The sequence below is a fragment of the Eulemur rufifrons genome, chromosome 5 (assembly GCF_041146395.1).
Source record: "Eulemur rufifrons isolate Redbay chromosome 5, OSU_ERuf_1, whole genome shotgun sequence".
Taxonomy (NCBI): Eukaryota; Metazoa; Chordata; class Mammalia; order Primates; family Lemuridae; genus Eulemur; species Eulemur rufifrons.
In genome coordinates this window covers 16,762,474-16,906,652 of record NC_090987.1, presented here as the reverse complement: position 1 = coordinate 16,906,652, position 144,179 = coordinate 16,762,474, and the positions used below count along the sequence as shown (strand labels likewise).

The 144,179-nt window shown below is 38.7% G+C and overlaps 1 protein-coding gene across 2 annotated transcripts; it reads right to left on the bottom strand.

Annotated features, from left to right (window-relative positions):
• Positions 1 to 71,365: 71,365 nt before the first annotated feature.
• Positions 71,366 to 136,370, bottom strand: MBD2 (methyl-CpG binding domain protein 2). Of its 2 annotated transcripts, XM_069467984.1 has the most exons (7): positions 135,716 to 136,347; positions 120,844 to 121,003; positions 104,285 to 104,422; positions 81,359 to 81,449; positions 79,853 to 80,030; positions 75,570 to 75,708; positions 71,366 to 72,224 (listed from the first exon to the last, which is right to left on the bottom strand). In XM_069467984.1, the coding sequence occupies exons 1-6, from the start codon at positions 136,258 to 136,260 to the stop codon at positions 75,582 to 75,584; spliced, it is 1,239 nt and encodes a 412-aa protein (XP_069324085.1). In that variant the 5' UTR covers positions 136,261 to 136,347; the 3' UTR covers positions 71,366 to 72,224; positions 75,570 to 75,581. The 2 variants fall into 2 exon arrangements, with proteins under 2 accessions (XP_069324085.1, XP_069324086.1); XM_069467985.1 differs by lacking the exons at positions 71,366 to 72,224; positions 75,570 to 75,708; positions 79,853 to 80,030; positions 81,359 to 81,449; positions 104,285 to 104,422 and adding an exon at positions 118,411 to 118,860 and having other exon boundaries at positions 135,716 to 136,370.
• Between the last annotated feature and the right edge of the window lie 7,809 nt (positions 136,371 to 144,179).

Below are 144,179 nucleotides of genomic sequence, written 5' to 3'. Positions count from 1 at the left end.
AAAGAACATATTGGTGCCCGTTCGTGTAAAATGCTTAATTTTGAAACACTGTAAAAGAGGTCAAGGAAAGTATCATTAATTAAGCACCAACTGTATTTGGTGACAAGGCAATGTGGTTGAAGGTCATTGTTCCCTTCTTTAATTGCACGGCTCCTCTTAAGAGTCAATGATACGAGCTGCTGGGTCCAGATTTAAAACTGGGCAGTCACTGTGCAGGAAAGCTCATAGGCAGCACGCTGCAGCCCGTTTCGTGTTCCTTCCTCTCTTTGGCAACGTTAGGCTGAATGAGGACCTCCTGGCAGGGCAGCCTTCCTGTGCTCTCTCATTTCTTCCTCTCACTTTAGGTCAGTGGCACATGGCGACAAGATCAACAATTACTGGAGAAGAGATGACAATGCAAAGAGAGGCCAACATGATCCTTGAATCCAAATCACAAGCTGTAACCCAGCTTAAAGAGTAAGCCTTGCTTTGGAGGTTTGGGAATCTATTATTTGTGATAAAATGACCCATCCATTCACTCATTTTTACCAAGTATCTATGTAAGAAGAGATAAAGAGATAATCCCTGCCCCCATGGAACTTTACTGTTCTTTATGTATTTATTGCCATTAGGGACTCATTAAAAGGCTCGGCAGGACAAGGAAATTCCTAAGTTTCTACCCATAATTCCATCATAATACCATGAAACCCCCACTATACAATTCTTAATGGCAAACATTAGGCTTCCTATAAGCATTATGTAGTTAATGCTTGAAGTAGAGATTACTATCCCCATTTTATAGATGGGGAAACTGAGGCATGGGGAAACTAAGCAATTTGACTAAGTTCTAGCAGCTAACAAATGGTGGAAATGGATTTAGCCTCAAGTCTCTGACCCTGATGCTCACATGACTTCCACTTAACCACACTTGCATGTCTAGAACATTAATGATCTACGAGAACACTCTTCCAAATGTGGTCATTTTGCTTGCTTCCAAAATAAAGTGTTGCTCCCATACAGAAAATTAAACTATTAATAAATGGAGAATATAAGCAACTTGCTAGATTCAGCCAGATGCATTACTGCATCCCCCAAGTCTGATTGTTATTCCATGTAGTTCTTTACATTTCTTAAGTACTTCACGATCACTGGATGCTCTCTCCACCTTGTCAAAAAGGGGGCTGGTTTCCCTGGATGAATACAGTCTCTTCCTGCCACGCCACCAGTGGCCACTAAGTAAGCCCACAACTCATAATGGACCTGTAATAGCAAGCTAAGGAAAGAGAAAAACCAGAACTTTTAGGAAACAAAGGTTATGAAATTAAGATCTGTTCAGCACCTACTCAGAACCTGCCTGTATTATCTGGGCTACCCCATTTAGTCGGTTTGTAGCAACACTTTTAAAGTTTATTTATTTACTTATTTATTTTTGGAGTAACAGGGATATAAGGGGTTGAGGAGCCAGGAAAAGTGCTGGCTGCAGTTTAGATGAGACTAATGTTATAAGAAATGATGTATTAAATAAAAATTCAGCCCGAAAGGTTAGACTCGAGAGAGCAAGTCCTCCCGATTCAGAGCTTGAGGAGAGCTCAGAAATCTGTAAGTGAGCCCTGGAGGAACCCATTAGATGGATGGAGAGAGTAATTTCAGCTAAAATGTTAATGACCGGAAATGGCACAGGGAATGCACTTAGAAGAAAGGCCTCAGAAGAGACAGACACTTTTGGGTAGTGACGAGTTACTTCCTCTCATTCCTAACAGGTATACCAGTTATTAAGGAATCCTCTAAAGCACCCTCTTATTCCAAGCTCACATTTTTCTGCAACTCGTATGAACATATCTAATTAACTGATATATCTTATTACCATGCATTTAGGTAAATCTACCCCGTATCTGCCCATTCAATCCGTATATTTCCACCTTGCTTTGACTTGCTTGTCATGCTGCTATTTTCCATTTCTGAAGTTCTATAGGTTCTTTTAGCTAATACCCAAAAATTCAGCTCTGACTTCTTTGGTTTCTTTGGGGCCTTTTTTTCCCTTCCCAAGCAGGCTCTTGGGAACCCGTTGAAAGAAGGGACCATGTGTTGTGTTTTCTTAGGTTATTTTCCGCAGTATCTAGCATAGAGCGGGACCTGTGGTCCACAGGTGCTTCTATGTTACGCACTGATAGAGGTAACTAACAACGGAACAAAGAAGTACTCTGAAATGTTTTCTGGGGGGCCCAGCATTTGGCCTCATAACTTTGGCTGCAACATCAATTCTCATGTTTTTAATCCCTGGAATTAAATTTGGCATTGTCTCAGGCAATTTAGATTTATGGTCTTGCTTACTCCGAGAATCATTTTGTCTCTATTTTTTTGTTTTGTTTCGTTTCTTGTCAGTATTCCCAGAAACTATTAACATTTTAAGCAGCTTAGAAATTGTAACCAAAGAAAAACCATCCTGTGAGGACACAGCCCTATCATGGTCTCCTCTTGGACAAGGACAAACAGATTTTAACAGTTTCTTTGTTTCCATTCTGCTTAGCTGTCAGATAATAATATTCATTCCCTGTATTACAGAAGACTAACAGCCTATTCAACTGAACACCAGCTTCCTGCAACATATTAACCAAATGCATGTCCTGACCTTTTGTAGTTTCTCTCCATGGTATCATATTTTCTTCTGGCTTACATTAGAGCATTCTACTTAAAATGGGAAGCCAGCTTCAAGCTTCATCACCTTTCACATTTAGTGTGATATGAGGCTATGAGTTTGTCACTGAAGTTAGGAGCTCAACTCTCCCCAGGGAGATTGCCCGAAACCCTACACTGTAGGGGAAACTCCACCATGGGGCTTCCCAGAGGATACACCATCTGGAATTGCCTTCAGCCTCCTTTTTCCAAACCCTATCCTAGGCAAGTCCCTGCAATGCAGGGGTGGAGGGAAGCTTTCTTACTGTTTTCTTTAGCATACGCTACATAGCTGAAAAGCAAGCTAGAAGGAAGAATCCTGGATTTACTGATCATATATAGAGAGTGATAATAGACCCAAACTCAAATTGATAACATTAGTCATAATAAAAGCTAACAGCTGTTGCATACCCAGTATAAGCCAAGTTCCATGCTAGCTGCTCTATGGAAGGAAGGCGACTTTGAGGAGTCTCTGCTTGTTGGTTTTTTCCAGGGGTGGGGGGAGGTGTGCAGCTTATTTTTCTGCTAATGACTGTTTCTATTATGCTGTGGAGGATTCTGTCATACCCACGGGGTGGTAAAGGAACTCACCGAGGTCTCATTCTTACCCCTGAATTTCCTTGACAATAATCAGTCTCATGCAGGTTCTCAAGGACCCAGCTCTTTTCATTTTAAATTTGTAGATTCGCTATAAAAATCAAAGAAAGCTCTCTTCTCAGCCAGCTAGACTTGAGGTTCAAGTAGCTGAGAAAGGAGACTTGCTCCTCCGTGTTCTGCCCAATGAGTTGGGTAGGAAGGAAGAAGAGAGCAGGCAGGTTCCCCCTATAATGTCCCTACAGTGGGGTAGGGTTCTCCTGCTTCCCTGGGGGCAGCCTGTGTGTGGCAGGTGTCCATTGCCAGCTCACAGAGCTCCTGGGGCCTCCCACCATGCAGCTTCCAGCCTGGAAGATCCACCGTGGACACGGCTTCTGCTCTCTCAGCCAGCTCCCCCAGCAAGGGGCAGTCCTCTGGGGGTGCTCAGGCAGGAAGACTCAGGTGCCCTGGGAAAACTGAGCTCCTTCTTTCCCTCCTGCTTCTTCACCCCCACTTAGCAGCACTGAGGGCTCTTCCCTCCAGTGGCTCTATCACCAGTCCCCAGACCAGCGTAGCGGACACTTCAGACAACTCCAAAACTGACAGCAATCCTCTTGGGGTCTCCCCCACAGGGAGTCTGGTAAGGGGGAGAAAGGCCTCACTACTCAAAGGGTAGTCCTTCCCCCATATCCCCAAATCTGGTGGTGGCAGAGGTGTGGTACAAGGATCAACTTTATGACGAAGGAGTTTTATAAAGTTAGTGACCTCCAAGTGGAGCTTTTTCTAGGTTCTTGGTGATCATCAGGAAAAAAGAATTTCAGGACATACGGTGTAAGCCAAAGCAAGCAGCTTTTTATTAAGAGGTTGAAAGCGAAACTACACTCTCAAAAATAAGAACACGGGCAGGCTGGAGAAGAGCAGCTGCACTGGGAGGATGTGGTTTTTGGTCTTTTGAAGTCTTACTAATTGAGGGGAGGAATATTTAAGACTCAGGAGATGGTTTTTACTAAGAATTTGTGTAGTAATCCCTAGAATTGGGTTCCCTCCCACTTTTATACTTTTCTATGGTTGTCTCTGAACAGTCATGGTGATTTCAAGGGCAGACAAATTTTCAAAGCACAGTGTAAATAATATTATAGTTAACCAAAGTTCACATAAGGTGACCTAGATGGCCGATAAGCTGGTTGAACCCAGCCTTTGTCTGTGGTTATCAACCCCCCTTAGACTTTAACACCTGCACCCACTCCCACGCCCCTGCATCCAGTCTCAGCCCTGTCTCCGAGTCTCCTACAGACCCAGGGCTAATGCCGCTCAGAATTTAGGATATAACTCATTATTAATAGCTTTTGCTCTCAATTCAGGCCTTTGCTACATATGTAGGAAAATGAGAGAAACACCACTAGACATCCTATTACACAAACATTCCATTTAATACTCAACTCATTCACATGAGGAAAATAGTATCAGCTTCATTTTACAGACAAGATTTATGTTTTTAAATTAAGTAGAAGCCCTCCTGACTGACGTGGTTTTGATCAGTAGTTAGCCAATAAGCAACATAACTGGATATGCCATGAAACAGCCTAGAAGCAGTAACACCCAGTAGCAGCGAGTTACACTTGGACCTTAACTTCTAAATACCATTCTCCAGTAAAAGGCAACAGCTTCGTGAAGGAATTGTTTCCTCTAGGACTGGGGCAAGGAAATACAAGGTGAGTCTGAAGGATCTTATAGTGACAGAAAACAAACAAACAAAAAAAAAAAAAACCAACCAATCCAAAAAGATGGGGTCATGTCAAGGGGACACAGAGCCAACCTGAAAAACCTCCCAATACCCAAAGCTAGAACAATCTCAGCAACAAAACAAACAGCACAGTATTGGATTGCAAACCAAAATGTGGAATAAATATGAGTCCATATTGATATGAACAAGTGATTTAATACACGAATACATATAAGGAAAGGGACAAATCTTCCTTACAGAAAAATTGCACATGACATCACTAGATACTCCCCTTCCTCTCCCGGGCTTAAATGTGGGCTTGTCTTAATGATTTGCTTTCAGAGAATAGACCATGGAAAGGAGTTGTAACTTAGCAATGGAGAAACCTGACGAACACCATCTTGACTAGTTGGCGAAGGCCCTCATTCCCAGGGATGCCACACGGATGTGAAGTGCCTCACGACATAAGGAACTTCACCTCTGTGGCATTTGTCACACAAAACTTATAACCAGTCTAATCAGATAAACACAAATTGGGAAACATTTTACCAGAAACGTGACCAGTACTCCAAACTATCAAAGTTATGAAAACTAAGAAATGACTGAGAAACTGCTAAGTTATTTGATATCCTGGATTAGATACTGGAACAAAAAAAATAAATAAAATAACGGGGGCAGGAGGAGGGGGTATCAGTGGATAAACTGGTGAAGTAGGAAAAAAGTCTAGGATTTAGTTAATAGGAAAGTACCAATGTTGGTTTCTTAGCTTTAACAAATATACCATGGTACAGTAAATTGGTAACAGTAGGGGAAACCGAGTATGGAGTATACAGGCATTTTGTTTTATCTTGGCAACTTTACTGTATATCTAAAATTATTCTAAAATAAAAAGTGTTATCTTTTTAAAAGATAAAGTGAAAATCTTCAAAAATAAACAATGGTATTTCCTCTTAAACATATGCATGTGCATTCATTACCTATTTTTAGAAATAAAGCTAAGGTGATATGGATCCACTTACTGACCTGTGCTTCACTTTTCTCACAAAATTAAACCCATAATTAGACATCTGTAATTCTCAATCAGTTTCTGTGCAAAGAAACGATTGATCGGGGAAGATGGCTGATGACGGACACCAGCTGCCAGAACATCTAAGAAGGAAAAGTTTTAGACAAAAAAGAAAAGACAAGACAAGACAAGACAAAAACAAAAACAAAAAACACCAAAACAAAGCAAACAACCATAGACTGGGCATCACTCTGAGGGAAAAGTGCCAGAACCTACGAGAGAATCCACAGGAAAAAGTTATGGGCAGAACAAGCAGCAGCAAGACATGGGCAGAGGTCAACCCCCGGGAAGCTTGCAGTCTTGCAAAATGGGTAGGTGGAGCGTTTGTTCCACCCTCCCAACCTCTCCGGCAGTCAGCAGGCTCCAGAGCTGCAGGAGAGCCTTTCTACCCTCACAAGCCCAAAAGGTGCTGCCACCAGTGAACTAAGAGCTTCTTGAGGGCAAAGCACCAGGCTGTCAGCCCCCTGGGGGCACTTAACATCACCACAGACCCAACCCAAGAGGGCAGACACCACGTTGCTCCTCCACCCACCATGCACACTTTTCCTCCCCAGGGGGCTTTAGCTCCTCGGTTTTTGTCTTGCTCGGTCCCACGCAAACAATTCCCAACTCTGGGCCAGACTGCGGGAGCCACAGGGGCCACTGAGTCCCAGGGGATATGCGTGACCCCAGAGCCTGGACATTCTGGGTGGGCTGCCTTCGAGAGGGACAGAGACGACCAGAGTGCTAGCTGTCCTCCATTCAGATTCCTCCCTTTCCCCTCCCCTGCCCGTGGCAGCAGAGGACACTTGAGCTGGGGCTCTCAGGAGCTGCTGCTGTTGGAACTTCCGCAGAGACTGGGGCTCAAACCATTCCTCTTAAAGACCTGCAGAGGCCCAAGTGGTGCTCAGACTGTGAGCTCCCCGCTCACAGCCCTCCCTGGTGCTGATTCCCCAGGTGCTGCATCACACCCTGAAACAGAGGACATCAGACCTGCTTGAGCACCTTACAGGCAGCTCGGGGCCAGTATACTTTATCCCTGGCACGGTCAGAGATTCATCTTCTGGGACCTGTGGACAGGCCTGCAGGCCAGATCCCGTACACCCAGGACTTGATGGTGTTGCTCGGGGGCACGGAGGGGAGATTTGTGAACTAATCTCGGGAGGAGAGTGAGCCCACCTGGGCAGAACTGAAAAGAGTGCAGTGAGAGTCTCAGCCACAGCGCGCTCATGGAGCACCCCCCACTCCCCTCGCAGAAAAGCTGTGCTCTCAGCCCAGGCTACATCCCGGACAGGGAAGCTCCCGCCAGCAGTGCCACTGCTGGGCAGCTCAGCTAGTTTGAGCTCCTACCTGCGAGCACATGCAGGGGGAGACCAAGGAGCAGGGGAGGAGGGAGAAGAGTGCAACCCGCTCCTGACACCCAGATTGTGGATCTCAGTGGGACCCCACCCCCAGAAGCAGACTTGCTGGCAGGGTGGGAACACTTCAACCCTTCCATGGCAGCTTTCCCCAGAAGGCTGGGAGTGGACCTTTGACCTCTGGCAAAACAGCTACCTTACCAGCTTTTGCAAGCATTAGCGCAGGCTCATCCAAGCCAGCCCCGCCCAGCCCCCTGGCCACCTCTGCTGTGAAGAATAGGACTCACCTGGGTGTTCCATCGCCCCACCCACACCTGGGGCATTCGAGTGCTTCTCCTCGGGGGATAGAGCTAGTCACTGGTCTCAAAAACAACACTGTAGCTTGTTCCTTCTGGCAAGTTCCACCTACCCTCTCAGTGATTAAACTGGGCATACCGATACAATTCACACTGTTAAGACCACAGGGCCAGGGAAAGAGAAAGGATCTCAAAGACCTCCATCCTCCTTTATCAAAGGGAGACAGGGAATCTGCCCACACACATAGCTCACCGTTGCTACAGTGTATAAGTCTAGCAACTGAGAAAGCCACCACACCGAGCATACCTATAAAGAAGGCACGCATCCAGACCCCCCAAAGCACCCACAAACAAAGCCAAAGGTTCTTATCCCATTTACGCTACACACACTCCCTTACAAGTGAGGGGGACAGGGGAAAAAAACCTCCGTCTAAACAAAAGAAAATATCAAACTAAAAAGGCACAGCTGTCTCAGACGAGGAGGAATCAGTGAAAGAATGCCAGAAGTATGAAAAATCAGAGCAAAAAGATACCCCCCCAAAGGGAACACCAGCTCGCTAGCATCCTGATGAGGCTAAAACTAAAATTTGCCCATATTGTTGGTGTAATTTTTGGCAACAATGCAACCTGTGTTCTAAAAACATAATTTTGCCTAAGGAAACTGGTCTTGAGGCTTAAAATGGACTGATTTTCTAAATTTTGGGCCTTGCAATGCATTATAAAAACATTTTGTGCCCTGTTATCACTTTGTATATTTTAAAAGAGAACCTAGTTTAAAAAGAAAATTAACACTCAACTAATACATACGTTGAAGGCCTAAAGGAATTTCACCCATTCCAGGCTGCAACTGTGAGAACCTCAATTCGACTCGGGTGTCTCAAACCAGGTGATTGAGACCGATTCAGTGAGAAACAAGGGAGGACTTCCAAACCTTTGATATTAAATTCACAAGCGCAAAAGAATATAACCTGGAACTTGAACATATTTACACTTTTATCTTGCAAGGGGGAGGGTTAAATATCTGAGTTTTAAATTCTGGGCTAAAACGACAGATTCAACACGTGTACCTAATTTTATTTTCTTCTTGGAGCCCAGCCAAAATTATAACAAAATGATTTTTCAAATAAACTTCTTACTTTAGGATAATTTTAGATTTACAGAGAAATTGCAATGATAGTACAGACAGTACAATCCTGGACATCACACTGCATTTAGTTGCTACGTCTCACTAGCCTCTTAGTCTGTTTGTGCTGCTATAACAAAATACCTGAGACGGAGTCATTTGATAAAAACAAAAAGAAATTTCTCTCTTACAGTTCTGGAGACTAGGAAGTCTGAGGCCAGGGCTGCAGCAGGTTCAGTTGTCCGGGGAGGGCTGTTTCTCTGCTTCTAAGATGACTCCTTGTTGCTGCGTCCTCCGCAGAGTAGAAATGCCGGGAGCTTGCACCGCAGAAGGCAAAGGGGCACACTAGCTGAAGCCAACATACAGACTCCTTTATAGGGGTCTTAATCACATTCACCGGGAAGGAGGCCTCGTGGCCTTAAATGTCCCGCCTCTTAGTCCTGCCTCTTTGGCAACACCTGAGCTTTGGACAGGACACGGTCAAACCATAGCAGTGTCCTCAGCTCTGAGATACTGTCCCAATAGTAAAAGGATTTTTAAAAGACATATAAACCCACAACAACACAGGAAAGAGTAAGGAGATAATAGTTAACAAAAATTTAGAATCTGAATCCTAAACCAGTAGAGAGAGAAATAAAAACTGATTCAGGCTACAGATTTTTCAAAAGATTCTGTTCCCGCAAAGGATGAGGGGAAGGGAGCAGGAAGAAGAGCTACGGGGAATAAGACTATTTGAGAAACTATTCGTGATCACTCGATGTTTCCCTGTGCTTCACACTGCCGGGAAACTGGGCCTCACTCATCCGAGATGAATTCTGGAGGTTTAAACTCTAAATTGTGGTCTATGGGCTTGAGAAGACCAGGTGCAGAAAAACTTCTGTTTAATGTTTTAGCTACAAGAACTCCTAGCAAGTTAATAACTTTCATCTGGTTGCTCTTCAGATGAAACAATCTATGATTTTTTTGCTGCCACTATGTAACCAAAACCACAGATGATGCTATTGTGATTATATATTTGTCTCCTTGCTAAAAGATTTTTGGAATTTAATTTATTTCTTACTTCCATGTGGGACATATCTTTGAAATAAGCATAAACTCTGACTTCTATGCACTAACAAGCAAGTTTTGAAGAAACGGGTTTATGTTTCTCACCTGGTCATATTATTTCCTTCACCTGGAACCCTCCCACCCATTGCCTTTATGCCTAACAATATTCTACAATTCTCTCCAGTCACACTCAAGACCCACCCCTGCATGACATTTTTATTTTTCAATTATATCTATCTGCTTGTCTCACTCCTTTCAACACCTACCCATCTGTGTAATGGGTACGTATGTGTGTGCAATGATACACCTACTCATATGTATCCCTTAACCTTACTCTGTCTGGAGTTATTCTCTAATTAATCCACATGCACTATTTTTTGGTCCTTTGTCAAAGAGTAAACTGCGGGAATCCAGGAATCACGTTTCACATATCCTGTATTTCCTATCATGCTTAGCAAAGCTCTAGGCTCACACTATATCAATATTTTACAAATTATGTAAATTCTCTTCCTCAAAATCACCAAGGGTGTTGTTAAAAAAGCATATTATTAAGTTCTAGTGGATGGATAGTGGTGACGGTTGTACAATAATGTAAACGTACTTCATTGAACTGTACACTTAAGAATGGTTGAAATGGTAACTTTTAGGTTATGCATATTTTACCACAATAAAAAAAAAAAAGAAAACCAAAAAAAAATTTAAAGTAGATCATTAGGTCTAATGGATGAATAAATATAGACCTGAGGGAATGGTGCCCAGGAATTTGCATTTTCATAGTGTTTCTGATGCAACCTGGCTTGAAAAACCACCACATTAGATAGCTAATAAATACCAATGGTTTGCTTGTATGATTGATTAATGGGGACTTTAATTTACATTGTGACTATACACAATGCTCAGTAGGCTAAGTAAAGACCCCCCCAAAATCTTACCTCTACTCTCTAGAAATATTAACTGTTTATAAGCTCCCTTTTTAAAAGACTTTCAGAAAAAGAACTTCCTATACATAATCTCTACCTCATGAAGATTTATGAGGAATCATGAAAGAATATAAAACCCTATAAAATAAAAATGCAAGATAAATTATCAGCTCCATGACCACAGGCACCTGACATGCCCCTGCATGATTTTGGCCGAGTTCATCAACCTTCACACATTGCAGGGAAATGTTCTTGACAGAAACAAAGACATTCTAAAGCTCGCTCATCACTCAAATTGCTATCATGAGCGCCACATGAGCGGTGGTTTGTTGAATTGCATGATCATAAGCAGAGGTTTGCTGAATTGAATGATTCAAGGTTTTCTGAATACACCTGATGGAGATTGACTACCGCATCAAACCTGGCATCCATTCTAAATGATTGAAAACTCTGAAACGGTGCTGAGACCACATCATTCTCCATCAAGCATGGAGTCAGGCAGGATCTCACACGCTTAACCTCCCACTAGGCTTAACTACTTCTAGCTGCTGGCGAGACCCATTTTTCTGTCAATGTGCAGCTGCAAGACATGGCCTCAGACGACACCTGAAGGTGGCTGATAGCCCAGGGCTCCCACTGGAAAGTTTTCAAAGGTAACACGGGAAAACGTTCTGAAACTCTGCGGTAGTTGGCCACTGGGAGCAAAGCTGTGGGCAGAGTGGAAAATACTGTTCTGGAAACCAAAACGATGAAACTATTCAAAGTAACTGGATAGAGTTACTTGACATGCCAGAAAGCCAAAGATAAACTGCGGAGATGTGAGTTGAGGAACCAGGTGAATAGAGGTACCATCTATAAACATGAGGAATTAAGCAGAGGGTGAAGGCTTGGGTAGAAAAACAGTAAGCTGTTGAGATACAGAAAGAAGAATAGTTGCCAGAGATGGAGGGGTGGGAGAAGGAAAGTTGTTCAGCAAGCACAGAGTTCCAGTTTTGCGAGATGAAAAGTTCTAGCAGTCTGTTGCATGACCGTGTGCATATAGTTAATGCTACTGTCCTGTATGCTTAAAAATGGTTAAGATGGTAAATTTTGGGTTCTTGACCACAATAATAGCAATAATTAGCTTGTATAGATTGACTTAGGGACAATGTCCATCAGTAAGCAACATCTTTTTTTTTTGTTTGTTTGTTTGTTTTTCAGCTCATTAAGGGTCATCTTATAGCCTTTCTTCATACCAGTATTCAACAGATTAACCTTAACTTTACAATACAGCTCTGAACATATAAGACTATTTGATATCATTGTTACCTGACAAGAGTAAACATTTAGCAAAATAAATTTATCCTCAGCACCCACAAATATATTGAGCATCCACAGAAGTGTGACCACGCATTCAGTGATATCATGTGTATAATATTTGGTAGATAATAGTCCTGCCTAGAAAACACTTAAAGGATTATAATTTTTAAAATCATGTTTTACCACTTGCCTGGCTCAAATTATAATTCTTCCTGGGCAAGTGGTTTAAATTGGCCCGAAATAAGAAGCCACTCTAATTAACTCTCTCGACCATCTCGGTCCCACTTGAAACAGACGTGTGGGCTGAAAAATATTCATGACTACGTTTCAAGCATATTTAGCACTCAACCAAATATATTTGTGAGATAAGAATACAGCAGTTGGCCGGGCGCGGTGGCTCACGCCTGTAATCCTAGCACTCTGGGAGGCCGAGGTGGGCGGATCATTTGAGCTCAGGAGTTCGAGACCAGCCTGAGCAAGAGCGAGACCCCATCTCTACTAAAAATAGAAAGAAATTATATGGACAACTAAAATATATATATACAAAAAATTAGCCGGGCATGGTGGTGCATGCCTGTAGTCCCAGCTACTCGGGAGGCTGAGGCAGTAGAATCGCTTGAGCCCAGGAGTTTGAGGTTGCTGTGAGCTAGGCTGATGCCACGGCACTCACTCTAGCCTGGGCAACAGAGTGACACTCTGTCTCAAAAAAAAAAAAAAAAAAAAAAAAAAAATACAGCAGTAACCCCTGTTTCTGTGTTCACTGTATGCTACTGTTTGCTAAATTTAAAATTTTTTTTTTTTTTTTTAGACAGTCTCGCTCTGTTGCCCAGGCTAGAGTGAGTGCCGTGGCGTCAGCCTAGCTCACAGCAACTTCAAACTCCTGGGCTTAAGCGATCCTCCTGCCTCAGCCTCCCGAGTAGCTAGGACTACAGGCATGCGCCACCATGCCCCGCTCATTTTTTTCTATATGTATTTTTAGTTGTCCAGATAATTTCTTTCTATCTTTAGTAGAGATAGGGGGTCTCACTCTTGCTCAGGCTGGTCTTGAACTCCTGACCTTGAGCGATCCACTCGCCTCGGGCTCCCAGAGTGCTAGGATTACAGGCATGAGCCACCGCGCCCAGCCAAATCTTTTGTTTTAAAAAACTTAATATGTCAATGAAATATCAAAAAATAAAATAATAGTAAAAGATATAATTTACTGACCACTCACTAAGCCTCACAAGTCAATGGCGGGCCTGTAACTCCCTCCCTCCTGAGGGATGTAGGGGCAAGAAATACACAAATCCATTTTACATAGGTAATTACTTAATTAGCCTACTAAAAGTTTATGTATGCACTTACTGATAAGGTCTACCAGCTTCTACAAGGTTCTGATACTAAAGTTTCCATAACACCTTATCATGCAAGTAAAATACTACACCATTTAAAATTGAGAGAGAATATGAAAACAGAATTCAATTATGAAATTAAAAAATTAAAGTCTATAGCCTACTCATTGCTTGGGCAGAGGTTGTACCCTTCTTTGTAAAAAGTCTCTATTGATCTCATACAGCTATAGCCTCTGAGAGCTTTAAAATAAAAAAAATCAGGTCTAATAAACTACTTCCATGCTTTTTTTTCCTTAGAATAAAATCTATGTTATTTTTCAGCAATTACTCAATGTACAAGTATTATCACTATTTGAATAAGTCTCTACATAAAACATCTTTTAAATCAGACTTCCTTTCCTTCTTTCCAGAACCTAACACACAATCACCACTGTTTTATACTAGCATATTATATCTTATTTTTAATTTGGAACAACATATCTTTCAACCCCATTTATTTTATATGATTTGTTAAGAACATCAGTATCATCGAACTAATTATCAGAGGCAAATGGCTTACCATAAAATTAATGTTCTCAGGCCCCCCCCAAGTTAGTTATTATTTAAATTCGCCAATTCTTTTTGTTCATGTGTAATTACTTTTAGATGTGTGAATTACGATAATTAACAAGAAGTAAAGAATGAAGTTATGAAATTGATTCATATGTTCTACTTTTCAGTATCATTAAATATTTCTCAGTTCTCCAAAGCTGGAAGAGCCATTATGCAGACAACGTCCTGACAGCTGGCAACCAGACATCCCAATCAGGCCTGTCTTCTGATTCATCTTTCTAACTTCTTTTCCCTGTTTTTGACTCTCATCCTATACTTCTCCTTCCCTTCAAAGTCTCAAATTCTTCCACAATCACTTTTGTTTAATGACGTACATGTCAGCCGGAGAAGAGAAAAGGAATATTCTGCAGGCTGAGTCCTGGAGATACAGAGAGCATCAGCTTTCCATTCAGGGCAGAGGATCTAGGGAATGGCTATACCTCTTCCTCAAAATTTTACCTTCATACAGATTTTGTGCCGAGCTTATTCTAACAAATCCATGGAGAGATAAAGTCCAGTTCCTCAACTATGTGTCAGATACTTGACTATGACAAGTTCTTTAGCCCATCCTTTATAAAATGGTAATGGCTGATCTAATTCACCAATGTTTGATTGAAGCTAATATGAGTTAAATGCTTACTCAAGAGGAAAAGATCATAAAATGTAAAAATTTCATTGCACAACAAAGGAAATTATTATAAAATTTTATTACTTGAAAAGCTTAAGGTCATAGTCCCATAACTCAAGTTTACACCATTCAACAACCACTAAGATATTTTCTGTGCCTTCTGTTTGTCCAGTTTGGATGTTATGGAAGGAGTATGAACTGCAGCGTCAGCCAGACCCAGGTTTGAATCCCAATTCTGACCAACCTAAGTCGTCATATTATAAAATAAAAATAATAATCCCAAACTTCCAAACTTGTTCCAATAATGACACAAAGTATGAAGTATCTAACTGAAGATCTAGCATATAGTAAGTTCTTCATAAATAATCACTTCCAATGCTATTTTCATTTATTCAGTTTCACCAACTATAGAGCAAGTAAAAACAAGAATTATATCTTGGTCTTCTTAGTCTTCTTTAAATATCTTAGTTTAGTATTTTATTAATACCCCCTCAGAACCTGTAAAATTACCAAGACCACAATTAGCATGAAATAAATTCTAGGGGGAAAATGAATGGAGAGAGAACAGAGACATTGATTTAGAAAACTAATTTACTTTAAGCTAATGGTAACTAGCATGTGAAGACCTGAGGACAAAAGCTAAGGCAGAAAGATGGGAAAATGTCCAGAAGATTTAATTTTGGTTCCAATTTTCTTTCTAAAAAATGGAACTGAAAAATTCAATTTCTTGTTATTTTCCTTTTATTGTTGTTGATGCAGACATTTAACATCTTTATTAGGGCCTGATACTTTATTCATATAAAATAAAACTAATTTTTTGGCTTAAACCCAACAGTGTTGGATAAACATCAGGGAAAAAGATTCCCTATGCTCTCCCTAAATCAATTCCTTATTTCCATTGCCTGAAGCAGAGTTCTGAGGCTGACCCAAGGTGACATTTCTCACCTTGTCGAGGTAAAAGTCTCATTAGGAAGCTAATGAAACCTCCAGCTAGCCATTGAGTGGCATAAAGAAGTGCTCTGACTACTGTCCAGAAAAATCATTCTTCTCAAATGATAGGTCACATAAACCCAGCCTATACTCCACAATGCCAAAACAACTCACTCAAAAAAGAAAAAAAGAAAGAAAGAAATAGATCAAATTGGTTATTTGGTGTAATAAAGGACACACTCCCTCCCCCGACATCTAAAATAAATTATCACTCAACTGAATTCAGCCACCTTCTATTGAATTAATTGGACATACTAATTTTGTATGTAGGCTGGCTCTTGGTAAATTTACCTGAGAACTTCAAAGAAGGAAATAGAAAATCCACAAATTTCTTGGAAATTATATTCCAGGTTATTGTGTCTCTAGTCTACATCAGTCCCCCATAAAGTGATTTGGATTTATCAAGAGAGTTATCAGAAAAAATACGAGTTTACTAAAAATTATCATTGCCATGACTCTGGATATTTAAAGTGAATGATTTTTAACCTTAAATTATCCTAATAATTACCCCAAAGATGCATTTTGCTTCTCAAAAAGATACAGAAGTTCATTCTAGCATCTAGCTTGAATTCACTCTGTTGTCTTCTATTTTGTTCTCTCTTTATGAAACTAAAGAAATGCTATTTTCTAGGCCGGGCGCGGTGGCTCACGCCTGTAATCCTAGCACTCTGGGAGGCCGAGGCGGGTGGATTGCTCAAGGTCAGGAGTTCGAGACCAGCCTGAGCGAGACCCCGTCTCTAGTAAACATAGAAAGACATTATATGGACACCTAAAAATCTATATAGAAAAAATTAGCCGGGCATAGTGGCGCATGCCTGTAGTCCCAGCTACTCGGGAGGCTGAGGCAGTAGGATCGCTTGAGCCCAGGAGTTTGAGGTTGCTGTGAGCTAAGCTGACGCCACGGCACTCACTCTAGCCTGGGCAACAAAGTGAGACTCTGTCTCAACAAAAAAAAAAAAAAAAAAAAAAAAGAAATGCTATTTTCTAACATTTACCTGGGAATATTTCTTTGTATTCAACCTCCGCTTTCGAAGAAACTGGACAATCAATTAAATTTCTTGTCACTTATTACAACTAAAGTATTCAAGTTAGGCTGACTTCTTCAGATCCTAAAATCAATTTTTTCCCAGAATCCTTTAACCGGGAAGAATGTCCATGCCATCTACCATGATCTGATTTCTATAGTACTAAAAAAGTAAATAAATAAAAATAAACTCATGCCATGGTTTGAATGTTATTTTTCCCTCCAGAATGTATTGAAACTTAATCACCAATGTAACAAGGTTGGGGATGGGGCCTAATGGGAGGTGTTTAGGTCACGATGGCTCCATCCTCATGCATGGATTAATGCCATTATAAAAAGGGCCGACAGAAGTGGGTTTGCTGTCTTGCTCTCTTTTTCCTTCTGCCTTCTGCCATGTGATGATACAACAGGAAGGCCCTCACCAGATACCAGTGCCTTGATCTTGGACTTCCCAGGCTCCAGAACTGTAAGAGAATAAATTTCTCTTCTTTATAAATTACCTAGTGGTGCAAACGCAACTTATGTGACCAAAGAGTTTGTACCCATGTAATATTCTGAAATAAAAAATAAAAATAAAAAATAATAAAATAAAATAAATTACCCAGTCTCAGGTATTTTGTTATAGCAGCATAAATGGACTAAGACAAAAACCAGCTATACAAAAATACCTAAAATTACACAAATACAGCTGTATTCTTTAGCTTAAGAAATTTCTATTAAAAGGCAAAGTCTTTAGGGAGATAATTCTTCAAGCTAGTAGTTTCAAAACTTATCATGCCTAATATTTACCTGGGAAAATTGATAAGCTGAAGATTTCTAAGCTCTAGCTCCAAATATCCCAATGGAGTAAGGCTGGGGAACTATATATTTAACATACCCCCCAAACTCTGATGTCAACTGTCATTGACTGCACTTTGAGAAACAAGCCATAGTATAATTAAAATATGGATCCATTCTCAATAGTTTTGGTGGGGAAATAAGTAGAGTGAGCATGGATCCTCTGGGTTCCTCTAGGGAGGGGAGTACTGGTGTCAAATAAGAATGGACAACAATACAGAATTTGGAGGCTTGAGAAATACATAAGAAAAATTTCACCTGCTTCAAAAGCTTGCCTCTATCCAAAAATGGAGACACTATGCCAGAATTCCAAGTGTCTGACTCTTAATGCTCACATACTATCTCTCACACCACACTCTTCATTTCCAATTTGAAAACTGAGATATCTTAAGTGTCAAACAATCTGGTACCAAAACATTAAGCTCAGCGAATAAAGCCCCAGAATTTGTAATGGTTTGGCTTCTTTTTTTTTTTTTTTTTTTTTTTATTTTTTTTTTTAAGACTAGTCAAGTGCAGTAGTGAGGAGGGGGGAAAGTAGTAGAACAAGGAGTTCAATCTGTAACTGACTGTGAACAATCAAGTGAGATAACTCACTACCTTCGGACCAGCCAGGTTTGGCTTCTTAAATTAGAATTTAATACCATATACATTCTGTAATTCTAAGAAGGCTTCTTATTTATGAAGGAAAGTATAGATAAACATGGGTACCAAATTTGTGGCTGAGACAGTTTGCAAGTAAGATTTGTTTATGGAGGAAGCTGAATCTACCTAAGTTATTGTCCTCCAAACACGACAATATTTATAGCACTACTTATATTCTGCAACTAATAAAAATGACCTAAAAAGAGTCTGTACAAAACCTTATATTAATGTAAAGTTACCGGTGAAAAGCAAATTACAAATGAGTTAAGAAATGCAGCATTAGACAATAGCCCCAGCAACACCTGGAACCCAAATATTTTGTCCGTTCTATAGGTAACTTTAGAAATATCTGTGCTTTGTACATAGAGAGATACCATATATCCTCTGCAGGTAATTGTGAATGATTGCCAAAGTAAGGCATAAATTCAAGAGAAGCTTAGACTGGTAGGAAGCAAGGATTGTAAATCTGAACTTTCTGACATCTAAGGTTGAATTCTCAGCCCTAGTATTTCATAGATAATTTTATAAAGAAAAGGATTTTTTTTTTTTTTGACATACTGTTGCCCAGGTTGGAGTGCAGTATGTGATTATAGCTCACTGCAACCTCAAACTCCTGGGCTCAAGAGATCCTCCCACCTCAACCTTCTGAGTAATGGGGACTATAGGCATGTGCTACCATGCCTGACTAAGATTTTTATTTTTATTTTTTTGTAGAGATGAGGTCTCACTGTGTTGCCCAGGCTGGTCTCAAACTCCTGGGCTCCAGTGATCCTCCTGCCTCAGCCTCCCAAAGTGCTGGGATTACAGATGTGTGGCGCCACACCAGCCTACATGCATAGTTTACAGTAGGGTTCATGCTCCTGTGAGAATCTAATGCCATTGCTAATCTGACAGGAAATAGAGCTTATGTGAGGATGTGAGCCATGGGGAGTAGCTGTAAATACAGATGATGAAGTTTCGCTTGCTTGCCTGCTGCTCACCTCCTGCTGTGTAGCCCAGTTCCTAACAGGCCACCTCTAAAGTATTTAGAGGTGACAGGAAGCAGGTCTGCAACTTACTCTCAAATGCTTCAAGGAAAAAGATAGTAATAATATGTACTGTGTATGCATTTATAGAGAGAGAGCCAGAATGATAAAGCATATGTAAAAAATAGCAACAGTTGCAAATCTGAGTGAGGGGCATGCTGGAGGTCATTGCAACTTTTTTGATAGATTTAAAATTATTTTTAAAAAGTTAAAACTCACAAAATTCATACTAATAGAAATGTCAACCTCCAGTTCATTCCAAGCTGGACAGTTCTATTCTCAACCAGATTATGTTGAAAGACACATTAAGAGAAAGAATAGTGTTTGTGTGTGACCTTGACATTTCACAGGAGGTGTGAGTTTTAAGCAGAATCCTAATGTAAACTTAATTCTTTTAATCATGGACTAATATCTTCACATGTAGATTTATTTTCAGGCAGAACAGTTATGGTGCTATTGTCATTAACATTTAAATGTTTACCCTTTCCAACTGTGAATCATAATTGGGAAGAAATTTTTCTTCTGTACATAGTTCCCTTATTAACAGTTTAGTTTTGTAGCAGATCATGAAACATGGTGCATACCGATGGAGAAGTCATTTCCACTGTAGGCAGAGAAAGCACCTAATCTTCTCTCATTTTTGGCAATGTTATCATTTAGATTTTTCTTTCCCTTTGAGGAGAAATAAATATGTTTCTGAAAAACAACCCCAAAAATGCACATGCTGCCAACTCCTGTATATCTTAATGATTTGCTAGAGTTTTCTCTTAATCGTGTAGACAAATTTGTTCATTCTGCTTGCCAAAATACAGGTTTTTTATGACTTGTCATGTAGTAACTTTCCTCTAAAAAAATTTTTTTACAGCCTTACCCAACCATACATCTTTATGCCCCAGGCAACAACACAAATCACTGTCTCGGGAGTCACTGCATAAATAGAAATGTTAACATACTGGGTCACAGATGCAATTGACTTAAATGTTTCTTTGATCCGCCTTTTAAATCCTGCCCTCTTTCTTGTGCCCTTGTGTCTATAGATCACATTTCTCTAAATTTCACATCATGGTATATACTCAGGAATAAAATATGCAGATACATAATTGTAATTTGCTGGAATAGCATCTCAGCTGGGAGCATTCTTTTTTGTGGTTGTTGTTATTGTTATTCTTAAGCTAATATTACTTAATACTTACATGACATTTAATACGTGCTAAAGCATCTCTATCACCCAAATGTTATCCTCCTCTTGTGTCCCCATTCTCAGTAAAGTTTTCTAGCCAATTGTCCATAAAGAAACTTGGAAGTCATACGTGTTTTCTTCCCCTTTCCTCTGTTGATTCAGCCTTCACATTTTTGCTTTTATAAGTGCCTACCCTCTATTTTAAGTTTTGTACACCTTATCTCACTTAATTTAAAAAAGACTATTATCATTATTATTATTTACACATTTAGGTAAGGAAACAAGATCAGAAAGGTTAGGTAAATCTATTCAGTATCACTCAGTTAAAACATAACGGAGCTGAGAATTAAGTCCAAATATGTTTGACAAAAGCCCATGGCTCATTCCATTAATGGACAAATACATTATCATTTGTTAAGAAATATTTGTTGAGTAGCTACAACCACCAAGTATTATACAAAGAAGCTTGCCTTGTGGAAAAAACAAAAAGGTATAAATCTAGTTGGGAAGTTGAACCATATACCCATAAGAAGATGGATGCCACAAATTCAAACCAATAATTGTCAATGGCTGTATCTGTTATTATTGGCACAATAGGCTGCCTGACGAACCACTACAAAATGCAGTGGCTTAAGACAAGCGGCATGAGTATAGCTCACGAGTGTGCTGGTCAATGATTTCAATTGGTCCCAACTGGACTCACACCCACGTCTGGCAGTCAGCCGCAGTCCAGCTGCTCCGGGGTGGCCTCTGCTTGAATGGCAGGGGGATCTGGCCCCTGCTTGTGTCATCCTCCAACAGTTCTCATGGTGGGGCAGGGAGAAGCGGAGAATCAATATAGGAAATGAAAACACATGTACACTTTTTCAAGCCTCTGTGAATATCCCCTTTGCCAATGCCAGTCACATGACTGAACTAGAATGGAATGTGGGAGTCATAGGCTCCAGCTTGGTAGCAAAAGGAACTGCAAAGTCACATGGCAAAAAGCACAGATAGGGAGGTAGAAGAATTGGGGTCAGTAGTGCAATTGTTCTCCCACAAGAGCCAATAATGGCTTTAATAGATGGTCTGAGCATTTGCCGTGAGGAGGGCACTATTCTAAGCATCTTATTAATCCATAGTCTCTTAAATAATCCTCAAAGCTATTCTATGAGGTTATGATTATTATCTCCATTCTATAGACAAGGAGACTGATGCATTACGAGGTGGATTATTAATATATAGCCACTGTCAGTAAACGGCAGCGCCTAATTTAAACACTGGCATATCTGACTCCAATGTCTCTTTGTTTCAATTTGGACTTAAGAGAAAAATTGTTTAAAATAATGTTCAGACTATACTTTCAGGCATCATTTCTATAGTTCGTTAAAATAACATTAAAAGGGTTATTTAAAATTTAAAATTCAGTTTGAAAAAAATGAAATTTTATAAGAATCTAATCATAAGCTCTACATTTTCTAAAAAGATGTTTCACAGCTATTCTTTAATAACATTTGATAAATACATCAGGCCATTGAATATTTGTGTTACATGTAAATGTATCATCTTATTTGCAAAATTTTTCATGAGGATTAATGGAAACAATGGTAAACCTAACATATATACCAATTCTCTTCTGCCCTGGAAGCTAGGGAATATTTGAGGTTTATAAACTAAGCAAACGCTAAAAAGCAACTGAGAAAATACGCTATCTGGTATGGTTTTACATGTACAAGTTCAAGAAGATATTACAATGTATCTTTTAAAATGAAATTAAAGCTTCTCAAGTGGTCAGAACACCATTGCACTGAATTTATAATAGAACAACCATAAACAGGACAGTCACTGGCCATGCCATTTGCCAACACAGTCCATTACATTTTGTTCATTACTGCACGTAGTTATTACCAAGAGCAGTAAATCAGAGAGAGGTATAGGAAAATCTGGCCTCTGAAACAGATACAGTGGCAAAGTTTAGCACAAGATTTGCTCAAGACACTTCCCACACAGCTAAGAAATTGTAGCTCACTTTTGGCAACAGCACACTTTGAGTTCCTTCCCATCTTTTTGTTTCTTATAGTCCTAACTGTGTTTGTATCTCTTAGTTTGTGTTACACTCCTCCAGTCTGCCTAACAACAAGCTAGGGAGGTGTAAAGAGAGGAAAATCCTAAGAGTCATAAATTACTTGTCTTGTGGGGAGGGCTAGAGGCAGAAAGGGCACTGAAGGACTTTCAAGAAAGGGATTCTGTCTGGCTCCCTAGATGGATAATTGCTTAGGCAACAGCTTGTTGATATGCCCTGCCTTTTAGAAAGCAAGTTAGAGACAAGTCTGCTACAGAGCAGCCAGCACTCCCTAGGTTTAGCCCGACAAAGACGGTGAGTATCCCATGGGCAAAGTGGAAACCTCCGATGGTAATTGGCTTGAGCTATCTTGTCAGTACCCACCCAAGAGAGCCTCAGGCAAAGGGAGCTTACTGAAAGAGTCTTTGCAGTAGACCACCAGCCTTGGGAGCTAAACATGCTGAGTGTGCATAGGAAGGAACGATCCACAGAAGGATCTCACTAAATCCTCCAAAGGACTCACACGTTTGCCCCAAAGGAGCCAGCATCGGGACTCTTGCCACAGAGAGAACATCGAACAGCAACACCTAACACAGGATTGCAATCCCATGTAAGAAAAAGAAAAAATGTATTTTCTCCTGCCATCTCCAACCCCAGAGAAGCTACTGATACAGTAGGAGGGGGAGAGGCACCAGCAGATCCTGCTCTCTCTCCATTCTGAGTCCTGCACAGCCACACCTGGCCCGTGCTAGGAGGAGAGGAGATGATAACCTATATTAAGACTGACGTTTTAAATTGGCCTAGACTAGAGTGGCATTGTTAATAACTGAAAGTGACCAGAAAGCTGTGGGATAAACCAGAGATGTCACAGAGGAATAGAAAAGGGAGATTCAGCTGAGCATGGATGAAGGCAAAGATTGGAGAAAAATTATATGATTTCATCTCAGTTTCCTTCCTAAATCAGACTTTTCAATAAACCTGTGACTCTTGTCTGGGTCTAAATTTTCTCCTCTGAAAATTAGACACTTTCCACTTCTAACATTCTCTAGGAGCCAGGCTTTTTACCTACATGACCAGATTTTTCATGTGACAATTGGACATTCTAATGCTGTACATAATGTGTAAAATAGCCATGTTCCATCTTCAAATTCCAGGTTCTGCTATAGTAAACAAAACTACCAAAATTAGTATTCAAAACCATCAGAAATGAGTAATGAACATTCACCAATGTTGACATCATCATCATGGACCTCACCCCCTCGGAGTGTGAGACACTCATCCAGGTGTCAAAACATGATTAGCTCTGGTCCTGCTTCAGAATAAATTAAGTTCCTTAGTTTCCCTATCTCTTCAACCCAATATATGCAGTTAGGCTTCTGACAGTTGTTTAACAGATGTAGTAAAATTGTACAATGTTCTGTTTACGCAGCTAATAATGCTTCTTATGTTGAGTTTTCCTTTTGGGGGAGATTTCAGCTCTTCATGGAAGGCAATAATGAACCATTGGTCTCCCACTAATAATTAACAAATCACTTGATCATTTATTTCCCTCATGACTATTTCTGCCTTTATTAAAAAGTGACAGCAGAACCTGTGTGTTCCGAGTGCTAATGGGATCCTTTCACTGGTGAGAATGCACAGCTTTTTAGTAAAAGTCCAGCAAATTTACCAATAAATCAAGTATATATATTCGTGTTTGTGATTAAAAGGAATCCCATATGAAATTATTTTATAAAGCAAACCATCCCTAGTCTATTTTCTTTCCTAAATTCTATTTCATATTCATTGGGCTGGCCAAAAAAAAATTAAGCTCAGCTGATTTTTAATGCTTTATTGTTATTGATTGAGCTAAGAAATAGCAGCACCTCAACTGCAGAAGAGGTTGTTCTGGAAGCAGGCATCTCCCTGGACTCTGGGATAGATGAAACAGAGCACATTGGAAGGATGAGCCTGAATTGTATTTGCTTTGCCAAACCTAAAGCCTAAGAACTGACAAGGAGTTCATAGTATTTTGGAAGGCAGAGGCCCTTTGTAACAGGTCAGCCTGTGAGAAAAATATAATTGAAGGGAGTGGCTCTAATGGCATAGGAGTAAGTGATCTAATAGATCATGTTTACATCCATGTAGGCATCCAAGCATTACAGGGGTAGTGCCTTGGAGGAACCCATGGAACATGGAGATAAATGGGCCATTGTTTTTACTCAGCGATAGCAGGCTTTATATTGTATAGTATAAAACAACCCAGTTTATATAGGATTATTTAAGTTTTTCTTCTCTAAAATTCCAATCTAACTATACTTGTTATATATTATCAGTGGACCCTGGTTTAGGCAAGTGATGATAGACTGTCAATACATTTTTATTGAATGAACAGGTCACCCAGACCTGAGTCCTGGCCCAAAAACTTTACAATAGTAAGTAGGAAAGAAAAGATCTGCTTCCCACCTACTGCAGCTGCTGAGAGCTGGGCTCACAGAGGCTGCTATGGCTTGAATGTGTCCCCCAAAAGTTTATGTGCTGGGAATGTCATCTTCAATGCAACAATGTTGGGAGGTGGGGCCCAACAGGAGGTAATTGGGTCATGAGGGTGAGATCTAGGAGGGCAGAATGGCTTCAAGGGACAGGCCCGGGGTGCCCTTGCTGCCCAGAGCTACCTCGAGTCTCTGCTCCCCACATTCTGGTGCAGTGAGCCCTGCCAGCCCAGCTGTGGCTGAAGCAGCACCAGGTGCAGCATGACCTGCTACTCTGAAAGGTACAAGTGGTAAGCTTGGTGGCATCCACATGGTATAAAGTCTGCAGGCATACAGAATGCAAGAGCTATGGGGGCATGACTTCCTGCACCTAGATTCAGAGGATATCATTGCAGACAGCCGGGGTGCCCAGGCAGAGACTGGTCACAGAGGTGGTCCCACAGCAGAAAGCCCCCACTAGGGCAGTACCTAGTGGAGCTATGGGGGTGATGCCACCCCCAAGACCACAGAACTGTAGCTCTACCAGCATGCAACATCAACCCAAGAGAGCCAAAGCATGGGCTAAGCCTAGCAAAGCCATGCCACGGGGCAAGGGTGCCTAAGGCTTTAGGGGCCCAACCCCACCACCACCGGTGTACCTACGAGGCATAACATGGAGTCAAAGGAGATTATTCTCCAGCTTGAAGACTTAATGTAGTTTTCCTTGTTGGGTTTTTGGACTCACTTGGAGACTGTGATTCCTTTCTTTTTGCCTATTTCTCCTTTTTGGACTGGGGATGGACCTGTGCCTGTCCCACCATTGGGTTTTGGAAATTGTTAATTTCAATTGTTTAATTTGAAATTGTTTAATTTCATAGGCTCAGAACAGAAAGAAATTTGCCTCAAGATGAATCGGGCCTTGTGTTTCACCCACTAGATGAGACTTTGGGCTTTTGAGTTGATACTGGGATGAGTTAAAGCTTTTGGGACCAATGAGATGAAATGAATGTATTTTCCCTGTAAGAAGGACCTAAATTTGTGCGGGAGGCTGGGACAGAAGGCCATGGTTTGAATGTGTCCCCCAAAAGTTCATGTGTTGAAAACTTAATCCCCAATGCAATGGTGTCAGGAGGTGTGGCCTAACAAGACGTGGAGCCCTCATAAATGGATTAATGTCATTATCATGGGAGTGGGTTGTTATAAAGTGAGTCTGGTCCCTGCTGTCTCTTTTTTGCATATGCTCACTTGTCCTTTGCCCTTCTGCCATGGGATGATGCGGCCCAAAGGCCCTCACCATATGCCAGCCCCATAGACTTTCCATCCTTTGAAACCATGAGCTAAATAGCTGAATCAGTGGTACACGCCTGTAGTCCCAGCTACTCAGGAGGCTGAGGCAGGAGGATCACTTGAGCCCAGGAGTTCTGGGCTGCAGTGTGCTGTGCCTATGGGGTATCCGCACTAAGTTGGGCATCATCATGGTGACCTCCCAGGAGCGGGGGACCATCAGGTTGCCTAAGGAGGGGTGAACCAGCCCAGGTTGGAAACAGAACAGGTCAAAACTCCCATGCTCATCAGTAGTGGGATAACGCCTGTGAATAGCTACTGCACTCTAGCCTGGGCAACATAGCAAGACCCCGTCTCAAAAATAAATAAATAAATAAATAAAAACAAAAGAAACCATGAGCTGAACAAATTTCTGTTCATTATAAATTACCCAGCCCGTGGCATTCTGTGACAGCATCAGAAAATGGACTAAGACAGGGATTTACCCCAGCACTCTCAGGGAAGAATTCTCTTCACCATCAAAGGTCAACATAACCAAGAAACCCATGTAGCTCAGTGAGTTACAAACATATAGCTATAATAGATAAAATACAAAAAAAAAAAAAAAGACTTAATCATGGCACTATGCCCATGACTGAAGATGTAGTCAGGTAGAGCAGGGATTAAAAAAGCATCCCAACCTATGCATGACTGCCACTTAGGACTATAAGCTCAAAGTATATATTTTCATCCAAGGACCAGATAATTTCAGCTCAAGGTTGTCCTCTGACTGTCTCTTTTTGAGTCTCCCTAGCTCATACTCAAAAGACACCTGAAAGTATTAGTATGCCATTTAAACTGTGATATCTAGGTGTTACTTTTCAGTTAGCATAAGTGAGGCTAATCAGATTGGAGTCAGGTAGACAGACAAGCAGAAAGAAAGGATATTGTGAACACAGATAACCAAGGGGATATTGTCCCCTTGCAAGTTAACTTATAAATGAGCAAGACACAACCAGGGTTCCTAAAAGTCAGTGCAGCTACTGATGTCAATGAAACATATTTTTTCGGGGACTGTGCTACTAAACCACTAAGGCAGTAGCCACCACTTGGGGGATCACCCTTGTGCTCTGAATGCAACAACACCCCCATCAGGTAGCCCTACACACACAGTGTTGGGTGATGGGATTCTTGCCTATCAAGAGTGGTGATAGGGGGGCCTGTTCCAAAGACAGGGGACCAGTCAGCCTGATGGCTCTCTCACTTTCCAACTTAGAATCCCTCCATGCTATGATCATCCATCACTATAAAAACATGTGCTCTCTGTGCTACTTAAAACCAATTTTTCAAACTTTTCATTGATTTTTCAAAGTGAAACACAAAGAATAAGCAGTAAACCTATCGTTTATGTCGGTGAAGCATGTAGGGAGTGTCACATCTAATTTGGGTGAAAACTCCAGTTTAGTAGTGTTTGGTATGAGTATAAGCAAAATGCAATGACATTTCAGAGCTGAGGGGACATCCTCATTTTACAGATGAGAAACCATGCTCCATAGGGTAAAGAGGCCCAGGCAATGAGTGTGTTGCCGAACTAGAGCTGAACTTTTGGTCTACATACTGCTCATTCCCAAGCCTCTGACACCACTTCAGGCTGGCTCCACCCATTCCCAGGTTAGATCCACCACTTGCTAGTGGAGATTTTGCTCAGCCTCTTGAGCAGCTCCACCCTGGCCTGAAGCACATGCTGAGAACCACCTACTAGGGTCACCGTCTCCCTCCCTTTCCCACACTCATGTTTCCTTAAGACTGTAGATTGGTACCTATGAGCTAAGAGATTCAAAAAAGGGTCATCCTTGATCTCAGCCTTCACATCTCTCTGGCCTTACCAGATTTTTCATAACTTTGTGATTTAGCAATAGGTTCACACTATATTCCTTCATTATGCATTCTCTTGACTCCTGGATTCAACAAATATGAATACTTTCCCTAATTAGGGCTCCTATTCCACAATGACAGGATTTCCCCAGGAGGCCTCAAGTAACATTTCTCCCAGACTGACCCTATTTGAGGTTCGTCTACCTGATTTTCCCAGTGTAATATTTGCCCTTGGTACTTGCCATGGTCTGAACGTTTGTGTCCTCCCAAAATTCTTGGAGTCCTCATGAATGGGATTCATGCCCTTATAAAGGAGGCCCAAGAGAAATCTCTTGCGCTTTCTGCCATGTGATGACACAGCAAAAAGACAGCAGTCCCTAAATCAGAATGCACACCCTCACCAGACGCATCGTCTTCTAGGACCTTGATTTTGGACTTCCCATACTCCAGAACTGTGTGAAAAAAGTTCTGTTATTTATAAGCCACTCAACCTACAGTACTATTTTGTTATAGCAGCCCAAACAGACTAAGACAGTACTCCACCCAGATCATCTTTACCAGGCTGATATATCCACCCAGCTGCTTGGATATAGAAAGTTGTCCCCTCTCTGGATAATTACCCAGGAGGTAAAGAGGGCAGGAGGAGAGGGAGTCCAAAGCCAATCACTGATTCACAGAGCACATAAGGCCAGCCCTTTACCTTGGGGATGCACAGCATCTATGGTGTGTGATTTGGTTCATGTTCTTGATCTTCTCTTCCCCCATGGACCATGGACCATGCCAAGACTACTGAGCCCTGGAGGAAATTTTGATTCAAATTTAAATTCTGGGATTTACTAGCTACCGAAAGTTGGCCAAATTATTTAACCTTTGTAAGCTTTAATTTCCTCATCACTAAAAATAGATACTAGTAGAGAATTATTGTAAGAATGAAAAGTTATAATGGCGCTAGAAGTTTCTAGGCTGGTGCTGAACACATTTCCTCTGATATGTTAACATTAGTAATAGTAGTAGCTAACATTTCCTGGGTACTTACTATGTTCCAAGCCCTGTGTTGCCAATGCATGTGTAGCACTTTACAATTACATGTCCACATTGTCTTGGTCTCCATCCCCCCAACAAAACTTAACACTCCTGTGTCCTGTCCTGCATTAGCTGACTTTGATGATCCCAGGCTCGCACAAGTATTATATGACCAAAGACAGTGGTTTTATGTGTATAAAGCTCAGACATCCTTTGTGCTTTAAACTTGTCCTTCAATGACATCTCCCCAAGAAGTGCATAATGTCATAATTTCAGGCATCTAGATGGGTCAGTAGAAGAAAAATATTAGCGGGCAGGCTGTTTATTCCCAATATTTCACAAATCCTCCTACATTGGTGATTGCCACATTCTCTCTGTAAAACATTCCAAGCCAAACCTCTGTCTCAGAGGGATTACTCACCTGATCACTGAGGGATCAATTTTCCATTAGCTCAGCTGGACAGCTCCTATTCAGTCATCCATGCCGTCATAAACATTATGTATTCTTTTTTTTTTTTTTAAGGCAGGAAACACATTTTCTGAAAAGCACTAGAGTCAGCTTCAACTTTTTCCTTACAAACAGGGGGAAAGAGGAAGAAAGAGCGATGGAAAATAAAGATTAGATAATATCCTCTCTTTGACATTATGTCTCATTTTATTTTAGTTCATTTGCATGAATGTCTAGATTATGCTTAAGCAACAAATCTCCCTTCTTTTGCAGCCCCTTGCAGACTTTTGCATTAGGTAGAGAAAAGAAAGGTTAAGAAAAAGTTCCTCTGAACAAATGAGCCTTTCAGTGGAAACTTTCATTAGGCACAACAGCTCGTTGAATCTAATCGGAGAGATTTAAACGAGGGTCACACTTGACCTCAGCCCTCTTCCACTGGGGTAGACAGTGGGTGGTCAGCATGGCCCTCAATTTCTGAATGTCAATTAGAGCAGAAACGTCCATAAGACATGCTTACATGGATTATGCATAATGAAATGGGGTCTTTAAATCTGTTTTTTTTTCTCTTCTTCTTCTTCTATCCCCACAGGGAACCGAGCAAGTTTCCTTAATAATCAGAAAACATGCTTAGCAATTCAAAAAAGCATTACAGGATCACATTTCAAATATAATGGCTAAAAATCACAGCAAATAAGCCAGAAAACAAGAGCCTCAAAATAAAAGAAATCAGATAACAAAAGTTAATAGCCTTAGATCATTAACTTAAAAAAAAGTAGCTTTACAAAATAATACGTATCATTCATTTTGTTTAAAAAATGCATATATTTGTATGATACAAATGTGGTTTTTAAAAAGATCTGGAAAAATATACAATGAAGTGTTACCAATAGTTATCTCTGAGTGGTAGGAACTTATTTGTTGTGGGTTGAATTGTGTCTCCCAAAAAGATATGTTGAAGTCCTAACTGCAATACCTTGGAATGTCACCTGATTGGACATAGAGTCAATGCAGATGTCATTAGTTAAGATGAGGTCACACTGGAGTAAGCCCTTAATTGGATGACTGCTATCCTTATAAGAAGAGGAGAAGGCAGGGAGGGCAGGGGGCCATTTGAAGACAGAGGCAGAGATTGGAGTGACGCAGCCACAAGCCAAGGAATACCACGGATCGGTGGCCCCATGAGAAGCTAGAAAGAGACAGGAAGGAATTCTCCCCTAAGTGTTCCAGGGAGCCACTCTGCCGATCCACCTCGATATTGGATTTCTGGCCTCCATGACTGTGAGAAAATAAATGTCTTGTTTTAAGCCATTCAGTCCATGGCACTTTGTTATGGCAATCCTAGGAAATTGATACAATAATGTTTTTTAAACTTTTGCTTGTCTGTAAGTTCCTACTGTCAACAAACTGTATATACTAATTTTGTAATTTTGAAAAGGTCATTTTAATCAAAGAAAGAAGGAAGGAAGGGAAAGGAAGAAAGGAACGAAAGAGGCTGAGACTAAATATTCTTATTGTTAACCACCTGGGATAATGCCATGGGGATTATTTAATAAAAGGAAAATAAAAACCATGGTTGGCAGGAGCCCTGAGATGCCAGCAGCACAGTTTGTTAGGGTCTCTCTCTATCCCTTGGTCACTTCATGCACTGATACCTAACTGTGTCTTACCCTCTATTAGTTCCTCCAAACGCTTCCTGATCTGAACACTTCCTATTCTGAAACCCTCTCCTACCCACTCTCAGTCGCACTGGCCCAGGGCCCCGCTCTCTGCATGACAGCCTTTTATTTATTCATTCATCAATCATGGATCCAGCACTACTCTGGGCCATGCGACGGGCTGGAGATGTAAAAATAAATAAGAACAGCCCTTGTCCACACAGAGTTCACAGTCTAGTGGAGCAGGAAGGCAAGAAACAGAAAGCTCATTAGAGTGGTGGAAGTGACTCGCTATGCAGAGTCCTGCGGGAGTAGGGGGGAGTGTGCTGGAGGGCATGGAGTGAAGCCCCTCTCCAGACTTGGAAGGGGTGGAGGCTGGGGTGGAGCCAAGTGTTGAAGCTCCTGTCAGCACCAGTCCAACAACGAGAATAGAGGGAATTTGCAAGTAAAAAACGAAGCAACATGCGCACATCCAGAAATGCAAGAGACCCAGGGTGAATTTGCAGAAAGCTTGGGTTGCAATTGGGGCATGGTGAGTGATGCTGCTGGAGTTCCACCAGCCAAGGTCAGAGATGGACAGAGAAGGGCTCTGAACTTGGCTCTGCTGGCTGGAGAAAATATTGGCGGATCTTAGGAAGGGAGGGGCTACAGGACCAGAGTCATGTTTTAGGAAGATTACTCTGGGGCGGTGGGGGGGATTATTTGGAAGTGGCAAGAATGGAGGCAGATGGAATCACTGGGAAGCCAGGCAAGAGCGATGGAGTCAGAGAGAACGAGCTGCAGCAGTTGCACGCAGTGGAGTGGCAGAGAAGGGTAATTCTCTGACACATCCTGGGTGCAAATTCAAGTTCCGCCATTTACTTTTTGCATAAAATTGGGCAAAAATTGCTTATCTTTTTGTGCCTCAGTTTTGTTGCCTCTAAAATGAGAGAAATTATAGGATTTACCTCATTGGGTTGTGGTGAAGATTAGATGAGCTAATATGTGTCAAATGCTTTAAAATTGACTGGAGTTTATTATATATTCAACAAATGTTATTGTTACTAATACACACCCGCTCACATATGTGTATGAATCAACAGGCCTTTGTGAATGGATGTGGAGAATGAGAGTAAGAGACAAATTCTAATGTAATTCTAAGTTTTAACCTGGACACTGGGGTCTACCTACCCTGCTTCCTTTGTCCTGGCTAACTTTGTTCAGGTGTTTTCTTACATGCAACTTCCTCCAGGAAGTCCTCCTGATTGCTTAAGTCTGGGTTCATTAATCATCCCATGAGCACCACACACTGTCCCATCATAGCAGTGACCACCTGACCCTAGAATGGTTCTTGCCTTGTCCAAATCAAACCCTTCACTGGACTACAAGCTCCAAGAGGACAGAACCAAAGCCATGGTATCCATCACTGTATTCCAAGTGCCCAGCTTGGTACTGGTGTTTAATATATTTATGATGAGTGCGTGAATAATTTAATTAATTATTTAACCCAGAAGATGAGTAGAAGACGGTAAGGTCAGGATTGAGGTATCTGTAGAATAGTCAAAGGAAGTTACCTCGTAGACAATTGAAAACAGGTTTATAAAGCTCAAGAGAGTATGTTTGGACCGACAACAGACAGCCTTAGCAGCCTCTATAAGGTAACAGAATGAGAAAACTTGGGGAGAAGAGGTTGAAATATTAGAAGAAGCTAAATGAGTGAATCACAGTGGGTTGGTCTGATGTCTTTGCACTGTGAGAAGTGGCCCTGACATTTAACAAAACCAATGGCAAATCTCTTACACATGATAGAAGTTTCCAGAAATTCTTTTTGTACATGTAACTTCTTGGAGCCCCTCAAAATATACCATGTGGACAGCCATGTAATCTACCTGTCTTGGTTCTTATATAACAAAAAACAGATGGTCCTGCCTTACGATGCTTGAACTTACAATTTTTGACTGTACAGTGGGCTTATCAGGATGTAACCCTATTGTAAGTCAATGACCATCTGCACCATGGATTGGGTGGCTTATAAGTAACAGAAATTTATTTTTCACAGCGCTGGAAGCTTGAAGTCTGAGATCAGGATGCCAGCATGGGTGCGTTCTGGTGAGGGCCTCCAGATCTCAGACTTCCATCTTCTTGCTGTATCCTCACATGATGAAAAGAGAGTGAGAGAGCTTCCTGGGGTCCCTTTTATAAGGGCAATAATCCCATTCGTGAAGGCTCCACCCTCATGACCTAGTTTTCTCCCAAAGATGCCACCTCCTGAAACCATCACATGGGAGGTTAGGATTTCAATATATGGGTTTTGAGAGGGACACAAACATTCAGTCCACTGCACTACTACCTATGGATTAGTCTATCTCTAGTAGCTAACACTGATTGAGTGCTTACTATGCACCAGGTACATGCTTTACATGTATTATCTTATTTAATCCTTACACTACTGTGAGGCAGATTGTATCATAATCCCCGTTTCACAGATATGGAAACTGAGGCACTGAGATACAGTCTATTGTGACTTCCTCTTAAATCATAATAGTAGTTCTCTGGATACATCAGAAAACAAAATTGTTTCGTTGCTAAAGCCAACTTTTCATAGAATGAGGAGATTCTCCAAGTCTATGAGTTCCACTTGGTTTATCTAAAAGGTCTGAAGGTTTCATCCATTAAGAGCAAAGCCCCATCCTCCCTTAAAAGAAATGCCTCTTCTTGATTTTGCTCCCTGGCAACATTTCCCTGGCACCCATTCCTGACAGCTGATTGAACACATTAAATCAGCCCACAGGAATAAGTGAAACTCTATTAGTCACTCTGTAAAAATGCTAAGTCTATTTATTTATTATGAGTTATTCATAAACATCAAGACGAGACTCTATAATTTAATACCACCTGCAATGATTCCTGAAAGTGGCTGTATTTTACCACTTCGATCTGATTAATTGACCTGTTCAAACAGAGTTCCAAATCAAGCATAACTTCTCTTTGACAGAAATGTATTCATCTTCATCTCAAAGCCAGCCTTCTCGACTCATCAGGGAAGAACAAAACAGTTCATCTAAGGGAATCTATTAAAATCATCTGAAATAATATGGACGTTCCACTAAAGAAATATTTATAAGTTCCTAGTATTTCCTTTCTAAAAAATATACAAAGAAGTACACACTTTATGATTTCAATCATATATGTTCAAAAACCCACAAATGCAATTCGTGCTGCCGGAAGTCAGGACAATGGTTTTTCTTGGTGGCAGAGGCTGGGAGACCCAATACATTGGGTGGGGCATGAGAGTGGTCTCTCAGGGACTAGACATGTTCTGGGTGTTGGTTTCATGGCTCTGTTCACTTTGTGAAAATTCATCCTATGCACACCTTTCTTTATGTATGCTATATTTCAATAAAAAGCTTACCAAAAATTAAGGGGGAAAAAGGAGTAATTCATACTCAGGCAGCAACACCAGCCAAAGTCTTAACTAAAGATGATACTGTCCCAACTCTTGGATTTGGATGGGCAAGTCATGTTAAATGAACCTCAGTTTGCTCACTTGTAAAATAAGAATAATGCCTATTTCATAGATTAAAGACAGACAGACAGTTAGTGACAAAGGTATAATTAGACTCTAGCTCCTCTAACTCCTTGTTAAATATTCTTTGCACTACACCAACTATTCAAAAAGAAAATACACCTCATTTTCACCTTTTAATATAGCACACATTCCTGCCTATAAAACTTGTTTAAAGATGTATTTACAATAGCTCTGTCTCATTGCCTTAAACAAAACTCTAAACAAGGCAATAACATCAACCTTTGCTGAGATCTATACCAGATAGACATGGAGCCTGAGGCAAAACCTGAAGGTGTTTAATTTTTCCTTTGTAAATTTTCTCACTGAATATGACAGAAGGGAATATAGCTGGAAGCACTATAAAACTCCCATTAAAGAATGTATCCCTTAAATAGGTACTGCTTACAAAATAAACCATGTAGTCCCGTTTTCTCCTTTATGATCTAATTTTCTTGTCAGCAGAGCTTAGATTTTTTTTTTTTTCTCAGAAGAAAAAAAAATTACTTCAGCTGCAGTGGTGACCTTACCCCCCAACCTATGAGAACTTGTTATAAATAATAACAACGTGATCCTAAGGTTTATAATGGCCTTTAAATTGCATAGAATTCTCTCCAGAGATTTGAGTCAGGAAAAAAAAACTGAAAATATAGCATTTTCAATTAAAAGCTGCTTACTGGCAAAATTTGCTAAAAAGGAGGAGGAAAATGAATATGGGTTTTCTTTGTTTCATCTTTCTCTGTAAATCTTTTACAAATAATTATGCATAGAACTTCAAGCTCCTTAAATTGAACTCTGAGCCTGCAAAAAAATGTTTATGCTCATGTCTCTGAAGAGAAATTCTCTCAGACAACACCCGGCACATAGGAAAATCCATGTTGACAGCTGTTTCAAAGGCAAGAACTTTTATTTTCGTTTTGTTTTTGTCCCCCAGGACAAGTTTGTGAGCCATCATTTTTCTTGCAAGATTTCTCTCCTCTGAGGTGTTCCACATATAGGCTATAATGAGAAATGAAATAGATGCAAATCACAACGTGTGTAAGGAGGGATGTGGACAGAATAGGTTGCATTAGGATCTATGGTACTGTCTTGTGTGATGGGAAGACTTTCCACTCCAATGCCCAGTCCGCTGAGTTTTGTTATGTCCGGAGGAAAAAGATCTGTCCACCCCAGTGTCCATCCTGTACCTGGCTTATGGGCCCATAGAGCAATTGGGTTAATTAATATGACAAAATGACTTTGAATAAATCACTCAATAGGCCCTGACACAGCTCCAATAAAGGCAAGTCCAGAATTTTCAACATTTGTCTTTCAAATGTTTGCTTTTAATTTGGTTATTTGCTGCTAGACTCTCATTTTCCCATTAAAAAAAAAAAACAGTGCAATGCTCATAACAGTATTAAAAATAACAATGAGTTAATATTTATGAAGTACTTAATTTGTGCCAGTCTTTGTTCTAATTGCTTTACATGTTTTAACTCATTTAATTTTCAAAACAGTTGGTAGAGGAGATAAAGGCAAGTTCCAAGTGGGCAAAGATTTTTGTCTGTTTTGTTCACTGCTTTATCTCCATCATTTCAAATAGTGTCTGGCACATAGGAGATGCTCAGTAAATATCTGTCACTGAAAATCCCCATTATATGAATGAGAAAAGTGAGAGGCGTCGTATAAGGTCAAATAGCAAGGAGATAGCAAAGCTCAGCTGTTGTCAAATGAGTCCACAACACACACCTAATGGCTCCCAGGGTTAGCCAATGGTGGCTTGCTACCAGCTATTTCTATGGGCTGTGTTTTTCAGAACACTGGTTTTTAATGATGTTTGGGTTTTTCAAATTTAGGAGTTCTTACCATCAAAAATTTGGAAAATTCTGAACATATAGAAAATTAAAAATTGCCCTTTATCCGACTATTGAAAGATAACCACTGCTAACATTTTGGACTGTTTCAACATCCCTGTTAAATTTCTATGAGTGTAATTACTGGATTAAAGGATATGGTCTCAAAAATATGCATTCTGAGTTTGGAATTAACATAACAGAGAATCCTGTCTACATGCAAAAGCAGGAATAGCCTTGCCCAGTGATGGTGGAGAAGGTGTGTAATTGCCAATACTTTGCTAAATGCACATTTCTGCAAACAAAGCTAACTTTCTCCTATAGTCAGGACTCAAAGTTTCCCAGCAACCATTCATATGTATGAGCCGTTTTTAAGAATATTATTTATAATGGAAAAACCGCCATCACTAACAAATTTAAATAATGTGGAAATGCTTTTAGAGCCTAAAAGGAGGACTGGGAAGATTGGATATAATAGAGAGACGTCCTGATACATCAGCCGACGCTAGAATACAGCCTTCTGACTTCAGATTCAATATTCTTCCTGCTGTGTTGCTTTATGTTAGTACAGGATCATTAGTACACATACAGTGTAAAGGGAATGTGGCCAAGTACATTTGGATGGGTATTTTGACTTCTTTGAAGAAGTCAAAACTAAAGTCTAGAGCTTTGAGAAGGTTACCGAGTGGCCAAAAACATGGGTAAAGGCCTGGCACAAGGACAGCAAGAAGCAGTGGGAGAACACGTTGCCCTTTTTCTAAGTGCTGATTGCCCTACGCGGGGACCTGAGCGTGTTGGCCAATGAGTAAAACACCAAGGTCAGCTCTCAAAGGCGAAGACAAGCACCAAGACAAAGAGTCCAACTGTCACCGACCCACCTATCTGAGAGCAACTGAAATTAGATGGCCAAGTAACTGAATTCAAGTTGCCAGGAAATTCAGTCAGTATGAAGATGCGTGCAGAAATGAAGAAAATGCATAAGGATGTTCAGTATTTGGTGACTGACACAGAGTTACACCTGTGGCCTCCAGTTTTCTTTTGTTGTTCACAGGTATCTGGAAAATATTTTTAAGCATAGATTTTTAATATAGGTGCTTTTATTATAATATATACATGGATCCCTGTATTACTATATTATATAATATATTGCTTATAAACATTGTATGTTTATAAGCATACATTGTATGCTTATACCTGTATGCAACATACATTGCATGTTTATAAGCAATATGCACAAAATAGATGTTTTTTTATGAGATGGAAATAGTTTAAAAATAATTGTTTCCCTATAACACATCATTTTTCCCCAGAAGTAGATTTTACTGAGGAAATGAAATGAGGGGATGAGCCCCTGATACATGGATGAAGGGTGCCCTAAAACCCCTGCAAAGACTCCTCACAGAAAGAAGACTATAAGCAATGAGAATGATGTCCTGTTGGTCAAGGTAACATATTTCAAGAGATGGAAGTTTCAAGAATGTCAAATGCCCCAAAGTAATCTTGTAACTTGCCACTATCTTATTTGTCCATGTCAAAGAGCTTTGCTTAACTTGAAAGTATCACATTCATTTCACTCTTGATAATTTTTAAATTACATTTTTGAATGTTTTCTAGATATTACTTATGAAAATCTTATGACAAGAGTTATTTTACAGAAGAGGAAACTTCTAGTTATGTAACTGTACATGATGACTTTAAGATTTAAATACTGAACAACTAATTCTGAATTCAGTTTTCCTATTATAGTCAGCAATCTCTTACTCATGATGTTTAACATTAATACATTTTCCTTTAATTATCATTTAAAAAGTAAGTCTTAATATTTTTTCCCCACACACCAGTGGATCATTGCATATTATAGAATATGTATTCTATAATAGTTTAATTCCGTTAAACTATCGGAAACCACCAATAGTTTAAATGAGACCATCTATGTTTTTAACTAGTATGCTTGTTTCTTTTCAATTCATGTCATCTTTGTCTCAAGGTGGCCTTGCTAATGGTAGTAACTATCATTTAATTTTTTTATGATCACAATCTTGCCTGATCAAGGTTTTTTTTCACACAACAGTCAATAATAGGCTGGTCCAAGTGCAGTGGTGTTTATAACTATCCGATCACAGCCAGTTATAGATTCCTTTGTTCCTTCTCCACTCCCACTGCTTCAGTTGACTAGCCTTAAAAAAAAAAGTTAATTATAGCCAAAACACTATACTAAGTCCCACATCACAAGCTCATTTCATGTTGTTCCCCAAAGCCGGAAGAGATTAAGAGAATTCTCCTTTCACAAATCAAATGAATATGCAATTTGCTGCAGGCAGAAATAGGCAATTCAGAAGAGAAATAAAAACAGTCAATCAAATCATGGAAAGAATAGCTAAAACAATCTTGAAAAGGAACAAAGTTGGAGGACTCATACTTCCCAATTTCAAAACTTACTTCAAAGCTGCAGTAATCAAGACAGCGTGGTACTGGCATAAAATTGTACAGTAGCTTCTCCTTATCCTCAGGGGGTATGTTCCAAGACAGTAGATCTCTGAAACCTCAAATAGTACCTAACCCCATTGCCATCAGTCGGAACATGTCTCTGGTCATATCTTCCACCCACAAATTTCATGCCTTTTTCATCTTAACTAAGCACTCATAATGCACCGTGGCCATAACTTTTGCAGTTTGAGCTACAACAGCAAAACCAGCACAGATTTCTTTTTCTTTCTTCACAATTTCACAGATAGAAGATTTATTCTTACTGTAAATCTTAGCAACCTCAGCATACAGGGTTTTCTTCCCTGCCCCCCTCCCTTTCCTTATTACGTAGAGAACTTTTACCTTTTCACTTAAAGGAAGCACTTCATGTGTTCTCTTTGGCATATCCCAATTGCCAGCATCACTACTTTTGTGCTTTGGGGACATGCCTAAGTAAAATAGGGGTAACTTAAACCCAAGAACTGCGATACCACAGTAGTCACTCTACTAACCTACATGGCTACTAAGTATTAACAGGCAGGTAGAGTACAGAGCATGGATCCACAGACAAAGGAAGGATTCACGTCACTGGCAGGATAGAACAGGATGGCTGAGATTTTGTCATGCTACTCAGAAAGGCAGGCAATTTAAAATTTACGAATTGTTTATTTCTGAAATTTTCCATTTAATATTTTTTGACCACGATTGACTTTGGGCAACTGAAATAGCAGAATGCAAAACCATGGGTAAATGGGAACTACTGTGTATAGCAATAGAATAGAACTGAGTATTCAGAAATAAGCTCATACATTTATTATTATTTATGGTCAACTGATTTTCAACGAGGGTGCTAAGACTACTAAATGGAGAAAGAATAACCTTTTCAACAAATAGCAGTGACACAACTAAATGTTCACATCCCAAAGAATGAAGTTGGACTCCTCCCTCACACCACACGTGAAAATTAACTCAGAATGAATCAAAAACTTAAATGTAAGAGCTAAAACTATAGGACTCTTAGAAATTATAAAAATATGTTTAAAATCACTAATAATCAAAAAATTAAAATTTAAATAATGAAAAATTATTTCTTCATTTCTCTAACTCATAAAAGAAATTCTAAAGACTAATATAGGCTAGGCTTGGAGGAAAAGAAACTCTGATACATTTTTTTTATTTTAATTTTTAATTATTATGGTACATAATAGTTGCATATCTTTATACGGTACATGTGATGTTTTGATACAGGCATACTATGTGAATTAATCTAATCAGAGTAATTAGGGTATGCATCTCGTCAGGCACTTAACATTTCTTTGTGCTAGGAACATTCCAATTCCATTCTTTTAGTTATTTTAAGGTATACCCTAACTTGTTGATTATAGTCACTTTGTTGTGCTATCAAATATTGTTCATTCTGTCTATCTAATTATATTTTTGCAACCATCAACCATTCCCATTTTGTACCCCCCACACTTACCCCACTACCCTTCCCAGCCTCTGGTAACCACCGTTCTACTCTCTGTCTCCATTAGAGCAATTGTTTTTAATACTTAGCTCTCACATATGAGTGAGAACATGCAAGATTTGTCTTTCTGTGCTTGGCTTATTTCACTTAACATAATGTTCTCCAGAAACTTTTATACACTTTTGATGGTTATGTAAATTGGCACCTTCTAGAAAGCAGTTTGGCAACATAAATCGATGTTGGAATGTACATACACTTTGATTCAGTAATTCCACTCAAAGGAAATTATCCTAAAGCATATTTGACAAGGATACAAAGTTGTATACACAAATATGCACACCTAAATTTTAAAGAGCAAAAAAATGGAAGTAAAAGGAATGTCTATCAGTTAGGGTTTGCTTAAACATAGATATACAGGAATAACAAGCAACTATTAAAATTATCGATTAATATGTATATTTGATTGACATAGAAAAATTTTTAGAATTTATTAAGGTAAAATAATTAGACAACTAAATTAGTATCTAGTATAATCCCATTTTTGTAAAAAGACAGAATCTATCTCAAAATATTAAAAATGGTTATATCTGGGTATGGCAATTTGGGTGATCTTCATTATCTTCTTTTACATTTGATTTTTTTTAGTTTTGTGCAATGAGTTTATATTACATGTATAATAAAAAATATATGAATGACATTTGGAAAATGATTATTCCTTAATAAATAGGTATACTGCTATGTATGTATCCTAGTAACTCTCATTTGCAAAAATAACAAGTAATTGGAAATGTCTCCCTAGTGCTACAATTGTACCTTCCCAGCAACTGGGACTGAAACTTCCTTATGAGAAAACAAGACCTAGAGCTAGATATGACAATAAAATTACATTTTTCTAGAAAAAGCAACACCTAAGTCAAGGGTGTATCTTATCTTATTCTCACCTATTCTTCTTAGCATCTTTCTCTCATGCATCCATTCCCACCTCAATACCAGTGTACTTTGCTCAGTTAGTGTCTGTTGCATGAATTAAGAAGCTCAACCTAATATCTATAATCAGAGAATTTTCTTAAAGCTGGTTTTGGTAGGAAGATATGGCAAGAGCCCAGGGACAATGTAAACCTAACACAAGGAAGAGAAGAAGCACAATAGAATAGTAAGAAGCCATTCAAATTTTTAATGAATATGTACATTTTTATCAATATGAAAAGTGTCCACAATTTGTTATTAAAGTAAAAAAAAAATTATGCATCTTGGCCCCAGATGGTGAATACAGAAAAGGGAAATTAACATCCAGGGGGAACATCCAAGGTGCTAAGTTGAACTTAGCTTCCTTCTCTGTGTTTTCTTGGGGCAAACCTGACTCTAAACTTCCTTTAATATGTTACAGTTCGATTTTCCTCTTATAAATATTTCCAAAAAGTACATCATGCACTCCAAACAGCTTCCTGGCTGAAAACAATCTGAACATTGAGACCAACAATTATAGGCTAATGTAATAATTTTAGATCGGCTGGTAGATGGGTAGATGCCACGGAACATCATTAGACAGCTTCTTCCTGTTACTCTAGCCTGTGGCAAGAGGTTCTAATTTTAGATAATTGGGATTGATGATCCTGAGTTATTGGATAATCCCAAAGACTCTAAATCATTTAATGCAAAAGAAATAATAACAACCAACACTCTCAGCTAACTGGGGTAATCCTTTATAGGATGAAACATGAACCTGAGAAATCCTTCCATGTTCACACTTCGTTGGAACCCTCTGGAGAAAGGGCCTGTCTGAGCCAGAGAAGAGATGTATTTTTTTCCCTCCCAACAAATTCTCCAGAGACAAGTATCTGTCAATACAACTAAAGCCTAACCCACCCCAAATGTAGCAAAAATCAATAGCTTTTCTTCCTATCTCCTTCAAGAGAGTGCTTGGAGCATTAAAATAGCCCATAAAAGATTAGAGATCAACTGTTTTATCACTTGTCAGCTGCTTGAGCTACATTTCATAACAATTTTGTCACACCTCCAACAGACACAAAAAAAGGTCCCTAGCTGTCCCACATTATGCAGGTGTCCGAGGTATCAGGCAGCTTGTAAAGTCCCAGAGTGAGTAAATGCCAAGGACCCAGTCACCTGTTTCAAAAGCTCCCCTTTCCCTTAGGCTAAAACACATACTCTGATAAACTATCCTTGTATCACCCGGGCACAAGTGGGACTGACATTTCAGGGAATCAACCAAGTGTATACTTAGTTTCACTTCTGAAGTGCTCAATTAAATGTGGCTACAACTTCTTGTAAAAAAAAGTCTTCTTAAAAAAAGACTTGAGTAAAGTGCATGTTTCTAGCAAGTTTCATATCTCCAAGTGTCAGCTATTTCCCAAGGTGGAAGAGGAAGATTGTTTGTCGTGTAATTTTAATGAGGAAGCTTTAACTTTCTTTTTTTATCATTTTTTTTTAATTTCAGCATATTACAGGGTACAAATGTTTAGGTTACGTATATTGCCTTTGCCCCACCCAAGTTAGAGCTTCAAGTATGTCCATCCCCCAGATGGTGCACACTGCACCCATTAGGTGTGAATATACCCATCCCCTCCTCCCCCTCCCACCTGCCTGACACCTGATCAACGTTACTACTATATGTGTATGTTAAGTGTTGATCAGTTAATACCAATGCGACAGTGAGTGCATGTGGTACTTGTTTTTCCATTCTTGTGATACTTCACTTAGTAGAATGGGCTCCAGCTCTATCCAGGATGATACAAGAGGTGCTAGGAAGCTTTAACTTTCTATTTTGTCCCTTTCGTGAGAAATTTTATGCTCCTACACCATTGCTTATGCCATCTCAATTATCCTCAAATATTTACACACACACACACACACACACCCCACTTTATATTTTATCTTTTTCTGTACCTGCCCTTCCAATGGATGGATACAGGACATGGAATTTTTATTAGTTGCTGCAGTTGGGGGACAGAGGTATCTAATAGTGTTGCATGGGAAGCACCTGATGCCTGTATTTCTCTCTAACAGGATATGAGATAGAAATATGGGCATTTTCAGCTGCAACCCTGATCAGAAAGTTATTTTTATTGTCAACAGTGGTGAAAGGAAAGGGTAGATCATAGAAAGTATAATACAAGGGCAGATGGACACAGCCTTGGGAGTAATTGGAGGAGAGGATGAAAAAGCTATAGGAACAAAGAGCTATTATTAGAATTATCCCATTCTTGGAATAATAGTAATAAACAACAGTTTTCAGAGTCAGCTGGAAGTAATGAGCTTCGTTAGGAATACAGTGTTTAAGTACTATAAATAAAAGAATATTTTGCTTCTTCTAAAAACAAAATCTTTTGTTTTTCTGCCACTGGGGCCATGATAGAAGCAAGTGAAATCTCTGGGTATACCAGAATGGGGGGTGGGGGGAACTAGGATAAGAAATTCTTCAGAGGATAACTGCGTTTTATGCAATGGAAGATGAGATGTCCAGACTAGACAAGAATGGGGCCCCTTCCCTTTACATTCACTCATAATTTTCTTAGTGAGGAAGAATTAGAAGTTTCTACCAGAACCCTACTATGATCACTTTTGATGTGTTGTATGTATTGAAGTGTATAGAAAATTCGTATGTCTTTCATTCCAAAGCATGAGTTCAGGCATCATGAACTAATATATCTTCACAAACTTCTGAATTAAAGGCTACCTCCAGAGAGCATGGGAGGAAGATATTTGAACATGGGGGACCCAAATAACTACAGCAGCCGGGATTCTAGCACCAAGAGGGATCGGCACCAACTGCATAAAGAACATTACTCTAGAATATCACCCACCTCCTAATATGTTACCTTAACAGGTTTTTAATCTATCTGGGAGGACTTTTTGCATTCAGTTCAGTTACTTAGATGACAAAGATGTGATTCTGATTCTTCTTTCTAAGCAAAGCCTAGAAAAGAAGGCCTGTTTTTAAAAACCTTATCTGCCTGTGTGAACAAGCAAGGTTTCCAGCAAAGCTGAGTTCTTTGTACTGACTTAAGAAGTAACTCCCTTCACAAGCATAGCTCTCTGAGCTAAACAACAGTCTGAGACGTAACTGGATAGTCAGAGCTTTTCAATGATGCAGCCACAGTTTTCTTCCTTCTCCTCTTCTTCGCCTTCTTCTTTAGTGCATAATTATTAATATTCAAATAGTGTCTCAATTTCTAAATCAAATAATATTTTTTTTTTTTTTTTGAGACAGAATCTCACTCTGTTGCCCGGGCTAGAGTGCTGTGGTGTCAGCCTCGCTCACAGCAACCTCAAACTCCTGGGCTCAAGCAATCCTCCTGCCTCAGCCTCCTGAGTAGCTGGGACTACAGGCACGCACCACAAAGCCCGGGTAATTTTTTCTATGTTTGGTAGAGATGGAGGTCTCACTCTTGCTCAGGCTTGTCTTGAGCTCCTGAGCTCAAGCAATCCTCCCCCAAAGTGCTAGGATTACAGGTGTGAGCTACCACACCCAGCTACTAATTTTTATTGTCTGATACTCTAGATAAACTGTGTTACTGCTGCATTTGTAACAAGAGGTAACAGATGGGTGTTTCACCAGTTTCGTAGCTGCTTTGCTCAGAGGTCAGATGCTTGCCCCTTTCTAAAAGTATCAGTAATTGTGTAGTAGATTCCTAAGCATCTCCTCCAAGAAGCTTGTGTGAAATACTACTGTGTGCTAGGCACTGGATGCATAAAAATGAGAAAAACAAAGTCCCCCGCTCCAAAAACACTATGGAAAATGGTCAAAACACAGATTGCACTACAGAAACATTAGTACCCTAAGAGAGTTACAACAAGAGCCATGAGAATACAGAAGAGTTGGGGATAAGAGTGGCTGTTCCAATGCGGTTTACTAGTTACAGATAACATTTGGGAGCCCAAGAAATATTTTTGTGCTATTGCTCAGCGTTCTGCAGGAATGTATGCACTTTCCCTAGGCAGGGTTTTACTGCCGAAGAGGATTTTACCAGCTCAGATCAAACATAATACCATTATTACTATTCATCAGGCTGGAGGGTCATTTTTCTTGAATTCTTCTTTAGGTATCTCCTCTGCTAATTCAATCTCAGTGAAGTCTTTGGCTTCATCAAGATGTGAAGCAATAGAGTTATACAGCTTGGTAGATGAATAAAACAAGTGATTCCAGATCGTAGATTGAGAGAAATTAGGATGAAATGGGGAAAAGAAATGAGGAGGGTACTCAAGAGCTCTTTCAGAATGTATTAATAATGTGCCCCAAACTACTATCTGTTCAATCATATCTCCATTTATGTATTATATGCCATCTTAAAAACTGGACTCTGAATCAATATTTGAGTTAAATTCTATTTCAAATGTACCCCAAAGCAATTTAAAGAAATAATTCAGAAAATTTCTCTGTAAAGCAGAGATTCCTTTTATCATGCGGATAATCACTTCCTCATTTTATGTCTTGTAAGTTGGAGTTTTGTCAGGTTTGCTTAATGAAAAGCAAACTGCACTTTATATTTTATGTTAAAAAAGTAAGTAGTATTGAGAACATGGTAATGCGCTGGCAGACTTTATATGCCGTCTAGTCATCAGGTTCATGAGATCAGGGCTAGTTTTGGATCACTTGTGCCAGGTAGACCAGTATCCCAGAAAATAGCCAGAATGGGAAAAGGCAGACTCTGCTCCAGAAAACCTTAGTTTAAAAAAAAACCAAAAACTATCATCTGAGCCAGCACTTCTCAAACTTCAGCACATGTATCAATCAACCGGATTTTGTTAAAATGCAGATTCTATTAATAATTCAGGAGGTCTGGGGTAAGGCACGAGGTTTTGCATTTCTAACAAGTTCCCAGGTGAAAATATGGCTGGTTCATGGACCATGCTTTTAAGCAGCAAAGATCTAAGCAAAGCTGCTGAAATACATGGCCAGAAGGTGGCTATGCATGTTGGCTCATGCCTGTAATCCCAGCACTTTGGGAGGCTTAGGCTAGTAGGACCTCCTTGAGGCCAGGAGTTCGAGACCAGCCTGAGCAAAAGTAAGGCCAGGAGTTTGAGACCAGTCTGAGAAAGAGTGAGATCCCCCACCCACCGTCTCTACTAAAACAATAAATAAATTAAATTAAAAAAATAGACAGCTAGAAGCATGTATTGTACAGTTGTACTGTGCAGTTTATTGGCAACTTGAATGCCCAGGCAAATATCTTTGAGGTTTGGAGAAACCATACCGGTGAGGGAAAAAGACAGAAGAAAGGGATCCACTGAGACAGTATTTCCTGTTCCTCGTGTGTTTTCTCCTATTGCACCCCCATCCCCACCCTCAATTTTGGGGGGTGTAGGGTGTCAGCTACCATAACATTCTCGGCAGAGTCATCCTATTTCAGAGTCATGCTATGAAAAAGCTGGGCCTACAGGGAATGGTCAAAGGTTTTAGCTTTGATCTTATTCTATGTCATTCCACTGTGCCTCTATGCTCATTCTTTCAAAAAATTAACGCAATGCCTTTTACTCTGGCTTCTTCCCCTCTGGAGGTATCTCTGGAACAATAGTGAGATGCTGGAGATGTAAAGTTTTTCCTTTGAACCGAGGCAAGGGGAGTACATAAGCCCCAGGACACCTTTGGACTCTAAGCACTGTATCAGCTTTGAAACTAACAAGACTACAGTTCTATATTTTTAGAAACACGTCTTTACTGAAAAATTGTAAATATGCCATGGCACCAATTTTTTAAAAGCCATGGCCCAAATAAAGGAACATAAAGAACTTCCCTCTATTTGGGCCTCAGGATAATTTCTATACCTTGGTTTTCTCAATAGTCAAATAGTAATTCATAAGAAGATGTGCATCATATTGCCATTATAAGGCTTCCTTTTCTACGTGGCTTAGAAAACTCCTTAAAACCACACATCAGCCGTAACCTTCCACAGGATTTAATTTCCAGTCAATAGAAGCAAACTAGCAGAAAGGGTATTTAAAATCAAAATATTTCCACTTAGAAACTGTAGATAGGGCCAGGCATGGTGGCTCATGCCTGTAATCCTAGCACTCTTGGAGGCCGAGGTGGGAGGGTTGCTTGAGGTCAGGAGTTCGAGACCAGCCTGAGTAAGAGAGAGACCCCATCTCTACTAAAAATAGAAAAAAAATTAGCCGGGCATGGTGGCACATGCCTGTAGTCCTAGCACTCTTGGAGGCTGAGGTAGGAGGATTGCTTGAGCCCAGGAGTTTGAGGTTGCTGTGAGCTAGGCTGACACCACAGCACTCTAGCCCAGGCAACAGAGTGAGACTCTGTCTCAAAACAAAACAAAAAAAAAAAGAAAAGAAAAAAAGAAAGAAAGAAATTGCAAGTAGCCCTTCTCCAACCTCAAAAAAGAAAAACTTCAAGAGGAAAAAATCAGCATATCAGAATTGTTTCAAAGATATATCAGGCAAAAGGAGGACATGAGAACAAAAATTCTTTCACAATGGTTTGCCATGCCAATTAATTCTATGGTTATTTCTTCTCAAAATCTCCTTTTGTGTGATATGTATTTTATCCTTTAAAGGAAAACCAGGGTATTCGAAACAATTTCTTTTTTTTTTTTTTTTTTTTGAGACAGAGTCTTGCTCTGTTGCCAGGGATACAGTGCCGTGGCGTCAGCCTAGCTCACAGCAACCTCAAACTCCTGGGATTAAGCGATCCTACTGCCTCAGCCTCCCGAGTAGCTGGGACTACAGGCATGCGCCACCATGCCCAGTTAATTTTTTCTATATATATTTTTAGTTGGCCAGATAATTTCTTTCTATTTTTTTTTTTTTAGTAGAGATGGGGTCTCACTCTTGCTCAGGCTGGTCTCAAACTCCTGACCTCGAGCGATCCTCCCGCCTTGGCCTCCCAGAGTGCTAGGATTACAGGCGTGAGCCACCACACCCAGCCAACAATTTCTATTATTAAACATTCTTTCAGTGTTCATAAAACTACTATAAGGGAAAATATAAGTAAAACCACTATAAGAATACATATATTCACTTAGGATATATATCAATGTTATACATACAATATTCTCTAGATGCTTGTAAATATGAGATATGCAGAGAAAGATCCAGGAACATAATTTTTAGGTTACATTTTTACTAACAGGTCTATTGTAGAACATAAGGCAAGTGTGTTTCAATAGATATGACATGTCTGCCCTCTGGTGGAAAAAATGGGATTAGCATTTCAAGCTCACTATTCTGGTTCCCACAACAGAAATTTGCCTGCAACTAGAGGGACATCCTTACTGAACTATTAATAGCAGAAGAGTATGGTTCCATCCTGACTTGATGCTATGTTGTGCTAATAAAAAGACACATCTGGGTATGTCTTTCAGGCCAGTTGGGTAGGTTCTGCAAAGATATGAGATATAAAAGACACGAGAAGTGGAGGACCCTTGGGTAAGAGCTCATCCTATGGGAAGCCATCAGGAGCACACACAAGGTCACATGACAGTGTCCTAGAATCCAAGATGGGAATCATTTTGAGTACTGCAGGTATCCTTCACTCAGATTGTCCTCTGGCACAAGGAGCGTTACGTTAGGATATTAGAAAGCTGAGAACTGCCTATAAAAACTTAAGATTTATTTTCAATGTTATTCTAGGAGCAGAAGGTAGCACTGCTCTGGAACTAAGGGGGTGTGACACAAAGCAGAGGAAAGGATGTCCTCTCATTTCATCTGTCAACACAGCATTGTCACATCAAGGGGGTCGGAAAGGAAAGACCTTCAGCAGTATCAGTGTTTTAGTACAGGGCTAAGTTAAGGTTGACATGGCACAACTTCAGGAGCGAAAAGCAAATATTGGTAACCAAGAGCAGCTGGCAGCACCAGCACCAGAAGCAGCAGCCACAAGGCATCATCGCAGGGTTCCACATCACTAAAGACAGTAGAGAATATGTTAGGAAATGTTGTTGAAAAGAAGGAAAATGAAAATGCCTTGTAGGGGCTAACAAGATTATATATATTCATGAGCAACATTATATACCCTCTGAAGATTTCTAGAAATTACTGGCTGTTGGAGATCCTGAAATTATAGGATAGGAAACAGCCAGAACAGTAGTATTAATATTTGCACTATTATTGTAAGCAAGCTAATGAGGCCTGATAAAGAAAGCCGCATCAGTCTTGTGCACAGTCTGGAACCTTGTCATGACTCACCAATATTCAACATAAATATTCTTGTTGATAAAACAGCAACAGTTCTGATAAACGTACATGGATCAAGAACCAAGGAAACAGAATAAGGCTGGAAGAAACTAAATAGTTCAGTTAAGACTGGAACAACCCAAGATCTATAGAGACTAAACCCTAGAGGATCTTTAATTGTCTAAATCTCAAACACACAAGGAAACTGTCAGCATCTTCACTGTATTTAATTATTTCCACCATGGGAATTTGTGTTTTGTGGGTATATTTCAATCAGGCTTTTAATTCGGGTATCTGATTACCTCCTTCCTCCAAACTCCTCATCATTATTCATGTGATATTTGTCCCACAAGTTTTTACCTGTGAATTTTTCCATACGACTTATAAAATGCTATTTCCTTCACAATGTCTGGTACAGAGTCAGGGGCCAATATGTTTTAAATAAACATATTTTTATGAGTTTACTATTTTCCTATACAGAGATGGCAAACCATTTTAGAAGCTTATGTGGAAATCAGGCTTCACTTCACTCCCCCTGCTTTTTCTATCTATTCCTTTAGAATTAATAGGATATCAGGAATATCCCAGGATCGAGATACATCTAAATCATCAGATGTTAAGATTCTCATCCATAATTCCTGCATTATTGAAGCTTTCTAAAAAATAAGCATGTATTACTTTTAACATTAAAACAAAAATACAAAAATATTGAAAATCCTTCCAGCTTAATTACCTTCCCCCAAATCATTTCTACCTACATTTTTATTCTGTATTCACAGGAGGGCCACACTCTCCCAGTCAGCCAGTGTCAAAACCTCAGGTTTTTCTGGATTCTTCCTCCTCCTGTTGCTCACCTCCTATGTGCAAATGGTCTCCAGATTTTGTTTTGTATTTTTTTTTACCCCTTCGTGGAATCTTTTGCAAACATCTTTTTTTCCATTTCCTCTGCCACGACCCCACTTAAGATACTATGACCTTACGGTTAGATAGGTGCAAGCTCCCATTACACTTCTAGCTTCTCCTGCCACATCCTGAAAATATTGTAAGGTTAACCTTAAATTTAAAAAAAAGCTACATATACATATATATTTGTTTGGTTTTGAACAAATCACTCCACTCAAAACTGTCATTGGTCCCTCATTACCTTGAAGAAAATTTCCGAATGTTCTAGCCTGACAATTAAAGTTCTCTCCAGCTTGACATTGACCTCCCCTCCTAACTTCTACACCCACTACCCTACTCCTCTCATCACCACCTTCTGTGAACTGTCTGCTCAAATAGGCCTGCTTTGTCCTCTGTACAAACCATCTGATCTTCCCCTGTCAGATTCATGCTCACTCCTTTTCCCACACTTCAGCACTCTCTCCCACCTCCTCTCACCCATACAATCCACCTCTTTCTTCAAGGCCTAGATCAAGGCGCCCCTCTTCAGAGACTCTCTCCATGAACCCCCAGCCTCCCAGTGATGCTTTCTCCTCTAAACCTAAAACATGTATAGTCCACATTGCACATCTGGCCATCTTCATTAGTGAAGCCATAAGTTATGGCACAATATTGGTTTGCACTTATATTCCTGGTGAAATACTTAACAAAACCCAAAAATGTCTCAGTCTGGATGATAAAGTGTGATCACCCTATTTATCAAGCCCAGTTTTGCAAAAATCTTAGCTTCCTGGCTGAGCTGCAAATGACTCAGTGATGGCACTGGGTCACATTCCTCTGTACCCCTTCTGCACACATTACTCTGTGCTTTGCCCAGAGAAGCAGCTCAAATAGCACTTGAAAATCAACTAATCTTATTGTCCTTGACAATGGGGAATGCTCATTTTGCTTAAAAACAGATAATCTTATAGTGAGATAATTCTATTGTCACCATCCTCCCTTACAGAGAGAGAGAGAGAGAGAGAGAGAGAGAGACTGGCCAGAGTACAAAGAGAGTTTAAACTTCCATAGACACCATCTTATTCTGCCCCTCCTTCCAGCTGGGCAGGGCAGGGATGGGGCTCTTTTGTGCTTTGCAGATCACAGAACCACACTTCTAGATTTCAAATGTCCTTGCTAGGATTGGCCTGAAGCAAAACTGCAACAGTTTGTCATCAATAACACTCATTTCCTCTCTTAGCACATCCACTGCCTCCTTCATTCACAAAACAATGAATGAACATCTGCCATGTGCTAGATACCAGGCAAGGTACTATGGACTTGAAAAATCAGCAGACAGTTTTTCCCTCTAGGAGCTTAGAATTTGGTGGCAGAAAGAGAGAGAGAGAGAGAGACCCAACAGTCAGGACTCTACAATATACGAGCTACTGAGAAATGTATCCTGTGCTAGGGGAACACAGAAGAGACAGTACCTGATCCCGATTGGTCCGCTTGGATGAGTTGGGGAAGGTTACACAGAAGTAACATGTGAGCTCAATGACCAAATAGAGATTTAGGGAAAAAAGGTACATCAGAAAGAATTGCAAGGAAAATGTCCTGGAAACGTCAACTAATTAAGTGCATAAGCAACATGCCAGGCTAGATGTAGGGGAAAAATAGGTAGAAAACATGGCCAGAAACGTAGACTGGAGCCAGACAGAGCCTCAGATAACATGCTTTATCTGAGGTTTCGGCTTTATGTGATAGGCAAAAAAAAAAAAAAAAAGAAGAAGAAGAAAAGAAAAAGAAAAAATAGAGGTTTATTAAGTTGGGAAGTGGTATGACTAGATTTATGCTTTAGATAGCTTGCTCTTGCAGAGAGCTCCAAAATTCATATACAAAGGGTTAAAGGCTGCTTTCCTCTAACACAAGGTTGGATGGGGAAGCTCTGCTTGCAGAGAAATGACCCCATTACACTTAGAGTGTATGTTTACATGGGATAACTGAATGGGAGTGGTGGCTTAATGGAGATTATGAAGAAGCTAAAGCCCTCTCTACCAAATAAATATCTATTTTACTCATTTAGCACCTACCATATATATAGTTGGATTTTGAGGGGAGGCAAGCATCCATGATAGGCCAGGGGGGTGAGGGATTGAAAAACAGGAAGCTAGGGCTACTAGATGGATAATGATACCATTAATAAAGTTGGAAAATATAGGCAACCCAGATTTGGGGGCACATAATGAGCCTGGTTTTGGAGATGCTAAATCAGAAGTGTTTGTAGGAGTTCCAGGTGGAGAAATCCATTTGGTTATAGAACTATGTTAAAAGAAAAGCTTAAGACAAATTAAATTTAACAGAGTTTAATTGAGCAAAGAACAATTCGAGAATCGGGCAGCCTCCCCCTACCCCAACCAGAATGGGTTCAGAGTGACTCCAGGGTGCCACACAGTAGGATAATATTTATGGACAGGAGAAGGAAAGTGAGGTACAGAAACAGCTGGATTGGTTACAGCTTGGCATTTGCCTCATTTGAACATGGTTTGAACAGTTGGCTCCCTGTGATTGGTGGAAACTGTGATTGCTACAAGGTTACGGTCTGTTTACAAATCCAATGAGACTATAGCTCACTATGTACACAGAAACCTTTAGGCTGAACTTAAAATGTGTAAGGAGGAGGCAGCTTTAACTTAATTTAGCAATTATTGATGTTAGAGATCAGAGGAAAGATTTGTTCTGGAGATAGAGACTGGGGTGTTTTCAGCATCTGAGTACTAACTGAAACCGTGGGAAGGCAGGATGCCATCCAGGGAAAGGACAGATACGCAAATAAAACGGCCTCGAGGACTGTCGGGGAGGCACAACTAAAGCGGGCTGGAAAGGAGCTATCATCCACCGACTTTGATCAATCGGTAGTGTCTGCTTGGAGCCCCCAAGGAAGATTCTAGGGCCGCAGTCAGGGCGCCAGGATGGACTCACAGGTTGTTAAGTGGGTGGGGGTGGGGGATGGGAGTGGCAGCCCCCAGATTTAGGAGGCTGACGGAGGAAAATGAGGCAGTGAGAAGCGACAATGCGCGAGAACGACAAGAAAGCACATCAGAAAGAAACGTTCAACAGGGGCGAGTGCCTGAGGGAGATCGCACAGAATTACGGGCGGAGAAAGGGATGCTGGAATTTGGACATCTGCGATTTCACTGAGAGCTGCAGCGGGGCAGAACGGAGGCGGGTTATGGAGTAAAGGGCAGGAGTTGCAATGACCAGGGAGGGGGATGAGACCCTCGAGAAACTCCCGGCGTCTCCCCCACAGCCTGCAGCGTCTGCCCGAAGACCGCGGCAGAGGTTCCCACCCCAGCCCACCCTTCAGCGTGTCCGTGCTTTTCATCGTCGCTCCCACACACGCCCACGCCGCCCCACCGTGCCCTAAAACTCAGCTGCCCTTTGATGACATAATGAAAGAAGCTGTGGATTTTCAAAGTTGGAAGACGAAGGCCAAAAGGGCAAATACATCCAAAAGAAAAAGGACACACACACACACACACACACACTCCCTCCCCAAACCAAGGGCTCTTTCACTGGAAGAAATATCAATAGAAAAGAGTGACCAGGGACAGTCACAGGGAAGTCGGAGGATGGCAGGCCCCTGCCCACCCTGCGAGGTTCCCTCAAAGAGCGGTGGGAGGGGGCAACCGTCTGGGCTCAGACAGAAAAGGTGAAAAGCCACATATTTGAAGACAGCACTCCCGGTCCTAAATTTCGAATTAGAGCTGCCTTTGATTGCAAATGTTTAAACTTATATTAAAGGAAAATGGCCATCAAGGGGATTGCTTCTGGAGCCAGGCTCAGCTTGAAGTAATGGGACCGTTCCCTCATTAGAGTGAAATAGGGACAAAGCTGTGATTGAAAGCGTAACGATCCCGCTGCGCCCCAGGGCCCCAGCCTCGGCCATTTTTTGCGCGGCACTGACCCCTAGAGGTGCTGCCTCTCATTCACAGCGCGCGAGCACCGGGCCCGGGAGGCAAAAATAAATAAATAAACTGAGGGAAAAGGTTGCTTTGCTTTCCGTCAAAAGGGGTGCGAATAGCAGGGAAAAGGAGGAAATGTGATCTCGCCGCCAAGTGCTATCAATTAAAACCGCCTTCATAGGAGCAAACCTTGTCAGTGAATTTCTCACGCCCCGAGCGCCGGCAGTTAAGCTTGCAACAACATTAGTAAGACAGATTGGGAACAAGCGCTTGCATTTTAAACGTGCATCTTTGATTCTCTGCACCATGTGGCAGCTGAGACCCTAGCCCAGCTGCCAACCCCCAACAGTCCCCTTCCGTTACAAGGAAGGTGACGGGAAGTTGTGGCCCTGTCTGAAGCCCTGGTCACCTGGATTGCCTTATCACTTGTCACCTTGCTTAATTCCTCACCCAGAGGAGGTTGAGTCCCCAGAGTGCGTGCCCATGTGCCACGTTAAGTTGCAACACAGCATTGTATGGGCAAACAAGCTGCATCATTGTTATAGGTGGGGGGAAGTAGTGTGGCATGTCTAGTTCTCACAAGAATCTTAATGACACTCTTCTGGCAATGAAAAGTTTGGTTGTTAACTCACAAGCCACCCAGGGATCTGCTCCAGGAGGAAGGGAAGAAATCAGGCATATGGAACATTAGGGAGCTGGGATCCCTAATCTGCAAGTAAGACTGTGGGGCAATTTTGAGAGCACATGTCCAGGGTTGCAGTAAGGATTTAAGCCCTCTTAAGGACAGACTGTCCAGAGCAATAAGAGATCCAACAGGAGCTGGGACACATACTCTAAAATTCAAATGACCCACAGTTGTGGGCAGAGAATCTACAGTGTCCCAAAAAGGAAGAAAGGAAAAATGTAAGGGCTTTTGGAAACAATGGTTCAAAAACAATAGCTTGATCACACTCTAAACATCAAGTATACTTTCTTTTTCTCTCTGAAGCAGCCCAAGTCTACCTTAAGGAGCCCTGCCCTTCTAGGACAACATCTCTGGTTTTAAAGTGGCTTCGTTTGCACGTGGCCCAAAATCAGGGCTCAGGGTGACCGGATTGCAACTGGAGGCACCCTGCTAGGTGACTGCCCTGAGACCAGTGGGAGAAGCCACGTGGGGTTTCTCATTCCCAGATTGTCTTTGTCTGAGCGTGCAAGAGTTCCAGTGAGACTCCTAATCGATTTTCCTCTGGGTAGTAATGGTCTCACCTACAAGACAGCTACCTTAAAGCTCCTTTCCTCCCTGGTGGTAATCGTTAACATCTCAAACAAAGCCAGCCTCTCCTGAGAGCATGCACTGGGGAAGAGGCTGAATTTATTGAAAATTGGTGAGCCTGAGAAATATAATCTCAGGTAAATCTCTTTATCTCTATGAGCTGTAGAAGAAGCATTTTTAAGCCTGTATATGTGTGGGTGAATTTTTTTCTTTTAAAAAATGAGTACCTACAAGGAGAGAGAGTTATTCCTAATCTAGGTATTTGATTTGACACAAAAATAAAAACATGGAAAGTAATTGAACAACTCCTATCCTGGGGCTAAACCAGTTGCCTGTTTCATGAAAATTACAGTTGTGCTTACGTGCTGGCCCAAGCATTACTCATCTGGAATCTCAGGCTGTCTTTACTACTGATAATCTAATAATTGATTGGGCAGAGATCTGATTTAATGGGTGAGTTAGCTGAAATAATTGGATTGACAATTTCCATAGATGAGGAGTTCACTCACACACCATCTTTTGCCCATTACGATGTCAGGCATTTACTCCAATAGATTCAAAGAGCATCCTAATTATTCACAAAATTTTCCAATTTCCCACTGCAGTTGTCATTCAGACAGTATGCCAAGAAGCTAAGCAAAAGAAATACATAAATATGTAAGCATGTATTAAATGACTCACCTCACTGTTGGCAGCCTTCAGTCTGAGGAGCTCCCATTTTCATTTACTTAAGGAATCTTGATACGGTCCTAAGGCATGTAGGACTCGTTATGCCTTAAAATATATCTCTTTTCCCCTACACAGTTATTGAGTTTTAAAAAGATATCAGAACAAACACTGGTTCATGATTACACCTATCATTTCTGAAAAACTAGGAGAACACAAATCTTTCCAAATTACAGAAAGGTGCGATTTACACTTACCTTCCTTTTCAGTTGTGTTTTGTCAATGAAGCCTCTTTCGCCCGAGGCAGTAAGGCACTTCTGGTTCTCCAGGGAGTTGGAAGGTGAAAGCAAGTAGAGCTAAGGCAGCCGCTAGGGGCCTAAAAGCAAGTGCTGCCTGGCTAACTCCTGTTCCCATCCCAGCCCAAGGCAAGTGTTAACGGCTCCTGTAAGTTAATCTTTTGACCTGGAAATGACAAAATGTTCTATTTAAAGAAGCCCATTGACAATCCTATCATTCTTTCAAAGCCTAGGGAAAAGTAAAAACTTTATTGAGAATGCTTTTTTTGCCCCCTTTCAAAATGTTGAGTCAACATAAAATGATTATGACATTGTAGAAAATCTAATGATGTTTTAAAGATTGTTGTCTGTATTATTAAAAGCAGTTTCTGATCATTATTCAACTTCAGAAGCAATTATCATTGTCCATACATCCCAGTCAAATGGAAAGGTTGAATTTAAAAGAGGTATGGGAGCTGCTTGAATGCATGATCGTATTATGGAAACACAAAACTATAGACTAAATGCAGGTTGAGGCTGTTGATACTGGCAGTTGCCAACAGTGACACGCACACACTGCAAGGGCTTTTGTAGAACTTTCAAATTCCTTCCCCATGTAAATTTGGGGTGACAGTGTAAGTTATGTCAACAATTGTAAAGATCCTTGATTCTACAGGTGAACATAGTATGGTTTGGAATCCTCCGGCCTAACGTGATGAGGAAGGAGAGTCAGCTGATGGGAGCAGGTGGAACTTTTAAGGCAGACTACTCAGGCTCCACTGTATGCTAACTCTGACCTGAGTTACTTACCCTTCGTGTGCCTCAGTTTCCTCACCTGTAAATATTACCTCCCTCAGAGAGAGAGTCTCTGTGAGCATGTCTGGCACACTGGCAGGGCCGTACAATGCTGTGTGCGTGTCTGTTGAACACCGAGACAAAAGTTGGAGTGCTCGTTACTTATAGGAAAAGTATTGTAATGTGAACAAGAAGAAAACCCTTTACATCAGCCGTGAGATCGTAACCTTTTTTTTTTTTTTTGCCTGACAAACTTTTTAAGAGTCTGACGGAAAAGTGGAAAAGTACTCACAATGCACAACGTAAGATGTTTTGGTTCACCGTTGTTTTTTATGTAATATTATGAAATTTTAAAAATAAATACATAAAATTTTAAAAAGAAAACATAAGAAAAGAATAAAACACTATGAATAGGTAAAAAAAAAAAAAAAAAAAGATTTGACACACAATTTCAGCATGTTTGTGGACCTTCCCAAGCAGTCTGTGGGCTCCGGATGAGCAGGCTTACGTTAAACTGAAATCATGTGTACAATGAAAATACACTGACACAATGAATGTTCACATAAATTACAACAAATGTCAACATCTAAGATATGGTATCAAGTATTTATGGTGTTAAGGGCAGAATTGTGTCCCCCCCCCAAAAAAAAATTCATATGTTGAAGTTCTAACCCCCAGTACCTCACAATGTGACTATACTTGAAGACAGGATCTTTACAGAGGTAATTAAGTGAAATGAGGTCATTAGGGTGGACCCTAATATGACCGGTGTCCTTATAATAAGAGGAAATTTGGACACAGAGAGGAACGGAGGGAAGCCCGCGTTAGGCATAGGAAGAAGGCAGCCGTCTGTAAGCCAGGAAGAGAGGCCTCAGAAGGAACCAACCCTGCTGACACCTCGATCTTGGACTTCCAGCCTCCAGAACTGTGAAAAAATTAATTTCTGTTGCGTAAGCCACCCAATCTTTCATACTTTCTTAGGCAGCCCTAGCAGACCGCTACACACGGTAATACAAACGGTGGGAACAGAGAAGTGCACTGCACCAAAGAGTTGAAAGAGTGGCAAAAATGAGGAAGAACTCATTTTTGAGTTGCAAAAGAATGCAAGCTTTTTCTTTACATTTTTCATTATCACTCTCTGTTTCATATGTGTATATATATATATCTCTTTTCTATTGCAAGCCACATTTTCTCACCTTTCTCATTCTTTTCATTCTCAATTCTCCTCGCCTCTCAAAGTGTAAGTTCCTTTATACTTTAATTTGTGATATTGAAAAAAGGTAAAGAAAAACTGTGAATTCTACTGAAATTATGTTATTATGAATTCTATTGGGACCTTGTTTTAAGATACTATATCCTTTGAAATTTCTAAAGTATTACAATGTGATACTATATAAAAGTGTCCCAGTGAGCCACCAATAAATGCAAAGCTTTTCCTATCCAGATAAATTCAATTAGGTAGTAAGGGAAAAGAATTCGTAGGCAAGTACTCACAAGCATGAATGACGTGGATGGATGGATGTATGTTTGGGGAAAAACTGTGACTGTCCTTTGTCAAAAACACTAGTCGGGTTTGGCCAGAAAGCAGAGACTGTATCTCCATGTGCAATACTTATACCACACACTGGACATGGTGTTTGCACAATGCAATTATGTCCCCTACATACTTGAGGGCAATGGTGGGGCTGTTCCTTCAGGCAGACGGGACATGAATGTTGACACCAAATATGGCCTCAAGGAAAATAATAGCTCAATTCCGTGAGCCAACCCGGATTGTTTTCCCTCTTGTAAAACTGAGTCTGAAATGAAGCTGTACACACTAGGATGCTGACTGAAGAGAGAAAAGAAAGGCGTGAGAATAGGAGAGGGAAGACGTAGGGAGAGCAGCCCCGTCATAGAAATGCTTCCTTTGATCCAGCCTGTGCAGTAATGACACTCCAGCTCTGGAAAAGAGAATCAGGACAAAATGTCTGAGAGAGTGTGGGAAACATGAATAGAACCTCAGCAGAGTTATTTTAGAAGTTTAGCAGTGACTTTTTAACGCCTGCTTCGTGGAACACATTTCATTTGAAGTATTTCGGGGACATTGATGAATGAGCTTGCAATTCTCATCTTAAATCTCTTGAATAAAAACAATTCAGCAGCTAGCTGGCATACATTTTTTATATTAGTTTTAGAAGGAATGTAGCATTCAGGAAAGACATTAAATTGATGACTTATTCCCGAGAGTACAGAAAGTTTCTCATTTACCCTGCCTGGGTCATTACCTCAGCTTGGCCCATCGGAACCTGAGCTACCTCGACAGCCAGGGAATAATGAAGGCCACGAGGCTGCCTCTGCAACCAAAGGCTAGAAAAAGTGAAGCATTAAAGAAATAAAGCAGGCCGTTTAGGCAAAGATGCAAAATGCTGAAGAAGCAACATGTTCTAAGTTATCTAAATGTGGCTTTTTTTACCATGGGTCTATTCCGCCTGTTTTTTCTTTTTCAACCTTTGACACAAGCTGCTTCTTTACATTTTTCCTTATCATTCTCTGTTTTCAATATATATATATATTCTATCCCAAGCCACATTTTCTCACCTTTCTCATTCTTTTCTCATTCTCAGTTCTCCTGCTCCTCTCAAACCCTCTATTTTCCACTTGCTCGAGGTTACGTTACTTCTCTCAGTTCTGGAATTTTTACAAGAATATTGCCCAAGGATCACTTGACCAGCCTGAGCAAGAGTGAAACCCCATCTCTAATCAAAAATAAATAAATAAATACTAGAATAACCAAAGAAATCCTGATCTCTAAAGATGAAAGTCACTACAACAAGAAAAATATCAGTCAAAAATACTAGGGAAATGTGAAAATGAACATGAGGATTAAGATATAGTTCCATAAGAATATAATTAAGATTGTACTATATTGTTTTCTTTTCCTCTTTAGCCCCACAAAGATTGTGATTACCATGCAGGCAGTATTCCTGTGTCACGTCGGGTTAGGCCAGAGAGGACAAAGATGATGTCTAACTCATTCTCTAACACAACTATTTTTTTAATCTTTAGAATTACAGTAAAATATACATAATATAAAATTCCCCATTTTAATCATTTTTAAGCATACAGTTCAGTGACATTAAGTACATTTGCATTGTTGTGCTACCATCACCACGGTTCATTCCAGAACTTTTTCATCTTCCCCACCAGAAACTTTATACTCATGAAACACCAACCCCCAATATCCCTTTCTTCAATCCCCTGGCAATCACCATACTACGTTCTGTCTCTAAGAATTTGACTATTAAAGATATCTCCAAAAAAAGCACAGTTGTACAGTATTTGTCCTTTTGTGACTGGCTTTATTTCACCTAACACAACTTTTAAAGTACCACTGAAAAGTTAGCAATCAGTGTTCTCTGGTGACTCATGCTTGCCATTCATTCAAAAATATCTGGTTCCCTCTATGCCAAGAACTGTGGGGAATAAAAATACATTCCTTGTCACTACAATCTGGTTATGAAGATGAGATGAAAACATAGTTGGTTAGAGCAAGACTGCATAAAATAGCACCCCCAGGTGATTATAATCAACTGCCAGAATGTAGGAGAGATACACACAACTGACGTCACGTGCAGTGGAGGTGAGGAAAGATCAAAGTTGATCTGAGTAAGTGTGAAGTGACTCATGGAGAAAGGGCCTTACGGAATCGGTTAGGAATCGGTTAGGTTTCAGTGAAACCAAAGGGGAAAGAATTTGATACAAGAACAAGAGCAAAACTAAGGCAAGATGGAAAGAAAAGAACACTAATGAGGTGTGCCTCCTCCTACAACCCCATCTTTCTCTGCCCTTCTTTTCTCTTTTTTAGATTTTTTTAATTAACACAGGATACTTTACATATGTGCAGGGTACACATGAGTATTTGTTACATGCATAGAATGTGTAATGATCAAGTCAGGGTATTTGGGGTATCCATCACCTTGAGTATTTATCATTTCTATGTGTTGGAAACACTTCAAGTCCTCTCTTCTAGCTATTTTAAAATATGTAATACATTATTGCTAACTACAGTTGCCCTACTCTGCTATCAAATATTGGGGCTTATTTGTTCTATCTAACATAATCTCCATACTGTTTTCCATAGAGGTTGTACTAATTTGCAGTCCCACCAACAGCGTAGAAGCTTTCCATTTTCTCTGCATCCACACCAACATCTGTTGTTTCTGGACTTTTTAATAAAGTCCATTCTAATAGGGGTAATGTGATATCCACCACAGATCAGTGGTTGACAACAGATCACGGTAGGGAAGGGGTTGACTACAAAGGAGTATAACAAGCGAATTTTAGGAGGTGATAAAACAATTCTGTATAATTATGGTGGTAGATATATGACTCTCTATCATATATCCATTTGTTGACACTCAAAGAACTTCATGTCAAAAAGATTAAATTTGAATGTATATAATTAAAAAAATAAATATGTAAATGGTTTAAATAAAACAACAGAGTGGCATGTTTCCCTTCAGGCATACAGGAGTACTTTAGAATTCTCTACCTACTTCCCACCTCCCTTCACCTCTGGAGATTGACATTTACCTGAAAGACAAAATAAAATGCTCAAATATCACCATATACCCTTAAAAAAATTCTTTCTGCAAACCAGGGTTTTGGCACTGTTGATATTTGTAAGGCCTGGCCTGTGCATTGTAGGATTTTTAGCAGCATCCCTGACCTCTCTGCCCTGGATATCAGTAGCAAACTGCACTCTTATCCCCACATTGTGACAACCACCAATGTTTTGACATTGCCATATGTCTGGGGGGAGGATTGAGAATCACTGCTTTGTACTAATTTTTAGAATTACCTTATAAAACTGTATATGCCAAACTTTATATGGTATACTTTAGAGGGGGTTTAGAGAGTTTTCCAAGGTAATTTTGACTGGATGGATGGAGACAAAAAGAAAGAGAGAGAAATTTTTTTCACTTTATATGATGACTTTGCAACCTCAGGACTCCTCACCATATGATTCTATTGTAGAAATAATATATGTCAAGACTTGTTCTCCTGTCCTATAGCCTCACTGAATTGGTTTATCCCTTTTATTAGAATCATAAGATTAGAACCAAGATAGTTTTAATACGATATAGGTAAAAGGATATATAACAAGGTCTAAAAATATTAAATTAAAGATAGGAAAGACCTATGGCTTTGTAATTGCTTCAATAATTAAGTATTATTGCTGAAGTTTAATGGAGATCATTGCTTTTTCTTTCCAGGAGGTAAAGTGTTTGCAAGATTACTCAGTCTATGTCTTTGTTTATTCTTAAACCATTTATTTGCTCCAGATTAAGAAAAAAGAAAGCAGTTATGTCTTAATTATCTTATATAATTTGTGAAGAAAGAGCAATAGAGAGATGCTCTTGCTTATTTTATGGGATGATTGCAAGGAAGTATTCCTGCATAGCAAAAGAGTTGAAAAATAAAACTTTAGTGAAATTTCATTAAATGCTAATTGCTTTTAAAGTATGCTCATTCTAGAATATCTAAATATTAATTTGATTATCAAGGGATCTTTGCCGAGGGCCCCAGTAGTAACCAAGTTAGTATCTGCTACCAAAATATTTATCCCAAAGTGTGTAGTAAGGAATTTGGTCTTGAACACTGGTCTTTGCCCTCAGCTTCTGGGGGCATTCTAGGTCATATCTGACAAGAATGTCTTTTTTTAAGGTGCAACATGGTCACACTGAATCTTAGGGTGGGGTCAATCACATTCGTTAAGGTGTATCAGGGTGGGGCATGGCCACCACAGAAACCATATGATTTAGGGTGGGGGTTTTGGATATCCGTCCACCTAGAAACTGAGTTCAACCACATGAAAAATCGATCAATTGATCATGCCTACAAGTGAAGTCCCAGTAAAAAACTCTAAACATCAGAGCTCAATTGAGCTTCCCTGGTTGGCAGTACCCTGTGCATATCACACATCAATTCGAGGAAGATAGTACGTCCTCATTCAACCAGAAGAGGATTGCAGAGGCTTTGAGTTTGGAACCCTCCTAGACTCCTTGTGTATCTATTTGGCTGATATTAACTTATATCCTTTCCCTGTGATAAACTTTAACTATGAATATAATAGCTGTGGTGAGTGCTGTGAGCACTTCTAGCAAATTACCAAACTTGAGGGAGTTTTGGGAATCCCCTAAACTTGCAGTTGGTATCAGACATGAGCGTGGTTCTGTAGAAAGGACTGTGCTCTCAAACTTTGAGGTAGGCTAATGTCAGGTACCAAACTGATGAACTCATCTCCAAATTCATTCTTTTTTAAAAGTCATCATTCACATCTTGGAGGAACTTGAAACCTATTTAAAATGAGAAGCATTTGAGGAACAGGCAATATGTAGTCATTTATAGTGTGTTGTGCAGAGTCATGCTACCAAGAAAGGACAGATTGGAGAAAGGAGTGCATTTGACAAGACGTTAGGAAAGAAATAGGATGCTCTTGGGCTTAAAGAAAATATAGGATATGGACTGATTGTGAGAAAACGAAGCTAATTCTACAAGGGAACCAGTAAAACTGAAAGCACAAAGGTAGGGGAAAGCGTGACACAAAAGAATAGTAGGCAGTTTGAGACAGAAGATTGAAGCAGGTATTGTGGTTGACCCCTCGAACAGCCATATTGCCCTTATATGATCAATCTAAGCCATCTGGGGTAATTCCAACCCCCTTTCTCAGTGATGGTTTAGGAATGGGCATGTTACCCAATCCTGGCCAATGAGGTGCAAGGGAAAGAGCTGGGGGCTTCTAAAAAGCAAGCATAGGCAATAAACAGTCTATCGTCTCCCTCGGGCTATTGTTGTGCCTAAAAGTGTCACCTGCATCCATCCTGCTACTAAGCTCAGGATGAAGCTAACTCATGGAGGAGAGAGCCTGGCCAGAGGATTACACAGAAGCAAAGCTGGAGCTCTGAGGTTTTGTACTAAAGATCTGGCCTAGCCTAGAATTGACTTTTAGATACATTTAATATAAATTTCCTTATTGCTTAAATCATTTGAGACTGATTTTCTGTTACTTGTAGCTAACAGTGTTGGCAGGCAGAAGGCTTCTTCCTCCCAAAATATCTATACCCTAATTCCTAAGAACTATAATTACGGTAGGTTACATGGCCAAAAGTGACTTTGCAGATGCAATTAAAGTTCCAGACCTGAAAATAGAAAGATTATCCTGGATCATCTTAGGTGAACTCAATCTAATCAAATGAGTTCTAAGAGCAGAGAAGTTTCTCTGGCTGGAGTCAAAGACATGAGGCAGGAGGGGAGGTGAGACAGATAAGAAGTATGATGAAGGGGGCCATGAGCCAGGGAGTGTGGGAAGCTTCTAGTAGTTCAGAACAAGCCCCAGCCATCAGTCAGCAAGGAAACATGGACCTCAGTCCCACAACTGCATATACCTGAATTCTATACTAACCTTAATGCACCTGGAAGCAGATCCTCTCACGGAGCCTCCAGATGAAATCTCAGGCTAGCCAACCCCTTCATTTCAACCCTGTGAGACACTAAGCAGAGAACCAGCTTAGCCGCACTGTACCATGACCCGCAGAAACTGTGAGATAATAAATGGGTGCAGTTTTAAGTTGCTCAATTTGCAGTCATTTGCTACAGCAGCAATAGAAAACTAATACATAATCACTCAACTGATTAAGGATTTTCACAAGGAGTATTCACAGGTGAGGTGTGCAAGACCAAGGGCCAGGGTGTCACTTGAGGAATTCAGACCTCGCCCAAAAGGATAAAAGCCCACTGTAAATGTGACCTAGAACATCACATGATCTTAAGGATATACGAGAAAGATCTGGTGGCAATATGCATAATGGAATGGAGGCTGGAAAACTAGGGACAGGGAGAAAGATAGAAGTCACTGTAGCAACCCAGGCAGGGGTTGGCAAAAGCCTGCACACGAGCAGTAGCACATGAAACCATGACAATGGGAAAGGAAATTGACAAGGCTTCTGGTGACTAATTGAGTATTAGTATTCAAAGCTGAGTCTAAAGTCTGGGTACGTACCAGTTAACAGTAGCTTAAGAAAAAAATTTTTTTACATTAAGGACATGTGTTCATGTATTGTTCATTTAACAAACAGCCCAGAAGGAAGTATTTTTGGAATTAGTCCGAGAATTTAACAATGTCGTTGAGAACCTGAGCTCTTGCTGGCTTTCCAATCAACATCCTTGCAGTGTTAGGCTCCATCCTCATGTTTCAAGGTCACACAATGGCTGCTGCAGATCCAAGCATCAGGTCTTAACTGGGGGCAGGAGGCTGACTCCAGTTCATCCGTGAGTGGCTACTGGGTTAGCCACCCTTCTGTGTCTGCCACAGGTCAGATGGTTAAATCAGAAAACGGACAAGATAAGAGGTTTTGCTTTTTATCTGAGGATATGAGCTAGATTGAGTTTTAGACATTTGAAGAAATAAGAGAGTACTACGTAGACATGATTGTGAGAGTATAAATTCCTTTGTTTTTTCATTTATTTCTTCCCCAGATCTCCTCTGAGATATCCTATCAGTGACAAATCTCCCTGAGTAGTTTGAATTATCTCCATTCTTTTATCTCTCACCCAAATTTCCTCTTGCCTCTCCACTGATCTTTAAGAATATGGCAATAGAGCCTACGGGATTTCATTTAAAAAAAAATCAGAAGAAAAAAGATTGTGGCGATTCCCTGAATGAATGTAAAGTTCCAGGAAAGTTGAGTGTTTTTGACTCACTGAGTAATAATGCATCCTTTCCCCCAGCCCCCAGTGTTTTCAGTATTAGGTGACTAATTCAGCTCTTTCTCACAGCAGCTTCTGATAAAAGCCACAGTCGTTTTAAAAATAACAGTCATAGCTGTACGATTGTAGTTTTCTCACTTACAACACTATACTAAGTTAAGTGACTCTGCATTTTGGGGGAGACAGAGGACGGGAAGACAAAGATTTAAAACAAGGCATTCTTTCCCATCATAAATAGCACATTCTACCTAATGTTGCTGTTTGTGTCCTTCCCCTCAAATTTCCAAATGTTTCTATTTTCACACAAGCAGCTACTGTTGGGTCTAAGGTCTTTGTAGAACTCATACTGTGTCCAACAAGCATATTCTTGCTTGTGATCAACCTCTGCAACATACACACACGGTTAACTCCTCACTTTGGTTCTCTCTCAGTCCAAGGAGTACCCATCCAGCCAGCAAAAATCAAGTTAACACCCCTAAAAGCATATTCCAATCCCTAAAAATTTACCAGACCTTTTTTTTTTTTTTTTTTTTTGAGGGAAGACGTTACTACCATTTGTGAAATATGTTACCATATGCAGGGCTCTGTGTTATGTGCTTTTTTAAATGAACATTAATGTGTTAAGTCAAAATGGAAAATCAGTTTGAGCCTACTCAAATATTGCCCCCCCGAAAAAGAAAAACAGGGAAATCAAGCTACAGGTGATCTTAATTCGCATGTGCCAGCCATTTAGCCTCGTGAGTGGAGCGAAATCACTAGACCCGCCCTCAGTGACTCATTCTTCTCTCATAAATACGTTTTGTTGAAAATTTTACAGAAGCTATGGGTACTACCCCAGGAGAAAGGCATATAGTCACAAAATTTTGTATACAATATCAAGAGGTTGGCAGGCTCCTTGATTCCAGGGGTATACAGACCCCAGATGGGAATCCTGCAATGGAGCAGTGGTCTCAAAACTCTTTTAATAATAAATCCTTTCAAAAACAAAAACATATGTCCCAAATTGATGGATATTTATGTATAAATTATAAACATGTACTACTCTCCTAATACATTAGTTGTATAAGAAAATATTCAAAAGTTAAAGCTACAAAAGGGTGAGATAAGAACAAATATTAAAAATATTTAAAAACATTAAAATATTAATTTAAAAGATTTAGAAATATCCACCCACCCCTGTGAATGGTTTCACACCTGCATGCTCCCCACTTCCAGGACTCTTTCCCCAGGGCCTGTGGTCAGTCTTCTCATAGCATCAAGTTCATAAGGCAAAAAGCTGAAAGTACTACAACAGAAAAAAAAATTCTAATCTTCAGATATAAATAATTCCCTACAGTCTGTGATAAAGAAGCTGTACCTGTTATATAAGATAAATAATCCTAGTAAAGATTTCTCAGAAGAGTTTACTGGAAAAGCTTTGACTATTCACACACAAAAGGACTGGCTTTCCTATGAAGGATCACTCTGTCCTACGCAAGCTTTCAGGCCACAGGCAAACTGTACTTGCTGCTCTATGTCACAGAAAGGCAGCTTAGCACTTCAGTGCAGAACAGCATCAGAAGGTTGCAAGGCATTCTAGAAGCAAAATCTCTACATTCAAGCTCCCCTCTCTGCACCTTACTAGCTTGGCTAAGTCATTTAAGCTGTCTGGGTCTTACAGTCCTTAACTCTTAAATGAGGCTAAGCAGAAGAATATGCACATATTAAATGGCTTGTCTGTAGATTAAAATTCAAAGAGGACATTAATGGAGGTGAAAGTGTTCTGTAAATTATAAAATGCTATACAAGTGAGAGGAAATAAAACCTTTTTGTCCTCCTGTCATAAAAAACAAAAGCCAAATAATTGAAAAAGTAACATTATTATGTAAAATTTGCATGTGCCCTTATAAAGGAAGTGAGCACACAAATTAAAATTGTAAATTCTACCCACCCCTGTTGAGACATGCATATGGACAGCCCACGGCCCCAAGCCCCAATCCCACAGCTGTTCCTCGCTAATCGTGTTGTGACTGATTGATGTTCCCTGCCCCACCTGTCTGTGGACTTTGTAGCGGCAACTGAAGTATATTTTGTACAAGGGCCACCTATGCATCCCAGAAGTGAAGGTGGGCAGGGAGAGGGAGACATGGCAGCCCCGGTGGAGGCTGGGAGGCTACGGCCTCGTGCTGTCTAGGACAGCCTGCCCCTGATTCCGTGGAGAACCCTTTCAGCCCTTTCTCTTCACTAGACATGCCGGCAGAACAACCGAGCAACAGTAGTGATGAAAGCAATGTCGCTGGACAAGCTCTGAAAGCTTTGGGGCCCCACACCCCAGTCTGAAGTCCCTTGTGTCCGGGAAACACAGGCCAGAGACGTCCTTCATGGATTAAGTCATTGAAGATGACTTACACAAACGTTTTTAAAGCTTCAAAATTTATTGCTGTACATTTTCTCATAGCATTTACTATGGAAATACTAATAGTGCAAATAGTTTTGGACTTCATAGCATTTGAGAGATCACAAAGCTTTTTGATATCTTTTGCAATCAGTTATGAAGATCTATGTTATTCAACTTATTTTTAAAATTCAAACAATTAATCTTATACTCAAAGAGATTACACAATGCTCTCTAGATCACCTCTCTAGAACAAAAACAAAAAACAAACAAAAAAAAAACCACCCTGGAAGCCACCAGGGACATTCCCTTCCTTGATAATACACACAGCTTCCAACACTTTTCCAACTGCATGACTCTTTGTTCATTCACAAATTCATTTGACAGATATTTAATGACAAGCTATTATGTGCCAGGCACTGTGCTAGGCTCTGGGAACGTTAGGATGAAAAGACGCAATCTCTGCTTTCACGGTGCTTACAGTCTAATAGTAGAAACAGACATGCAAAAAAAATTTACAATACAATACAATAAAGTGCTTCCATGGAGGTATTTACAATGTGCAGAGGGAACTTGGAAGAGCGAAAAAGAACATCAGCCTGAAGAAATCAGGGACGACTTCACAGAGGAGGTAGCCACTGAGCTGAGACTTTACCAGTGATTAAGAGTTTGCCATGGAGACAGGCAGGCAAAGGTTGTTTCAGGCAAAGGGAACAACAGGTACAAAGATAATGGAGGCCCAAGGGGACACTTCAAAGGAACAAGTAATGTAGTTTTCTTGAGCCAGAAAGTGCAATGAGGATAGCAGCAGGATGAAGCTGCACAGGTAAGCAGCTATCAGGTCAGGAGGAGCCTTTTGACCATTCTTCTATTTAATCAGCAAACATTTACTGAGTGCTTACTATGTGCCAGGCACTAGGCTAAGCGCTGGAGCTATAACAGGGAACAAGACAGACACACCCTTGCTCTCATGGAGCTTACATTCTAGTAGAGAGAGAGACAAAAAAGTCAACAAATAAATAAAATACAGATTTAGAAAATTTCTACAAAGGAAATAAACAGGGTGTTGAGGTGGAAAATAAAGTGTTACAGAGATAGGGGTAGTTACGGTTGTCAGCAAATGCCTCTTGGAAGTGATGGGAAACTGACACCTGTGGGGATAATGACGCTAGCGTGCTCTCATGTGAGCACCCACTATGCGCCAGGCATTGTGCTACACACTTTACAGACGGTATCTCACTGGGTCCTCGCAACAACTCTATGAGGTAGGTATTATTATTCCTATTTCACTGAGGAGGAACAGGCTCAAAGAGATTAACCTGACAAGTCACACAAACGGCAAAACCGGGATTCAGACACAGGTTCTCCCAATTTCAAAGTGCTTGCTTTTAAAAATTACTCTAAACTGCATACAAAGACAAGTGAGGGATTTTGAGCAGGGAAATTATACGGTCACATTTGCCTTTTTGGAGGATCATTCTGATGACTATATGGAGGAGAAAAAAGGGGGACGGAGAGAGGGACAAGAAAGAGATGGGACAGTGGACAGGTGAACAAAAAGGAAGCCATGAGAGTGCGGAGGAGAGGAAAAGGGGTTTGCGTGAAGGTAGAGGTCGTGGAGGTGGAAAAGAGACATACTTGTGAGAAGTGCGGTTAATAGTTCTATCAGGATTGGTGGGGGCTCGGAAGCAAGGGTGGCATCTGGGAGCACTCCTGTGCTTCCACCTTGGGCAATTGGAGGAGATGGTTTATTTTTGCCCGAGTCAGGGAATGCAAGATGGTGGTAGGTTTTGGGGAAATAAAATGAAGAACTTTGGACATGTCCAATGGGTATATTGGGAACACTCTGGACTTACGGGCTGGTCCACAGTGGAACACCATGTAATGGCTTTCATACCTTGTTCTCCACCTGAGCAAAGTATATAAGAAAAAAACCCAAAGTTTCATATGTGTGTACATTGTGTTTTTGCTTTTACAAAGCTGTTTATAAAAGTACATATAGTTTGGTTGGATTGCTTTGTAAAAAGAATATATGACCACCAAGGTGCAGTTACCCCAAGCCTGATTACAAAGGAAGAATCAGGGACTTGGGGGAGGAGGGGAAAAGCCCTGGACATTCATTCTAACTAGTCATACTAGCTCGTAAAAAGAAATCAGTACGAACTCCCACCCCCACCCCAGTTGGGACAGTCTGATGGGCCCAGAGCAGGCACCTTCTTTCACTTGTTCTCCCAGAGTCTGGAAGTTTCCCTATTCACCTGCTATCAGGGCTACTCAAGAAAACTGGTGGCCGTAGGCCCAGGGATCAAAGTTGAACATAAATCAGGAATTCCAAGAAGCACTTATGTAGTTTGGCATAAAGGTCTAGGAAACACAGCAGCCCAAACCTAGCCAGTCATAGTGCTGTGACTACTGCCCTCTTCTTTCCCTTCCTTGGGAGTCGGAAGAGAGCTGGAGGTAGTGGTAATAAAATGTACGGGTGACAATGATGTGGAATTGATCACATCCTTGACTGCATCATTTCAGGTCTTAGTTTAAAAGAACTCAAAAGTTAATAAGTAAATACATCCTTCCTATAGAATGAGTTTATGTTTGCACTATTTCTCAAAATTTGCTTTAATTTGCTTATAACCACTCCCTTCCTTCCTTTGAATTAAGTACATTTTTATTGTAATGCTCACTTAATAATGTAATTCCAGTTTTAGTAATTAAATATCAAGAAATTTAAGTGGTAATGAAAGTTACGTTCATGTTTCAACAGGAAAAAAAAAAATGTTAATACTTGGGAGGCCAGGTACTGCTTAGGAAAGTATTACAAACTGGTTTACTAAGCAACTCTCCCTAGAAGATGCCTCTCACTGTGGCAAAGAGGCTGACCTGCACCTGTAATTAACTTAGTAAGGTAGTGGATCTTAGAAAGTGCCAAACATTCTAAAAACCAAAACAACAACAACAACAAAAAAAAAACCCACAACAAACATGGACTTCTAGTAACGCCTGAAGGGTACTCATGTACCTAACTCATGCCCAAGGGGAGAAAAAGCTTTATTCCTATAGAACTATCAAAAGTATTAGTCACAGCAAGGGAAAAGAAATTATACATGCTAGATGACAACTTAGAAATTCTGGTGAAAGCACAATTCTCACAATGTCCAGAGGCAATAGCTCATACTTGCTAATGTATGAGCTATTTTCCGCCACCTCTATTTCAAAACTAAGGCCCAGGGATCAAAGTTGAATGTATATCAGGAATGCTAATGAAGGGCTCTTTATTGGGTATGCTCTTTAACAGAAAGAATTCCAATCAGTCTGTGAATATAATCATTTATTTGTCTTTACAGTGATGATGGAAGAATGTACAGGTGTCCTCTTTCAATAAAGTATAAAAATCTGTTTATATACAGTGAAGTGACAATAATTTTTAATTGGGAAATTTATTTGGTACTCCTGATCTGCTCATATGAAAACTGGGGGGGAAACAAATATTTCCTGTAAGTGCTACATTTCCAGTAGATTGCACCTGGCATCAAAAGCTCAGCTTTATCTTAAGGGTCCAGCTTGATATTACAAAAGACTAATTTTAAGTCCTAGGACTCAAAATAAACATCATTTTTTGAATAATAGATATATACATCAAAAATACATCTAAAAAGGCATTGGTTAGTGCTATTAAAAAGCTCTATTCATGTGCTCGGGTACATTTTTTCTTACAGGCAAAACCCAGTGGAAACGTTTTTGTTCAATTTCTAGAAATTTTCTCTTGGGGAAAGTCGGTTGGTCGAAAGTTACCTATGAGAAAAAAAAAAAACTTTAGTAATTCAATGATTTCTCAGGTAAGAGAGCGGCAAAACTCAAAAGTACTTAGAGGCTAAATTTCACTTAGAACCATGTTTTTACAGCTTTGACTAGCATTTAGTTATAGCACTTTATAAATAAAAAGTGCTCAACATTATCCCCTCATTGTTTCAAGTGTTCTATTTTCATGATAGCCTTTAATACTCATTTCATTTTTCAAAGAAATCATATATATCCCTTTACATGTTTATACAAATATTTTCCATCTACGATGAACCAAATCAGCGTTAAAAAAGAATTCAAAGGACATACAAATGAAAGAACATAACAGATACAGCCAAATTTAAACATATTTTGAGAAAATTTTTACTCACGGTGACTTATTTTACTTTAGAGCATTTATAAATGACAGATGTCACTGAGTTTTCTTACTGTCTCACCTGGGTGAAATGGTACTATGCAATTGTAGACTGAACTATTCATGTATTTGATATGATATCTCTTTTATAGCTACATATTTTAACACTGTTTTTACAGTTATCTTTTTCTTGGAATCATTGCTAAAATGTCTGTCTGAGAACCTGGACATTTCTCTATGATGGTAAAATCTAAGTAACACAGTAAATCTCAACCTGTTATTTAACTAACTAAACATCCACTTTGCTAGTAAGAAAGATTAGAAAGAGCTGCAGCATGACAAGATTGCAGATCCCAAGGAAACTGGGTTTCACCTCTTACAAGCCATGTGAAGGTGGCCAAGTCCTACCTAATCCACGGGTTATTACAAACATCTAATTAAGTCATGTGGCCACAGTCTGGTTTAATAAACATTTCAGGCATATATGTAGCTAAATGAGTAAGTTAAGTAAATGTAATCTTCGTAACTAAGAAGTACTTGTAAATCTTCCCCAAACCACAAGTCTAATGGCTTGGTCTAATAATGCCATTCTCAAGTTTAGAATATGACATACATAATTTGAATCTCTCCCTAACATGCCAAAATAATGGCTACTTTTTAAGAATTGATTAAAACTGTAGTCATTAAAACTCCAATGACTCAACATGAATTACTTTGTCACTACCACTATCCACATTTGTGTAAGGCAATGAGCAGTTGCCAGCTTCTGTGTAGGAAGAGTGTCTAGTGCCTAAAACACATGCTTGCTCATGTAAATAAGGGTGCCTTGATATCAATCTGCAAAGCAATATGCAAAGGAAGCAAGGGTCTAGTAAAGCCTCAATCAGGTGACCCTTGATTACCCAAAAGTGATTTCATGCACTGCAGAGACAGCAGGGCTGAAACCTCAGACAAAAGAAACACCCTCCAGACTTCTCTCTGAAAGACTTCATACACAGTAAGTACACTCATCAAAACCCCTAAAACTCATCCTTGCCAGCTTTGAAAACAAAATTCAAAGTATCAACGCAGCATCTTCCTCTCTTTAGTAAGAAAAAAAAAAAAAAGAGTTAAAATAGTACTGAACTGAACTGGATTTAAATGGTCAGGAAACAGTGTGACCAAACAGTGCTGCTATCAGTGGACGTGTAAACCTAAGACATTGTATTTATTACTAGATTTTGGTATCGCTGTGGCACGAGCCACTCCTGAATTAAGAAAAAAGCATGCATGGCAACAGAATATTGTGTTAAAAATTAAACTCACCCTCCCTGCACACTCCCTACCCTCACTCTGTTCCTCTCCCAAACGGAACTCCCTCCCACCCAGATCAAGTGATGGCTCAAGTGAGAAACCTGAGACATCCTCACCACTCTCTCACCCTCGCTTCCAATCGACCACCTGGTGAAGTTGCTACTATCTCCAAACATATCTCAGATATACTCTTTTCCTCTACAACTCCCCACCCATCACCACGTCAACACCCTCCTGAGGCCATCATCATCTCTTCCGGACCACCACAACACCCCAACTGGTCTCCCTGATGCAAGCCTTCTCTAATCCTTTTTTCATGCAGCAGCCACAAGGATCTTGTAAATAAGCAAATCTGATCACACTACTAGCCCTTCCGTGAATTCCCACTGGTTTTGATGATCAAGCTCAAAATCCTTAACAACCCACAGGCGCTACAGGATTAGGTTCATCTCCCTCGTGCTCCCCCACCCTTCCGCAGGCTTGCTGCATTCCAACCACACTGATCTTTTCTTAGCGCCTTAAAGTAACTAAGTTTCTCCTTGTTGTTCCTTCTAATGGGAACACTTTGTACCCAAATGTCCCTGGGCTCACATCTGTGCATCCTTTAGGCTCAATATAAATGTCACTTCCTCAGAGAGGCTTTGCTGACCTTTTACATCACATGAGCTCCCCTGTCCCTCCCTCTCAGTTTTGGCTTCAAAGGAAACAAATAAATAATCAGCTGTGGGTGACAGAAAGTGAGACAAGGCCTGCCAAAACAAAGCAGGACCGAAATTGGGGAGATGCCACATGAAGCCTTGGAGATCTGAGTGTGATCATCTAGGGAGAATATACACCCAAAGCCCATGAACCTTGCATGTGAGTTTAGGGTAAGATCAAATTTGTGTTTTTAAGGTAAATTATTTATTATATTTTTCAACGTTCCTTCTTGTTCTCCCTGCATCAAGTCCATGCTAGGGAGAACCTAGAAAGAGAAAGGGATTCTGCCTACTTTGTCACCATAATTTTAAAGCAGAGACAACTGGGCCCAGAGGCTGGAGTGGTGGAGCTGACAGCCACCTTCCTCTCCTGCGGACGTTCTTCCCTACCTGACAGAGTCCTTCTCTTCTGCTTTTCTCTAATGACACCCTGGAGGTTTTCCACCTGCTTTTAATAAAGGAGACTGTATCCCTTGCGAGTGGCCGCAGGGTGTGAGTGTCCTCACAGAATGAGAACAAACGATGCAATAATTCCCATCTCTGGCCCTTAACACACACTTGACTGCCACACTAGGAAAAAAAAAAAAAATCTTTTTCCCTTAGGGCCATGGTATTTTATTACGAAAACAGAATAAAAACTTTTTAAAATCAAAACGATCCTTTCTAATTGAATGGAAAATTTGTTATTTTTTATTGTTTTCTGTGCGTGAATTACACACAACTTGAAAAATAGTTCATGCGGCTCCCAAGGTGAAGAGACATGAGTTACATACGCTTCACGAGGCCCCAGGCTCAAAATGAGCGTGAGTTCAATGCAACTCATGGGGCAGAGAATGTGTTAAATCCAGAGAGAGGAGCTGAACAACAGCACATGCATAGCCTCTGCACAACAGCAGCATTTTTATTCACTGCCGAGAAGGCTATAAAGGGAAAATAACAACAGAATAAAACATCTTAAGTTCCAAGTCTCTCTCTCTGGTGTCAGTGTACCTGATCGGATTCTTAGGCTTCATCTCCACTGTCCATTTCAATATCCATCTCTTCTGTGTCAGCAGCGCGTGACAGGATGTCCGCCATCAGCGCCTCTTCCAATTTCTTTCGCACTTGCTGTACTCGCTCTTCCTGTTTCCTTTGGAAAATTAGAATAAAAGGACACTGAAAATTGGGCAAGTAATAAGAATATGAAGCTGCTTCAAAAGCGCATCCTTACTTCAAAATCATTACATTCCTAAGAAAAACACACTTCCTTCTCAACCTTCGCAAAGGTTGCCTCTGCACTCAAACCAAATCACACCGACGAGCCTTGTCAAAAAGAGAGATGTTCACACAGGCAGGTATCCCTCCTCTCACGGAGAATTCTGGAAGGAGTAGATTGACTTCGGTGACCATTTCCTCAACTTCAAAGATTTTAAGTATGGGAAGGCTTGGGTTTATTCTTATAAAGTATAATTAGAAATAAGTTGGAAGTAGGAATAAAAGAGGGAGGGAACACGAAAAATGAAGGAAAAGCTCCTTGTTTCATGAAGGGCTGAGAAAGACAGAAGAGACAGACACAGAGTAAGCTGGGATTTGACCTGGCATTCTATGGCCAGGTTAGGAGAGGGCTCTCTCCTGGGTTCCCAGGTCTGCAGGGAACAGGTGGGCATGAAGGAGCCACAGCCACGTTATTCTGTATACAAAGGACAGGAACTGAAAAGCAGCTCTTCAACTGAGAGTGCGTAGCTAAAGAACATTCCAAAAGTTTCTCTGTCTCTCGGTAATTGCAAAGGGACCTCAAAAGTGAGACTTAAGAGGCCCTGAACTGTTACATGGAGAAGAAAGCATGGCAAGAAAGGCTGTTAGTATGCACTTTCTCTTTAAAAAGCAGAAAAAAAATTGAGAGTAGTTCCCCAAGACGGCAAGAGAGAAGTTCCTAAAATATGTCTAGCAAGCAAAGCACGGGAAAGAAAAATTTACATCCAGAACCAAGCAGAGAGGCAAAGGTTGAAGAAAGACAGGAGAGGGGACTGGTAAGTAATGGTCCTCGGGAGAACAAGAACTGAAGACAGACAGAGGAGGGACAGTCTGCCTGGAACAGAAAACAGGACCCTCATCTCCGGAGACCAGAGCAAGGTGGTCAGGATGGATGTGCACTGGGAGATGGAGCAGGCTGGTGACAAGAGATGCAACAGGGTATGTACTGAGGGCTCTAGTGGGGAAAAAAAGTGATTTTTTTTTTCTATCAATAATTGAGGAAGACAGAGTGCAGCACTGCCCCAACCCGAGACAGCAGAAAGGTAGAGGAGCAATGTTATGGGCGATTCCATTAAGGGTCACTGAGTATTCACTCCTGGGGGCTCAACCAGCTGCAGAGTTACACTCGTTCTACCCCAGACCACGCTGCTGTTGACCGAATGAGACTGTGTGCAAGGTAGTGAAGGTAAAATATACGCACTGTGAAGTCACAAAACCTTTAGGTATCTTTGTTAAACTCCAAAAACTGCACAAAGAGTTGAAAGGTATGGACTTCTACTTTTTAAATGAATTTTCAAAAAGAGCAAGGCTGTCACTGAGTCAATCAGAGCTCTATAGCCTCTGTCATATTGAAAGAAACTGGAGTTCAGCAGATTTTCACTTAAGAGCAGGCTCAAGACAAACACATTTGTGTATTTCGTGTATAGTTAGTCTCACATCCGTCTCAGTGACTCACAGTGTATGACAAATGGCAAATCAGTCTCGCTGGCGTCTCTCACTCCTGATAACAGGGCACAAGACTCTGCACAGCTGCCCCAGAGTAATCCATCAGGAAGATGGGGGCAGCGGAGCGAATGGCGCTTTTGGATGGAGAAGTGTATCTTCCACTCTGACACTGGCCATTGATTTCCTTCTTCTTGACCATTTCCCTTCACATTTATGACAGCCAAAATTAGAGCATTTTCCCATTGTAGTAGGCAGAATTCTAAGACTGTCCCCAAGAGTCCCCCTTCCCCAACACTATCCCCATATACACTCCTCATGATATACACTCCTTATATAATTCCCTCCCCTTAAGGGTGGGCAGAACTTGTAAATATGATGGGAATCACTCCCTGATCAGGTTACTAATCAATTGACCTTGAGTTAATCAAAAGAGAGATTACCGGAGTGGGTCTGACCTAGTAAGGGCCCCTAATGGGGCTGGACCCTTCCTGAAAGAAGCATGGAAAGACATATGGAAGGAGCCATGTGGCAAGGAACTGCAGGAAGCCTCTAGGAGCTGACAGAGGACAGAGGTCTTGTCCACAGCTGACAAGAGAACAGAGGCCTCAGCCCTACAACCACATGGAATGAATTCTGCAACCACCATGTGAGCTTGAAAGAGAACCCCAGTCTCCATAAAGGAATGCAGTCTAGACGATACTTTGATTTCAGCCTTATAAGACCCAAGCAGAGAACCCAGTCACACCTGGCCCAGACTCCTGACCCACAGAACTGTGAGCTAGTAAATGGGTATTATTTTAAGCTGCAAAGACTGCAAGAATCTGTCATGAAGTATTAGAAAACAAAAACACCTACTGATGAAAAATTATCAAATATGCTGAAAAGATATACTTGAGATAGATCTTGTTGAGATCTTCAGTTGGAGGTGAAAGATGAACAGAATATTGGCTGCACAATTAGAGCAAGAGTAACAATTCCATTTGCAGTAATTTATTTTGAACCTGCACTAACTCTACAAGGAATGTTTGCTTAAAATTTGTTATGACAATTAAGTTAAATGAGCAATTTGTTAGACAAATTTACCCGAAAAGGAAATCATCCAGAATTGGCTTCGAGATAGTTGCCTTTATTATCAAAAGACCTGGCACTGAAGCCATCAACATTCCCCTGCTATAACTCAGAGAACCTCAGTCAACACTCATAATGACCTGGCAGAATCTCTGCTGATGAACTCAGCACATATTCTAAGACAGAAGAGAACTGTATTTCCTGAGTAATTTTCTTCCTCAAGGTTAAGAACAATCCAAAGAGCAAGCTGATTCCTTTCCTTGATTTTACCTGGTATTCTGTTTTTCTTACAAAATAAAGCTGATCATAAATTCTATGCAATTAAGACATATGAATTCAACTTTGAACCATTTCTTATCTTTGCAAAAGGAATTACCTTAAAACCCAAGAAGGTTTTCTAATTATAAACCTAACTAGGCTCATGTATTTAAAAACATTTTCATGTCAACTTTTTATGGATATAGAAAAAATAAAATACAAATATAAAGCGTATTTAAAAGCTATATATGATTCAAAAGTGCCATCTGCTGGTTTTGTCTAGGAATGGTACTCCAGTAAAACTTTGATTTACATTCAGAGGATAGAAAGAGTGAAGTGGACACACTGTCATATTTTTAAAGAAAATACAATATACTACAGTATCATTGTAAGGTAATGATACTGAGGTCGTAAATCCCACATAAGAATATCTTTGGGGGTCTTACTAACTGCAATAGTTTTGCTTCTCCTGACCATGGTTTGCTCTTACTTTCTGGGCACTATCAATCTCACAGCTGATGTTTGCCTTTTGCCATTTGCTGCTAAAAACCCAACCTGTGGCCCAGCCTTAGCAAGAGTAAAAGGTGCCAATAGAAGCAGTTTGTGTCTTTTCTTACTCCTGGCTCTGTTTCATTGTTTTAGCCTTGGCTTCAGCCTTCGCATTTGCTTCTCATCTTGCTCTACTGTGCATGTGGGCGTGTGTGTGAGTGTGTGTGTGTATGTGCCTTTGAAGCCAATTTAAATCTTTATTTGAAACAAGGTGAAGTAGAGATAGATAAATCTCTAAATTGAGCTTAAGTGAGGTAAACAATCAAAATAACCAAATTGAACTTTAAAAACTCAAATGAGCTTAAAGCAGCACGGCTGTCATATGCTTTAAAGAGAGATTTGTTTCCAGACCAACCAATGCAGGAAGAGATCATAAAAGGCATGCTCAAGTGAAGGGCATTCTTTAGAGCAGAAAGTCAGAAACCCAAATTGCAAAAGACACTGCAAAAATGATGTGTCGGGAACAGAACTGATCTGGTGCCTGTCCTTTGGACGTGACCACGATGATACCCCTGACATGCAGCATTTATACCTCTTCCAAGCATGTATTTGTTAAGGCCTTTTATCACCTTCCATCAGTTTCTGAAAAGTTCTGTAAAAAAAAAAAATGGATAACTTTCTGGCTGATTCGTAACTTAACCAGATGGGCCACTGAACCTAATGGGCAGCATAAAATTTACCCAAATGTAAAAACCAATTTTTTGGTTAAGCGGACTTACCTGATATCTTCATCTGTGACAATGAAAGCTTTGCAGAGGGGTTGAGATGTGTTAAGCCAAACAGCGGGGTTCTTTTCCACAGCAGCGGAGACTTGCCCTGTGATTGGTGCAGAGCTTGTGTGCAAAGCACTGGCAACAGCAGATAAAAGGGTCTCATCGTTGCTACCTGGACCAACTCCTGCAATTAGAAATAAGCACGAGTTAAAGGAAACTTCTCGATGTGCTGAACAAACCTATGTGACTTAAACCAACTGATATGTTTATATTCATTTGGAGTTATATATGTAAAACTGACACAAGCCAAAGCAGCAAAGGATAATATCACATCTACTTAATAGCTATTACACACCAAAGAATTCACATTAAAGAAACAGTAACATGTAACAATAGTAACATTAGCATGTTAATGAAACTTAAAAAAAACTTTAAAATACATTTCCCCAAGTACTAAACTTTTACAAAGTTGGCTATATTTCCTCAAGCAAGGTCAATTATTTTAATGATATAAGACCCTTGTAAAGCCACTATACTCTAGTATCCCTATTAATGTATCCTTAACGTCCCGGTATAGTTCCTCTTCGTAGCTTTTAACATTAATTTCCAGCAACATCTCAACACTTATCTTCTTTGTTTCAAGATTTCAAAGGAAAATCAATGCAAGCTTGCTGTTCCTGAAGCTTCAACAGCTTTTTTCAAATCCCTGACAAAATATCCAAATACAGAGAACTAATAACTACACATCTTTGTCACTTACAGGAGAATGGCACCCTGGCCACATTCCATTACATTGCTTGAAGTCCTACACTTGTTTAACTAATTAAAGCAATAATTTCCAAGAGCATAAAGGGATGACACAATTGTCTAACCATGAATTATGAGGATTTTTGAGCAATCTGCAATGTATCAAGATTTAGAAGCTGAAGTTCTAATACTTGAAAAATAATGTTGCTCTAGAACCTAGAGAGTTACTATATGATACGACAGGTAGACCAGTGATTGGGTTCTCCACCCCACATCCCACTTGCTGCTGTTATAGGACCAGAGGGCATCTGTTCCCACTGCCACTCACAGCAGCAGTGGTGGAGGGAGGGGCAGAAGGAGAGCTGCGAGTTGTTCCTTTGGTAAGAGGATGAGAGAAAGAGCAGTACTAGGGCCAGATGTTGCTGAAAGCACGAAGCTTGGGAAAGGCTATTACTCGTCTGCATTCAGTGCTAAAAGCAGCACATGGATTAATTTATATGATGAAACTAACCTAAAGCCAAAATTCTTACACAGAAAAAAAATCAAGGTAATATAGTACACTGAAGCATCCCTGCAATATACAAGTTTTTCATGTACATTTTGCCTGGGTTTACTAAAACACAAGAGGTATGTCATCCAGCAAGGTATACGATCCCCAAAGCAAAGACCTAGGGTCAGTCATTGCTGAATCCACAGCATCTAACACAGTGCCTGGCACACAGCAGGTACTTAATAAATATCTGCTCAACTGTACTTAGATAATACCTTGAAGACCTTTAGGTAGTTCCATGGTTTTTATAATTTGTTCTGTTACATCTGATGCACTAAGTCCTTGTAGCCTCTTCTCCCAGAAAAGCTGTAAGGCAAAATATCACTGTTAATGGATACATTCTTGAAACAAGAAAGTAGCGCATCGATGCTGTTGAATAATGAAATTTAAATCATTTCAATAGTTTCCTATGATTTCCTCATTTTTTCCTTATAAAATCCTAAATGATACTCCAAACATGAATTATTTCAATACATCATAATTCTCTTAGATGACATTAGTCAAAAAATGTTTTATGCAACCTATTTACTTATTACAGTACTATAGATTGTTATATGCTATATACAGTTTTTTATAAGGCATCTTCCAAAGAATATCATTTGAATTTCTTAGAGATTCATTTGGCATGAAATTTTAATGTTACAATTTATCAGGGAGAAGAAAACAAATTATATTATGTATTACCCTTTTATTCAATACCACTAGGGAAATAGCTACTCCACATATGGGATTTTTCCAAGCCACTGAAGTTTAGCCCTTTCATTTAAAGGAAAAGACCATTTTTTTATGGTAACTTTTCTAAAATGTCTTAGATACCCCCTTGAGTTTTAAACTGGATGTCATAATCATGGGTGACTTTCTCCCCGCTGCACACGGCCTGGGTCCCCATGTCCACTCAGTGGCCCCACGTCATCATTATGGGCATCAGTGAGCACATCAAGAGGCTCTTCTATCGTGGGGGTGACTTAGGCATACAACTGCCTATTCAAACACTAAACAGTCAAAGACAGTTGGGCTTTTCTATTTTACATACTTCATAGACTTCATTCTCTCTCCTCATTTGCTATTTTTCATCCATTCAACCAATTTTTACTGAGCCCATACTAGGTGCTGTGCTTGCCCTGCAGATACAACAGTTGATAAGAGAGACACTGCCCTTGTCCTCAAGCCTCATCTCTTTTCCAGTCTGCTTCATATTTACTGCGACCAGAAAGACAGATAAGGGAATTCTATAGGACTCTGTGTATCCGCCCTTGATCCTGGATCCAAGCCTGTCACATAGTTGGTACTGAAAACACACTGGTGTGAATGACTGCAAATGGGAGCAACTGGACGGGGTGTGAGGATCTGGGGGACACATAGCCCATGTGGAAACCCTGGCTCCAACACCTTGGAAAAGCTCTAGAACCTCTTCCGAAGCTTCGATTTCCTGTTCTGTAAATGAGCTACCAATGGCTATCACAGAAGGTTACTGTGGGGATTAATAAGGCCATATATGTAAAGCACCCATTATACAGTAGGCATAAGGTTCACTGTATTTATTTTTATTTATTTTATTTTTTTAACTGTATTTATTTTTAGAAAGTCTTGGCCACTCCGGGGGCTTTGGGGGCATATATTCTGATTTCTGGATATATGTGGAGTATTAGATAATTACCCTCTAGACAAATGAGAAGATACAATTAGTATCATCCTATTTATGACAGAAGAGTAATATGTTGGATTTATAATAACCTCAATGCTAGCACAGACCTTTGGTATATGGTAACATCTCCTTACATCTCCCTCCCTACAACTCATATTATCAATAGAGTATGTGGTAAATATAAACAGGTCAACAATAAGAACATATGAATACATTAATCATCGTGGATGAAAAGTGGTTAGGTAAAAGTAATAATTGATGAATGTGACCAATGTCCCAAGAAGCCCTGCCTGCTCTCTATCTACTCTGTCGTAGAATAATATCATCTGTGTTTTGAATATCACAGCTATAGAAAAAAATAAGGAAAACCAAACCCAGTTAAATTTCTAACGAAAAAGTATCTAGGGAAATCAGTGAGTATGAGATTACTAAGTACTTTTATAATTAAATCGTATATAAATGTATACACAAATAATTATATTTAATTATAAAAGCACTTACTAATCTCATACTCACTGATTTGTAAAAATAAATCAACACAACCAAAAAGTAAAAGCATGGGAATTATGGACATATACAATTGCTAATATTTTGCATCAAAGAATTCCAATTCCAGATATTAAAAGATAATTTTTTTAGATTCTGTCATTTTTAATTCTTAACTTTTAAATTTCTGTCAATAAGAAAGAAAACATTACAATAATTTAGAAAGAAAAATTCAATAAAATAAATCTTGGATTGAACACGAGTGTATGGGTCTAGATTACATCATGTCCTGGTAACACCACATATCATCCCATAGCCCTCAACTGCAGCTGAAGTTAGAATCTGATATGCACAGATGCCCTCTGTATAAGAGAGGATATAAGAAACAAAGAGTTTGCACATATTCTTTGATGGTAAAATACCATCTTCAGAGGTCAGGTGCAGAAAAAATAAAATGCTTATTAAGCCTTAAAAATGGGCATATATATATTTATGTATGCCTGTGTGTATTTTTGTACCCACCCCCGCATCCAGGGCAGAAAGGGAGAGCAGGAAAGGTTAGAGAAGGAAAGGAGGCTAGTTTGAGAAAAGAAAACATTTAGTGGTCAAGGTTACTTCCTCTCCATCCTTTCCACCACTCACTCAAAGCTAATATAAGCTCACCTAATTTCACTGAGAACAAAAGAGTCCTGATGAGATAAATGTCTGTTTATATCTCAGTATGTTCCTAACTCACCTTTTTTGTATATCCATCTTCTAAGATTCTTCCCTGTTTTATTTGTTGGGGGAGGGGAGAATGAGGGTTCTTTGCATTTTAAAATACATTTTACATGTACATACAGCTGGCATTATGCAGAGTGAAAGAAGCCAGTTTTTTCTATTGTGTGATTCCATTGCTATGACACCCTGAAAAGGCGAAGCTATCATATTCCGGATGGTTGCCAGGGATTGGGGTGGAGAGCGGGGCTCTGGTGACAAAGGGTCAGCATGAGGGATTTCTTTGGGGTGCTGCAATTGTACCCTCCGGTTTTTAATACACTCAAGCTTTATTCAGTTGATACGATGACCATTTTCTTTTTCTTTCCAAGCCAGTTCCTCAAGGAATGATCAATATGCACTATCTCCCTTCCCCGAGCCCACTGCAACTTTATTACCCCATCCCCCTTTCAATCCAACTTTCACTAAATCTGCTGTAATAGTCAGCTCCTCTCACCCAATTCTATGATTTTTTCTCATTATCTTTGACCACCTTTTAGCCCTCAGTGCTTGGGAGGGAGCAGAGGAGGGAGAGGTCTTCTTCTGCCTAAGTTTAAAATGCCCTGATCTACTCGTTTATGAGCTCCCGGTTTTTCCAGGGTGATTGTGTTCACCTGGAGTTCTCCCCACTGCATTACCTTAGAATTTTAAAGACAGTAACAGTCAAGAGATGAGTCTCTCTACATTTCTAAGAAGCCCCTCTCTGTGGCAGCTACCTAGTATCTTCAACCATGCTTCATAAACAGGACAGCTGTCCTAAATCCTAACCCACCCACTGAAAATCTGATTTCACCTGCCAAATCCAACTGTTTTCTCAGCTTACTCCTGCTGCCTGGTGTGAGGCCAAATAATCAATAAATATAATACTTACAAGGGACAGTGATTTAATATTTAGAGAAACTCCAAAAAATGTGCTATCACCTTCAGCTATTACATCCCTCTCAAATCCCCACTAACCAGATCCAGGTGCCTCTAATACCTTATTGTTTTTGTCACCTTCCAGGATATTAGAAAATTGGGTAGTTCCACATGTGCATAAGCTTATAATGCCAATGGCCTGGGCAATGTTCTATGGAAGCAACCAGATGACTGAGGGAGAAGCACAAGATGGGATTAACAGTCATCTAAAACCACAAAAGTGCCCAAAATATCGGTGACCGGGCAGTGCATCTTAGGAGAAACCATCTTACTAGTCACTGGAGTTCATCTCTACACCTTTTCTCCTCACGGTCCTCTGCACTTAGTAAGTACATCCAGGACATGACTGGAAGCACAGCGGCATCTACTTTGTCTTAGTGTCCTAGAGGACACGCATGACGGTGTGTGACAACGGCTGCTTTCTTAGCAAGATCAATAATCAAACCCATTTACTGAAAGTAAAATCAACCCGGAATACAAGTTTAGCGTTTTCTTTTCTTAATTGCTGTGGATTTAACTGGAGCTTTGGTGGATTTTTTCAAGAATATCCGGAGAGGAGGAAGAGGGAGACACAGAGATTGCAAACAATTCCTCACACCCACACACAAATATAAACCCCGCTTCTGGTGATCTGGAAACTGAGGCTGATAATGTTTATTATTATCTTTCATCACCCTGAGCTTATTAATATGTATTCTGAAGAGGTTTGTGCTCTTTGGGGAAAATCAAAAGAGAATGGCTTATTAGGAAAAAGTAATTAGAGGATCAATAATTTTCAACAAATATTCTTTGAGTGTCCCTTACATGCCAGGCATCTTGCTGGGCACCGGGGACGGCTGGCAGGATACTGGACTATCGCTGCGCTCAAGGAGCTTACTTACTTTTTGGTGGAAAACAAGCAAAACTCTACAAGGCAGACTGCAAGAACTTTGACAGTGAAAATACAAAATTAACTCCAATTTGGGAGAATCTGGGAAGGCTTCCAGAAAGAGGCAGTTCTTGAAAAATGTATAAGAACTCTATAGGCATATAGAAGAGGAAAGCCTATTCCAATCCAAAGAAATAGCTTAAGCAAAAGCAAGGAGGTGACACAGAGAGTACAGGCCAGTGTTTCTAAATGATTTTATAAAGAACAATAACCAAGGTGGCTTATTTTAAATGTGTATTCCAAGGTCATCATCCCCAGAGGTTCTATTCGGTAGGTCTGGGGTTAGGGAGCTAGTTTGATTTTGTTCTGTTATGTGATTTCTTTCATGATTCTGTTGCAGGTCAAGGATCTCAGTATGAGAAAGACTGGTTTGGTTTGTGTTGAGAGAAGGGTAGTGTACACGTGGAGGTGGTGTCCAGTGATCACCAAGATCTCCAAGTCTTATTCCTAATTGTGCCAAAAGATAAAAAAATATATCATTCCATCCTCTTCCTTGCAGAGGACAAGAGGAAGGAGATATTTGCCTCCCTTTTATTTCACTGCAAGAGGACGTACTGAAGTTTATTTAAAAGTATACCTAACTGTTTAGGTTACACAGAGAAAGGGCTTGTCCAGAGTTGTTTTACCCAGTGACATTATGCCCCAGGCATATTGTCCTGGGGGAGGAGGGGGAGGAAGAGGAGGAAGCAGAAGAGGAGGGCAAACACCACTTAGCCATCAAGCCCACAGGCCTGGAACTGTGTGCAGTGCTTTATGTACCGGAATTCAGTTAATCTTCCCTGCAGCATTTTGGAGAAGGCATTACTCCAATTTACAGATAAGGAAACTGAAGCTTGGAGAGGTTAAGTAACTGACCAAAGTTTACACAACTAATCAGTGGTGCAGCTGAAATTAAAACTCAGGTCAGTATGATTAAACAGCTCGCCCTTAACAGCAAAAGTTCTGAAAGAGCATTTACGTGCTTGGCTCTGCGTTCGATCATATGGCACAGGCAGCCTCAGACCCTTCTATTCATGACATCAAAGGCTGATGATAGATCGATAAATGCTAAGAAAACTATTGAATTACTATGAATCCATCTAACTGCTAAGCAATAAAAACTGTGCAAGTTGTCAACTGTAAGCAATAGATGCCTGATGCCTGCCTCCTCCTTATGCAAAATTACGAAGGCCAGGCTTATTTTTGAGGTAAAGACTGGCATAGAGTTTTAAGCTGATACAAAAATGTAACCTGGAGTACCTCACATGATAAAAACCAAAGAATTAGTGTAATGTGTATTCTCTGCAAATTAGCTTTCTCAGACCCCAGTTGCAAATACCAACCACATAGACACCAAATTTTTATTTGGTGGGTGGAAATGAAAGACTGAGACCCCTACTGCAAGAAAACACTTCCAGATAAGTGACAAGAACAATGGCACGAAAGCCAGTACTTCAAAAAGGGAAGGAGAGAGGGAGTGACTTACTAAGCATATATAACTGAAGGCTTTTGAATTTCTTCTATAAGAATACTGTTTTAGATTAATTATACTAATAGCTACTTCTCAGGACATTAAAAAGCATCTACATCAAACATACCAGCATTATTTTCATCCATCATTATTTCAATTTGAAAAGCATTGGCGTGTCTGTATAGTGTTTAGAAAAGTCACTAGACAAAAAGAAACTGATCTTCCATGTATACTCATGACTTCAACTTAACAGTTAACTCCAAGGATAGGAACATCTAACTTCTGAGTAGCAGAGTGAAAGGGACTGAGCTTTTGAATCTGGCCGACCTATGTTCAAATCCTTGCTTTGTCACTAGCTTTATAAATTTGGACAACTACCCGAACTTCTCTAAGTATCAGTTTCCTGCCCTAGGGAATGGGACAATAAAAACAATTTCAAAGGGTTATGGAAACTAAATGAGTATGTTTTATAAACACTTGACCATGCCCAGCACACAGAAACTATCATCTTACTATTTTGTTTCACCTACGGCTTGTAGCACACTGCTGATCATACAAGAGCACTTAATAAGTAGTTGGTCATGTTATTAAAATCAGTACGTATAAACAAAGCAAAAATAATCAACTCTGAAAGGTAAGTATTAGCAAATCAAGAATCTGAGCACATGCATCTGAATCTACCCTTCCCTCCCAGATTTTCGGCTGGGAATTTCTCGCTACTACGATTATCTTAAAATTCTTCCTCTTCCTCCTCTTATCCAAGCCAGACTGGGCACCAGGTTAGTTAGGAGTACTTTGGTAAGCAGTACTGGCTGCATAATTTTCAGGGCCCAGAATAAAATAAAAATGTGAGGCCCCTTGCTCAAAAAATATTAAGAATGTCAAGGAAACAACAGCAGAGCATTAAGCCAGGCAGGGCCCTTTCCTTCAGAGTGAGGGGCCCTGTTAAGCTCCAGGCCCTGTGCAATGGTACAGATCGTGTGTCCACAAAGCTGGCATTGGTGGCAAGTCTAGCGCGGAGGTAGAAAGGAGAGAAGACTGGAGAAAGGAGACCCCTATGCTATCTGCAGTAGTACTTGGGCAAATGCGATGTAATTTCATCCTGTGAATTTCTTAAAAGGAGGAGGACAGCAGAAAATAGTTCTGGCTGGATCCACGCAATACAGAGGAACCTTCCCTTAACTCCTCATTAAAGTAACCCAAGGACTTTCCATCCCTGTCGTTCCTCATCTGGAGGAGCAGGATCACTGCCAGGGCCCCCACAGCGGAACAGCATGGGTAAGGGAGGAGGGAAGCCCAGGGAGGGAGGAGACCACCAAGGGAGGAAAGGACTGAAGCCTGGAAAAGGATCAGAACTTTGTTCTATTTAAAGTCCAGTGAATAACATGGATAGCTTTTAATTAAAATTTCCTGAAACTGTAATTTTCTTGTTATTTTTAGTCCATGTTGCGATGATAGTGATGCCCTTAGAAAAACCTCAAAAGGGCTTTGAGCTTGTTTCAAGAAGAGAAAGTAGGAGAGAATCAGGGAGCGCAGACTACATTTCTGTACTGCAGTGAATCGAGGAGGAAGAAAACACCCCTAACCAGTAGCAAGGGTCTGGAGCAGAATTTCTCAGTCGTAACATTTCTTGGCATTTTGGGGTGGACGTTTAGGAGCATGTTTGGTCTATACCCACTAGATGTCAGTAGAACCACCCCAGTTGTGACAACCAAACTATATCTCTGGACATTGCCAAATGTCCCTGGGTGGGGGGAGGAGGTAGAGGGGAAGGAAAATCGGGTGTAGTTGAGAACCACTGGTCCAGAGAAAGAGAAAGACGATAGGAAGACAGGAGGGTGATAACAGCAGGGGCAGGAAGGGCGGCCTTCCACTGTATATGCCATCACTGCAACCAGCTCCTCTCAATTTTCAAGTCTCTGTCTCAGCTCCTCATTCCTGGGCCTTAGAAGAAACACTAAGTGGCTCGGAGCTGGGTGCCTCTGTTTTCACCGCCAGACGGCGAGGAAGTGGTGAGGCACCCAGGCATTCTGGTGAGTAGCATAAAGCACAAGTGGGAGAAATACTTCTTACCTTGGAAATTGAAAGTCAATGTATTTGCTGATAGAAACATAATTCTAAACAATAATTATTTTTAATAATTCAGATATACTTTAGATTAGATGGTCATTTATATGTGGGTCTGAGATGATGGTATCGTTTTTATTGGAAGCTGTAAAGTTTCAAATAACTGAAACATGAAATGTTATATCACAACCCATACATTAGAAAGCATCTGCACGTACAGATTTTAGCGGGAGCTCTGCTATGTACCACAGGATCAGGGATCACATGCAAATCCGTCCCTGTCTACCGAGAAAGGCACGGCTCCATTCAGAATGACTTTAGGTGTTCAAGTATAGGCACAAGAGCAAAATAGAACAGACAGGTTGACTTTGAACATGTTCATTTCCATAAATTCTCAGGAGGTAGCAATCAGTAGGCCTGGCTAATTCTACCACAAAATTCAGAGAAAAAAGCATCTCACCAAACTGAATCATAGGGAAAACTTAAGACATATTTCAGCTATCATATAGTGTCTAAAAATGCATCTTCCCTTTTGAATTTATAATCTCCATTAGAGCAAAATTAAACTGAGCAAACAGAAACATGCTAAATTTCAATAATAAAACTGAAGTTCATCTAAAACTCCTATATACCTAAACTCCTATTTCTTACTGTTTAAACACTATAAGATGAATATCAGCCCCCAAGGCAAGAAGCCTGTAAGAATTGACTCTATAGCAAACCAGAAACGCCAGAGCCTAAGCCTAAAGGTCCTGAGCCCCTACACATATCAGCCTTTCCCCCCACCCCAGCTTTCCTCCTTTCTCAGAGAAGTCAGTACCCGCTGCCTTCCCAGGGTCCGCCTGCACCTGTGCTCACATCGCCTCCTGCCTCCTCCCCATCCTGCCCATCAATTTGCCCAACTCCTCGCATTTCCCGTTTTGCCCCTTCCTCTCCCTGGGCTTTTCCCCTTGAAGTGACAGATACACTTGAACACAGACCACATGCACGTCCATAGTCACACTGCTTCCCCTTCAACCTGTCTCCATCTTTCTCCTCCTACTAGTAGAGAAACCTTCTAATTTCCTCACTTTCCCTTCAGTATTTTCCTTCTAATCCAGGCTCTGCCCCTATTATTATCCTAACACTGACCTTGCCCAAGTTCACAGTAACCTTCTAATTATCAAAACAAACTCTTAACTCAAGTCCCCTCTGCCGTACTTCACTGTTGCATTCAACTGCTGTCAGAAGACAGGAAAGTCTGCCTTTCACGATGGTTCTGTATGTTTCTGTATTCTCTGCTGCTGTTAGGCAAAAACTTAAATGTCTAACATTCATTGTCAAAGAATGAAGACTATAAGCATTTTTTCTTTTTTGTAATAGAAAATATTTAAAACACATAAGATAAGTGATATACTTTGGAAAGTATGTGAGGACAAAAATATTAATACTTGTAAAACAGAAGAAGCAAAAATTACCATAATTATTACAACTATTATGTACCCATAATAATTAAAAAGAAAAAAGGGAGAAAAAAAGAAAAAAAAAACTCACCATTTTAAGAGTTTTAATCTGCACAATCTTTGTCAAGAGCATGATGCTAGACACATAGTTGGCACTCAAATGTTTGTGGGACGAACTTATGGCTAAGTAGGGGGAGTACAGGATGACAGACTACTAGTTTGGTAGCTAAATGCTTTAGTCCTGGCTCAGTCACTAAATAGATGTTCAGTCAGGCAAATCACTTAATCTCTTTGGATGTATTTCTACTAGTAAATCAGAAATACTAATAACAGTCATATCTATCTCAGAATGTTATCAGAACACTAATAAAATATGAGAACATTCTTTGAAAATGCAAATTTTTATCAAATTGCTCAGAATTTCTTCTAATGTTAGGATTTCATAAATTCGGTGAATATCTTACTCACTTTCATAAGGCATTTACTAAATCTAATCAAAGAATAAAGAATCCTGTTACATAATTGTAGACTACAACAAAAGCCAGAAAATGTGCACTTTACGTTCACAGACTTTTAAAAAGCTAAATATACAAGACACAGGGTTAGAGCTACAGAGATGAACAGCATTTCCTGCCCAGAAGAAATTCACACTGTCCAGTTTACAAACTGCTCTATCTCAAATCAACCCCATATAATGTCAGAGTTGTCTAGCTATGATCAGCAAAAACAATTTAACTTAAATACCATGACCTGCAAACATTAAAGGTCAAGCATGAGTTACCCCCTTTTCCTGTCAGGGTGGCCTAGGAAGAGAGGGCTAGATAAGGACTTGAAAATTATTACATAAACCAAGGGAAAGCTTGATTCATGTTGCTGTGCAAACTACAATGTGATCTCTTAAGGCAAAAGATAACAATTTGGGCTAAAACAACAGAGCAAAAGGCAAAAATTAGGGCTGATGAAGATGGAGGTGCAGTAACCATCTGATGTAGTTGTTTTTCAAAACTTTGCCATGAATACTCTCTAACATACACACAGTGGGCATATAAAACTTGTCAAATGCCTGAAAAGGTATAATTTTCCTAAGGTGACTATTGTATGAGTATCATTCATGGTACCTAAATTTTTCATGTGCTGCTCCCGCAGAAAAAATTATAATAATTTTCTTACTGATACATCAGTTCATAGAGGGACTTAGGTATGCCCCTTCACTACTTTTCACAGATTTGTCACATGTCAGCATACTTGGAATTATTTGTTCAGTGTTGGTTTTCCTTAATAGATTGAAAGTTTTATGAGGACTGGGTACATGTCTGATTTTTGTTTATACTGCATCTGTAATATAATCAATAATATATGCTGTTGAATAAATGAATTTATGATTTCAAAACCCATGCAACTGCAGGAACTTTCATCTCTAATATATAAAAATCTATCCTTAGTTGTTTATCAGAAGAGATGCCCTTCAGAAATGCTTTCTTGAAACTAATTTCAATAGTGTAAATTAATTTCTAATTTTTTATAGTCAGATACTGATAGACACTATTCCCTTTTTAATGCCAGTAAATCAAGAAATAGAAGTAGATATGCACTATTTAAAATGTGATATTAAGCAACTACTAGAATTAAAATCAAGTTATAAATCCTCAAAATTACCAGAAGTATGAACTTAAATGGAAAACCCAGACCACAGAAAATAGAAATACCAGAAACTGACAACAAATATTAAAAACAGTATATAATAAACACAATGATAGAATTAATACCAAACATATCTATAACGGCAATAAATGTAATGGTAAATTCAGCAGTTTAAAAAAATGATCTTCAGATCAGATTTTTAAAAAAACAAAACTCAACTGCATGTTTTATGCAACTATCTAAAAATAAAGAGACTCAGAAGCTAAAACTAAAAAGAAAGTGCAAAGAAATAGCAAGCAAATATAAACATAAAAAAATCCCAATATTTCTGTAAGATTATTTCAAGGCAACAAGTGTCAAAAAAGACAAAGCATAACCCATTATAATGATATAACTTCTATAAAATAAATGTTTTTATCAATAAATTTGATAGAGTTGGAGTTTGACGTTCCTTGAGGAAAAGCTCATATATAGACTGAATTCAAAACTTGTGAGGAAAGGTCTCCCTGATACCTCACTCCGTCTTTCATTTAGATAATACCAATACCAGAGAAAAGAGGATATCACAATAAATACTATAAACATTTAAAATACTGTTAGAAAATATATAAACAACATTATACCACTAAATTTGAAAATTATGAAAGGCACAAATTCCTAGAAAAACACATTATAAAAAACCGGTATAAGAAGAAATAGAAAATATGAATATTCATCCATGTATCTATTTAAAACACTGAATCTGCAATTTAACACTTTGCCATACAAAAATTAGGCTGAGATGCCTTCCCAATTAATTCTTCCAAACATGTAAAACAAAACAAAACAAAACAAAAAACCAATTTTACAGAAACTCTTCCAGGGAATATAAAAATAGGGATCACCGCCCAGCTCATTTTGCAAGGCCAGCAAAACCTTGATATTAAAGCTTAAGAAGAAAATTACAAGACAAGGAAAATGCAAGTCAATCCTGATCATTAATATAAATGCAAAATATTTCAAACCAAATCAGTAAATCTAAACAGTGATAAAAATGATAATATATCATGACCACAGTGGGCTTGATCCAGGTATTCAAGATCTATTTAACATTCAAAAATATCAAGTGTGAAATTCATCACATAAACCAATCACCATAATTCATTATATTAACAAAATAAAGAATAAAAATTATTTGATCATTTAACTAGGTAGAGAAAAAGAATTAAACAGAATTCAATATTCTCTCGTGAAAAATATTTTTAGTTCAATAGGAGCAGAAATGAATTTCCTTAATCTGACAAAGGATATTTAACAAAAAACTTACAGCAAGCATCACATTTAATGGAGAAACATTAAAAATGTTCCCTGGGGTCATGAATGAGACTAGAATATCTGTTATCATTAATTCTATTCAAGATTTGTATTGGAAATCCTAGCTAGTGAAATAAGACAAGGAAAAAAAAATCAAAGGTTGAAGGATCAATAAGGAAGAAATGAAACTCTCATTGGCAGATGACATGTTTGTTCATGTATAAAGTCCAACAGAATCACAGATGATTTAATAATAAATTTAGGAAGATAACTGAATATAGAGTCAATATACAAAGTCAGTTTATTTCTAATATTAGCAACAGATAATTAGCAAATAAAAATTTTGTAAATGATACTATTTACAGTAGCATCAAAAAACAAACACCTCAGGATCAATTAAAGATGTATAAGATCTCTAGACTGAAAACTATAAAACCTTAATGGAGGGATGGATATATAAGATTTAGGGATTACAAGACTTAATATTATAAAAATATCAATTCTCAATGATCTAGATTTAAACCCTAGCAGGTTTTGGAGAAAAACAGACAAGCTAAAGTATACATGGAAATGCACACAGCCAAAAATAACAAGATAATCTTAAACCAGAATAACAAAGCTTCAAAACCCAGACTACTAGATATCAAGACTTTTTTTATAAAGCTATAGTAATTAAAATAGTGTAGTATTAGGAAAGAATAAGCAAATAGACCAATACAATAGAACAGATAGAAACACATTCACATGTACAAACAGATCAGAGGAATAGAACAAGGAGTCCAAATATTGACTTTCACACTTATAAGCATTTCATTTATGACAAAGGTGACAATGCAGAGCAATGGAAAAAGAATGGTCTTTTCAAGCATCGGTGCTGGGTCAGGTGGATATCCATATGGGAAAAAAATAAATCCAGCTCACATCATACACAAAAGTTAATTTCAGATGGACTGTAGATCTAAATGCAAAACAAAGCTTTTAAAAGACAACATAAGGGAATATATTGATAACCTTGTAGTGAGCAAAAATTTCCTAAACATGCCACAACAAAAAAAGGAAGATATTGATAAATTATGCTCATTGAAGTTTGATTGCAGAAAAGTGTAAAGAACATAAAGCATACAGCCCATTGAAGTTTCACAAAGTAAATACACTCGGGTAACTGCCTCCCAGATCAAGAAACAGAAAATTGCTGGCACCCCAGAAGCACCACACCCTCCCAGTTTCTATCCCATCTCTAGACTTTCTTAAAATTATAAACTTATATTTCTCAAAAGACAACATTAAGGGAATAAAAAGATAAGCCACAAGTTTGGAGAAAATATTAGGACTCATATCCAAAATATATAAAGAACTTCCACTAGTCAAGAAAAAGACAAACAACCTAATAGAACAATACATGAAAGACTTAAACAGGCATTTCATAAAAAAGGACATATATATAGCCAATAAACATATAAACAGTGCTCAGTATTGCTAGTTACCAAGGAAAGGCAATTTAAAACCATAAGAAAATACTCCTAAACACATGTCAGAATGTTTAACATTTTAAAGGCTGATAATACTAAGTACTGACAGGGATTTGCAGCAACTGTATACTGTTAGTAGAGGTGTCATTTTGTATAACCACTTTAGAAAACTATGTCTTAGTATCCAACAAAGCTGAACAGAGGCATACTCTATGACTCAGCAATTCTACTTGTAGGTATAAACCCACAACTAAAAACATGTGCTAGAATGTTCACTGAAGCAATAATTTAACAGCCAACAAGAAAAACAGAACCCAAAATAACAAGCAAAAAAAAAAAAAAAAAAAAAACAGTCAATGCAGAGAGCAAGAAAAAACTCTAACATTAAACAAATAAAAAACATCCCTGTAATTAATATACTCAAGTAAAGAGTAGAGGTTGCATCCATGAAACAAAAGCAGCGTAACTTTATATACAAAGGCCAAGAGAGAGCTGCTGGAAATTCAAAATACGATCACCAAAATAAAAAATTTGAAGGACTAGAAATTAAAAATCAAGAAAAAAATCCCAGAAAGTAGAACAAAAATAATAATATGGAAAATACAAAAACAGAGGTAAGAAAATTAGAGGAAAATTCTAAGATGACTAATATCCAGTTTACACAAAGAAAGAATGGAAAGTTAGGTGGGTTCAGGAGAGAAGGGAATTATAAAAGAAAGGACACAAGAAAACTTCCTTAACAAAGGACAGGAATCATCTCTAGATCACCTACCGAGTGCCTAGACAGTGAAGGAAAAAGACCTTCATGGGACATACTAGTGAATTTTTAAAAATCATAAATATACTAAACATTTTCAGAGAGCGGGGGGAAAAAGGCCATAAAAGAAAGAGAGATTCAGCATGGCATTGGACTTCTCATCAGGAACAAGAAGGTAGAGGAGAATGAAGCAATGCCTTCAAAACTCTATGGTAAACAATTTTCAATCTAGGCTCCTATACCTAGACAAACTTGATTGTGTCCAGGTGAAATAAAGTTATTTCTAATGTGCAAGTTCTCAAAAACTTTGCCTCCTATTATATTCTATTAAAAAGCTACTGGAAGATTTGTTATCAACTGAGGAAGTATTATGACAAAGGAAGACAGAAATCCAGAAAACAAATTCCAACACAGATGCACAGCAAAGGAAAGGAAGTCCGAGCTACAGCTGCTTATCGAGACCAGAGAATTAATCCAGACCACAGTGGGATCAAAGATGACTCCAGGAAAAACACAAGAAGGAATCCCATCGATTTCAGCATAAGGAAAATATTATTGATGGGCATGTGGCAGAAATTTTAAAGCATCAGGAAATATTAGGTATAATTATATAGAAAACCTAGCATATAATTAAGATTAAAAACAACAAGGAATTATGAGAGAAAGGAGTGGTGATGGTAGGACATTATTTGTCCTGTCCAGGAATGTTTTCAATCTTAATAAATGCAAACCCTATTTCACCTATTTAAGCTCTGATACAACTATGTTGGGAGCATGAGAGCAGAGAGAGAAAACTATACTCATCTACCATTGGGGGAAATCAAGAAAGAATACCTAAAATTAACAAAGACTTAGCCTAATAAGCATATTAATTAGAAATATGAACGTAATTATAAAGGGAAATGACAAGAATTAAGAATAAATTCTTCTGGGAATGAGACTAGAAGACTTAAAGAGCTGGAGTAGTAAAGTATGTTTTGAAAAATAAGTTTTTTTCAACACTTTTCTTTTTCATTTATATTCCTATGTCACTTACAGAAATAATAAATTTTCAAAAAATTTCATGGATCCCTTCACATGATAATTCTCATATTTGAAAATGAACTAGAAAAATACATGATGATTAGAGGTGATTATAAATGAATAAGCTATGGATTTCTTAATTTTTTAAAAATTCACATATAATGTTTCAGCTACAATCCTTACCCTCCCCATAAAGACTGACCAGTCCATATCTCCAAACTGGTTTTTCTCTCTTGGGCTCCAACCCATCACCTTTTACTACCTGCGCATCCACTGATTACTTTAAGAGTATAATACTAATACTCAAATTCATATTTTATTATTTTTTAAAAAAATACTGAGCTATCCTTTAGTATTTCCATGTTCCTGTCAATGACATCATTTCCCCAGTTACCTAATTCTACAACTCGTCATACAGGCACAGCTGAACAGTCAATAAATTTTGTCAATTATTTTATGACCAGCATAAAACAAGCTCTTATCACTTATGGCCCAACCTCCTATAAGAGTTTCTTCAATGATCCCCTAGCCTTAAGTTGGTCCTCATACAACACACAATGGCTAGATTAAAACCTCTGTCTAGAACGTTCTCCCCATATTCTGCTTTTGAGGACCATTTATTCCCTCACTCCTGTGGGTTTTTTTCATTGCACTTAATCACAACATGATACGTTATATACATATTTATTTGTCTGACTCTCTGCCTATCACAATAGCTGGTAAGTTCCATGACAGCAGGGACTCTGCTTTGTTCACTGCCGTATCCTCACTGCTTAGAAAAGCGCCTGGTACACATTGAAGGCTCAATAAATAATTTTTGAATAACAAATAAATTAATTTATTAATTCAACAAATTTACAGATTAGGCACTGACATGATAGAGAAACTATGGATAAAGCAATGAATAACTGTAATACAGTTATAATCAGAAACGGAGAAAGAACAACACTAAGGAGAGTCTCTAACACCAGACTTGGTGAATCAGGGGTTTTCTGAACAGATGAAGTGACATCTAACCTCAGACTTGAGAGATGAGTAGGAAATAGTCAACTGAAGGTGGGGAAAGGAACAGCATGAAATATGGTCAGGGTACACAAGGGCAAGGGCGTGAGATAAACAGCGCATTCAAAAGCTAAAATAGTTCCATGTGATTTGAGTGTAACACCAGAGAAGAAAGCAGGGACAGGGAGGTAAGCAAAAGCCATATATATCATGAAGGACTTTAAAAAGCTATGTTCAGGTGTTTTGACTTTACCCTGAAAACAACAGGAAGCATTAAATAATTTTCAGCAAAATAACACTATCACATCTTCAGGTCAAAAGAGCTTTAGACTGCAATATGAAGAATGAATTGAAGGAAATAAGGTAAGCAGAACGATGAGATGGAATGATAGTTACCTGTATAGGGATGGAGCAATGTTCAGGAGGTAAGGTCAATAGGACTTGTTGGCTAACTAGATGTTTGGGGTGAAAGATGGGAAGAGTCAAGGACAATGCTCAGGTTTCTGGTGTAGGCAGTCAAGTGGACAGTGGTCCTTTCACTGAGATAAAACACATAGAAGAAAGACCAGGTTTGAAAGAATGATGAAGGAGTTTGTTGTTTTTTGTTTGTTTGTTTGTTTGTTTTTGAGACAGAGTCTCACTCTGTCACCCTGGGTAGAGGGCAGTGGCATTGTTATAGCTCACTACAACCACATAATCCTGGGCTCAAGGGATCCTCCTGCTTCAGCCTCCTGAGTAGCAGGCGTGCATCACCACACCTGGCTAATTTTTCTATTTTTAGTAGAAACGGGGTCTCACTCTTGCTCAGGCTGGTCTCTAACTCCTGAGCTCAAGGGATCCTCCTGCCTCAGCCTCCCATAGCGCTAGGATTACAGGCATGAGCCACGGTGCCCAGGCGATGAAGGAGTTTACTAAGATAAATTAGAGTTGCTGGTGAGACCTTCCAGTGGACAATGTTAGTAGGTGAATTGATACAAACAACTGAAGCTCAGGATAAAGATATACATTTGGGAATCATTACCATGGACATGATAACTGATGCCATGGGAATGAATGAAATCATCTATAGAGGGTTCACATACAGAGAAGAAAGCCTAGTATTCCCTGGGAAACCCCATCATTTTAAAAGACGAAGAAAGAAGAAACTAAGAAGGGGATTGAGAAAAAACAAGTATGGAGGAAAACCAAGAAAGTACAGTGCCAGAGAACAAAAGAGAGTGTTTCAGAAGGCAGGGGCAGTCACAGTGCCTGATGCCAAAGCAGGCCAAGTAATTTCAGGACTGGAACTTGCCCGTTCAACTTGGCAGGGATCGTCAGCAACCTTGATGAGAACAGTTTCGGCGGCACAGTGAGAACAAAAGCTATATATCAGAGACAGAAAACCTGAGAAATAGGTAAAGTAGATAGTAAATACACACACCACCAAGAAGTTTGGCTATAGTAGGAAAAGAAAGAGAACAAATGCTAAAAGGTGATATGAAGTAAAATGAATAATTGTTTTAAGATGGCGAAGATTTGAATATATTAAATGCTTTTTGGGAATAAGCCAGCTTAGAGAGAAGTTGAAAATGAAAGGTAATTGACATGCTCTGTTGGGTGAGGTCTCTGAAAAGATGCACCTGAGGAGTATAGATGTTGGAATTAGCTTTAGGCCACCAGGAGATACCTTTAGGTTCAGTTCATAGGAGTAATAAAAAAACTACTCCCTAGTTCAAAATTCTCTAAACATTTCTCATTTGTAGAATTTCACACAAATCCCTTAGTCTGTTCAACTTCACAAATATTCAAATAAATATAAACTGCAGATGAAATAACTTTTTCAACTATTGCATTACCCCCCCAAAAAAGTATCAATCATACTCAATGCCATAGAAGGCAAGCTGAAGCTGGAATGCACATAACTTGTTGATAGTATTTTAATTTGGTACAACCCTTTGAAAATCAATTTGCTGTTATGTATCAAAAATCATAAATATCCACACTGATTATATTTCTGGAAATCTAGCCCAAGGAAACATTGTAAAATATTATTTTAAAAAAATTTTTATATTGTAAAAAAAAAAAAAAAAAGTCCAGTATGTGCCTAATACCTTTTCTAAAGATCTCAAGCTTCCTAGCCATAGTGACCTCACCCTTCTTCAACACGGACAGCATTTGCCTGTGCTATTTATTTGGCACTTTGTACATGGCATCTTCCCAATATTACCCAGAGTAATGCTTTTAAGTAGTATAAGGCACATCATCTATTTTCCCTGGCCATGTAGCCAGTTTCTCTGTCCAGAGAAAAGGAATGTAATATCCTCTGTGGGACACTGTCTTTAGCTTTTCTATTTCTCAATCATAAAAAACATAATGAGACTATACTATTAATAAAAAAAAATTGTCAGAGATTAGGAAGAAGTAAATGTTGCTAGAATGCCTGTAATAAATACTAATTTTCAGTTTATAAAATAGTTTTCAGTTGGGTTTTAACGACTGAAAACTATTTTATAAACTGTTTATATACAATGTCTTTAAAATGCACATTTTTAAAATTTATCTTTCATCTGAAAATTTTCTTCTAATACATTTTAAAACATTCATCCTAAAAGAAAAGTCTGGCTTCTGAAAAAGAGTAAAAGTTGAAAGGACAATTAGCAAAACAAAATAAAAGGAAAAAAATCTAAAATCAAGTGGAAGATTCAAATCCACTTCTTCACTGGCTTTAAATATTCACTCCTACAAAAAAGTGAATATTCCATAAGAAATATAATTAATATACAAAGACTACCGAAAACACCAAAAGCCTATCAGCCTCCTATAATCTAATAATTAAAAGAAAGAAGTTATAGCTCAAAGATGAAGTTTGTTTGATTTGAGGATAAAAGAGAGAAAGAAGCTATGAAGATACCAGACAGTATCAAAGATGACAGCATCAAAGAAATAAGGAAGAAACAGAAATGTGAGTTCTTCATATATTGGAAGAGGTAAGCTAGGAAAGACATCCTTACCAACAAAATCACAATTCAATTAGACTAAAGAGAATTTTGAGATGTGTTTTATGTATCTGGCTAAATAAGGACATTTCCATGATCTTACTGTTTGGGATAATAGTCTGATAGTTTGTAGAGTTCCCTCCTCCCCACTCTAGATGTATTTTTAATCTAATGAAAATAAAAGCAATCATCAAATATGCTGATGCTATACTAAAAAATGCGTGGCTACTTATCATAACCAGGTTTTACAAATTCCATCTCTGCCCTATGATTTTAATTATAGGCAGAAATCACTGCTGAATTCTGTTTAATGCCCTTTTTTTTACATACCCTAACTTGTACTTTTAAAATTAAAGCATTTTCAAGGAGTCAATACATTTGACATTCATAATTCATATATTTTCTAGAAATTCAAATTAGACTGCCATGTAATGACCTGGGCCTAGGATGTTCGTTCTAAAAGATAGAATTGTTATTTTTAATGATTGCTTCTCATCTAAATTAATCACTTCAAACCTATTCAAGGTAGAGCCTAGGTTAAGGTTCAGAAACCTAATCCTAGTTCTGGGCCTTGAAATTCAACACTCTAAAAGGAATTATAATAGCACTATCTTGAATATCTTATTTAAAAATGTGATATGGTTAAAGAACAAAAACATATCTGTAGAAACCTCAAAAATAGAAACCTCATTGTCTCATTCATTTATTTACTGTATAATAAAAATAACCTCTCCAAATGGAGTATTTGGCAATTTATATTACCAACCTAGTTCAATGAATTTAAGTAATGGGTAGCAAAATAGGAAGAATCATTTTGCTTATGTATATTTTGCCAGCTGTCTCCTCAATAATAGTTGATTAGCAGTCATCTGCCACATGTATGTCAAATATAATTAAAACCAACGTCTTTCCTTTACCAACAAACCTGAATCTAAACTGGAATAGTCAAGATGACAGATCATGGTTTTAAAAACATTAGTACAAAAATTGTCTTTTTTACTAGTTTCTTCAATGTACAGTTTTATATTTTGGAATCCTATCGGTGAGACGGTAGTCAAATATTACCCCAATTCTTACATTGAAGATAAAGAAAGGGGAAAGAAAACTAATGTCTTAGTATAATCAAAAGCATCCGGCAAAAATGTCAGGTAACATGAGGATAAAGTGAAAAACAGCCCAGCTTTTGGAGAGGTCGCCTGCTAAATAATTTTAAACACTTCCTGTTTATGCAAGCTAAAAGGAAGATTAAACCCTCAAAAGATCTGGGTTAAAATGACATAAGTTTTTTAGGAGGAGAGGGAGGAAATGGGACTCAGCTTTTTGGACACATACTTTTCATTTAAGAATAATCTCATCAACCATAATCAAAGAAGGAAAAATTAAAACTACTCAACATACCAAAGAAGAAGGAGCAACTGGTCTGGTTACTCCAACTTTAAAATTTCTAGGTTACCAAAAACTCTATAGCCAGATAAACACCCAGTAAATGATTTACTACAGTTTTTAAAATGTGTGACTGAATTTAGGTGCAGAAAATAATTAAATTATTGCTAAAATGACCAGAATTTGCTAATCAATTGATCTTTAAACATTAGGGTTTATAGACTATATTGAGAATGATTTGGCAAAGAAAAGATGAGGATAAAATCTATTAAATACTATCTGTTCTCAGTAAGACAACTCAGATTTCCAATGTGGAATGTTACTATCAGTTAAAGATTACATTCCACCTTCTTGATCTTTCAGAGTTTTTGAAGCAAACTGTTTTACCCAATTACATACTTACAAAAATTTCAATTAATAAATATCTTTGTGAGGAAATGATTTTTAAATCACTAAAAAGCCAAAGGACAAGATGTTCAAGACTTTAGACAGCATCCGAGAAAGAATATAACCAGGGAAGGGCTTTATCAAGGTGGGCAAAGTTCAGAATGGCAGGATTCCTTCCCTGTTGTAATGAATATACTAAAACTTCCGGGGTTTGGTGACTATCACTGGGTGTGGTAGTAAAACGGAAGGGAAAAGCCTCACACAGAAAGCTGAATGGCCCAAAGAAAACCTAAGTGGTGACAAGAGCCTAAAGGCACATGCAGGTACGCATCTTTTATATTGGATGTGATACACTTACATGGCCCCTGTTGAATCTCTTGGGGACCAACAGTAAAGCAAGTTTAGAACTTCAAATCTTGAGACATCTATAGCAAGATGCTGATCCAATGTGGCTCCAAATATCTTCTGTTTTCCTGGCTCACCTGAAGAGGAAAAAACACTACAGAGGATGTGGGAACTGAATTTTTTTAGGTAGTTTCTTCTAGAGCAACTGTCTGAAAGTTTTGGCCCAATCCTTTATGAAGTCTGGAGATGAGACACTTGAAGGACTAGTGAAAAACAAAATTCAAATGAAAAGGTGGAGTGAGACATCTAAAAGGGGAACATGAGAGCAAAAGATAATTGTAGGTAAACCAGTGTTTCTAATCTTTAGGTGGGAGGAGGCAGAGAAAGGAGAGAAAAAAAAAATTGCACAGATGTTTCTCCCTCCACTCCCTCACCCCAATTGCTTCTAAAAATTCACAAACTACCTAAACTTTTTGACCACAGTTAGGGAGTGAATAAGCAAGATTACTTGGAAGGATTAAGCATTTTGCCAAGTCTCCCTCCCCTGGCTATATGGCATTATTAAGCAGCAGGGAGGCCTTGCAGATAATACTTTTTTTCCTAAGAAAGATTCTGGTGAAATACAGCTTGAAGCAATAAAGAAAGAGAAAAATAAATTGAATTTATACAAAAATGGAAGTCACAGGACAATATACCATATTGACAATGTTTATCTAATTCTGTTTTTCAAAAGGGGTGGGACAGATTTCATGAAATAAGAAATCAGAACAAAAAGTGGCTTTAGCTTCCAAATAATAGAAAATATTTTTAAACTAAGCAGCACAAACTACATGCTTCATCCTTCTATGAAATATTATCCTTGAAAAGATAATCTTTAAAAAACTAAGCTTAGCAGAACCAAGTCTTATGTAAGTTACCACACAAAAGGCATAAAAATGTAGTCCATAATATTAGATTCATTTTTAATTAACTTCTTAAAATTTTGTCTTAGAATATTTAACCTAAATTTTGTATTATTACAGTTATTCTCCGGTATTCACGTAATAGCCTAGGACATAAAACAATTTTCTTTCCAAATACATTCCATTTTAACCAGAATTTACTTAAACTATGTCTGGTAAAAATACCAGAATTTATCTGAAAAGTAAAATTGGAGAACAAATTAGATCCTTACCTGACGTGGCTGTTCATTCATTCGTTGTGGGTCTGATTTCACTTTATTACTAGGATGATTTGTGACTTTGGTTACTGGTTGTTTGAAAATTGATGCTGTTTGTCTAATTGGCAATGTTGTGTTCAAGTCTGGTTTACCCTGTGAATGCAAGTGTGTTTTTATTAATAAATATTATATTTAAACACAATTTGATTTTTAAAATTCAATATCTATTACTATAAATCAGATTATTCCAAACTTCTCAGGCTATCTCAGCATTTTCAATCCTTTAATGTTCATTTTTAAGCACTTTATTATGTAAAACATGCAGGAAGTTTTCTCATAATAAAGGACAAGTTTTTTGCATACCTTTAAATGTAAGAAAATTCTCAACATAAAATTCATAATTTGATTAACAAGATACTAAGGACTTTTAACTAAACAAGTATGTTGGTTTATACAAAAGGAAGGAGCACTTCAAGGATAACAATCAGGAGAGCAATTTCTACATTCCAAGAATGGAAGAAAATATTGACATGCTTGTATATTAAAATATAAACCACCTGATCAGCAGTTAGGAGGCCAGGCTTACATAAAACTACAAATTAACCCTTTTTTTTGATAAACATAATTAGGGATGCGAATCCTAATTCCAGCAAACAGAACTCAATTTAGAAATATGTAGTAAAATAAAGAGGTATCCCTTATTTTTAATATACAACAGGTCCTTGGATAACATCAGTTTGTTCACTGTCCTAATACTGTAACGACGAGAACAAAATAATGGATTCTCAGCTGGGACCACTGTCTATGTGGACATTCTCTTTTTGCACATTCTCTCCATTGTCTACATGGATTTTCTCTGGATACTTCAGTTTCCTCCCACATTCCAAAGAGGTGCACATTAGAGATTCACTGGCGTGTCTGCATAGTCCCAGACTGAGCGAGCATGGGTAAGTGTGTGCCCTCCAATGAGATGGTGGCCTGTCCAGGTTGGATCCCCACCTTGTGCCCTGAGTTGCAGGGACAGGTTCTGGCCACCCTGGACCCTGAACTGAAATAAGCAGGTAAATAATGATCTTACTTGTTTTTATTAATCTATCTTAAATGTATGTTGAGCTCACATTTGTTTCAATGTTGAACATTAGAAGTGTTTTGGTCTTTATTTAGAAGTTTGGTTATGTTTTTGTGACCAGAAATATGCCATAGGAACTGAACTGTTGTTTATATCAATTAGCCTATGATAAAACTGGTTTCGTTGTATGTCGTTTTGCTTAATTCACAGTTTCCAAGAACCTATCAATGACATTAAGTGAGGACTTACAGTGTACCACATTTAATACTTTCAAAGAAAAGACTTAAAATTGAAGCTTCAGAAAGCCATGTAATATATTTATCTAATTTTAACCAACCAGTAAACACAATGTAAGATGTGTTCTAGTGAGGTCAAAATGTAGCACAGAATTGCTATTAAGTTCATTTGCAATACTCCAACGAAAAAGAAAAGGGAGAAAACACAATTTAATCACTGTGTGTTTTGATTCTGGCAAAAAATATAAAAGGTCATATATATCTGACATTTTTTTTTTTTCCCAGAGATGAGGTCTCATTCTGTTGCCCAGGCTGGAGTGCACTGGCATGACCATAGCTCACTGCAGCCTTGAACTCCTGGGCTCAGGTGATCCTCCTGCCTTAGCCTCCTGAGAAGCTAGGACTACAGGCATGTGCCACAGCACCAATATATTTTTGATATAGAAATATGCTTGATGAATTTACAGGATATTTAATGAACTTTTATCCAGATAGAAACTGTAATGTCCACTTTCATGCTCCAAAACAGTGGTTATCAAACCTGGGCTGTATCAGAATCAACCAGAGGGCTTGTTAAAACACAGATTACTGGGCCTCACCCCCAGTCATTGTGGTCCAGTAGGTCTGAGATGAGTCCTGGGAATGTGCATTTCTATTAAGGTCTCAGGTGAAGCTGATGCTGATAATCCAGGGAGCACACCTGGAGAAGGACTGCTCTAAAAACAAAGATTGCAGATTGGTGGCAGGTGGACCAAGCCTAACCCATAGATAAGTGTTCAGTTTTTAGTGCCTTTAACAAATTAAGCCAACTTCTAAAAATCTGGAGTCTTCACGTAAAACCCAGAATTCTAGCTTGTCTTAAAAGCCTAAAGATTTGAAAATATCGGTCTTGGTTTGGCAACAATAGGACATGATCAGCAAGGGCAGCCCACTAGAGCCCTCAGGTTCTCCTTCTGCAACATTCCTCAACAACTCACATTTGCATTACCTGTCTGTGCCCTGTAGGCATTGAGTTTGTGACCTCTGCTTAAAGAACATTAGCATGCCTAAAAAGGTAAGCATCACAATAAATCTGACAATTACGACTACAGTAGTATTTGGATCCACTATTAAACATGCCCTCACCCTTTCCCCTCCCAACACAACACACACCTCTTCTCTGTACTATGAATACTTGTTATTCCTTTACCTCAATTTTTTCCCAATGTATGTACTTACCTTTAAGAGATATAGTCAGCTCGAGTGACTCTAACAATATTATTTCTCAGGTATTTGGCTTTATCTTTATGGATTACCAAAAAAAAAAAAAAAAATTCAAAAATTTTGTGCAAATTTGCCTGACAGGCTGCAAAATAACCACTTAGGATGCCACCTCTATGAAGTGTGAGGCTCAGGAGTCTGCATTTTAAAAGCTCTCCTGCTAATTCTGTGACGCAAAGGAAGTTTGGACACCTCTGACTTACGATGTCTAGAGCATTCTGAGGCCCTCAATGAAATCAGCTAACCTATAAAATATAGTAGTCAATATTCGATCCTAAAGAAGCTTAACACATAAATGACAGAACATTTCCTGTCACTAGTTTGATGTAATCAGTATGTATCACTAAACAATACTTTGTTGGGTTTTTAATGTTTTTGTTCTCTAATAAAGGATACGCTCTGCTGGTATTAGAACAAGGTGGCATCAGGAGACAGAGAAGTATGCAACTGTTTGCATGAGCAAACATATTCAAGCCTGTGAGAGTCTCATTGTTACAAAGGTTAACTGGAGGCAGCAGGAACTATCCTCAACTATGAATCCTGAATCTGTGAAGACTGGAATGAAGCATGGAACATGTAAAATTATTGATGCTACAATGGTAAGACTGATGTTTCTGCATGAACTTAAGTTTTTGTACAATAAAGAAAAACTAAAAGGAAAAAACTGGCTAAAATATTCAACATATACAATTAATTCTCCAGGGCACGGAATAAAAGACATTATTCAAGAGTGTCCTGCATTATTCTTCTCTCAGTCTTGTTTTGGTTTTTAGTGTTTTTCTCCTTTTTACTGGCCTAGAAGTTCTGACGATAGAAAAATATTTTTACTATTCTAAAACAGTATCATGTAAAGTTGAGTAATCTGTAAAGCTGGACTAACTGGTTTTCCCAGAAACTGACGCAAAAATAGTAAATTTTATTACCACTCTCCCCTGAGGACTGCCAAAGAGTCACTGTTAATTCATGCCCAGTCACTGCGTGTCTGAGTTTTTCTAAATAATCAATCTGCCATAAACTTAACAGTTAAAAAGCAAACAGTTTTTAATGGGACAATATCAAAGCTGTTTATGTATTCAAAATATCCCCCTTCAACATAAGAAAAAGTGAAGCATAAGTTCTTTACATTACAAAATTAAACTGGCAAACACATACATTCTAATATTAGAACTAAAAGTTTCCAAACTCTGACAAATTTCCTAAGTGTACAAGCTAGCTCTCAAATCAAAACTTAATGAATTTTACAATGTGTATATTAGGCTGAAAGTACTTATTTTTCTTGAGGATCTATTCTACTATCCCCCTAGTTGCTGGGAGGAATATAAAATTAATCTCTTTTATCTCAAAAAATTTTACTTCATCTCTTTCCAAGAAGTATTTGACGTGTATCTTTATACACTCACAAAGGACAAATATGCAATAAAAATTAATTTTAAAAAGAGAAAATCAAGGACAAGGAGAAAAAAACTTTCCTTTTGAAAAGATCAATAGTGATACTAGAGCTGAGCATCAAATGTGGATGTGAATTTTCTAGCAGCCTGGGCAAAAAGAGAAACATTAAATTATATAGGTACCCTAGTCAGAAAGGAGAAAGCATACCAATTAATGCCCTGGTATTAAATCTAGAATTAATAAAGGGACTCAACATCACAACAAGTATTAAGCAGATTTCAAATGCTTTTTCTTTTTTCAGTGACCTTCCATAAAAGCCAAGGACATAAGATGTAAAGGACAATTCAGTGAAAGTGATTCTGAAAGGGCCTAAACCAGTGTACTCTAATTATTGTGTAACCTTTCAGTGATCTAACTAGATTAAGGACTCAAAAGAGAATATCTAACGAGGCGGGTGAAGAGCATGTATCATAAACCAGTGGTTGTCAAATACTTTTTTGTATTTCTACCCCCTAAGCGAATTCTGAAAATATATATACTCCACCTGCATTTTAAAGTTGGCATTAGGAATATTTCCTATTTTATTTAATGTAATTAGTTGCAAAAGATGCACTTATCAGAAGTATTTTAAATACTGATACTTTAATAAACTGTTACATCATTTTAAAATGTGTCTAACAGAATCTACATATACCCACCATCACCCATTTACATGGACAAACTCTTCAATGGTTATAAATTTTATTTCACTCCTTTTTCTCTTTAAATTACTAATTCCATTTCAAAGTTATTTCCTATTTTAAACATGAAAATCTTTCATTGACCATTTTTTATTTATTTATTTATTTTGAGACAGAGTCTCGCTTTGTTGCCCAGGCTAGAGTGACTGCCGTGGCGTCAGCCTAACTCACAGCAACCTCAAACTCCTGGGCTCAAGCCATCCTCCTGCCTCAACCTCCCCAGTAGCTGGGACTACAGGCATGCGCCACCAGGCTCAGCTGATTTTTCTATATATATTTTTAGTTGGCCAGATAATTTCTTTCTATTTTTAGTAGAGACGGGGTCTCGCTCTTGCTCAGGCTGGTCTCGAACTCCTGACCTCGAGCAATCCATCCGCCTTGGCCTCCCAGAGGGCTAGGATTACAGGCGTGAGCCACCGCGCCCAGCCTCATTGACCATTTATATATCATGAAATTATTATTTTTTTTAATTTCTGTGACCACAAAGCTCTTAGTGATAAAAAAAATTTTCTTCTGGTTTACTACAATTATTAGTGTATAACCCAAAGTGACATATTACAAAATTTAATATATAATCCTTAAACACAAAAGATAAATATTAGATACACAAATAGATTAATGAAAAGAATTTTTAAAAAATAACTTTATGTTCTTGAATATTACTAATCACTAGAATGGAACAAGATTTAGCATCTATTCCTATTCTTCATTTTTTATAAATGCAGCACTGAGAAACCTTGCTCACATAAATGAGTAGACAGAGTAAGTTTTATTCTATGTCACTCAAATCTCTGAACTTCTTTTGAGTCATGTTAAAATATCACATACTGAACCATCCAAAAATGTTCATCAGTTGACATGTACATAAAGCCCTCTCAATTTTGCTGAAAGCAAATTCCTTCCTTGTAGAAGAACTGTTATCTAGTCATTCATTTTCTCAATCCAACCGATATTTCAAATTGTCCTGTTAGTGGAAATCAAACTTTTTTTTTTTTTTGGAGACAAGGTCTCCCTCATTGCCCGGGCTAGAGTGCAGTGGTGCAATCATAGCTTACTGCAGCCTCTAACTCTTAGGCCCAGGAGATCCTTCTGCCTCACCTCCCAAAATGCTGGGATTACAGGCATGAGCCACCACACCTGCCTGAAATCAAACATTTTGTACTATGGTAATATTGCAGACAAGTGAGAAGTGTGCTCTTCTTTAAAATGAGAGGTTGACTGTAAAGGAAAATTAGGGGAAAAAATTACAGGTACTCCTATCATAGGTACATTCTCAGATCAATTGAAGGAAAGAATATACATGGAATTTAAAGATATTAAAATGGACTCCTTGAAAACACTCCATGTCTATGTATACCATGTAAAAATCTTCATTTAGCATAGTTTGAACACCAGAGACTTATACCGTACTATATTCTAAATACCATTCTTCTCAACTGGCTTTGAAAGAAAGCTGTGACAGTTCAAATTGTACATATTCTAGGGCTCAAGCCTCGAGGACTCATTTTATCTTTAAAATTCATGAAATTTTTGCACTTCATCTTAAAAACTAGCCATGTTTGTTTTAAGGTAAAAGTGTTGCTCTATCTGTCCAAAATGTTCAAATAAAACTGACATTTCTAAGTATCATTTTAATTCTGTGGTATTGCATACACCACATAGCCCTAAGAGATACTCATGCCCCAATTTGAGAAGCAAAGATTTTGATCTCTATAAGGTCAGTTTCCTCATCTGTAAGTGAGAATAATAACAATAGCTTTTGCATAAGAGTCTTATAAAGATCAAACAAGATAATGCATGTGTTATGCTGCTGCTGCTGCTAATGCAACTTTCATTCACTGAACAAATACTGAATGTCTACTATGTGCCAGGCATTGACTGGATGACAAATATACAGTCTTGAAAAATTTCTATCTCAGACTTACATTCTGGGGGTAGGGAGAAGACAACAATTAGCAAAACAGATTTATAGCTTATAGTCATATTGGCACGTAAATTCTGAATAAACAGCAGCTATTTCTTTAGCATTACCATGTCATTTAACATACCATTGAAATTTAGAAATGCTACCTATTAAGCTTTACCAGCAGGAAAGCCATCCCCTGGTTCAAACCAAGGCATGCCTGAGTGATATCCGTAGGTCAAATTAAGGCTATGCTCAGAAAGTAATTGCAGATTTGCTCCAGAACATGTACAGTAGCCAATAGTAAATGCCCTTCCACAAAATCAAGTGCCAACAATGAAAAGTGCCTTAGAATCCTTGGGAGAATTGTGGAAACGGTCACACAAATGGTTTTCTGCTGGACTTAATTCTTTCACTGACCTGGAGTCTACAAGTTTGGTTGACTCTTCAGGACCTATAAAACTTAGTGAAACAGACCGCGATTGTCCACAGAAACCTGGGCATCCAAAATAAATCTTGTCAAAGCCATAGCATGGGCAGTTATGTCCCCAAATCTACCTTCATTATTAACACTACAGCCAAACCCAGGCCCTCTCAAAAGGTTCTATCACATTTGGATACATTTGAAGCACCAACTTATGATAAACCCAGCATCACACTGAACAAATCATTCTCATCCGCAAGTCTATTTAATAACATGGCTAAAGTTCTTCTGTTCACATTCTGCTTCCTAGCAGTCTTTATCCAATCAGTATCTAAATGCATGGCTCAAATTAGCCAAAAAGATGGAACAGCACTATTAGCTAATAATCTTCTAATTATTTTATTAGCTAAAGACTATTAGCTAAAGATATATATCCTTTATTTATTCATTTATTAAGAATATTTCTGTATATAAGAGAAAATTAAAAGTTCTTTGGACAAGAGAATACTAATTAGTTCTACTGTCCTTTGCTACATCTTACCTTTCTTCATTCACTAATTCATTCATGATTTATTCATTAAACAAGCACTGTCCAAGTCACTATCATCTCTACCTGAACAAATACAACAGCTTCCTAACTGGCCCCCAATTTCCACTTCTGTATCTCTGCAAAACAGTCTCCACACACAGCCAAAGCAATCATAGTGCCACCTACGTAAAGCCCTCAAACAGCATTCTATACCATTCTTTATGCCGGCTTACCACATCCATGATCAGGCTTGTCTAGTTCTTCAACCTTACCTAGTACCAGTCTCCCACTCACTAAGCTCCAGCCAACCTAGCCTAAAGTCCTCATATGCTGACTACATCCTGCCTTAGGGAATTTGCACTGGCTCTTCCCTCTACATGGAATGCCTTTCCCTCTGGTTTTTGTATAGCTGACTCCTTGTCATTCAGAACTCAGCTTAAAAATCACCATCAGAGAAACCTTTCCTGATCACTCAACCCAAAATAGCCACACAATCACATCATTCTCATTTAATTCACTGCATAGCATTTCATATTTTAAAGTGTGTATTATTGTTTGTTATTACACTAGAATATAGGCTCCACAAATACTTCCTCCAACTGCATTACTAGAATTAAAATAACACCTAAGCATATAGAATGTGCTCAAAAAATTCCATGGATGTATAAAGTGTCCACTACATGTAAGGTCTGTGCTGTGCAGCCCTACCCTGAAGTAGTCTCATATTCTGTCCTTAACTCGGTGCTAAATGAGTACTAAATAAGTAGAAAATATACTTCAATGTAGTCTACGCTATACATCTCAAATTTACTAAGAATAGGCATCTGTATTATCTGCCTCAAGATTATCAATGTAAAAGAAATAATCCCTAAACTTAGTTAATAAATCTATTGCTATTTAACATTAAGTTATGCTTATAAATAAGCACGTCAGCATCTTCCTCTGAGTCAGACAGCCAGTCTCCCATGGGAAAATAATCTAGGCTACAGATGGTGTTTTTGACAAAGTCACTGTCAATCATAGTGCTGTTGTATCATGAAATAATGGGAAATAAAAAGAACAAAGAATCTAAAGCTCAGCAGACTGTCAACATAGGAAGACATCAAAACAAGCTGTGTACATGGCAGGAAGCATACCATGTTGCTCTTAGGGAGCGAAGGTTCAGGGAAATATGTTCTTAAATGATGAATCTGAAAACTTAGATCATCTCACTGTAATTTACCATAGTAACTTTTTATCTGTATAGACAACAACCTAAAATTATGTATGGTGATTTTAGACAAATGAGACAGATTATGGAAATTAATACGTTGGGGCAAAGTGTAAGGTCAATTAATAGGAATGTCAATGAGCAAGTTATAAAGATGGAACAGGTTATCCCTTAGATGAGTTGTACAGAATTTTGAACTGGTAAGAATAATATTAATTTGGAGATATACAGAGCTAATTGGCCTTAGAGGCCTTAGATGCAAATAAACTTTAAAGAGAATCAAACTTGCCCCAAATGGTCAACCATTCTCCCTTACAGAGATAAGCAGGAGTTGAAGGAGCCCATACTCTGCTGAGCAGTTCTGTTATAGATTACCACGTAGGAGGCTGAGAATTAAGGTCAAGAACAAAGCCAGTTCTGGTGGCACTCGGAGTTCCAGACAGGTCCTAGTTGCACTAAGAAAAGTTTCTCTGTAGAACACTAATCCAGCAGGGGTATACATACCTTCTTTCTAAAAAGTCAAGCCCAGAACATTTCAACTGTTTCTATACTCTGCCTAACAATTATTATATCTAATCCCACCACACCTCACATCCCTGTCTGCCCAGGTAATGATCAAATGGCCACGTCTCTCAGATCACACATTATCACCCACCACTCATCCCCATAATATTCTATGTATCTACCCGATACTTCAGTAGATCTCAAACTTCTTTGACCTCAACTAAGAGTAAAAATATATTTTACATCATGACTCAGCATATACAGGGTGTATTTATCATGAAATTCTCCTAAAACAAACTTACCCTTAGTAAATATAATGTACACTGACCATTTCTTATTTCATATTTTTAAAAATTCTAGTTATGAACCATTACTTTGATTTAATGATCTGAAGTTTGAAAACCAATTCCCTAACCTTACCCATCCCTGAGATCTAGGATCTGTCTACTTCTATCTCCACAGGCACATGTGTCCAGGCCATCGTCATTCCTCATTGGACCACAACAGCTACTTGCTCCCCACTTCCACTTTTCCCCATTTCAATACTAAATTAACAGAAACCTGTATTCAACAGTGGCCCCACACTTATCCCTTGGAAAAACTTCAGGCTTAGAAATGCTAGATTTATCACCTGTGATCTATTCACTCCCCCTCTGCCCCAACTATATCTACAGAGACCAGAAAACAATCCCTTCAGCAAGACCTTAATACACTGACCAAGAGAGCATCCGCATTTTTGGAAAAGATTTTACATTCTCCACAGGCCAGGAATGTTGGTGGAAGAAATGAGGTCTTTGTTTTTAGTTCGAATGAAGAATCCTAGCATGGTAGAAGAGGCAGTTTTTACCACAATATGCCCTACCAGGAGTTGGTAATCAGATTGTTCTTACCACAGGGCTCTTTGGTGGTGGTTAATTGGCCATAAGGTCCCTCAGGCAGAAATAAATTAGCCCACTAAGGTACTACACTTCAATAACTAAAAAAAATCCATGTTCAAACAAAGGCCTAATCTGAGCTACAGCAGTGACCTGGCTCCCCACCTGTTCCATCACACCTTCTCTCAAGGCTTGCTCCTTCTCCTGCCTTTAAAACAGTGGTTACTTTTTCAGCTCCATATTCCTCTGAGAATTCGAAGTAGACTCTCTCTTAGAAAAATGCACACAGAAAATATTGCACACAACTCAAAGGTTCCTGGAGGTCTTCCTGTGGTATGGACCGCCAGGTTAGAAACCCCTCTGCCTCTGTATTAGTTCCTTCCAAGCTGGTCTCTTTCAACCTCGAGAGGAAAAATAAACGTAATAATAACGTTCCTCAATCATGCATTCTCTTCCAAATATTGTCCTCTCTTTTCTACCTCTCATTCACGCTTCATAAGAGTAGTCCAATCATTTTTGTGGGGAGGATAAAAATGAACATATGTGTACATGTGTGTAAATGCAGAGAAGCTCTAGAAGGATACACAAAAAAACCTCATTAACAACAGTGTTCTCTAAGGAAGAGGACTCGGGCTGAGTCCTCTTCCTTAGAGGAGAGGGAAGGAGACATTTTTCATTTAATATCCTTTTCACTTTTCACTACATGCACAAATTGCTCAACCAAATAATGATTCAAAATTTTAAAACTTTTAAAAGAGCAGGCACATTTTGTCTCTCATTTCCCAGAAATTTTCTGGCATTCTAAATATGACTTCTGATCTTTCCATCCCTTGAAACTGGTTATGTAAAGGTCACCAGTTGCCGTCTAAGGACTTCATCCTCCTTTATGTCTCCATGGCATTTTACGAAATGGCGTTTCGTAGGCTTTTATAACACCGCATTCTCTTGATTCTCTTATTTTCTTTCTGGAAGATCTTCTCACTCTCCACAAGATTAATTTATTCATTTAATCCACAGGCCTACAGTGTGCAAGATACTTTTCTTCTGTTTGTCCTTATGTTGGGCTACACCAATGACAAATCTGTAGGATAGGAGTTCTCGAAGTGTGACCTGAGAATCCCTGGGGGTCCACAAGATCGTTTTGGAAGTTCAAGAAACTATTTTTTTTTTTTTGAGACAGGATCTCCCTCCGTTGCCCAGGCTAGAGTACAGTAGTGTCATCATGGCTCACTGAAATCTCAAACTCCTAGGCTCATGCCATCCTCCTGCCTCAGCCTCCTGAGTAGCTGGGACTATATGTGCATGGCACTGCACCCAGCTAATTTTTATTATTTTTTTGTAGAGATGGCATGGTCTTTCTGTGTTTCTCAGGCTCGTCTCAAACTACTGGCCTCAAGCAAGCCTCCGACCTTGGCCTCCCAAAGTGCTGGGATCAGAAGCAGGAGCCACTACATTCAGCTAAGAAATAAAATTATTTTAACTCAATCTTCTTCACTCTGGCCCCAAAGTTGTCCTTCTTCCCCTATTCCTTGACTCTCCCGCTCCAGGTGACCAGTTTTTGTAGCAGGCATAAAGAATTCTGTCTCTATAATCATCAGGTATTTACATCTACTAATTTCTCTTGACTGAGTCTTACCTTTCCATACCTCCTGCCACAGCATTAATTCAGGCCATTATTACTCTTCTAGACTACAACAGCCTAACTAGTCTCCCTACTTCCAGTTTCACCCCTTCCCAAATCTAGTTTCCATAGTGTACTCCATTCCATATCCAATACCCAAATCTGATTCTCACCAGCACCACCCACTCATTTAACAGTTTCTCAAGTTGCACAGAAACTGCCTCCAAAATACATGAGCTCTCTATAAAAATGTCCTATTGTTTTCTTGATAATTAAAACAAGCACTTTCTAGAACTGGTTGAGAACCTAGATATGCCCATACAGAATCCAATTCTGTGCTTATAATGACAATAACATGCTACCACCTTACACTAAGATAATTCATGAGAAATAAATGGCAGACTTAAGAGACAACTGATTCCACTCAAGAGAATATGATGCTCTTTATTTCCAAATGTATTAAATTTGGGTGAATAGAGAAATGTGATGAAAGAACTCTTTCCAAGGTATTAGTAGTATTGTCAAGCCAAACTAAAAAAAAAACTTATTCCATATCATATTCATATTGTAAGCAATTTGTAAAATATATCACATGTCACATTAATTTTAGGGAACTTGAATTTTATTCATTTTATAGATTTAATTTATAAATATTTTGCTGTTAAGACCTAGAAACACAACAAATTCAGTTTAATGTTTACAAACCTGAAACATTAAATGGAATTTCTAGTGACAAAACCAAGCTACTTGAAAGTCCCCTAAATGTATCTTCCACTCAGAAGAACCACTGTATTCTTCTTTATCCAATCCAATGCTAGAGTGTCTCCAATTAGATTTTTTTTTAGAAACTATCATCTTGCCTCTACTCTAGTTTCCTTCTAAAAACGTTGAGGGTCGTATCTTTGAAACCTTGAAACATCTCATCTTTGAAAAATCAAATACTACATAAATGCCTAAACAATATTTAGCTTTTGAAGCAAAGGTTTTATTGTTTTATTTACATATTGAGAAGCACAGCTCTACTTTTTGTTGTTGTTCTTTTTTCACTAAGAATTTGCAAAATAAAGACAGGCACAGCTCTAGAACTGAGTCATCTAATATGGTAGCCAGTAGGTACATGTGGCTATTTAAATTCAAATTATGTAAAACTAAAAATTGAGTTATTTAGTAGACTATAGGTACATTTCAAGTACTCAACAGCCATATGTAGCTGTGGTTAAAAGATTTCCATCTTCATAGAAAGTTCCACTGCATAGGTTGCTCTGTAACTTCTCCCTCTGAGAAAGCTACTCATGACTTCAAATATCAGCTTTGTGCTGATGACTTCCATATCATTAAGACTTTTTCCATTAACCTAATAGAGTATCTTCAGTAACCTGCTTGATATTTCATCTGTCAGCTGGAGAGATGAGGGTGGCGGTTAGAAATAATTATGGTGGTGGCAAGAAAATCAGCAAGATATAATGTAATCAAGAATGGAATCTTTCAGGGTAAGGTTAAGATTGAGTCTAAGACAACTGAAATATGTAGTGCAAGAACAGTAGTAGATATTAATCAAAAGACAATGCCCACTCTACCCTACCCAACCATCCTAAAATAATTAAAAACCACTTTGCAAAGATCTTCAAAAGGTATCTTTCCAATCACACCTAAAGATATTATTCACCACCAGTAACTCACCTTTGATATGGAAGATATATTAACATCACAACTTACAGTCAATATAAATTACAAGTTAGCCTGTTTCAAAGTTTATTTTGTTAATTACATCTCTAATTCTTTAAAGATAAGAATTTTTTAAAATGTCAAAAACAACACAATTAATAGTGTACTTTAGCCAGCTTTACAACTTCAAAGCAAAACACTACCTCAGATTCCTATTAATCACTATAAAGCTCCCAGCTTTCTTTATACTGTACTATCATAAAAAAGATATAATAGTTATTATCTATAAATTTATTTTTTGTTTTATAGAAATATCTAATGTTGGTGTTAGAGAGCTTTTTTTTTTTTTTTGAGACAGAGTCTCGCTCTGTTGCCTGGGCTAGAGTGTCGTGGCGTCAAGCTCACAGCAACCTCAAACTCCTGGCCTTAAACAATCCTTCTGTCTCAGCCTCCAGAGTAGCTGGGACTACAGGCATGTGCCACCATGCCCGGCTAATTTTTTTTCTATGTATATTTTTAGCTGTCCAGATCATTTCTTTCTATTTTTAGTACAGATGGGGTCTCGCTCTTGCTCAAGCTGGCAAGAGAGCTTATTTTTAAAAATATAAACTCCACTTTCTTACTCTGAAGCTAAGATAAAAATCAAATGCAAAAATAAGACCATGCCCCACAAAATTCAGTTAGAAAGCTTCATAAAACAATGAAAATGAAAGGCATTTCCAAATTAATGTATGGTATATTAATTTATTTAATATTTATTACCACTATAAACTTTTGGAATGAGGTGGATATTAAATCAAATAAGCATAAAGCAACATATATTAAGTACCTACCGTGTGCTGGGCTTTAGACTACATATACAAAACCAAAAAAGACATGGTCCCTGCCCTCATGGAGCTCACAGTCTAGCTGAAGCAGACAAACAGTCACAAATACAACAGCAAAGCACCAGGCAAGCATTACGGAAGAAGGGACTGGTTCTGCCTGGAGCATGCAGGGCAGGCTTCCCAGAGATGGAGACAATGGAGCTGGGCCTTGGATGAGGAGGAGTTCGCCAGATGGAAGGGAAGGGGGGAAGCACACTCCAAGCAGAGGAAACAGCATATGAGCAAGCAGAATCTTGAAAGCGCATGCCATGGTGCAGGATGATGAGCGGTCCAGTGCAGCTAGAGCAGAAAAGTGCACACAAACTAAAGAGATGAATTAGTTTTTCACTTTTAATGAAACACAGGTGTCAGGAAATACATCTTCATATTACAATTAATGTAGCTAAACTGTGATTCTGGTAACAGTAGGGTAATTCGAAAGCATTCTATTCATTTCATACTTGAGCCCCTTCTAGCCCCATCTGTAGGTACCCAGCACTGTGGTCAGAGTTTGAAAGGGAAGTCTTAAAAACATAAATCTTAATTTTCCTCTGTACATTTAAGAGGCAAACCAACCTCAGAATAAAGGTTTCCTCAAGCTGCAATCATTGTGCTTCACTTACACACACACAAGGTGCTAACTTGAGCTCCCTCTACTCCTACTCTTATCTTTAACATTTTCGTAACTATCAACCCAAACTCATCCTATAGTTAAGCAATACAGAGGCAATTTAGCCTTTCCTCTCATTCTGCCTCTCTGAACAAAGTACCTGCCAATGCACCTATGGAAACCAACACAAAGCATTATGATGTGAGGGAACAATACATTCTGACCTCCATACCGATTTATAGAAATTAAACTACTACTGTAAACCAAATTATTAAGCTGAATTCTGAATAAAGGCAGGTATGAAGCAAAGACTCCATGCCTTTCAGAAGAAGTAACAAGGACAAGAAGGAAGACAGCTTAGGTCAGAAAGTTTCCTACACTGGCTACGAGGCAACACTGTCCACCAAGGCTGTTTGGAGCTCAGGAAGGTGGCAGCTTAGGGTAGGGGCAGTGGGGAAAGGAAAGGAAGTAACAGGGGTCAAATACTTTGCTAGATGTTGTTATGCAAATTCCCATTTACTTCTCACAGTAATGCTAAGGGGAAAAAATTTTATTTCCTTAATTTTACAAATAAAAAACTTGAGGTCCTTGGAGGTTAAGAAAGATTCCCCACGACTATCTCAGCTAATAAGTAGTAGCAGCGCCAGCTCACCAAATCATGCCTTCCTGGGTCCAAAGCCCCTTTCCACCCTACACACTGCCTTTGGGTTCCGAAAAGGAATGCAGTGCTCCCAAGAGACATGCAGGGTTATACTGGTCATACCCTAAGAAAGAAAAGCCCCTACTGCTCCCGCCACTATTTTCACAACATCGGTGTGAGGGAACAGTGGTGGCAATACCTGTACACACAGATCCCTGAAATTTAGAGGAAGAAAAACTGAGGAAAAAATGGTATATATGTTTAGTTGCCCTGGGGAAAAAGAAGTTTTCTTTGCAAAGATATCGGGTGCTTTAATACAATTAAATTAGCACAGGTTGAGTATCCCTGATCCAAAATATTAATATTTAGGATCAGTTTCAAATTTAGGATTTTTTTCCAATTTAGAATGCTCAACCTGTATCATAGTTCAAATAGTACTTGTTCAAATTGTTACAAAATAAACTATCAACCAAGCAGCTTTTCAATAAAAATAAGAGCTAATGGAAAAATCTCCAATCACAGTATTAGGATGAGAATATTATTCCTAAGGGTCATTATTGTTAGCATCATCAAAAGTCAAAATAAAAACTGCCCTTTTTCAAATCCTGAACCTGAAAATTAATAGGTAATTATAAACTATGTGGTATGGATACTTGTCACTTGAAAATTTTGCCTTCTTTTGGGCAAAAGGAACTATTTTAAGGGGGGCAAAAGCAGACAATTAACATCAACAAAGAAATCTTTTGTAAATAGTCCCAATGGGCCAAAAAGCATGATGTATGTTGGCCTAGAGAGATATTAAAATGCTGTTTTCTACTGTGCACAATTTACTAATGCTCTCTCCATGTAAGTACTACTGCCAAATACCAGAAAATAAACCAGATTTAAGTTAAAAAACTTCACAGGGCAGGGAGCGGGGATTGGGGGGGGACAACAAACAGATGGGACATTCAGACAACCAAAATTCCAATGTGAGATACTTTTTGGAGAGCTTTTGAAGTAGCATCTATATGCTGTAAGTAAATTCACCAACCTTATTTTGATTGAGAGGATCATTCCGCAGTCTCTGTTTGTTCTTCTGTAATTTACTAGGCATCATCTTTCCAGTTCTGAAGTCAAAACTGCTGAGGTCAACAGTATTTCCCAGGTACCTTGCCAACTGAGGTTTGCTTCTGAACTTCTTACCACTTGGACTAGAAGAAAGATAAGGTTAATTGAACAAAAGGCAACAATATTTACCCTTGATCTCTACATAAACCTTTTCTTCATGCCTTCCTCTGCCCCCAATCACTATCACATTATAATTTTAAATATGATTTTTTTTGAAGAAACATTAAAGTTTTCAAGGCACTTCATAACTTCCCTGTAAGAAGAAATAATGTGCCATCTACTATAATGCTCCCCTTGGTAATCTACTGGAGCACATAAAGGATGTTGCTACAGATTATCCCACTGGTCATTCACCCAGCAACCACTGACAGAAACCAAACACAAACTGCACACAGAGCACACATGCACACTGCAAATGTCTTCAATCTTACAAACTTTCTTTCCATATTGACTTTTGAAATGCTATTTTTTTCCTGTAAGTATTACATATATACAATGCCAGCAAAAATCAGAAAGAACTTCAAAACAAACTCTTTTGAAGTCAACAATCCTGGTTAAAAGCACACACAAACATTTGGAATCCATATAATTTTTGAGCTACCAATTTAGGATTGTAACATTTATAATAGAAAAAAATTCTTGAATCTTGACAATATTTAAATACTCCCTAATATAACTATTAAAGGAGAAAAATAAGGCAAACATGTGCTTATACAATACTGACATGAATTTTGTTAGCCAAACTCCTGCCTTAGAGAAGTACATCAAGAATAATTTACTTCTTGTAAGAAATATTGCCAAAGCTGGAAAATTACAAAAGTGCCAAAATTATACGGAGGACTAAACTAGTCTTTCCTAAGGAATTTTTACTATGTGGCATTAATCTGTTAGAAATTTTTTATAGGAAGAAAAAATAAAAGAAAACTATGAGAATTCTACAATATCTCTCAAAGAAGCCACCATGTCACATTTGGAACTTAACCTTGCACCACATGACCACAATAAAAAAAATAATAATAATAACAAGAAGACAAAAAGAAAACGGCTGAGAAATCAACCAATAAAATATTCCCCTGGAACACAAAACAATTCTCTGGGTCAAGTCCAAACCAATATACCCCATTTGTCTAAGGTGTTCTGCCCACACAGACTTCAAGACAACTGAAGAACGTTAACAAAATTCTTTTTCCACAATCAACATGACTTAAGTGTTCCTGAAACACAATTCAAGATACAGAATTCAGCCAACAGATGAAGATAACAACCAGTAACAACAAGAACAGAACAGAACCAAGCAGACAAGAACACACCAGGGGAAAGAACATAGGATTATGTATGTGCAAACCACAACTCCAATTCTAACCTAGATTTCCAAATATGCTCAGTATCAGAAAATAAAATAGCAAGTCACTCTCAATATTGTCCAAAACTTGAATCATCTCTGCCCACCAAACATGTCCACCCTCAAACCTGATCTATAATTCCCGACTTCTGTTAGCCGCATCACTTTCCACTTAGTATTTAGTCCTCCAGGGTAGAAGGACACACCACAATCCTTCAGTGCCCCCGTCCCTCAGCCACATATCCAGTACCAAGTTCTAAACATCAGAGATTCCTCCGTGCTAACAAAATAGTTTCACCTCCTTAAGAAAACATCAAAAACTTTCAATCTGTAATATATATTTTTTTCCAGATGATTTTCCCACCAGCCTTGGCACCCTACATTCTATATGTAACGTTGCCAAAATATGCCATAAACCTTTGACTCTTCTAGCCACGTCTTTCCATATGAAAGGATAAGCATAAACAAGACCTTGCCAGTCAAGGGGCTATTAAATACTCCAAGCCCAGCTAAAATGTTACCTCCCCTAGATGCCTTCTGAGAGTCTTCAATACAAGTTAGAAATGACTATCCCCTGAAATCCTATTTCATTACAACAATTCCTATATATTTTCTTGATGAGTCAAACAACCAAAAATTATAATATCACTTTTTAAAATCCTCAAATACCATAGAGAGGTTAGCATTGAACAAGGTAACTTTCTGAGAGAGAGAAAAAAAAAAAAACAACCTTATCATTTGAATAGTAAAGGATGTGGTTTTCATTTGCAGACCCAATGGAATAAATCTCAGGCTCACGCTTGTAATGCTAGCACTTTGGGAGGCTGAGGCAGGAGGACCACATGAGGCCAAGAGTTCAAGACCAGCCTGGGCAACACAATGAGATCCCATCTCTACAAAAACTTTAAAAATGAGCTGAGTATGGTGGCATGCACCTGTAGTCCCAGCTACTCAGGAGGCTGAGGCAGAAGAATTGCTTCAACCCAGGAGTTTGAGGCTGCAGTGAGCTATGATCGCACCACTGCACTTCAGCCTGGGCAACAGAGCGAGATCCTGTCTCAAAAAAAAAAAAAAAAAGGAAATTAAAAATAATTAACAGTTACACTGCATTTGCATAGAATTTTTAAAAATTTTTTCATGGTTAATCTGTTATATTGCCTAAGAAATGAAGTATTACTAAATGACTCAAATTAATTTGAAAAATTGGTAAAGATTACTCTATTATGTCACTTATTAATATACAATTATAATTAATTTTAATTAAGTTACAATAGCCATATAGTCCCTATAATCAGATACTCAAGTTACTGGTAAACAAGATTCTGATAAACTATTTGATATACCTCAAAAATGAAAAAAAATCTCTACACAAAATAAAATGACAACTCTCAATCAGATATCCCTCAATAGATCTCTTTAGCGCAACGAAAAGCTGAGTACAAGAGTAGACCTTGTCTTGACAGGTTAATTTTTCAGAAGATGAAGCTAGGCAGGTAGTAACTTTTACCAAAAAGATAAACACTAAGAAGATGACTTAGAGACAAATATAAAGCCTTTTTAGAGGGAATCAATTGACAAATTTCACAAATTAGACTGCAATAAGTAGTTTCTTATGTAATAGTTGAAATGTCAGTTATCTACTGCAGCTGAAAACACACTAGAGCCCAGAGCCCTACTACATTTCTCTACAGAACAAAACTCATCGGAGATCAATTCATTTTAGACACCTCTCCCCCAAATCAAGAAAATTTAAATACTTAAGAACTCAATTAAAAGGCTATACTCCCAGCCTGAGCAAGAGTGAGACCCCGTCTCTATTAAAAATGGAAAAAATCAGTCGGGCAACTAAAAATAGAAAAAATTAGCGGGGCATGGTGGTGTGTGCCTGTAGTTACAGCTACACAGGAGGCTGAGGCAGGAGGATGGCTTGAGCCCAGGAGTTTGAGGTTGCTGTGAGCTAGGCTGACGCCACGGCACTCTAGCCAGGGCAACAGAGAGAAACTACATATGTATGTATGAATGAATAAATAAATAAATAAATAGTTTAAAAAAGGCTATACTCAAATGTTATTGTGTATGTTTATAATCTAGATTAGCAGTTTCCCATGGCTTAAAATCGTTCCCATGTTTCTTGATTTTAAAAATAAAATGGAAGGTATTTATTATAAAATACCTGATATACTATAAAAAGGCCTGACATGCTCTAATAATAAACTAAATTAGCAACGAAGGAAGAAATGTAGAAGTTATAACTATTAGCATATCTAAAAGAAAGTTGGAATATCTACTATTAATAGTAACCAGGAAATTCTTACTCATACTGAATCACTACCTCCTGTCATGAAGATGGAATTCTATGAAACATCTGTACTGGATAGCTACAAGTACTTGTCACATACAATGCTGCCTTTCGAAAACAGTACAAGCCATTCTCTTCTCCGTTACTGCAGTATCTGGTGCACGGTGCTTTAAGGAAAGTGAACCTAGCTGCCCTAGGGGATTTTAAGGACGGGGACCTTTCTCTGAAGATTAAGGTGAACAAGGAGGAGTACAAGGCCCAAGAGAATGGTTAAGCAGGAAGTCTGTCCATGAGATACAGACCATCTGCAGAGCGGCAAACTGATCCTGGAAGAAGCAAACCTGAGGAAGTAAATGGTCGATGAACAAAAAGACTGTCACTTAATTTCTGATCTTACCCAGAGTGATCAAGTTATCATCTGTCTACCCTCTATGATGACTGTAGTGGGTCCTGGTCCAAAAGTAACTAAGCTTTTATTTCAAAGGCATCAAATTCATAACTTAGGGAAATTACTTGTTTTTTTTTTGTTTTTTTTTTTTTCTCTACTAGACTGGAGAAGGATATTAGTCATTTTCAGTTTTCTCTGCCCAAAGTGATTACTTCTAATCCTGGTAATGAAATACTATTTCACTTTCAACCACAAAAAAAAAATTCCCTACCAAATGCCCCCTAGACATGCCATTCCTGAACCAACTTGTGATCACACCTTTAACTTTTTCTATCCACTATTTAAATACCCTGAAGTACCAATTAAATGGAAATCAAAACCACAAATTGTATTCTTCCAGTTCATATAAGAACATTTCCTCACTTAAACTGTGTCTTTTACTCCTTTCATTTTGATTAAACTATTTAAAGCAATTCTTAAACCTAACTCTATCTTAGAAGTTTTAAAGTATAGATTATCAAAAAGAAATTTTATACAGCATCAGACTCTCAAATCTAAAAAACAAAACAAAAAAATATATAATTGAGATACCAGAAAAACTCAAATTATGCTTACCTTAATTTAGTAGTATTTACATTTTGTCACACTGTGAACTCACCTGTAATCACCATTACCTGAGCTAGACAACTACAACATGTCCTACTAGTTTATGACACGCAAATTATATATTCAGAATACCTGCTGCTTGCATGTGAAACTGTACTCTGAAATCAACCTTCTAATACAGCAGAACATATATTTTCATGTTATTTTGGTAACATGGAAAATCATGATAGTCAAACCATTATAAAGACAGAGGTCTAAACAACCACAAGTATATATCTTCAAGCCAAAGTCTAACATGATGAACTGTAGGGGTGGCAGTCAACAGAGTGGAATAAGATGAAGTATCCTGTAAGTGACAAGAAGTGTCACAGATGGCAGATGGACAGCTATATAGCTAAACAGTATGTTCAGAGGTATATCATTCCCCATCAGTATCAGGAAGTACTTTATGGGGAATAATAGAAATCTCCATACTAAAAATTCTATAACCTACGGCACTGCCTAATCTAAGACTAAAGAAACATCAACTTTCTATTTTTTTATTCCTTTAAAAATATTAAAGCTTATTTGTTACTTACAAGAGTAAGTGTTCAAAGAAAAAAAAAAAAAAAAGATTTCCCTAACTTTAAATAACAACTGTTTCCAGAAATCAAATTTAAGCTAAGACTAAAAATCTGAAATTAGAATTATCTTTTTGTACTTAGGTACAAAACATATAATCAGAAACCCGCCAAACCAATTAAAGATCGTATACCATTGCTTAAACACATGCATGCACACATAGACACGCACACACAGACACACAAACAAGCATAAGAGCAATGTACCTAGAGGTCAGCTCCCACACACCATTCTTTAACTCCTTTCCTATCAACCTTTAAATGTAGCCCTTTCCTACAATGGGCCATCTCCAGCCCCCTTCTATAGCTTGTCTCAGATAGATTTTATCTCCTATGTCTGATAAAATACTAAATAATCACTTTGGAACCCATCCTTCCTTTCCATTGCCGCTGTCCAAATCAAGTTTCTATCACCTCAAATCTAACTCATTATTACAGGCTAACTGATATCTGCTAGTCTCTTTGCATTCTAAACTATCCATATTGCTCTTCCTAAAACACCACTTCGACCACAGATCCTGTTTTAAAAAGCCTTCAATGTACTTTATTCCACTAGCAAAACGGAGCCAAATATCTGAGCCCTGCATTTTACATCCATTTTCAGCTGGTCTCCCCTTAATGTTTTAACCAGACTTTCTACTCCTCTTACCTAGTAACCTTTGCTCCAGCTATATCGGTTTATTCACTGTATTCTGAATAAGCTGAATGGTTTCTACAGTCCTTTGCAAACACGTTTTTTTTAACCTGGTCCATAATATATGACTCTACCCCTAATCTCCAAGAGCCTGGAAATACCAATCCACCTTTTATCCTACATCTTCCATAAAGCCTTTGCAGAACCCAGTAATAGGAATGTTTCCTTCCTCTGAACCCATATAGCAATTACTGCCTATATTAAGCAAATAATCATGAACTGCCTGTTAGTCTCTCCTCTAGTTTTAAAACACTGAGTTCTATACGGTTATAAAATTTCCACAAATTTCAATCTTATCTTCACAAATAGCATACTGAAGTTCTTATTTATAAATGAAATTATAGGATGTCAGATTTGCAACAAATAATGATGGTTGGGGTCAGGGGTAGACCATATGTTGACAGTTGTTTAAGCTGGGTAGTTTTTCATACAATTCTCTCTACTTTTGTATGTGTGTTTGAAAATTTCTCTAATAAGATGTTTAAAATGTAAACATTAAAATATGCAAGCTTAATACTTCCCCTGAAAGTAGAAAAGCAATTTTCAAAAAATATCAAAAACTTTGGACAGGCCAGGCGCGGTGCGCCTGTAATCCTAGCATTCTGGGAGGCCACAGCGGGAGGATCGTTTGAGCTCAGGAGTTCGAGACCAGCTTGAACAAGAGCGAGACCCTGTTTCTACTAAAAATAGAAAGAAATTAGCTGGACAACTAAAAATATGTAGGAAAAAAAAAGTTAGCCGGGCATGGTGGCACATGGCTGTAGTCCCAGCTACTCGGGAGGCTAAGTAAGGAGGATCGCTTGAGTTTGAGGTTGCTGTGAGCTAGGCTGATGCCATGGCACTCTAGCCTGGGCAACAGAGTGAGACACTGTCTCAAAAAAAAAAAAAAAGAAAAGAAAAAAAAAATTTGGACAAGTAAATTTGAACATTAAAGAATTTCCTTAGCAATGGAGATAGATGGTGGAGAATTATTTTAAAAGTACTAATAAAGAAAAATTTATTTGCAGTTTGGTTACTAATAAGATATGACAGCATTTCTCCTTTTCCCTCAACATAAACGTTTAAGGAATTACCGTAAAATTTTACATGATATGTAAGACTTAACAAGCATAAATGAAATTCTGTACCAATCATTTTCATTCCCAAAACTAGCATGTATTTAACAAAAATTACATGCAAACAGTATATAATTGTAGCTAATTACATTATCTCTATATCATGGTTTGTTAAGAAAAAATTAAAAGCCAGGGGGTGATTAACTAGAATGTGAAAAATGAATGAATGTAGAATTCTACCTAATTTCATCCCACCGCCTTAAGCCATTTGCTTTCTGGGAAAGGAAAAAAGAAAAATACTGAATTATAGACTGGACACTGCTATGGAAATGTCAGAAATTAAATACGTCTTGGAATTATTTCAAAATATAATTGAGGGGGAAGGGGTGGATATAGATGAAATAAGATTGGCCAGGGGTTGATAACTGTTAAAACTGGATGATGAGTACACAGGGATTCATTATACTTTTCTATCTACTTTACGAATACTTTTGAAATTTTCCGTAATAAAAAGTGTGTGTGTAAAGGGGTGTGTGTGTGTCTGTGTGTATGTATATATGTATGTACACACGCATAGACAAATACAGCCAAAAAACAGACGGGAGGGTACTATGTCAAAATAGTAACAGTGGTTCTCTTTGGGACTACAATAATTATCACCATTAGATCTCTATATGGTTCTACAATTTCCCAATTTTCTACATTGAGCGTGGGTTACTTTTATAATCAAGAAAAAATAGGTAATATTGTTTTTAAATCCTGAGGAATGAACCTTTATAGCTTAAGATTTTCCCTAATCCCATTTCAAAATACAACAAAATACTATAAATCTTCACATAATTACTAAGCACACGCTTCTACTTATGTTGGCTAATTAAGGAGAAAGGAATATTTTACTGATCTACTGACCATTTACTACATACTGAATGGATTTAATCTAAAAAAAAAAAAAAAAAAAAAAACTCCATGAGGTAGAATTTTTATCCTCGATTTATAGTTGAGGAATGAGCGGCTTACAGAAACATATCTGTTCTAGTTAAGACACTAAAGCAAGATTCAAGCCCTGATCTTGTGAATCAAAAGTCCCCATTCTTTATGCTAAACCAGGGCTACCCAACTGTGGTCTGTGGACAAACTTACTGATCCTCAAATAAGTACAGAAGCATAGTGAAAGCACTTAGAAACTGCTATGGTAACTTGACAGGGTAAGTTTATGACTGTGGAATACAGTAATAAAAAGTTGCAACATTCTGCACGTCCACTTTTACTTCACTTTTCTATTTTTTTTTATTATAGGCCACTAGACTTCCAAGATACTGTAACAGCTTCACAGTTATAGCAAAAGTTAGTAAAATTAGGTAGGAACATTATCCTCCCGAGATAATACAAAAGCAATTTTTGATGGTAGATTGTTTTAAGCAAAAAAGAATTTTTTTAATATTAAGAAAATCAAAAGTCCCATAGATCCTTTCAGGACTAAAAGTCAACATATAATGTATATACATAAACATGACACATACAAGCAAGTTTAAGGAAAAACAAGAATATTTACTTCAGCTATTCAATATTTGTATACCCGATTTAGTATAATGCAGGATGCTGAGTATAGCAGGAGACACAAGACAGCCTCCATAAGGGCACTCAGGCCTATCTATAGCCAGTATTAACCACAAGTTTTTTTTTTGGATTTAATAGAGAAAAGTATTAACTTTTGCTTTATTCAGCAAGGACTTACTAAGAACCTTCCATATACCAGGGACCGTGCTGGATACTGAAGATTTAAAAATGAATCAGACTCAGCCCCTGTCCTTGAGGAGGTTTAGAATCTGGTGGGCAACAAAGACTTGCCAACTATTTATTAAAGTAAATGTGATAAGAGTTAACAGATTTATACTCAAAATGCTATAGGAGTTGCCTACTCTGCTATGGGCCTCTGGGAAAGGCTTTTTAAAAGAGATGGATACCTATTAAAAAGAATTTTAAGGACATTCATCCTTGCTTTATCTATGGATTCTTCTAGTGTAAAAAGAACAAAGGAAAAAAATACCAAGATATAGCATTCCAAAAAAATCTTTTAAATGATATTCTTCTTTGTCAAAATTGTAAACCATTCATAATTATTCATAACAAATGCTAAGTGTTCAATTTTAAAATCCAATTTTCAATTTTATTATTTATACTCACACAGAGCTTATGTACATCAAGTCCCAAACAAATGAGTTTGAATTTATATTATAATGAGAAAGAAGACAGGGCAAAATCATGACATCCACAGATACTCAAATTTCATTCTATTCCACATTGTTAATCCCCTTCCTGGGGAAGTTTTAGCTTTTAGAAGTTCTGATGAAATTAACAATTTTCCTAGTCATTTTCTTACTGGAAATGTCAAAGAGTAATAAAAGACCAATAAGCAAGAGCCACAAAGGGCTTTAATATTCCAAACCAAACACTAAATCCACAAAATATGAGCTGATGATTTATTTCTAATTCATCACGCAGGTCATGAGAGGATCTCAAACATGAGTTAAAAGGTTATGAATTTCTATTAGTCCCACTATAAAATTTAAAAAACAAAAAAAGCATCACCTCCTCTGCAAATCACCCATTTCTGATCCATTAATTAAAACCAAATTATTAAAAATTTATGACTATACAGCTCACCAATGAAAATTTTAAAACCAATTTGAAAAAAATCATCTTTCAATGTGTTACAGATTATTTTTAGAATGTATATGCATGCATCAGTTCCTTTAGAGCTATGCGTATTTCCTCTAGTACAGGTACTGTGGGTGTTGTGGCAGGTAAGACTTTGCATGTAAGATCTAAAAATCAGATGTAGGACAGATGGCAATGTTGCACCCTAACAAATTCCTCTAGCACATCACTGAAAGATATGATGGTACAGCTGAGGAAGATGTATCAGAGCACAATTTCCACCACTCCTATATGTCTTTCATTTCTGGATCCAACCTTCAATTAGGTAATGTCAAGAGAAAAGACTAAAAGCAAGTCAAACTTTCCATTATACAATAAGCTCTTAATAAATATTGGATTTCTTTTGTTTCTCCAACTAAAGAGATTTTTTTTTTTAAATTGGTCTTTAGGGTACATTTCAACTGTATTTCAACCCTGAAAGAAGAGTTGCTGGAGGATTCTATTATAACTCTGCCCTTACCAATAGTACAACCTCTAGCATATTAATTTTTCCCATGCTACCTCCCCATCTGTAAAATGAAGATAACTGTACCCATGCCTCATAGGGCTATAAAGATCCAATATAATAATCTATATAAAACATTTACCAAAATAATACTGATAGCTGCCAAAAATCTGAGAGCTGCGACATGGAATACACGTAAACTAAGGCACACAAGACTCTATACCATAACCTATATTATACAGTCAATGAAACTCAAATGTTGATTTCTTACTCGTCTGTGCACTATGAGCATCTTATTTACTATTTCCATTTTATGTCTAATATTCAAAACCCCAGAAAAGGGCTTTCTATACTTCTACAGTACCCTCATATTAATGACAAAAATTAGAAAACTTGAAAATGTTTAGCCTTACTAATAAAATATCTTGACCAATTTCAGCCCCACACACCACCACAGGTAATATAAATAAACCAAAAGCTAAGAAGTCATTTAAAGCTTGTTTTACAAAATGTTAAGTGTAACATCAATTGGTAAATGCTTCTTTAACATCTGTGTGTTCAGCACTGTGCCTAGGAAGAAGGAAGACAGCTATGTAAGAAAGCCACAGGTTCTAAAGAAATGAGTATGACAGTAATACAAGGGACACCAGGTTTGACTACGTAGGAATAACCAGAAAGAAGAGAAGATGGGGAAAGACTTTTTACTGAAAGCTAAGAAGACTTTAACATGAATATATAAGAATCGACAACGGCCACATTCCCTCCCCTGGTCTATTCAGCCAGTTTTCTCCAAAGACTATGTGGAAGAGTCTTTTTTTTTTTTTTTAAGGCATAACAAGGTTGGGGGGAGGTTAACTGAACTTTGACATCCTCAATGATTCAGAATTTATGCCCTCAAGGTATCACACTAGACTTTAGTAACAAATGACATCTACACGTTTTCTAAACCTATTTTATGTTCAGCCCACAAACTGAAGTTATTTAATGAACTGTTTTCCTTAATTAGTCCTTAAACATGGCTAAAGCTTCAAGACCCACATATTTCTGAAACTGAATCTTTATAACACTATGAGGTACAGGTACAATCAAAGCCATTTTACAAACGGGAAATCAGCACAGGGAAGTTAAGCGACATGCTAAAGGTTGCATCACTGGTAAGAGCAGAGTTGGAATACCAACTGCAGAGCTCTTAACCCCTGTACTCTGTTGCCTTCCCTAGAAACGTCTACTTTTATCAGTATCACTCATAATTTTATAGACTTCAATTATGTCCAAGTCCTTTTCAGATCAAAAAGGTGAACTCTTTTTAGTCTCTCTTCATGTACCTTTCCCTGTGATTATTTTCATGCTCTGATCCCACCGTACTTTCTTTCCTAGAGAAGTGATCAGGTGGTTCGTAATTTTGATAAAAGAGTAAAAAAGTTTACTATGTTTCCAATATTCAACCAGATGATATTTCATGGCAGCAACTGTAATAGTTTACCACAGATTCCCAGGTCTTTAACCCAAGTTATAACCAAGAGTCTATAACCTAACAAGTTTAGACTTGATTTTGTAAAAAGCCAAGAAAGAGCTACTAACGGATCCCATGAAAAAGAAAATAATGTTTCAAAAATATCAACTGGCAAGTATTATATAAGGAACCAAAAACTAGAAATGACAATTATTGTTCAAATGGTGGCAATGAAATTTTTCAGAAACTATATCAATGGATCCAATACTTTATCACACCACACCCTTTTTAAAAATACACTTTGGATGATAATATATGAACTGCCACCACAGTATCAGTAATCCTGACAGAAGGCATAATTATATTGCTTAACTGGCAACCAGAGGCACGCCTTCCTATTAGAACTTGGCAGTTTCAAGAAGCAGCCAAAAAACAGTCTACCAAAATTTGAGGCTTTCTCGATGAGCTTAATTTCAGTCCAATTAATAAGTGTCAGCCACACCCTACGTTAACAGGCATGGATTCGTTTAAATTAATCTCCCCAGGGGCAGGCTAATTCAGGGGTTAGCATTATTAGAATCTGTGTGAACAACTGGGTGCAGGTGTTCACATTACCAACAGAAGAGTTAACTCTTAACCCACCTATTAGCAGATATAGCAGGTGTTTTGTGAACTACTGGTTTGTTTTTTTTTTTTAACGGTGGGGTGTATATGAGGACACTAATATGTAAAGCATTGACAATGTAGACTGAAAAATAATTTGTCCTCCTTTACAATAAGCAGGTGACTGCCATCATTCATCACAGAAAGGTAAAGTCACAAGTCAAAGTAACTACTGTATCACAAATATCACATGCTTATATGTACATGTTACATGTTTATCCAAAACTGTCTCAGAATATAACCTCGCAGAAGGAAATCAAGACTGGGTTTTATAATCCTACATAGTAACTAACACTTTGTAGGTAGTCAAAAAACAATAGACAATACTCCTTCCAGCCCTGAACATGTGTAGCCCAAGTCTGTTCAGTATGTCCTTTCCATTTTATATAAACAAGTGAAGAGCAAACCATATTGCAGTGTCTAAAAAAAAAAATTTCATTTTAGAGAGTAATTATCATTATGCTGGTTTGTAACTTAAGATTTGTTTGAAAAGTTTGTTTCAAATTGATATCAGTTTTTCTACCATAAAATATTTGAGTTTGTATAAAAAAATTTAACATCAAAAAATTTAAAACGGATTGAAAATGTTAAGTGACCACAAAATGAAATGAGCACTCCAGCAATATGACTTTTTGAAATAACTTTTCCAGCTAACACAAGGAAAACAAACAAACAAAAAGCTTTGCAATAACCAAAAGTTAGCTTGAACAAATACGTCATCTCAAAACCAAACAAACCATATCCCAAGAGAACTGCCATAGGGAGTGAAATTCAAAGTTTAAGATGCTCTACTGAGAATAAACTAGTTGTCTATTCCTCAAGGAGTTCAATCCCAGACTCAGAATACTCTTGTCAAATATAATTGCCTACAAGACATCATCACATACTTCAAAAGGTTATGCAGAGTGTCTGCTTAAAAAAAAAACAGAATGAGCTGTTAATGAATGAATACTTGAAAATGAACAATTGTGAATAGCACTAAATAAAAGCAATCAACTTGAGAGGAATAACCTATTTACCACAGTAACTTTCTTAGCATTAAATCAAATATTTAATATGGGGAAATAAAATACAAGATAACTTCTTTATATGTTTAAAATACATTTTTCATTTTATCATTTGAGATTTCAAGATGAGTGGTCTCAGATCAAGTGAAAAAATAAATTCTAATGCAACACCACTTTCATTTATTTTTTTACTTGAAGAGGTAAACGTATTTACTGAAATTATTCATGTATATATTTGAGCAACCATCAGGAATATGTTCATATTTACATGCTACACCAGCAGTGATCATGTTCTTACATGTACGTATATACGTGTGTATATTTAACTTTTTAAATCCATTTAAGAGTATTCTTAATACATAAACGTTATATCATATGTGTATTGACACATTTTCCCCAGGGGTAACATATTAAGCTACTTGATGACTGAAGACAGGAAATCCTTCATAACATTATTTCAATGGCTAAATGGCTGACAATTGGTTCCAACACCTATACCCTGAAAAATGCTTCAATCAACCTACAAACACAGCCCTCCAAGCCACTGAATATGATATGTTTATATTCTTTTCTATAAATGGGATAGTTTATAAGAAAATTTAGTAAATTTGTTTATTACAAAATTTCACTGGTATCAATAGCCACAGACACTTTCCTAAGCTTATTGGGTCATACAAACTAAAAAAAACATGAACAGCATGACTACAGGACTGCAAGATCACATTAAGGTGAAAAACCTCTAATCATTTAAACCAGGATTTCCCAACCTCAGCACAGGTGACATTTTGGGCCAGATAATTCTTTGTTTTGAGGGCTTTCCTATGTATTATCAGCTACCTACTAGATGCCTATAGCACCCCCTCCCCAGGTGTGAGAACCAAAAATGTTTCCAGACGTTGCCAAATGTTCCCTGGGGAGCAAATGTTGTTCTATGAGTCTGGAAACTTAGTGCAGTGTTTCTGTTTCAGAAGAGAATATGTTCTGCAACACCAAGGGAGTTCCAAGAAACTTGAGGCATTCCAAACGGCTACTTTATAAGAAACTTTCACGAATCCCACAAAGTAACTGAAATCTTGTTACTGTAGATAGCTAATTCTTCCACATGTGCACGATTAAACACTCTTGTGATGATGAATATGGGACAGGCTGGGACAGGTGCCAACAGTGACTGGGGTTTTACAGTTTCGATGAATTACACCTTCTTTTAACCCTTCAGTGGACTAATCATTTCTGCCAGAATAACCCTTTGCTGGCAAACGATTTTCCCCTACGCCTTCGACATAAGGTGCCCTCCTGTGGGCCCTCACCTTTCAGACACTGCCTCTCACTACACTGGGGTCAACTGTCACCCGAAGGTTCAACCACCTTCCACTACCAGGCCAGCCTGTCCTTGCCACATACCCTCCGGGCCCCTGCTCTCACCTTGACATCCCCAGCCCGGGCCAGCTCTTGACCCTTGACCCCAACCTGACCCCGCCGCCCCCTCCCCTCCCCCAGGAAGGTACCTGAAGTAGTAGACATCGCTCTTGCCGGCACTGAGCCCAGATTTTCGGATCACTTCCTCCTTCTTCCATCCGGGGGGGAGGGCCGGGCAGTCCATCCTCTTCCCGCTCTCCGTGGCCCGGGGTCCCCTGGGCCCCGGCCCCGCGCTCCCCGACGGGAAAGGGACCGGCTCCCGCCGGGGGGCGCCGCCGCCACCGCTGCTGCCGCCGCAGCCGCCGCCGTCGCCGCCAAGGCCGCCGCCGCCACTCGGGGGACGGCCGCGGCCCCGGCCCCGGCCCCGGCCCCGGCCCCGTCCCCGGCCACGGCCCCGGCCCCGGCCACGGCCACAGACGCCGCCGCCCCGGCCCGCCTGCTTCCACCGCCCCCGGCCACGGCCGCCGCCCCGAGCGCCTTCCCTGCGCACGCCGCTCACCGGGGACGGGGCGAGCGCGCTGCCCTGGCCCCCCTGCTCTATGGCGGAGTCGCCGCCAGCGCCGCTGCCGCCCGCCGCGCTCTCCCCCTCCTCCTGCTCCGGGCAGCAGCGGCCTCCCCCCGGGTGCGCGCGCATCCAGCCCCCTCCCCAGCCGGCGCTGCGCTTCTTCCGTAACCGAGCCCTTGGAATCCCGGAGACCCGCCCCGCCCGCAGCGCGGCGCGCGGGGGACGCGCGCAAGCATCATAGAGCGGGCGCGCACAGAGCGGCCCTCCTGCCCGGGGCGTGGCCCCGGCCACCGCCTCTTAGGTCCTCCAAGCGCTCTCAGCGGCCATCTTGTCTCCGCCTCCTCGGGGACACGCCCCCTACCGCGCCCTTCCGGCCCCCGCCCTCACGGGTCGCGCGGACCCCGGAAGGCTAGCCCGGTCGAGCCATCAGTGAGTGACCGGACTGGTGATTGCGGTCGCTTTGTTTTAAATAGGGTTAACCTCCCCTATTATGTGATTTCACCCTTGTTTGCTTTCCAATTAATGAACAAGAAACAAAATAGATCTCAAATTTTATACTCTCTAACTTGACTATTCATAATGGGTTAATAGATACCTCTCCCGCCTCTACACGAGGCTTGCCAGGGAGCTCAGGTTGAAGGAATGAGGCAAAGTGTCCCATTAGATAAATATCAGTGTTCTCCAGAAACATAGACTAATTCTCCTGTATTAACTTTGTAAGGATATAGGGAAGGAAATAATAACTTGGAATATTCCTTCCAGTTATGGAGTTTACCTCTAGATTCTCCTTAGAATAACCAAAATCCCTGAATCCAACTAATTTTCCAAATTACTTGGGATCTTTTCTTAATTGGACTTCCTTTTATAATACAAAAATCAATAGTCTTTGATTTGGTAAATATTCCCTTATGTTGAAAGACCAACTTAACCCACTGTTGGAGGCTCTTAGGAATCTGTGTGGAATTCATTTGGGTCTGCCAACTCATCATTCAGAAGTGATTTTAAAGGATAATAGCGAATCGATTAAGGAAACTGGTTTGAATTTTTGAGAAGCATGTTTTCTGTAAGTTGTTTAACATTTGTAGAAGTATACTATTGAAATTCAAGATACCATATTTTGAAATGTTTGGAAGACTGAAAAATATAAAGCACATTTTATCAGATTGATGATAAACTATCTTGAGTTCCTATACTCACAGGACCTAAAAGTTGAGGACTAAACTTAATGTATATAAACAAGTGATTAATATAAAATAATGAAAAATTAAAATTTTATTCAATTTGCCTTTATAGTATATGCAAACACTAACTATACTCACGAAACTTGTCTGTCTCTAAGTCTGACCTTAGTCTTCTTTTAATGCCTTTGATTTGAAATACACTAAATTATGGCTTTCTACAGGGAATCTACTTAGAATGTGAATCTATCTAGAAATTCACCTAGATAAATGAGTTCTCAGGAGAGAAGTCAGTGTTGGACATGTGCATTTAGAAGTCATTCGTGAAAATGACAATTGAAGGAGACCCTGCAAGTAAATAAGATCTCATGATTAATAATAATAATAATAATAGAAGATCAAGAACTGAATCCTAAGGAATACCAACATTTAAGACTCCAGTTAAAGAATAAAAGCAAGAGAAAAATGAGATCAATGTTCGGATGGCAAACACTCTACAAAAGGGAGTGCCCTGATTGTCACACTTAATTGAAACTAAAGGATAAACATGAGCAAAAATCGAGTAGAAATGGTAGTTGAGACAACAGATGAGAAAAGATATACTTTCGGAAAATTTTACCTTTCCATGTTGTGTCTAACAAGACTATAGATCAAATGATATAATGGATATAAAAGCATGTTTAAAGGAATAAATTACATGATTTTAAGGTCATTATTTTGACTTTTATGACCAGATTCCATTTACTAAATCCCAATATAGTTTAATGTTTCCTCTGTTAAGAAAAATCTCATTTAGGCATTTCAGAAGTTTTTTGGTTACTCATGAATTTTTCTGCTGATACTAGAGAGCAAAGTACAAAAAAAAACAAAAATAGCACTTATTCTCCCACTAAAAGAAAAATATATTCCAATTAAGAAAACAATAAATTCCCATGGGGACTAGATTGAGATCCTAAAAGTATTGAGAATAGATGCTAAATACCTAAGAGATAGGCCCTTTCTTTCCTTCAAATACTGGACAAATAATAAACCTTTTATAATTCTAGAAAAGTGCATTTTATATCACTCCTTGAAGAAGCATAGCAACATTTTTTTTCCCTTAGGCAGTAAGATTGTGACCAAATTTTTCAATTTTGTCTCTCATACAATGGAAAAGGTCTTGTTAGCTTATCTTATGGAAAAATCGAAAGGCAAAAACGAGAGGATTATGTATGAAATCTGGTCCACTAAAGGAACAATAGAGATTTAACCGCCTCTGATCTCTGCTTCCCAGGTGTAAAGGCAGGTGGCAAAACACCAAGTGTCACTCCTGGAAGACTATCCATTATTTCAAATATTTTTCCCTTTATTGTTTACTAGGTACAGCAGAGGTTAAGCCATTAAATAAAAAGCAGTTTTCAAGAAAAATAGTGTTAATTTGGATTTTTATTATGAAAAATAGAAAAAATTCAGGTAGTGAAACTTAAAAGAGCTATTAGAAGGTAGTGACTGATTGTGAAATCTACATATTTTATTGACAAATAACCTGCATTTAAATCTTTGGGTGTGATAAAATACTCAATAAAAGAAGAATTTAAATATTGGAATATTACTTACTTTTTCAATGAGCAGATTTGTATCAAGTGATAACAGGGGCATCAGTTTCCCTCTCTTACAGTCCAAACAATAAAGTCAGAATTTATTAAGACATTAAATAGGAATGAGGGCACAGCCAAAAAGCCATTTTTCTAGCTCTAATTAGCAGGTTTTATGATTCACTGAGTTGGCCCAACTACTGTTCACCTAATTCCCAACTAAAATGAAATGCTGCTGGCACAGCATGTCAGGAGGCTAAATGACACTTTCAAGTACATGTAATATAAAGATTTTTTTTTTTAATAACCTTCCACTTGGAATGACTACAGAGGAATCCTGCACTGCATAATTCAGACTAAAAAGAAAAGAGTTAATTACCTGAAAACAAGAGAAAACAAGATGGGATAAATTTTGAACCAAGAGAAATGAATTTAACAAGTGTCTGGTATTTTAAAAATTTTTGTTAGTTATTACATTAGTCATAAGTAAATATTTAGGATTAAAAGATGGAGAGATTCTTATTTAACTCCCTATAAAAGTAAAAACCACAGTACTAATAGTGAAAACAAAACGATCTATAGGTTTCAGAATCCTAAGATACACATAATATGCTAAACAGTGATTCTTCACCTTAATTCTGGCTGCAAAACAACAGACTGCTAGGACACATGATCCATCAGAAATGAGGGCTGACTATGGCTGCTGTTCAAACATAGAGAACCAGTGGTAACTGAATACATGAGAAAATACATCTTACCAAGAGAGATTTTGTGCCTGTAAGTGGCTTTCCCAATGTCTCACACATATCTCACAAGTGGCAGAGCTAAGACTAGAACTCAAGTCTCCTGACTCCAAGTTTAGAGCTTTGCCTGTTTGGCTGCTCCGAGCTACCCTACCTTCTGTGTTTTCTTCACCCTCACGCTTGCTGCTACTTGAGATTGGAAAAAGCTCATCTGTTTCTAGCCACACTCTCACCCCAACACCTTTCCTTTGGCTAATTCCTGCTTATCTCTTAGGTCTTACCTTAGACATCACTATGTCCAGGAAGCCTTTTCCAACCTCCCCCAGTCTCCTTACTCCTGTACCTCCCCACAAGGTTGTATACTCTGTATCCCACTACCATTAGGTACTTCCTCTATGTATTCATTGAACTTTATTGAATTAGTTATTTGTCTTTTGTCCCCCACCAGCCCACAAGGCCATTCTTTGTATTCACCATTGCATCCTCCATGCCTATTACTGGATCTGCCTGGCACATGGGAAGGGTTCATTAGATACCTGATGAATAAATTGAATTAATACATTTTGTGAAACTTGTGTACTCTCAAAATAATGAGCAGCACAGTTTCTTCTCAATGAAAGTACATAATCACATAAGAGTATTAAGAGCTCTTCTAGTCTTAGAAAATTTGAAAACGTTTCCATGAGACATTTAACAATAAATTTGACTCAATCTTAACTAAAAATGAGGCTTAAATTCATTTTACAAACACGTTTGATTATAAGACAGTTATAATGTTGATCTTTAGTCTTTCCTACATGAACTTTAAATCAAACTGTTCCTCAAAAATGTTGTAGAATGTATATCATAAAAACAATCACAAAATAAGATTCTACTTCCTAAACAACTGTTCCTGAATTTAAATATTTATCTGCATTTGTGTTTCTGCTCATTTGACTCCTCCTAATGTTCTCTAAAATTTCATATACAGACATGTATTTCAATGTTGTTTATTTTGGAACCATCTACAAAGTTCTCAGAGTGTTTTCTTTTTGGCTTTGCTAATTTCAAATTTACCCCTAATGTGTGCTACTTTTTAGCATAGTTTAAAAAACTAATAGAGTGCTCATGAGGTGGCTTCATGATCCCGTTCTAAAACACCTTCAGACTTTATATTTCAACCCTTCACCTCCCTCGAGACACCCCAGCAAGTTAATCACAATTGTACATTTGGACACAATTGTGTGCAATTGCTTATCTCCAGGCATCCGTTATTATTGTCACATATTCTTCTGCATAGCTTGGAAGTCTATCCTCTAGGGTAGTGGATGGGAACAACAGTGATCCAGCAATGTTCTCTGTCACCATCTGTGGCAGACACATTGGTTGGCATAACCCAACACCCATTACCAACCTGAGTCTCCCTTGCCCACCTCCACTATAGAGAATAGAAAATATAAATACTCACTCTCTCATTCTAGCTTAAATGAAAACAGGAGAGAGGTGAGAGTGGCTACGGTAAAGTGTTTACTTCTTTATTTAAAAAAACAAAAAAGACATGATTGGCACTCCCTTCTTCCCTTTGTTCCTGCTAGAACATGGATATGATTTCTGCAGCTGTGACAGCCATCTTGCAACTATGAAGCAAAGAATACAAAGATAAAAGGCCAACACCCTAAGAATGGCAGAGCCAGAAGATGGAAAGCCTGGATAACATTACTGAGCAGCTGAAGTAAGTCTTGCAACTATGTATCTACAGACTTCTTGTTATATGAAAAACTAGACCATTTTTGATTAATCCACTGTTGGGTTTTTGGATACCTTCAGGAGAATACATTCTTTGCTGAAATACAGTTTCTTCCCCCAGTGAATTGTATAAGGCTTATTGGAATGCAGGCAGCTTCCAAAATTGAGACCCCTGCATAAGAGGTTGCAAAGAGTAAAGGAAGAAGCCAGAGAGAAGTAGAAAGAGAGAGAGCAAGGGAGAGTGGTTGGCATGCTTTCCCTCTAGTAGTAGCAGACCAGGAGAGGTCTTCCTTTCACATCCTGATGGAGGGAAAAAAGCATTCCAAGAAAACACCTCTGCTTGGGCTCTAATGTCCTTGCTTGGTACAATAAAAGCTCCAATGCCAGAGAATATGGTCCAGTAAATTATCTTTGAACTTGATCATTTCACAGCAACTGTCCTCTTCTCTGCGTAGAGTAACAGGTATGGGGAAGGAGAACTTGGATAAGTGTTTCCACAACCAAGATCCACAGATGTCCTCAGTTTGCCAATTCTCTACCTCAAAATTCTAACATGAAAGTTTCATTTCAATAATAATGTTTTTATTTTTTAAAAAATCCCTACCATAAATATATAATGGACTATCTGCATAACCATCTGGTATCTGAGTCATGCACCTTATTTTACTGCCCAAACTTGAACCAGTTGGTGACAAGTAGTGCTACTTTGAATTATATTGACTAATGATAAAGGGGCAGATGCCAAAGTAATATGCAGATAATGAGGTTGTACCATATGAAGACCGAATTACTTCACCACACATCGAATGAAAGTTTTGCAGTTGTTCAGTTGGAGAACAGTGGTGGGAAAACTTAGTCACTTGAAGAACACAGTAGTGTCCATAGGCCAAAACTCAAATTATCTGACTAATGTCTATTTGTATCATATTCACTTTGGGATCAATAATTTTGTTTCTGGGGGGAAAATTATCCACAATATAAAATTGATTTAATTTGACTACTATTAATATTTATTTAATAATTTTAGTTATATTTAACTAATGTACTGGGAGGTCTAACATCTGACCAACAAGAGTTTCAGAAATGAAGAACAGTTGTATTTAACTTATAAATTTGTTCAGTTTTTAAAATTACATAAGAGTCATAAAAATAATGAAGTTAAAACTAGTTTATGATTTCACACATTTAGGTAACATCAGAACAATAAATTAACTCACTGGGGTGTGGGGGTGTCAATAAATTTTTTTCTTATAAAAGGAATATGTATTCTTTTCAAGTTTGAGAAACAGTGTCCTAATTCACACTCTCACAATCAAATCCTTTCTTTCTATGCAATGATATTTCTGAGAAATTAGTACTTATCTCAGGCGACCCCCTACATCTTGAAATTCCTTCTTTCCTTGGCTTATGAGACAGCATACTGTTCTGATTCTCCTTCTGTCTCTCTATTACTTTCTTGGCTAATCCTCAAATGATGGTGTTCTTTCAGGTTCCATCTTTAGGTGCCTCGTCTTACAAGCTCTCCCTCAGCAATGTCACCTGCTCACCAGATTTAGTCACAGGAATTGACTCCTGCCCCCTGATGACAACGTGGTGGGCACTGGTGAGATCATCCCAAATATGCTACAGATACCCTAGAGCAGTTTTCCAGATGAAAAAAAGAATCACATGCATTGGATACTGTTGATGTCTTGAGGAAGCCTCAAAACTAGCACTCCTCTATCCCTCCTGAATAGTGAATCTCATTAAGAAATAAGGAAAGGCATAAGAAAAATGATATCCAAAATAACACCTTTATTATTAAGAAAGGTTTAGAGGATGTAGGAGCTGAATGAGCTTGTCATTGAACTCCAAAATTTAATAGACTGGCCTACCTGGTTATGACTAAGCTGTCTGTGGCCTCTCCCTCCACCTCTGGGGGCCTGGCCTTTTACCCTTAGACTTGGTAACATGGCCAAGGACAACCAAGAACAGATGGGCTAGGCAGGCAGGAAAATGCCAAAAAGGAAGAGAAGAGAGGAAGGAGCTGAGCTGCAAAGATTCTGTTCTTTCCCAAAGTTGCCATTCACTGTATCTCTTCAGGGGACTGGGGCAAGAGGTCAGGAGTGTGAAGAAGGAAGAAAAAAAACTCTGTTTAAAAAGAAGAGTGGAAACGTGATGTTCCCTTCTAACAGTATCATTTGTGAGTGCTAAAAATTATTCCTTTAGATGTTCTGCTTCAAAATTGTATGTTAAAAGTTTGGTTTTTGTTTTATTTTGTTTTCTGAGAAGTTTCAAAACTATTCAGATGGGTTAACACTAAACTTAGAATAACCAGATTGTAAGATTTGAAGGGTCCTCTTCCAATAAGATAGAAGGACAAGGTATTGCTATAATATTTCAGTAAAGTAAAGGAAGTTTTGATATTTTACTGAGGTGTATATTGTAGGGGTGGGGGAACACATGGAAAGTAAAAATGTGATTTAAAAGAAATATAATTTTATTTGAGTCTAGTTTTTGACAAACCTTGCTTGCTTTATCATAACAAACCTTGCTTTCCTTATCAAGATAAGGAAATAATCTCTGAACATACTTTGAAATGTGAGCCTCTTGTGACTATCATGAGAATATGTAAATTTTCTTTTCCAAAGAAATATTATTTTAGAATATATGCTATTTTATCTTTCAAGATACACCTGAATTGGAGGGGTATGGGGTTGCAGGTGGAACTTTTTGCAGCTCTCCTGCTGAGATCATTGGATTGTAGAAATCAGAGAGATAAATCAAGATGTCAAATTTTAATATTTCTTTTACCCATTGGTACTTTGCTGTTGGTCTTGTCTTTGTAA

Coding starts and splice junctions, on each gene's coding strand:
- MBD2 (XM_069467984.1), bottom strand. CDS start 136,260: ATGCGCGCGCACCCGGGGGGAGGCCGCTGCTGCCCGGAGCAGGAGGAG. Junction 121,004..135,715: donor AGCGATGTCTACTACTTCAG/GTACCTTCCTGG, acceptor TCTTTCTTCTAG/TCCAAGTGGTAAGAAGTTCA. Junction 81,450..104,284: donor TGAATGAACAGCCACGTCAG/GTAAGGATCTAA, acceptor TTTGCCTTACAG/CTTTTCTGGGAGAAGAGGCT.